Source organism: Octopus sinensis, linkage group LG3 (genome assembly GCF_006345805.1).
Source record: "Octopus sinensis linkage group LG3, ASM634580v1, whole genome shotgun sequence".
NCBI classification, from domain to species: domain Eukaryota; kingdom Metazoa; phylum Mollusca; class Cephalopoda; order Octopoda; family Octopodidae; genus Octopus; species Octopus sinensis.
In genome coordinates, this window is record NC_042999.1 from 86,760,788 (window position 1) to 86,884,286 (window position 123,499).

The window sequence follows — 123,499 nt, forward strand, 5'->3', positions numbered from 1 at the left end:
CTTTTAATTTTCAGAAAATGTTAGCGAATTTGTATTCTATACACGGGAATTCATGCGATTAGGCAAATACTAAAGCAAAAAAATCGGGGTGCGTGATTTAAGGCCTATTTAGCTGTTACTTTTAGAACATCTCACCACCACCTCAATGAATAGAATATATTTGTCAACATGTGCTTTCTTGCAGACAAAAGAATTCTCATGCTTGGCTTGTTGCTATGGAAACAGGTATGAATGTGTCTGTAGCTTACGATTAACTAAAATTACCCAAAATTTGCGAACTTTAAAAGCTATTAACTCTTTATTTGATTTATGGCGAAAATGAATTTCAAACCATTGATTAGCATATAAAATTATATCATTACACCAAATATGAAATCAATTCGAATAGAAATTGAAGAGATTGAAACTGGCAGACAAACAGAAAAGAACTGAAACTTGTTCTGTTATGAAATAATATTAACTGTTGACTATATATCAGTGAAATCTCTTATAGTTCAAGGAAAGATAAAAATATTTCGCTAATATCTTCAGAATCCTACAATGATAATTAAACTCGGACAATAACAACTGTAAAAAGTTTAATCCACTGGATTATTAGATCTATGCTGAAGATTTCTTTTAAAGAATTACTTTTTATCCCTAGAGCAAATCAATCTAATTGACATCATTCTTCACTAAATATTTATTTGTACATAGTTTTTAAGTTCACAAAACAATCACTTTTTATTCAGTACATAAGGCAGCCAACTGACGGAATCGTTAGCACATCGAGCCAAATGTTTAGCTGCATTTCGTCCATCTCTCTACATTCTAAGTTCAAATCTCCCCAAAGTTGACTTTGCCCTTCACCCTTCAGAATCGACAAAATAAAATACTAGTCAAGAACTATGGTCAATATATTCGACTTATTCCCTCCCCCCATAATTACTGGTTGTGAACCTTGCAACGGACCAGCGTCCCTTTCAGGGGCAATGCTGTAATTTCGGTCAATTTATGTCTTGGACACATGATAACCAGCCTTATGAATCCAAGTGCTCAATAAAAGTTTTAGAAGATAATTGTATTTTACCACTGTTTTCAATCATGGACTGCGGCTATATGATAAAGGATAATGGGTAGAGAGACCCCTCCACCTTTGGTCATGAATGACCATGGGATTGCACCTAGAAAATTCCCCTCCGAGGCAAGGTTATTTATGGAAGACCAGCAGTCGCTCATACATACCAACTTCCACTCTCCACGCTACTGATGTTATCCAAAGGAAAGGCAAAGGCCGATACAGCTTGGCACCAATGACGTCGCAACTATTTCTACAACTGAGTGAACAGAATGGAGTAAGTGAAGTAAGAACACACACGAAAACGAAAAGTATCGCTGAAGAGGTCACAAATGTGTGACGAAAGATTTCCGAAAAATGGACATGAGTTAGAATAATAAGATAAGAACAGTAATAAACGAGTGAATAAAAAATATATATACTGAGGTTGTTTATTTACGCATATGATATTCGTACATCATAGACGTGTGTGTATGGATGGATAGATTTCGATCGCGTAATCGCGACAAAAATGAACTTAGCGTTATAGAGCAAGGATGTACGGTAAATTTTAGGTTAATGTTTATATCTTGACCTGGAAATGAAAATTCAAAAGAAGAAAAAAAATTTGGAATGAGTGTAGGAAACGACTATGAAAAAAAATGCGCGCAAAGCAACGGGAGGGTGGGAGAGAGGACTTCGGAAAATTCACAAGATCCGAGCTTTTCCCTCATAACTTTTAGGAAAATGGGTTTTTTCAATGAAATTTTATAGAAATACCTTTCAAACGGCATACATTATGACTATAAAGTAATTTGTGGGGAAAATCTTGAGGTGGGGAGAGGACTTTCGGAAAATTCCCAAGATCCGAATTTTTCCTCGTTATATTCCGAAATCACATTCAACTTTCTATAGATACCCTAGCGTAGTACTGCTACACTACGTAGTGTTTATTTCTGCCCACTTTCAATAATTTTTAATGTTTTTGCTTCAGTTTTGTTTCATTTTATCTTCAATTATTTTTACGCTTTTTAAACCCCTCCGTCGTTATTCTCATTCACTCGTTATTACTTTCTCTCTCTCTCTCTCTATCTATCTATCTATCTATATATATATTATATATATTTTATATTTTATCTAGTTTCAGCTCACGAGCTGTGGCCATGCTGGGGCACCGCCAATATACATATATTATATACATATATATACATATATATACACACATATAGACATATATATATACACACACACATATATACACATATATGTACACACACACGTATATACACATATATACACACACAAATACATACATATATATACACACATACATACACACACACATATACAGTTATGAGGGAAAAACTTGGATCTTGTGAATTTTCCGAAGTCCTCTCCCCACCCTTTGGAAAAGATCTTCCCCACAAATTTCTTTATAATCGTAATTGACCAATTTTTATATTAACACCCGCACGATTTTAACTAAGAAAAAAATAATCGGATTTTTTGCATGAAATCAGGTACCCTGACTTCCTAATATGCTGCAAATCCCTTATTTTGGTTCAGAAGAAAGGGGGTCCCCCTACCCATCCCGGAATCATTGGAATTTTCTTTTTTTTTTCGTTGAATGAATTCCTGTGACCTAATATGCTACAAAACCCTTTTGGGGGTCCGAAAAACGGGGTGGGGTGAACTGGAAGCCTCAGAAATTCCCCCTCCCCACCCTTATTGATCTTTTCACCCGCACGATTTTCACTAAGGAAAAAGAATAATAAAATAAAAATCGCGCCCAAACTAATCTGTGTGTGGGCGGAGAAAGATGAACGATTTAAAATAAATAAAAGCGATATGAAAAAAATAAATAAGCGATTTAAAATAAATATACCTTGTGTGAGAAAGTATATATAGGCGTAGGAGTGGCTGTGTGGTAAGTAGCTTGCTTACCAACCACATGGTTCCGGGTTCAGTCCCACTGCGTGGCACCTTGGGCAAGTGTCTTCTACTATAGCCTCGGGCCGACCAAAGCCTTGTGAGTGGATTTGGTAGACGTAAACTGAAAGAAGCCCGTCGTATATATGTATATACATATATGTGTGTGTGTGCGTTTGTCCTCCCAACATTGCTTGACAACCGATGCTGGTGTGTTTACGTCCCCATAACTTAGCGGTTCGGCAAAAGAATAGGTCCTGGGGTCGATTTGCTCGACTAATGACTGAAACAAGTAAAAGAGTAAAGAGATATATTCTGATGATAAAATATAGAATCTATCAAAAAATCCTAAATTTATAGACTATATCTTTTGTTTAAGAAAAAAAAAAACATTTTACAGAAATAATTTTCCAGAGTGTGAATTACATGGTTCGTTATTAAATATAACCATCCCACCTCGCGCCCCCTTTTTTCCGAACCAATTAAGGGATTTGCAGCATATTAAGAGGTCGGGGTACTTGATTCCACGCAACAAAAAAAAAAATCCCAGTTTTTTTTTTTCTTAGTGAAAATCGTGCAGCTGTTAACAACTGCACCATTTTTTTCAAAATTTACAGGATGTACTGTGCATGTATAACCTGCTATTGACTCTTCTGCGAGCCTTTACGCATTCATTCTACCTGTTAGATATTGCAGTTAAATTTCCTTCGAGTTACGCCGTGATGTCTTGCAAAGGAAAGACACATTACCTAATGTAGTACTAGATACATTCTGTCTGAATTGATAATAATAAAAAAATTTAAAAAATGAAATCTTCGTCTTCGATTACGAGTCCACTTGAGCTGAACTGCCCGATGATTAAACATTTACAGAGTGGACAGTATGTAAGAAAACATAAGCACCGAGGCTCAGAATTTGGGCAGAGAGGAATGGTAAATTATGGGGTTCATTACAAATGGATGAATGGTATAATTGAATTAAAACAGCTTTGACTGAGAATTGAAACCGCACCATGGTCTCAACTCAGTATTAGCTGACTTTTTACTTTATTAACGGCATTTGCCACCATACCTTGCTAGAATGCTATGACATTTAATCCTTTCTCAAGATAAAAAGTAAAAATGAAATGAAATAGCTTCAACCGGTAAACAAAGCAATGTATTTTCCCTTACACTTTCTCCCCCGTTTTTCTACATGTATAAGTATATCTTCGCAAGTGTTCTTTCAAATATTTTTTCCAAATTCATTTTAAACATTTGTTTGGGTTCTGTTGAATTCACTATAATGAATAGTAAACCCTGGTAGGTGACGTGAAGTTTCGCTTTGGAAAAATGTTTTTCCTAAGATGTGAGCAGTACAGACTTAAGATGTGCTTATTTCCATGACAACACAACATGGTGGACATTCTGTAAGTTTTCGCTGCTCATGTTTTCATTGTTTGTTATTGATTTGGCCAAGATATATATTTTGATTTGGTTTTTTTTTTTCATTATTTATTTCCTGTCTATCATCAAAACAGTTTCGTGTGACATCAAAGCCTAATTAAAACTGCCCGTACTACCATACACTGTTGTTAGCCTCTTCACCAGCCCGTTTTACATTCATCGAAAACAATTGTTTGTCATCGTAAATGTTCTTTACAAGCAAACATAACGATATTTATATGTTTACCAACACGCACATATATCTACACATATGCACACAACCACAGACATACATACACACTTACAAAGATAAGTATTTGATATTGTTGATCGACTGTGAAAATTAGGACATCGAATGAATGAATGAATGAATGAATGAATAACAATATCAGTACTATATATTAAAAAAAAGGCATTGTTTAATGTAATTTAATCAATAACGTACATTTTGAATTCGATTCCTTCCTCATTTGGGTGTATATGTTTGACTTCTGACTTGGATATTAGTTCCTAATTTCGCAGTGCAAATACAAGCTATTGATCATTTGATCTAACAGTATATTCGTTAAAAATATTATCGATGCTGTAAAATAAATAAATGAAGTTAAAAATAATAAATAAGTAAATAACGTATTTTTTAAAGTTGAATAATGGGTGAAATGAATATGGAATATTGTTTATCTCACTTAACGGTGTTCAGCATTTGCTACCTCACTGCTCTGAGTTCAAATCCTATCGATGTCGATTTTTAATTTACTCGTTCAGTCTTTATAAAGAAGAATAATTATTATCACTAATAATTTGGGATGGCCTGCTTTGGAAGTTTTCTTCTGCGCTGTGAATATAAGTTCTTGAGGTAGAATGATTACAATCGGGTTACACAAACCAGTGCAATTCAAATGCAATTCAAATGCAATTCAAATGCACAAAACATGAACTTGTGTGTGTTTGTGTGTGTGTGTGTATGTGTGTGTGTGTGTATGCATGCGTTTCCCTATTTCAGTCAGTAGTATAGACCGTTTTAACATTCTGTCGACATTTTGGTGGTATTTTGCTACTGTATGTCATTGTTGCTTGTATGAATCTGTCGTGAATCAGTACCATCTTAAAGCAGTTGTCCGGGAGTCCTACGGGTCCAGGGGCTCAATGCTGATCTATTCATGTTACTGTGTATGTAGGATCTTTTCAGTTTGAACGGCAGTTTTTTCTAGCGGTGTCATGAAATTGTCACCCATAATTATGACCCTAGTATCGATCTATTGCATTTCAATCTGTTTTAGGGTTAGGGTTAGGGTATCTTTTTTTCTTCACACGCAGACTGTTTTTTACCTCAATACACGTCATTGATTGGTTGAAATTGCAGAAATTGAAGAAAAAAAACAACAAATATCTTACAAACTATAGAATTTTCTCAATGAAGCCAAGAGAAAAGGATGTTTTATAAACACATTCTACCAGTATACGAAGTTTAAAATTTTTTAGCTACCTAGAAATTATGTTAAAAACTGCCGTTCAAACCGAAAAGATCCTGTATGTACGTGTGTGGGGGGAGGGGTAGTGCATGGCTTTGCCAGGCCTATAAGTCTGTTAAAATGACCCTTCTCTGATTAATGCATATCTACAGATACATGTATTTTCTAGACAGTGTAGACTTTAATAATTGCTTTCTTTTAGCAAAAGTTGTGGAGGCGCGTGGCTTAGTGGTTAGGGTGTCAACACCATGATCGCATGATTGTGGTTTCGATTCCTGGACCAGGCGACATGTTGTGTTCTTGAGCAAAACACTTCATTTTACGTTGCTCCAGTCCACTCAGCTGGCAAAGATGAGTAATGCTGTTCCCATCCAGCTGGGGAACACATACACCATAAAAACTGGGAAACTGGGCCCATGAGCCTGGCTAGGCTTTAAACAGGTGCATTTATTTTTTTTTTAGCAAAAAGTTAAGCTTTTCTTTATTATTGTATAGGTGTAATTAATAAACCATTAATATGTTATATATGAACTTTGAAAAGATGAAAGGAAAAGTTTATTGTGGAAGAATTCAAACAAAGAATCAGAAGAAACAATTAGTTTATTTATAATGGTGGTAGTTTAATAATAAAAGAGAAATTAGAGTTATTTAATTGACCCAGAGATTTAACCTGCTATCATTTATCCATTAAACTGAAAGTTTTGGCTGTTAACAAATCACTGTTTTGGGGATTTTTTTTACTTTTTGCGTACATTTATTTACCAATGAACCCTATCTATTGTAAGTCAGTTATGGGCAAACTGCAGCCCACAGAATTTTCTGAATGGCACACCTAACAAAAAATTGCCTTGAATTTATTAATACTGCCTGCCTGATATAAGCTTTGTCTCATATAATCCACTTTTTAGAAATGGTTGCCCATTCTTGCTATGGGTGGTCATTTGATTTGCAAGAAATAACAAGAAATTTTCTATCAAATTACACCCATTTTACTTTTTCTTCGTGTGTATATGTGACTTGCTGAGTCTAAAGGATGGTGGTAATACCCATATGACCTCTGAGCTTGATGTTCTTGGTGTTCTAAATAGCATTCTGTGTATCTTACTTGAAGTGACTGTACTGTAGAAAGTCACAAAACCAAAATTGCAATATTCATCTTGAAAAAGTTTCTCATATAGATGTATCATGCTAAAAGGCACAGAAATATATCAGTGGCAGACAAAAGCATCCAACAGTGGTGATGGAATTGCTAAATCTAGATTTCTGTTACTTTGTGCATCATCAGAAGCAAGTATCCACTAGCAACTGCATGCTTAGACAAATTTCATGTTTACTGATATAGAAAACAGTGATTAACAGACTGCTGGTGTCACAAATAGCTGACAGGCTGGGTAAAAATTCATTATTAGCATCAAAAGCAATATTGGTTCAGAATAGTATTCTATATATCTTACTTAATGCAGATATACTGCAGAGATCCACAAAACTGTGGTATTCATTCTGTTACAGGTCAACACCTGCTAGAAAGTCATGAACAAGGAGAGATTCCAGAGAGCCAACAGTCTGAAGGAGAAAGATTAGGCATAATGGTTAGTACAAGGATCGGAGAGAAGAACACAACAAGGGTGATAAGATGTGGAGAAATGAGTAGGCTTGAGATGCTTGACTGGAGGAGGTGTTAGGCCAGCCAGCTCCAAGGAACAGAGGTTATTATAACAGCAATAAAGAAGATTGAGAGGAGGATACAGCTTGCCTGTGGGTCAGCAGCTGGAGTGCCTGTTATTGTTTCAATGACAACCAGTCAAGTGGCCCTTCTTTGGATAACATAGACTACAGCATACATAAAGACTGGGTGGTTATGGATGAAATGCTCTTGATCATAGATTAACTCAATCATGGCTGACCTGGGGTTAAGTATCTTTATGCAGTGAGATATTTCTAATTCTGTTTATTCAAAGTAAAGAACAAAAAAATTCTCAGGATTTATAATTTAAAATATAATTTTATTGACACTAGGGAGTTTATCAAGGTAAATGTAATTACAGCACTAGATTGACCAACTATAATTTTCTTCATTAGTTTGTATAAGTTTGCCCAACACTTATAAAATAAGTACCCATTTTTTGGTTCATTTTGTTTATTTGTATGCCTTAAAAGGAGGTGTACACCTCTTTTTATCACATTTATAATTATCTTAAGGTCATTCTTTCAAAAAACAGTCGCTAATCCTTAAATTACTCTGTTTATTTTTCTAGATTAGCATTCATTTTTGAATTCTATACTATTTTTTCCAGAAATCATCAATTAAATTATAGTCAAACTACTTTGAATGAAATGGCTCCTGATTCCTTGCAGGAATTGACTGGAGCAAATGAAAATAAGGCTTTAACTGCTTGGAAAAGGTTAAAAAGTTCTTTAAGAGTGGCAACGAAAACTTTTGGCTCACGTGGACAAGAACATAGTACCTTAATACATGGTATAAATTTCAAACTGAGGATATCTCACCCTTATATCATAACCAGTGCACAGTATCTGCCAACGAGAAATGTAAGTGTTATATATATATACTAGCAGTATAACCCAGCTTTGCCTGGGATTAAGTTAGGATTATTAAGCTAATCAAGTTCTTTATTTCAAACCAAACTAAGTAACATCAACGTCATTTCTGGGCGAAATCCGTTGAAATTGGTTTATATATATCTATATATATATGGCGTTAGGAAGGGCATCTAGCCGTAGAAACACTGCCAGATCAGACTGGGCCTGATGCAGCCTTCTGGCTTCACAGACCCCAGTTGAACCGTTCAACCCATGCTAGCATGGAAAGCGGACGCTAAATGATGATGATGATATATATATATGTGTGTGTGTGTATATATATATGGGCAACACACACATACGTACGTACACCTATTGCATACATGTTTTTTGTATGCATACATGTTTGTATGTGTGCATGTGTGTGTATTGCCCGTATAGCAACAAAACACTTTTTTCCTCGATAGAAAAAAAACAACAAAAGTCTTAACAAAAACTTACTCGGTGCAAGAAGGGGACTTAACTCCTGTTTGCAAACAATGGTGATTTCTCTGACTTGAAAATTGTTAAAAGTTTTGTTTGAAAATTTATTTTTACTGCTATTCACTGGTGCCTCTGGTAAAAATAAGTTGATGAAAATACAGCTAGCATCATGACGAATGTCCTCCTAAAATTAGAGCGACTTGCGTGCTAATTTGTGGACGTGCATAAATTACATTCACGTACAGACACACACACACACATCCTGCCTTTTATATATACATATATATATATTGAGTGTCCATTTTCCATGCTGGCACAGATTGGATAGCTTGACAGGAACTGGCAAGGCCAGGAGCTACACCAGGCCCCATTGTCTGTTTTGATATGGCTTCTACAGGTGGATGCCCTTCCTAATGCCAACCACTCCACAGAGTGGACTGGGTGCTTTTTATGTGGCACCATCACCATTGCTTTTGATATGACACCAGCACCCACACCAATGCATTTTATGTGGCAATATGTATGTATGTACATATGTATGTGTGTATATATATACACACAAACACACACACACACATACATATATATATATACATACATATAAATAATATATATATATATATATATATACATACATATAAATATATATATATATATATATATATATATATACATACATATAAATATATATATATAATATATATATATATATATATATATATTATATACATACATATAAATATATATATATAATATATATATTATAATATATATATAATATATATACATATAAATATATATATATATATATATAATATATATATAATACATATAAATATATTATATATATATATAATAATATATATACATACATATAAATATATATAATATATATATATATATATATATATTATATATATATATATATACATACATATAATATATATATATATATATATATATATACATACATATAAATATACATATAAATATATTATATATATATATATATATATATATATATATATATACATATAAATATATAATATATACATACATATAAATATATATACATACATACATATAAATATACATATAAATATATATATATATACATAATATAAATATATATATATATATATATATACATACATATAAATATATAATATAAATATATATATATATACATACATATAAATATATATACATACATATAAATATATAAGCAGATAAGAAAAAATTTGCCAATGTTCTGCGCCGTGAGGATGAATGACTTGAGGTATTTCATGTTGCAAGACAGCGTGTGAGAGAATCGTGACGTGGTAGGAGAGAAATGTTTTCGCAAGGATGACGGTTCACTTGCGCTAAATGAGGATGCAAAGAGAGAGGTTTGGAGACGCCACTATGAAAGGTTGCTGAATGAGGAAAATGAATGGGAAAAAGAGAGTCTGCCAAATGTCGATCCAACAGAGAGACCAGCAATCCGAGTTGACAGTTCCTTAGTAGTTAAGGCAATTACAAGCATGAAAACAGGGAAAGCCCCAGGCCCATCAGGAATTACTGCAGAGATGCTCAAAATATCTGGTAATGTTGGCTATAGCCTAGTCACCCGTATAGTTAACCAGGTGATATACGAAGGAGTCATACCCAATAACTGGTGTAGCAGCATAATAGTCAACTGCTACAAAGGTAAAGGAGACGCTCTAGATACAAATAACTACAGGGGTATCAAGCTGCTGGATCAAGTAATGAAGGTCACGGAGAGGATAATAGCCCAACTAATTAGGGAGAGAGTTAGCTTAGATGAGATGCAGTTTAGGTTCGTGCCAGGGAAAAGTACTACTGATGCTATATTCCTGGTAAGACAGCTGCAGGAGAAATACCTAGCCAAAGATAAGCCCCTGTACCTGGCTTTTGTTGATATGGAGAAAGCCTTCGACAGGGTCCCCCGATCCCTTATCTGGTGGTCAATGAGGAAACTAGGGATAGATGAATGGTTAGTGAGAGCTGTGCGAGCCATGTACAGAGACGCTGCTAGTAAGTACAGTGAAGAATTCCGGGTAGAGGTTGGGGTCCACCAAGGTTCAGTCCTCAGTCCCCTCCTATTTATCATAGTCCTCCAGGCAATAACAGAGGAATTCAAGACAGGATGCCTCTGGGAGCTCCTCTATGCTGATGACCTTGCTTAATTGCTGAGTCACTATCAGAACTGGAGAAGTTTCAGGTGTGGAAGCAAGGTTTAGAATCAAAGGGCCTTAGAATCAACCTGGCCAAAACCAAAGTCCTAATAAGTAGGAAGGTAGACCAATCACAACGCCTTCAGGTAGATGGCCCTGCTTGATCTGTAAAAAGGCGTAGGTAGAAACTCTATAAGGTGCACCAAGTGTAAGCTATGGACACATAAGAGGGGTAGCAATGTCAAAGGAAGGCTAACTAGGAAAATAGTTTTTATCTGTGGCAGATGCTCAGGAGCAATAAACACTGAAAATGTGCAGAGACCAACTTCTACCACGTCCAGGGAAAAAACTAGAAGTAGTTGATAGCTTCCGCTACCTAGGTGACCAAGTCAGTAGCGGGTGTGGGTGTGCTGAAAGTGAACTGCTAGAGTAAGAATAGCCTGGGCAAAGTTTAGAGAGCTCCTACCCCGCTGGTGAAAAAAGGCCTCTCGCTCAGAGTAAAAGGCAGACTGTATGATGCATGTGTACGTACAGCCATGCTACATGGTAGTGAAACATGGGCTGTGACTGCTGAGAATATGCGTAAGCTCGCAAGAAATGAAGCCAGTATGCTCCGATGGATGTGTAATGTCAGTGTTCATAATCGACAGAGTGTAAGTACCTTGAGAGAAAAGTTGGACCTAAGAAGCATCAGTTGTGGTGTGCAAGAGAGTCGTTTGCACTGGTATGGTCATGTGACGAGAATGGCTGAAGATAGTTGTGTGCAAAAGTGCCACACCCTAGCAGTTGAGGAAACCTGTGGAAGAGGTAGACCCAGGAAAACCTGGGACGAGGTGGTGAAGCACGACCTTCGAACTTTAGGTCTCACCAAGGAAATGACTAGAGACCGAGACCTATGGAAGTATGCTGTGCGTGAGAAGACCCGGCAAGACTAGTGAGAACATAACCTGTGGCCTACATACCTTTCCTTCTTGGGACACAAAACTCCACTTGTGAAGACCCATTGAGGCAAGTGAAAATCAAAATCCAAATCAAAATCAAACCAAATCTGATATCAGAAAGCAGAACCAAAATCGAAGTCGATCAACATCAATGGAAATTGCAGCTGTGGTACCAGTGCCGGTGACAAGTAAGCGAACCATCTGATCGTAGCCATTGCCAGCGCCGCCCCGACTGGCCTCCATGCCGGTGGCACGTAGCACCATCCGTTCGTGGCTGTTGCCAGCCTCGCCTGGCCCCCGTGCCAGTGGCACGTAAAATCACCATCCGTTCGTGGCCGTTGCTAGCCTCGTTTTTGCCCCCGTGCCGGTGGCACGTAAAAAGCACCATCCGATCGTGGCTGTTACCAGCCTAGCCTGGCCCCTGTGCCGGTGGCACATAAAAAGCACCATCCATCCATGGCCATTTGCCAGCTCCGTCTGGCACCTGTGCGGGTGGCACGTAAAAAGCACACACTACACTCACGGAGTGGTGGCGTTAGGAAGGTCAGCCAGCCGTAGAAACATTGCCAGATCAGACTTGGCCTGGTGCAGCCTTCTGGCTTCACAGACCCCAGTTGAACTGTCCAACCCATGCTAGCATGGAAAGCGGACGCTAAATGATGATGATGATGATGATGATGATGATATATATATATATATATATATATATATATATATATACATATATATAGAAAAATACAAAATAGGGCAACAAAACATCCAGATAGATGATATAAAGAAAACGAGGATGGGTCATTCGAAGTTCTTTCCTCAGTTGAGTACCAGATTATCTTTGCAATCTGGCCAGCCCCAAGGAAAAACTAAGCTCAGAGCATTAGACTCCTTGGAAGAAAGCAGTGAATGTATACAAAAGCAAAGACGGCAAAAAACGAACAATGTTACACAAATATAATAAAAATAATAACAGGACATAACAACAGGTGTCTTTTGACTTAATTAAATTAAGCTGGTGTGTGTGGAAATGAAGCCTTATGGCAGGGATACAAGATTTCACAGGCACAGGGAGGAATATGCATGGACAATAGCCAGACCAAGAAAGAAAAATCAGGCTTGGCCGAATGCAGGTCACGTGGGAAGAGAAGAGAGAGAGATAGCGGCAGAGAGACAGAAGAACTAAGGAGGGGCAAAAAAAAATGACAGGGATGCAGTAAAGTGAAAAGTGGAGGGAAAGTGAGCAAGAAGAGAAGGCAAAGAAATTTGAGAGAGAGGGAACAAAAGAACGAAGTGTGGAATGAAATAATAAGCGTCAAAGAGCTGATAGACAGAAATAGAGTTGTACAAGATTTAGAAAAATGTATACTTACATATAAGAGACCAAAGTGTACGTACGCCGTTATATATATCATCATCATCATTATCATTGTTTAACGTCTGCTTCTCACACTAGCATGGGTTGAACGATTTAACTGGGGTCTGGCGAGCCAGATGGCTGCACCAGACTCCAATCCGATCTGGCAGAGTTTCTACAGCTGGATGCCCTTCCTAACGCCAACCACTCTGAGAGTGTAGTGGGTGCTTTTACGTGCCACCAGCACGAGGTCCAGTCAGGCGGTACTGGCAACGGCCATGCTCAAATGGTGCTTTTTATGTGCCACCTGCACAGGAGCCAGTCCAGCGGCACTGGCAACAACCTCGCTCGAATGTCTTTTCATGTGCCACCAGCACATCCTATCTTAAATTCCTCTGTTATTGCCTGGGGGACTATGATAAATGGGAGGGAGCTGAGGACTGAACCTTGGTGGACCCCTACCTCTACCCGGAATTCTTCACTGTACTCATTGCCAACCCTCACCTTACTGACAGCATCCTTGTACATGGCTTACACAGCTCTCACTAACCATTCATCTATCCCTAGTTTCCTCATTGACCACCAGATAAGGGATCAGGGGACCCTGTCAAAGGCTTTCTCCATATCTTTGGCTAGGTATTTCTCCTGCAGCTGTCTTACCAGAAACATAGCATTAGTGGTGCTTTTCCCTGGCATGAACCCAAACTGCATTTCATCTAAACTGACTCTTTCCCTAATTAGTTGAGCTATGACCCTCTCTGTGACCTTCATTACCTGATCCAACAACTTGATACCTCTGTAATTATTTGGATCTAAAGCATCACCTTTATCTTTGTAGCAGTTGACTATGGTACTGCTACAACAGTCAATGGGTATGACTCCTTCATGTATCACCTGGTTAACTCTACAGGTGACTAGGCTATAGCCGACACCGCCAGATATTTTATGCATCTCTGCGGTGATTCGTGATGGGCCGGGGAGCTTTCCCTGTCTTCATACTCTTTATTGCTTTATCTACCAAGATACTGTCAATTCAGATAGCTGGCCCCTCCGTTGGGTCAACATTCGGCAGACTCTCTCTCTCCCATTCACTCTCTTTATTCAGCAACCTTTCATAGTGGCGTCTCTAAACCTCTCTCTTTGCAGCCTCGTTTAGTGCAAGTGAACCATCATCCATGCAGACACATTTCTCTCCTACGACATCATGATTCTCTCTCACACACTGTCTTACAAAATGAAATACCTCAAGATTTGGTCTTCATGGCACAAAACATTGGCAAATTTTTTCTTATCTGCTTCCCCACTGGCTAAATAAACCTGTCTTCTAGCTTCCCTTTTGGCAACTTGATACAATTCTTCTGCTACCACCATTCTTCCAGTCCTTCCAAGCCTGTTTCTTTTCTCTAATAGCCCTGTCAACAACATTGTTCCACCACTACGTTACCTTGGGCCAAGAGGGGACTTTGCACCATCCATGAAAATTGTTCAAACTGAAGTCCTTCTTGAGCAACACATTTTTCCATTCTAGTTAATACAGAATTACAGATAGTATTTATGAAATTTTGATTTACTGTTGGGTGACTTTTGGTCAACCCTTTACATTTTTATTTAGTTAATTGAATAATGAGTACTATGGCTATGATGTTAAACATACTGTACTATTGACTATATTGTTATATAACTTATCTTTTATCTTTTTCAGTCATTAGACTGCAGCCATGCAGGGGCAATGCCTTGAATTTTTAATCGAATGGATCGACCCCAGTACTTATTTTTTAAGCTTTGTACTTATTCTGTTGGTCTCTTTTGCTGAACTGCTAAGTTACAGGGACGTAAACACACCCACACCAGTTGTCAAGTGGTGATGGGGACCCAAACACAGACACACATACTCATATATATATATATATATATATATATATATGTTTTGTGACAGGCTTCTTTCAGTTTCTGTCTACCAAATCCACTCATAAGGCTTTGGTCAGCCTAAGGCTATAGTAGAAGACACTTGTCTTCTGCTATAGAAGACAAGTCTATAGTATAGTATATGTAGTGGGACTGAACCTGGAACCATGTAGTTGGGAAGCGAGCTTCTTACTGTACACCTACCAGTTAGAGACTCGTCTCTTTCAACTTCATTCTTTTTTGATCAGATTACCTGTGTCTCTGAACCCATTTAATTCCTATTTTGGAGTTCTTAATCACAAGTTTATGTTATCTCAACATAAGCTGAAGAAAATGAATCCATAGCTATCTGTATCTTCTGTTATTTTCTGGTAAGTTTGAAGTCTGTCTGGGTTGTGTTTTCACCTGATTGATAGGTGATTTGTTCAGTCAGTATTACAGATTGCTCATTCACTACAAGTGAAATGTCTGGAATGTGTGTCTGGGCTATAAACACCCACTTTGAGCTGAAAAGTAGGGGAATGCTATCCCTTTGCATATCCCATCCATTTCCATCATTGGCTGATATCTTGCTTCTCTTCAAGCTACTTGATATCATTGCCTTCTCCTCTCTTCCATTCTCTTAAGCTTTTATAACTATCTATCATATAATTTCATCACTATGGTGATTTGTTAGTATAAGAAAACTGATAACAATCCTTTCTACTATAGGCACAAGGCCTAAAATTTGTGGGGAGGGAGATGATACATGCTAGCAGTTTTCTATGAATATCATGGGTGTGTATGTGTGTGTGTGTATATATATATATATTGTTTGTTTGTACTCCACCTGCCTTTGTCTTTTGTTTATTTTCGTAAAGCTTCCCGTTATATATATATATATAACCAAATTAAGAGGGTGGCTTATCAGTGATTAGAACCTAATGTTCACCATATCAAAAGCCTTTGTCAGATCAACAAAAACCTGATACAGAGGAATCCACTGCTTAATACATTTCTCCTGAATCTGCCTTGCTGAGAAGATCATATCAATCGTCCCTCTGCCAAATCTAAAGCCACTTTGTAATTCAGGGACTACTGTTGGACAAATATCCTCCATCAACCTGTTCAACAATAATCTAGCAAGAACTTCATCCACAGACTCCGACAGAGTGATGCCGCGGTAGTGATCACAGATTACTTTATCCCCTTTGCCTTTAAACAAGGTCATGAAGGTACCATCTATCTAAACTTGTGATATAGGAGCTCCATCCCAGCACTCTGTGATGAGATGAAGTATTGTTTGCGTTATGTTCTTATTACCAACCTTTAAGAGTTCCACAGGAATTCCATCTGATCAAGGTATCTAACTGGTTGATGGCCATTTTAACCTCATTATTATTTGGTAATCAATCCATTTTGAAACATGAGCACCACTCTCTGAGTTTCAGTGATTATTATCTGGTGATAAGCCTAAGCCAGATGACCAGTAATCACATCAACTGCAGGTTTTATTTCAAGTTTCCCTCTTATAGAAAGATACTGTAACAACAGCTTGGGTCTTTCACTCCCAGTGGATTTTCTTTCCTGTTTAAAAAATAGAAAGTTAAAAGGTATGTAATTTAAAAATATAAATAAAATAAGTTTTGAATATAAATAATATATATATATACACATTTAAGAATGTATTTAAAAAATGATATATACATACTTACACATATTTGTTGGATGGCCATTGACTACTCATGAGTTTCTTTGCCCTTTGACGGGTCTTATTTTTCGTCCTGCAGGCTGTCCAACAATCACCCTCCTCACCAAGTAAGCCTGGTGGGATTGCTAGTTTAGCTGCCAACGACCCGACTATGCAACAGGTTGTACTGGATTACATGCTACCAGTAGCACTCGAGAGCAACCTGGCATATATATATATATATATATATATATATATATATATTTAAATTTCATTTGTTTCAGTCATTATACTGTGACCATGAAGAATTTTTACTCAAATGAAGCAACCCCAATACCTATTTATTTTAAAGCCTGGTATTTGTTCTGTCATACCCCTTTGCTGTACTGCTAAGTTAGTGGGGACATAAACACAACATCACCAGTTGTTAAGCATTAGTGGGGAACATCCTCACACACACACACACACGATGGGCTTCTTTACCAAATCCATTCATAAGGATTTGACTGACCCAAGGCTATAGTTGAAAACACATGCCCAAGATGCCACGCAGTGAGACCGAACCCAGAACCATAAGGGTGGGAAACAAACTTCTTACCACACAGCCACACATGTGTGTGTGTACATATATTATTATTATTATCATCATCATCAACTTACAATTTTTCATGCTGGCATGGCTTGCACTGGTTTTTTGTTGTTTTTTATATAATCAGATAGCCTTTATATTACTAATTCTTGTAGTCATCTCTTACAATATGCAGTGTGTATGTAATCAATTAAGATTGTTCCTCATTTTTCAATCTACAGAGAAAAAGCTAAATTTGCCTTGTTTATATATCTACTATATAGGCTACATATATTATTTCAGACCTTCATACTTTGGGGACTGAGATCCCCAATGACAAGCCCCTTGTGTCAAATAAAGTGTTAAATGCAGTATACAAATTAGCCGTTCAAGTTTTCTATAGCTGCCTTGCTTCCCAGCCATGTGCTTTTGGGTTCAGTCTCATTACACAGCACTTTGGGAATGAGTTTTCTACTTAGCCCTGGGCTGATCAAAGCTTTGTGAATTGAATTGGTAGGCAGAAACTGAAAGAAGCTCATCATGTGTGTGTATGCTTATATACCATTATCATCAACATTTGATGTCCATTTTCCATGCTGGTATGGTTTGGACGGCTTGACAGGAACTGGCAAGGCCAGGTGCCACACCAGGCTCTATCATCTGTTTTTGCTTGGTTTCTATGGTTGGATGCTCTTCCTGATACTAACCACTCCACAGAGCGTACTGGGTGCCTTTTACATAGTACCATCACCAGTACATTTTACATGGCACCAGCAATGTGCTTTTTATGTGGCCCCAGCATCCACACCAATGCTTTTTACATGGCGCCTCAGCTTTAGGATCTCAATTCTGTTGTGGTGGGCAGATCTTCTCAAGTATGGCAATGCACCACATATCTTGGTCCTCAGTCATCTCCTTTGTAAGGTTCAGCATTTTGGTGTGTGTTGGTGGGAGTCCCCTTGTTTTGACATCATATGATAGTTGTAAACAAGCTTCACTATCATACTTGTTATGCCATTCATTTCCAATTATCCATGAAAAACATATCTGGTCATGAGGAAATATTACCTTACTTGGAAACAGGTGAAGGTTGTTTCAACAATGCCATCTGACCCATGCAGACATAGAAAAAAATGAATGTTAAAATGATGATGATAATAGTGATCAGTTTTCCCAATGTCTATTGCAGTTCTTAGATATATGCAATATTCTTATTTTTTGCTGGCAGAATTGTTATCACAGTAGGCAAAATTTTGCCCATTTTTATGGTTTGTGTTCAAATGCTGCCAGGGTCAACTTTGCCTTTCAACCTTTCTAGGTCAATAAAATAAGTACCTGTAAAGTACTGGGGTTGATGTAATCGACTTGACTCCTCTCTTGAAATTTCTAGCCTTGTGTTAAAATTTAAAACCAATATTCTTATTTTTCATATATAGAAAATATCTGGAAAATACATTTATACATGTATGATTGTGTTTACACATAAATGGAGATATAAACACACACATACACATGTCCTTTTTCTGCTTACATATGGGACCCTCTACCTCATGACATCGTTTACTAGAAATAGTAACTAAATCTCTCCTACTCTCTTATTTAAAGGGGGATGCATTGGGTATTTAATCCTACATAACTCCTTAAAAGATGGTATGGTTATACCTGGAATGCTTTTAATGACAGATTGGCTTCATCAGAATCGAGCTAAGTTAAACAGCATCAGTAACAGCAATAAATTTCCACTTGTAATTTATTTGTAAAATTTATAAATCATAAATAAGCTAAACAATTCTTTAAAAATGATTTAAGTAATTTGGTTGAGGATTTTACCATTCTCAGTATTATATAGTTTATGAACATATACCACAGTTGGATAAGTTAGAATCAAAATACATAGACAAAGCACATATATAGCCAAGGGTGGGAGAGTCAACAAGTTCAGCTTGATCTCACCCCTGGTTATGTATATGTATATGATATATATATACATGTATATACAAACAAATTAAATGGCTCCTGGAGGATCCATTTTGATAATTGAGAACCCACTTCAGTCAAATCCTGGCTCCACCCATGCAGACCATGCAGAGTGCAAATTATGCATGTGCTGTCATTAATATGATCTCAAGGCAAGTACCACAGGCAAACATGAAGTCATTAACTTAATGGATTTCATTGTGGGTACATATAAAGCAGTGTGTGCACCAAAGTATCGACCAGGCAGTGTGGGTTCATATCTTGTTTGGTTCTCAAATATTTATTTATGCTTTCATATGAAAATTATATTTATGTACTTCATTTTATTTAAGGCATGGCTGTGTGATTAAGAAGCTCATCCTGCAAATACATAGTCTGTAGTTCAGTCCTACTGCACAGCACCTAGAGAAGTGTCTTCTACTATTGGCCTGGGCTAATCAATGCATTATAGTTGAATTTGGTAGACAGAAACTGTGTGGAAATTCATCACATCTGTGTGTTTGTGTATGTGTGTGTGTATTCCTCAGCAATCACTTGACAACAGGCATTGGTTCATGTACTTCCCAGTCTCAGTAGCTTCACAAAAGACACTAACAGAATAAGTACCAGATTTGGAAATAAATCCTGAGGTCAATTTGTTTGTGCTCCAGAATGGCTGTATTCCAATGACTGATACAAATAAAAGATAAAAGGTAACTTCATGGAAACATCTCTTGAGTGAATGCAATGGAGCATCTTTACAAGAAGAGTATAAATTTTCATGAAGGAAGAGCACTGCTGCTAATATAAGCATCTCAAGAATATCATTACAGATCTCTAATTGTAGAGAAAACCAGTGGAAGGAGTAGACCCAGGAAGACGTGGGATGAAGTGGTGTGAAAGGGTTTACAGATGCTGGGCCTCACTGAGGAAATAAGGGATTGGGACTTGTGGCAATTTGCTGTACTTGAGAAGATACATCAAGTTAAGTAAAATTGTGGCCATCCATACATACAAGCATGTCTATTGCAGGTGCTGGTATCACATACAATGCACTTCTATGTGTACCACACATAAAATGCACTCATGGCAATGGCACGTAAATGGACCCATGGAAGTGACATATAAAAAGTACCCAGCACCTGCTGTAAAGTGGTTGGCATTAGGAAGAGCATCCAGTCATAGAAACCATGCTAAAGCAGTCTTTTAGTGTCTGGACAGCTCTCTGCCTGGCCAGCTTTTGTCAAGCTGCCCAACCCATGCCAGCATGGAAAACAGACATTAAATGATGGTGATGATCAATATATGTTTCTGCACCAAAGTGGTTATCTTGAGTCCCATCTTTTCATCATTTTCAAATATAGCCTGGAAATACAGTGTCATTACATCACTGGAGTCTTAGAAATTAAGGATTTTTAAAAATGATATCTTTTAGTCAGGAGGGAAGACAGTGAAAATGGGGCATCAAAGATTAATGGGAGAAAGGCAAGGAGAGGTTCTACAAACTAGAGACTTGGCTGAATGCTTGCCACAGAACAGACTCTGCTAAAGACACCTAAAATGTTAGAGGGTGGTATTAAAGCAAGTGACAAATTAAGTCTACTACCAAGTTAGACTATGGCTAGATTTGAATAAAAAGTACAAAGGACTGTAACAAATAACCCAACGAATCGAGTTCAACATTCTTATGGTTTAGACTATCCATCACCTTCAGTTGGTACTTCTTTTTATCAACCCCCACCAAAAACAAAAAAAAAATGGAAGGCAAAGTTGATCCATGCATGTTTTGAACTTGCAACACAGGAAATCAAACCAAACTGTGAGGTATTCTATCTGATACTCTGATGACTAATGACTTTACCAATTAGCTGCTTGCTACCCTTTATAATCAACTATAACAAATATATCTCTCTTTATTTTTGCAGTTATACATGACTACTGGAGGAGGAAAAGTTGCTTTTTTCAGTGATGTTGGCAACAAGACTGGAGAGTTTCCATTCTTATTTGACAACATCAAACCTCTGTTTGATGCACAAAAGTTCATCGCTTGGCGGGATGGTAGCAAGAGGGTTCATGTATGTATTTTTTATATAATATAATATAATATTGGAGATGTACTTGCATAGCAAGTGATTTGATCTGAGATCATGTGCTGAAACGAAAATAATTGCAGCGTGGAAGGTGTTTGTAAGCCATTTAAGAAACACACAAAAGCCGTTCGATTCACTTCAACATTTAAGTTTAATTTGTCAAAATATTTTCGTCGCTTTAAGACTGCGACCTGTTCACTGACAAAAATCCGTGCTGAACAGGTCGCGGTCTTAAAGCGACGAAAATATTTTGACAAATTAAACTTAAATGTTGAAGCGAATCAAACGGCTTTTGTGTTTCTTAAATGGCTTACAAACACCTTCCACACTGCAATTGTTTATAATATAATATAATGTAATTTATATAGTTTCATACAGCAGCAGGCATGGCTCTGTGGTTGAGAAGGTTGCTTTCCTGCTATGTAGTTTTGGGGTTCAGACCCACTGTGTGGCACCTTGGACAAGTGTCCTTTACCCCATGCTGGCTAATACCTTGTGAGTAGATTTGGTTGATGGAAACTGAAAGAAGCCTGTTGTGTGTGTGTGTGTGTGTGTGTGTATTGTTGTTGTTATGTATCCTTTTTATTCTTTTATAAATGTGACTATGCTACAGCACCATCTTTGAGGATTTCAGTCAATCATCTCAACCCTGCTCCAATACTTATTTCTGTCTGCTACTTATTTCATTGATTTATATTTCATTGAGTCAATAACTTTACCTCCTTGATACAACATTGGTGTTTTCATATGGCAGCAGTTTCACCAATTATATTGGTCCTGCCCAGTGCTTCCTCTATTCTCTGCACATATACACACTTGGGTGGAATTCTACTTTATCTATCTATCTATCTGCTCAGTCGAAGTCAACTCTCGGTTACTCGATGGATCAGTGTCCTCCAGCCAGTTCTATCCTGGGTTGCTTCTTTCAGATTGGCTATGTCCATTCGTGTGTCACTCTTGATGGTGTCAAGCCAGCGGGTTCTTGGTCGGCCTCTTCCTCTCTTGCCACTGACCATTCCGAGCATGATGTCCTTCTCCAGGGAGAAAATCCATTTTATGCATGCCATATAACTCCTCTTTGCTTTTTTAATTTTTTTTGAATTTTCAGAATTTTTTGTGAATTTGTATTTTACTCACGTGAATTCACACAACTATGAAAAAAAATTTTTTTAATTTTCAAAAATAAAAAAAAATTTTTTGGTTAATTTCTCAAATCTTTTTAGACCACTATGTAAAATATGGACAGTCTAAAGTTTAGGCTTAAATCCCAACAATTGACCATTAAATGTGTTTATGGGGAGAAAGATATTGACAAACACTAATATGTCAGACTGACAAACAAACAAGGAGGGTATGTGATGGTCATGAGATGTGCTAAAAATAACAACTAAATAGGCCTTAAATTACACACCAAAACTTTTTGGGGTTTTTGCATAATCATATGAATTCCTGTGTGTAGAATACAAATTGACAAAAATTTTCTGAAAATTCCCAAAAATAAAGAAGTTATGGCATGGGTAAAGCAGAGTTCTGCCCACATATTACAACTAGCATGCAAAAGAAGAAGAATGTGCACAGAAAAGATTTTCAAGAAGTAATTGAATTTTCTTTAAAATTGGGAATGGTTGTTTGCATGAATACATACAGGCTTTGCAAAGAAAGATAAAATTTGCGGACAAGAAAATGTTTGCACTCATCTATATAGCAAAATTTTAGAAGGAACATTAGCCCAGCCTAGTATAAAGAGACAGTAACACATGCCAACATTACTTCATCCTGAAGATGAGAATATGAGTATGTTGAAATATTGATGGTGGATTTAGAAACTTTACCATTCTAAATATATTGCTTCATGATGTGTTTGATACATAAACAAAACTATGGACATGCATGTGCACACACACACACACTTATATTCACATATGCACACACATACTCACACATACCTACATGCATTCAAACACACATACACACTGGCACACACACACACACACACATTTATATACACATATGCACACACATATACCTACACACATTCAAACACACACACACACACACAATTACACATGCTCACACATAAACACATGCTCTTTCTTTCTCTCTCTCTGTCTTATACACATACACATGTACTTACATACATATACACACAACCTAGTTTATTGTAAATTATTAAATATCTTTTCTGTATGTTAAAAATAATTGCAGACATGATAAGCAAAGACTATATTCTACTAAAAAATCAAACCAAAACCTTAATTCTAACAACAATCCTGAAAAACCTTGGTAAATAAAACCAATAGTCTGAAACCAAAGAGAACATGGACCAGGTTATTACTTCATGATAACTCTGTTTGTTCACTATTTCATTGATGGTGGTAAAAAGAAAATAATGATATATTGCTATGTAGCAAGAAGATTGTGTCCCAACCACATGGTTCCAGTTCAGTCCCACTCCATGGCACCTTGGGCAAGCATCTTCTACTGTAGCCTTGGGCCAACCAAAGCCTTGTGAGTGGATTTGGCTGTCAGAAACTGAAAGAAGCCTATCGTATATTTATATATATATATATATATATATATGTTCTTTTACTTGTTTTTGTCACATATTTATGTGTGTTTGAGTCTGTGTTTGTCCCACTCCCATTGCTTGACAACTGATGCTGGCATATTTATGTCCCTGTAACTTAGTGGTTCAGCAAGTACTAGGCTTACAAAGAATAAGTCCTGGGGTTGATTTCTTTGAATAAAACCCTTTAGGTGGTGCTCCAGCATGGCCACAATCCTATGACAAAAACAAGTAAAAGAAAATATATATATAATGATAATAATAATAATAGTAGGGAATATAATCCTAATCTTACAGGGAAAAATTCAATTTAGCAATTCTAAATCAAATTTTACAATATATAATATATGTATATAATTAAGTGAAATAACCTCTATTAAGCAATTCAATAGTGAAAGACTTTATCTATACTATATAGAAAAATTTAAATATGCTATAATAAATATTTAAAAAATCAATAAATTAAGTTGGGCAAATAATAAACATAATGTTTATTTAATTTATTGATTTTTTAAAATAATATTTATTATAGTATGTTTAAATTTTTTCTATGTGGTATAGATAATGTCTTTCACTATTGAATTACTTCACAGAGGATATTTCTCTTAATTATATATATATATATATATATATATGTGTGTGTGTGTGTGTGTGTGTGTGTGTGTGTGTGTGTGTGTGTGTGTATGACACCCTTCCAAATGCCAACCACTTCATGTTTCATACCTACATCCAGTTGTAAAAAACCATGCAAAACTGACTTTACCTGTGCTGGTGCCACATAAAAAGCACTCGGTCTACTCTATGGGGTGGTTGGTGTTAGGAAGAGCACCCAACCATAAAAACCATGCCAAAACAGACACAGTAACCTGGTGTAGTCTTCTACCTGGCTGGTTCCTCTCAAACTGTCCAAACGGATGTTAGATGATGATGGTAAAATACACACACACACACACATATATGTGTGTGTGTCTTTGTGTTTGTGTTTGTCCCCTACCACTGGTGTTGATGTGTTTATGTGTCTACAGTTTAGCAGTTTGGCAAAAAGTGGCTGATAGAATAAGTATCAGTCATTAAGAAAACAAAAGTACTGAGGGTAATTTTTTTTAATAAAACCTTCAAGGCAGTGCCCCAGCATGGCTGCAGTCTTATGACTGAAACAAGTAGTAAAAAGGGATAATAATAAGGTGTTATGGAGGAACATTTGATAACCATTTTTTTCTCAGAAAGAGTAAGAGAAGAATAGGTTTCTTGTTGTCCTGCTCTGGTTCTGTCACTTGCGCCGTTATCCCTCTTTTGTCCCTTATCTCTTAGAATAAAGTTGTTTCCTCAGAGCTTGTAGCCCTACAAATTGCATGGCAGTCTCATTAATGCAGGTGGTACAAAAAAATATGCATCCAGCACATGCTGTAAAGTGGTTGGTGTTAGGAAGAGCATCCAACCATAGAAACTATGTCCTTTGGCCTATTAGAACATGTCAAAAACCATCCAACCCATGCCAGCATGAAACATGAAAGTTAACTCATGATGATGATGATGACGACGATCTTTTTAAAATCATTCCCGTGTCATTTTCTTTTCTTTTTCTTTTTGTTAAAACTAACATATACCACCATCTGCCAAAACAAAATAACTGAAGAGGTCACAGATGTGTGATGAAAGATTTCTGGACAATGGACATGAGTTAAAATAATTCTTTTATTCTTTTACTTGTTTCAGTCATTTGACTGGGGCCATGCTGGAGCACCGGCTTTAGATGAGCAAATCGACCCCAGGACTTATTCTTTGTAAGCCTAGTACTTATTCTATTGGTCTCTCTTGCCAAACCGCTAAGTGACGGGGACGTAAGCACACCAGCATCGGTTATCAAGCAATGTTGGGGGGACAAACACAGACACACAAACATATACACACACACACACACACACACATATATATATATGATGGTCTTCTCTCAGTTTCTGTCTACCAAATCCACTCTCAAGGCTTTGGTCAGCAGGAGGCTATAGTAGAAGACACTTACCCAAAGTGCCATGCAGTGGGACTGAACCTGGAACCATGTGGTTGATAAGCAAGCTACTTACCACACAGCCACTCCTGCACCTGTAGTGATAAACAACCTTAATCGATTTTCGAACCTTATAGGGTTCTTATCAGAGGTGTCTATATCATTCTGACAGTCTCCAATTTAAAAAAGAAGAACAGTAATAAACAAGTGAAAAAAAAATATATAGTGCATGTGTTTATTTGGCAAAAAAATAAAATAAAAAATAAAAATGACCATCCTGAAATGCAACAATAATTTTAATAACTTTTAATGTACCCTCATTTTTGTTCTCTTACAGTTGCTGAATAATTCATTGAAAGTAATTCAGAGTGTAGATTGCCACAACTGTGTTTATCTGGTGACGTTTAATGCCAAAAGGAATGAAGTTATCGTTGTTTCCAAAGGTTACGTCAGTGTAAGACCCTTTAATGTACCATTTTTTTAAATCTTTGATTTCTTTCAGCCAATGGACTGTGGCCTTGCTGGAGCACCACCTTGAAGGGTTTCAGTTTGCTCTTTTTTTTTACCCTTTTACTTGTTTCAGTCATTTGAATGCGGCCATGCTGGAGCACCACCTTTAGTCGAGCAAATCAACCCCATGGCTTATTCTTTGTAAGCCTAGTACTTATTGTATCAGTCTCTTTTGCCGAACCGCTAAGTTACGGGCAACGTAAACACACCAGCATCGGTTGTCAAGTGATGTTGGGGGGACAAACACAGACACACAAACATATACACACACATATATATATATATATATATATATATATATATACGACAGGCTTCTTTCAGTTTCTGTCTACCAAATCCACTCACAAGGCTTTGGTCAGCCTGAGGCTATAGTAGAAGACACTTGCCCAAGGTGCCACGCAGTGGGACTAAACCTGGAACCATGTGGTTGGTAAGCAAGCTACTTACCACAGCCACTCCTGTGCCTATGTTTATCAAATCCATATTTATTCTATTGTTGACTTTTTGCCAAACTGAGTAATTACTCAGGGTAGGCAGTTGGTGATGTTTATGTAGTAAAACACAATAAAATAAGTGAAACACAGGCGTGCAACTAAGTTGGAAGCAGATTTATTTCTACCTTTATAGTGCATAAAGAAAACGTTGTTGTAGGAATGTACACAGCTTGTGTACTACAGCAGTGCTCTGTGCAGCTCAAATACTGAGACTGAAGAGCAGGGGCATATTATGCCTACTTAATCTACAAAAAAACCAAATATTTTGCATTTTATGCATAGTAATCAGAGTAACCTTCATTATTCTACTGAATTAGGTGCATATTTTGCCATAAAAGGAACAAGTTACTATCGATCTATTTCATTCAGGGTAGGCACTGCCTACCTTGCCTATCCAGGCAGCACATCCCTGGTATATACGATGGGCTTCTTTCAGTTTCTGTCTACCAAATCCTTTCTCACAAGGCTTTGGTCATTAATTTACATTACCCTTCAAAATTACATAACCATTATTGGCATGGCTGTATGTGTAAGGAATTCACTTCTCAACCATGTTGCTTTGGGGTTAGTCGCACTGTGTTGTACTTTGGGCGAGTGTCTTCTATAACCCTGGACCAACCAAAGCCTTCTGGTGGATTTGGTCAGCAGAAACTGAAAAGAAGCAGAGACATCAGCTGTTTCCATAAATTTCCTGGAGAAGGGGTCCTAACAGTGAAATATTGAAATATCAGGTAACAGTTCTAGCCATGGACCTGTATTATTAATTTTTATAACCTTCATTGTCTTGGCTTTGAAATAAATATTTAAAACATTTACATATACATAATCTTTGAATAGTATATTACTGGTTGTGGTTTATAACTGATCAAAATGTTGCCTTTTTTTTTTTTACACCAGCTGTTGTAGTTATGTAATATTGATGACACTTCAGACAGGCTGGAAGCACGTTGTCTCTTTTATGCTGGAAGTCAATGTAGACTCTGGGTGGCTTGGTGTTTGTGAAAAGAAATAACAAATGAAACAGTTAAACATTTCTAACATTTTCTTAAAGGAAAAGAAGAGTTATTTCCCATGGATTGAGGTTTGTTATGTGAAAGGTGTGTGTGTGTGTGTGTGTGTGATCGTTTAACGTCCACTTTCTGAGTTAGCATGGGTTGGACGGATTGACAGGAGTTGGCCAGGCAGATGACTGCACCAGACTTCTATGTCTGTTTTGGCATGGTTTTTACAGCTGAATGCCCTTCCTAACACCATATATATTAAACATACATATATATGTGTGTGTGTGTGTGTGTACACACACACACACGTCATTTCCCATTCTTTAGTCCAACCTTCTCCCAGAAAATGTTATAATGTTTTTCTGTTTTTCTCTAGCTTTCATTCCATTTTGTTTTTACCAACACTAAGCTTCCCACAGTATATATATACCTCCAGCATAACAGAGGCTATGTGCTTGCAGCCAGCATGACAGAAGAGTTGTCAATAAGTGCAGTAGTCGGTACAACAGTGATGATAACATTCTAACCAGTTATGCGGCATAAATGTCAATGATGTATAAAACAAAAAAATATCTGTTCTATTACTCATGTTGAGTGTGCTTTTGTTTTCCTAATTTATAGACAACTAACTCATAATATATCATCATCATGCATGTGTCCACCAATTAACTGTGAACCTTGCGACATGGCTGCCCCATCATAGCTTTGCATGGTGCTATTCTGTGACAACGTCCTTCATTCCAGTTCTATTTCTTATCTCTTCAATCCAGATGTGATCTCTTAGCAAGATTCTCATCATTGACCTTTCTGTGACTCTCTACGCTGTAAGCAGATGTTGTTCTTCTAAGAACAAGAAGAACAACATACATACCTGTTTTGTATTCAAAGCAGCCTGGTCCAGCCTCTCATACCTACCCTACTATGTCATTCTAAATTTAACAATAACATCATTGAAACCCTGAAAACATGAGATAAAACATAAACAATTCAAAACAATGTGAATAAATAAGCATTACATTTGATAGAGTAAGCATTCAAATTACTCTGTCAAATATATATGTGTGTGTGTGTGTGTGTATGGTGTATATATATGTGTGTGTGTGTGTGTGTATATATATATATATGGGCATGGCTGTTTGGTTAGGAAGCTTGCTTCCCAGCAACATGGTTTTGGGTTCAGTCCCACTGCATGGCACTTTGGGCAAGTATCTTCAGCTATAGCCCCAGGCTGACCGAAGCTTTGTGATTGATGCCAGGGCCACCTGACTGGCTCCTGTACTGGTGGCACATAAAAAGCATCATCCAAACGTTGTTGATGCCAGGGCCACCTGATTGGCTCCTGTGCCAGTGGCACATAAAAAGCACCCACTACACTCTTGGAGTTGTTGGCATTAGGAAGGGCATTCAGCTGTAGAAACATTGCCAGATTCTAATCCAGACCACAAGGAGCTAGAAGAAATACTCCAGGGAATTTTGTTCAACAATATAACATTTCTCTTGGAAGACAAAATAGGGTTAGGTCTGTCACAACCCTTAGGGTTCATAATACCAAAGCTTAATCTAGTTTCCATGGCTTATATGTGACTTAAGTTACAATACTCCACCCTAAACAGAATGCCAGTCTGTCATAGGGTTTATTTCCCAGTTACTGCTGGAACTCGTTCACAGCTGAGTGAACTGGAGCAATGTAAAATGAAGTGTTTTGCTCAATAACACAATGCATCACCTGGTCCAGGAATTGAAACTGCGATCACATGATTGTGAGTGCTAAACCCTAACATGTTGGCCATGTGCTTTCATAAAACTGTTTGTATATTATTATTCTTTCTTTGCCATCTGAAATCTCTTAAACCATCTTAACCCTATTAAACATAGCAATTTGTCCGCCCTGTTTTCAATCCTCATAGCCTCCACCTGCTCAAGTGGCCTGGCCTGCCATTACTAGAAACACTGATCTAAGTTAAATGAAATGAAATTGGTAACACAGTTTACTAGGTGCTTATCTCCTAATCAACAGCTTAGATTTAATATATTATGATTCATTTAACTGTATAGTCATGAAATATATGTTGAAATATAATTTTTTTTTGGGGGGGGGAATGTAAAAGGCCTAGACAAAAGGGCTTAACCCTTTCGTTATCAACCCGGCTGAAACCGTCTCTGACTCTGTAGTACAAATGTCTTGTTTTCATAAGTTTTTAATTAAAATCTTCCACCAAACTTTAGTCACAATTTATGTTCCTAACACTAGATTAATGATAACTAAGTTATTTTACTAAATTATTTATTATATTTAAAATAGTTGAAAGAAACATAGAGCATCTCAAAATATATACGTAATATAAAAAAAATTCTCAAGGATGCTCATCACTCAAAACAATAAGTCTAAGGGAAATAACTCTTGTACACTAGTACTTGGGTTTATCTCCCCTGACTAAGCGTTTTATTGCAATGTGAAAGGAACATTGTTTTTCTCTTCAGTGATTCTTAACCTTGACAGCGACGTTGGGAGCGAACAAGGGAGCGCTTTGCGAGGCGCTGGATATTTAGCGGAACCGTGATTTTCCTTACAGATTAGATATTTAAACCAGTGGTTCTCAACCGGGTCCACATAAAATTTTTGGGATCCTGAGTAGGACATTTCTTTTTACTTGTTTCAGTCATTTGACTGCGGCCATGCTGGATCACCGCTTTTAGTCGAGCAAGTCGATCCCAGGACTTATTCTTTGTAAGCCTAGTACTTATTGTGTTGGTCTGTTTTGCCGAACCGCTAAGTTATGTGGACATAAACACACCAGCATCGGTTGTCATGCGATATTGTGTGTGTGTGGGGGGGGACAAACACAGACACACATACACACACACACACACACACATACACACACACACACACATACACACACACATACACACACACACACACACAACACACACACACACACATATATATATATATATATATATATATATATATATATATATATATACACACATACATATACACATACATATATATACGACGGGCTTTCAGTTTCTGTCTACCAAATCCACTCACAAGGCTTTGGCCGGCCCGAGGCTATAATAGTTGTGTACTGGGGTTGATCTAATTGACTGGCCCCCTCCCCCAAAATTTTGGTCCTTGTGTCTAGAGTAGAAGTGAATATTTATAACCAATATTAACATGCTGTTATTTATTACTTTATTTGCTTTGAAATTCACCATTCCTAAAAAAACTATTTGCATTTTATTTAAAATTGTAATTGTAATATTGCTTTTTACTCTTATTTGTGTGTACTTATAATATAAATCTAATATAATTTCATTGTGCATTTTTCTTTCTTCTTGTGTTTTATTCAGCATACTCTTCATTTACTTTTGGCTGTCATTGCTTTCTTTCTTTACTTGGCTTATTGCTGCTTTCTGTCTTTGCTTTTACCATTTTCTGATCATTTGTGGTGCACTTCAGCACTGTATACAATAAGCTCATTATACACATTCTGTTTTATGCTGAATATTCACGTTTGCTGCTCAGAATTTCTTTATGAGCATTTGTTCAATGACAAAAAGCTGAAGGAACACACACATATGTGCGTGTGTGTGTTGGTGTTATGAAAGGCATCCAACCATAGAAACCATGCCAAAGCAGACACTGGAGCTCGGCATAGTCCTCAAACTTTCCAGCTCCTGTCAACCCATCCAATCCATGCCAACATGGAAAAATGAAATTAAATGATGATGTTGATTACGTAACACTTCACAAATATTTAAGCAGAAGCACATGCATGACAGTATAATATTAAAAAAAAATGGATAATAAACTATGAAGCAAAATCAACTCCCATTTGATTAAAATAATCTATTTATCTATTTACTTATTTATTGCAGAACATGAGGTGGGGGTTTTGAAGAATGCCATTTGGTGAAAGGGAACACTTAGTTACAAAAGTTGAGAACAACTGCTCTATAATCTAAAATGATCTCTGGAAGTTATTTGACCCCTGCACAGGCTAATGATATAGAATTAAGAAAGTTTCTGAAAATAGAAAGTGAACTTTTAATTAAGTATGAAGATTATATCTGCTTACTCTTGGAAGAGCGAATATGTGAAATTTACTGAAACTTCAGAATGGAACAATTAATGTACTTTAGAGTTGATAGAAATGCTTTGTGGCATTTCTTGCAGCTTGTTACATTCTGAATTCAAATACTGCCAAGGTCAACTTTAATAGTCATCCATTCAAGGTCAGCAAAGTAAGTACAAGTCAAGTACTGCGTTCACTGTAATTGACTGATCCCTTCCACTAAAAGTACTGACCTTCTGTCAAAATTTGAGACCATTATCTTTATCATGGCAGTGAGCTGACCAAATTGTTAGCACATTGGACAAAATGCTTTGTGGCATTTCTTCCATCTCTGTATATTCTGAGTTGAAATTCTTCCAAATTAACTTTGCCTCACATCCTTTCAAGCTCAAGAAAACAAGTACCAGTTGGGTCACTTGGGAAGTTGTGAAAGGGGGAGACCCAGGAAAACATGGGACAAAGTATTGAAGGCCGATCTCAAAACACTGAACCTTACAAAAGAGATAAACAGAGGAATGAGATATGTGATGCATTGCTGTTCATGAGAAGACCACAACAGAATTGAGGTCCTAAAACCAAGGTGCCACATAAAAAGCATTGGTGTGGGTGTTGATGTCACATAAGAAGCACTAGTGATGGTGCCACATAGAAAGCATCCAGTACACTTGTGGAGTGGTTAGCACTAGGAAGGGCATCCAGCCATACAAACCAAGCCAAAACAAACAATGAAACCTAGTGTGGCATCTGGCCTCACCAGTTCCTGCTAAGCCATTCAGTCCATGCCAGCATGGAAAATGGACATACAATGTTGTTGTTGTTGTTGATGATGATGATTTACTCCATTCCCTAAAACTGTTGATTTTGTACCTAAATGCAAAACCATCATCATCATAATCATCATTATCATTATTATGATAACATTTGATTTGCATATGACTGCCTTTTCTTCCTGTCATAATGCATTACTATTATTGAATAATTCTGCAGTTAATTTCCTTCTTTGAATAATAATAATATCCATTTTGATAATAATAATAATAATAATTTTTCTTGCTCTTATTGTAGTAGTAGCAGTAGATTTTTTTTCTTTTCGTGTTTCTTTTATAACTTTTCCAAATAACCAGAATCCATAGTGATGGCAGTGGTGGTGAGGTTAGTACTTACTCTTGGGAATTACATCATCCACAATATCTACTTAGAGCTAAGTGGAATCAGCTGTTGAGAGAGTCAAGCGTTGTGATATTGGAGCAGAACACAACGTTGGTGGGGCAGGATACAGTGCCAACATTTTAGCTGATTGTCTGGTACCCTGCTAAATCACTCACCCATAGCCTTCTGAAAAAGACGGAATAGTAGTAGTAGTAGTAGTAGTAATGGTGGTGGTGGTGGTGGTGACGTTTGTAGTGATGCTAATGTATTAAGGCATGATCAAATATCTGTATTTGGAAAATAACATCATAAAATGTTGGCGTAAAGTAAGCAGATCAACAGGATTATGTGAGAAGCAATAATGTTATCCTTCTATGTGTTCTAGGGGACAAAGATCTTTTCTTCTTTTTGTTTTTCTTTCTACACGCCATCTGCTTTGTCTGTATAGTAATTCTATCCTGACATAACAGCAGGACAAAGAAAAGAGGGCAACATTAGGAGTAATAAGTTAACTGTTCCCTTGGCAAAATATCCGTAACAATAACATCATCATCTTCAGATGCAACAGAAACAGCATCGCCACCGACAATACATTAATAGCTATCAACATCGGTGGTACAGGCTGTACATTTATAAACATCATCATCAGTGATATTGGGTGTACATTAATAAGCATTACCATCAATTGTAAAGGATGTAATTAATAAACATCATAGTAGGCACAGGTTTGGCTATATGGTAAGAAGCTTGCTTCGCAACCACTTGGTTACAGGTTCAGTCCCACTGTGCGGCATCTTGGGCAAGTGACTTCTACTATAGCCTTGGGCTGACAAAAGCCCTATGAATGGAATTGGTAGGCAGAAACTGTATGAAGCCTGATGTGTGTGTGTGCGTATGTGTGTGTGTATATATATATATATATAAAGGTTTGGAAGCTGAAAGATCCTGTGAATGGACAGAGATTTAGAGACATATTACTTGAAGCTTTTGATGAAATGGAGGTGGATATAGCATCACATAATGTGGAAGACAACTGGAGGTTCCTACAGGACTACTTGTTGAGAGCTACTAACCAGATCTGTGGATGGTGCAAAGTCCCCTCTCGACCCAAGGTAACATGGTGGTGGAACAATGTAGTTGTAGGGTCATTAAGGGAAAGAAACATGCATGGAAGAACTGGAACACCGGTGGTAGCAGGGAACTGTATCAAATTGCTAGAAGGGAAGTTGAGAGACAGGTTTTCTTAGCCAGAGGAGAAGCAGAAAAAATTTGCCAAAGACTTGAAGCATTTCATGTCGCAAGACAGAGTGTGAGAGAGAACCATTATGTCATAGGAGAGACATGTGTCTGCATGGATGATGACTCACTTGTATTTAATGAAGTTGCAACTTGGAGACGCCCCTATGAAAGGTTGCTAAATGAAGAGAATGAATGGGAGAAAGAGAGTCTGCCAAATGTTGACCCAACAGAGGGACCAGCTATCTGAATTGACAGTGCCTTGGTAGATAAAGCAATTAAGAGTATGAAGATAAGGAAAGCCCCCAGCCCATCAGGAATCACCAAAGAGATGCTTAAAATATATGGCAGTGTTGGCTTTAGTCTAGTTACCTGCATAGTCAATCAGGTGATACATAAAGGAAACATACCCAATGACTGGTGTAGCAACACCATAGTCAATTGCTACAAAGGTAAAGGTGATGCATTAGATATGAATAATTACAGAGGTATCAAGTTGTTGGATCAGATAATGTCATGAAGAAGATCATAGCCCAATTAATTAGGGAGAGAGTTAGTTTAGATGAGATGCAGTTTTGGTTTGTGCCAGGGAAAAGCACCACTTATGCTATATTTCTGGTAAGACAACTACAGGAGAAATACCTAGCCAAAGATAAACCTCTCTACTTGGCTTTCGCTGACATGGAGAAAGCCTTTGACAGGATCCCCCTGATTCCTTATCTAGTGGTTAATGAGAGGAGTGGTTAGTGAGAGCTGTACAAGCCATGTACAGAGATGCTCTCAGTTAGATGAGGATTGGCAATGAGTATAGTGAATAATTCCGGGTAGGGGTATGGGCCCACCAAGGATCAGTCTTCAACCCCTTCTTATTCATCATAGTCCTCCAGGCAATAACAGAGGAATTCAAGACCAGTTGTCCCTGAGAGCTCCTCTATGCTGATCACCTTGCTATAATAGCTGAATCACTATCAGAACTAGAGAAGTTTCAGGTGTGGAAGCAAGATCCAGAATATTCAAGGTGTTGCTCCAGCATGGCTGCAGTTAAATAACTGAAAAAGAAAATGAAGATATCAGTGATACTTGTACATTAATAACTTCAACCTCATTAATATGGGCTGTATAAGAATTGGTAGCTATTTCTATCATAGGCACAAGGTTACAAATTTTGGAAAGAAGAATATAGTCAATTTAATTTCCCCAGAATTGAATGGTATGCTGTCCAAAAGAGATAAAGTCAAATATCAGTGCTGGTGGGTATTGAACTCACAATATAAATACTACAAAATATACAGAATATAAATACTACAAAACTCTACCACACCGGTTAATTGTTGCAATATGACAATAGCAACAATTATTACAACACAGCAACTCTATCATAGTGACAGGTGCAGAGTGCCAATGAGAGGGCCTCTATCTGATTGCTTATTGCTAGAAGTAATAGTCATGTCACACCCAAATCACAAACCCCTGCCTTAAATAAAGATCACACTGAGGCATAGACTTATCTGCACTTCACTGTGTCCTTTATTTAAGGCTGAAATGACTTTGTTCATAGATATACTTTGTTATGCTTGACTTGAGGATAAACTGTATCAACATGTATAATAACAACTATAAGTAATGACATGACAAGAAAAGACTAATTTGCTTCGGTAGAAAAGGATTTATGTAAAAGGGAGTGGATAAAATAATTCCCCTATAGTAAAGGCATTAAATGTTCCCTAAGGCATTGGTTGGCCCAGGTTACTGTAGAGGGCACTTACCAAAGTGCTGAAACCATATGGTTGAGAAACAAACTTCTTAATCACTCAGCCATTCCATAAATCTCAGGGTTGTGTTGACTAAATAATGAAAAGTTATAGAGACAAGTAAAGTTCTATGACAAACTGAACATCATCATCGTCATCATTTTAATGCTTGCTTTTCCATGCTCATATGGGTCAAATGGAGTTTACTGAGACACAAGGTTTTGGTTAGCCTGGGACTATAGTAGAAGACACTTTTACCCAGAGTACCATGAAGTGGACTGAACCCAGAACCAAATAGTTGGGAAGCAAACTTCTGATGATACAGCCAGCCTGTGTCCACACAAACACACAGTTAAAATTTGTGCAGAGGATTAGTAAATATTCTAAACATTATAAAGATGATGTGTGAACTGAATCACATAAAGGCTTCATCATATTTACTTATGAGAAATTTATTATTATTTATATTGTATCATTATTATGTATATAATATATAGCATTTATCATCTTCATCATCATTTAATGTCTATTTTCCATGCTGTTTTGGGTTGGATTGTTTGACAGGAGTTGGCAAGCTGGAGGGTTGCACCAGGCTCCAGTCATCTGTTTTGGCAAGGATTCTACAGTTGGATGCCCTTCCTAATGCCAACTGCTTTACAGTGTGTAATGGGTGCTTTTATATGTGGTGCCTGCATGAGTGCTCTTTATATGGCACCAGCCCAGGTGCTTTTTATGTAGCACCAGCACTTGTAGAGTCACCAGAGGAAATACTTTGTTACCACAGTAGGACAAGGAAGTGGAGAGGGTGGTGGCAGTGGTGGGATTATGGCCATAAAAGACATTCCTGTGTATATAGATGACCATGGTTTTACTTAGCTTACATGATATAAAATGTTTACAACAAAATAGTCATGTGTTTGACTTCAAATGAGATGACATTAGGATTCATGAATCCAAAGATATAAGAAGACAAGAACTACAAATATAGCTTTAACTAACATGTATTCCTTTGTAATATATTTTCAAATATTTCATGTAATTTTTCCATTTTCAGTCATGGGGCTTCCAAAAAGGAAGGCGGCATTTGGTGCGGAAAAAAGTATGCACACAGAATGAGCTTAGTCAAGATGTACCAAGTGAAATCATTTTGGACAACAACGATATCAAAGACCAGAAGTGCTTCATCAGTGTGAATGCAAATATAGTTGTAAGTTAGTTACTTTATTAATTTTACAGCCCAAAGTCAGCCAATTTGGGTATCTTGTGCATGGTTTAGTGGTTAGGGTGTTGGACTCATGATTGTAAGATTGTAGTTTCAAATCCTGGACTGGATGATGTGTTGTGTTCAAGAGCAAAGCATTTCATTTCACATTACTCTAGTCAACCCAGCTGGCAAAAATGAGTAATCCTGTGACAGACTATCGTCTCATTGAGGTGGGGATAAATATGTGCCACAGAAACCAGGAAACCAGCCCTACGGGTCTGTATAGCTTGAGAAGGATCTTTATCCTTATCTATCTTTAATTTAGGTATCTTTGGGAGTAAACAGAAGTTACATGGGAACCAGTACATGTGGGTAAGCTACCTGTGCATTAGGGTGGAGCGAAAAATGCAACTTTCGAAATTGGGAACCAAGAATCAATATTTTGTTGCAAATTATGGTTAAAAGAAAGGTGTAGAAAGAACTTTATGGTTAAGTATTCTTTTCAGGCTCCATAAGACAATAGAAAATTTTTTAAATTACTATTTTTGGTTGAATTTTGGATTTCACGAATTATAAACCATAACAAATACATATTTCTACATAGCGGAATGCAAAACAATAAATATAGTATCCTTAAGAAGTTATATACCAAATGTCAAAACAATTGGCTAATATCTTAAGGTTCTGCATTAACTATAAAGAAAACGGGAGTGTGAACTTCTCTCCAATGCCGTTGCAATGATCATTGTGTGTGGATGTATATCATACGTATGTGAAGTTTTCTGCTTTGTACCTTGACTTTAAACCATCGTATTAAAATTAATGATTGTGTTAAATTTAGTGTTGTTTACATTTAGTGATGACTTGTAAGCCAATAACGTGTCATGATATTGGTACCCCATGTGATCTTAGTGAGTGAGTTTTGCCAACATACAAGGACGTATTAAAATGTCCTTTATTTGAATGAGAAAAAGAAAAGAATGTCGTTAAGAAAGATCCTTCAATTAAACAAATTATCAAGATTATAGTGGAAAAGATAATTCTTCTTTGGCAAATGGCATCCATCCCTTGTGTTATGATTGAGTCAGTTAAACTGAAAATCTTAAACTTTTATCTAAAGTACCAAGCATTACTAAAATCTGTGAAAAAAGAGAAAATGTGCTCTCATTTCAAACAAAGTGTAATGTGTTTAAAAACAATGCAACAAAAGATTTATCTGACATTTCCTGTTGCAAGTGCAACTTCTTCAAAAACTGCAGATGTAGTAGAGACAAAAATGGACCACAGAAAAAACAAGATTTTTACAGGATCAATGGACAAATCAAAAAATGATCATTGGCAGAATAGATGAAGCAGTTTCTAAACAGAACATTCATAGGTTGATTAGAAAGAATCGGCCAGATTACAGTTGCCCCTTTATGTCAGCAAATGAAAGTAAGATTTTCGGTTTAACTGACTCAGTTGTAACACAAGGGTTGGATGCCTTTTGCCAAAGAAGAATGAATTTTTCTGCTACAATTTTGACAATTTTGTTTAATTTAATTGAATATATGTGTAATCTAAACCTCATGTAACACATATTCAGTGACCTAGTATTAAAAATAATAAAGAAAACAAAGTCGAAAAGTCTATTTATTTCACATAATTTTGAAGTTTCAAGTGTGTTGTGGAGCCTGAAGACATAAATTTTAGAGCTTGAGATTTTAACCCTCTTGTTTTTAAAGGATTTTGCAAAAGGAAGTTGATTTGTAATAATGAAGGTAAAAAATAAAATGAGGAACAGCAAATGTGTTATAAATTGATTTTTCACTCGTTATTCAAAATTTCAAGTGGGCTGCAGAGCCTGAAAATGTAAATTTAAGAACTTTAGATTTTATCACAGTTGTTTTTAAAGGATTTCACAATAAAAAAATATATTCTTGAAAACATATTTTGAAAATCTGTAAAAAGTATCTTTTTCACTCCACCCTGTTGAGCCTTACAGGATATATGTCTGTATGATGATTTATATCTTATCTTTTATCTTTTACTTGTTTCAGTCATTGGACTGCAACCATGCTTGGGATCCACCTTCAAGGGTTTAGTCAAACAAATTAATGCCAGTACTTATTTTTAAGTCTGGTATAAATACCTTATGGTATTTGTCCTGGCCATTTTTGTGCCATGAGTTTAAATCCTACCTAGCTCAAATTTGCTTGTCATTTCTTTGGGATCAACTAATAAAGTACCAATTGATACTTCTTCTCTTTCTCACCCCTTCTCCTCTCTCTTTCCCCTCTCTCTCTCTCCTTCTTCATCCCTCTTTTTTTATCTCTCTCCTCACTCACCCCACCTCTCCCTGGAATAATTCAACTGTGATTAGACCTTGAGAGGGAAGGACTCTGCCAGATTTTGACACCCAAAACATGTTGTATGGCACAACCAGTGCTACCTTAAGGCAAGTGTTATGCGTCCTGAAGCACCAAACACCCAGGACGCCCATGGCCAAGTTAATATAATTTCTTTATTTATTGCCTACAGGGGGCTAAACATAGAGGGGACAAACAAGGGCAGACAAAGTGATTAAGTTGATTACGTTGACCCCAGTGCATAATTGATCCCGAAAAGATGAAAGGCAAAGTTGACCTTGGTGGAATTTGAACTCAGAACAAAATACTGGTAAATGAAATACCGCTAAGCATTTTGCACAGCATGCTAACGATTCTGCCAGCTCGCCGCCCTGAAAACTAATACCATTAAACCTGTATCAATAGTGGTGGAGGCCCATTTTTTTGTACAGCACTTGGACTCAGAAGCATGCATATAATGTTGTTTTATCTTTTACGTGTTTCATTCGACTGCATCCCTCAAAGGGTTTGGTTAATCGAACCAACTCTAGAACTTTTTCCTAAGCTTGGTACTTATCCTATCAATGTGTTTGCTAAACTGCTAAGTTATGGGGACATAAACAAACCAACACACATACATACATAAGCATATACTTGATGGGCTTCCTTCAGTCTCTCTCAACCAAATCCACTCACGAAGCTTTGGTCAGCTCAGGGCTATGGTTGAAAACACTTGCCCAAGGTGCCATGCAGTGGGAATGAGCTCAGAACCATGTGGTTGGGAAGCAAGATTCTTACCACATAGCCTATGTTTATAGATATATACAAAGGTAAATATTAAATATCAATATGTAGTTTATTTCCAGTTTGTGTAACTTTTACTCCTTTCTAATATGAAAATATAACTACATGTCAATAAAATGGGATATTATTTATTCTATTTATAACACAAAAGACCAAGTTTTAGTATATATTTTATTTATTTTCAGGTGTTTTTTGTGCAATTCATGAACTTTCTGTATTCAAAACAAAGGCTTCATCAAACTAGAATATGTGCAATGACTTACTTCAAAACATATCAGTTGCTTATAACTGGTTCTGAAGATGGTTGTAGTAAGTAATTCTTTCAACTCTCTTATCATTACTAGAACAATATTTATCATACTTAAAGTAAAAAGGTAATGATAAAATTACCTCCTTGAGCCATACCGACTCATAAGGGCCAATTTCCCAGTATCTATGGCATAAAATTCCCCACCTGGATGGGACGTCAGTCCACCACAGAATTACTCATTTTTGCCAGTTGAGTGGACTGGAATTAATGTGAAATCCAGTGTTTTGCTCAAGAACACAATGCATCACCCAGTCCAGGAATCGAAACCACAATCTTACAATCATGAGTCCAACACTCTAACCATTAAGTCATGTGCCCTCCACATAATAAAAATGAGTACAGGGCCCTTATTCTAGAGATCCCTTCATCAGTGGGAAATGGTTTGCAATTTTTGATCAGTAAAATCAAAATTTATTTCTATTTATAACCAGAAGTTACATAATGTCTGGAAATTCTAAATGTTTCTATGTCATCATATAAGAATGTCCAAACTTTTATACGTAGAGAACTTACATTCTCAGTTTTTTTTAATATCATCTCACTAAAGGACAGTTGATAGTCAATTTGGTTGAATCATCATTCATCATAATCTTCATCCTCCTCCTCATCATCATTTAACATCTATGTTCCATATTGGTATGGGTCGAGTGGTCCGATAAGATCCAGTGAGTGCAAAGACTGCATTGTGCTTCAATGCCTGCTTTGGCATGGTTTCTAGGCTGGAAGCCCTTCCTATTGCCAACCACTTTACAGCTTGTATTGGGTGCTTTTCTCATACCACCAACACTATTGAGGTTGCTATACAGCTCACAAGACTACGAACCCTGAAGGAGAGGAGGGCTCAGCTTTATGCAAGGGTATGAATGGTTAAAGTATGAGAGGTGGAGGGTAGGCACAGCTGCATGGTTACTCACATTTTGTTGGGGAGAGAAAGAATTATCAGTAGGATCTACAAAGGGATAGATATTAGAGATGAGATGTCCAAGTAGTCTCTCAAAGCATGAAGTGAGGAGAAATAGGTGGAGTACCACTAAAAACTATGTTGTAATTCTCTTTATGTTCTCAATTTTATATCTAACTAGAGTTGATAAAATAAACCCCAGAAAATATTGCATATATTAGCTACAGCTTTCTTTCATATATTTGGCATATGTTTGTGGCTTTGTGTCATTGTAAGAAATTCATATTAAGCTGTGGTAAAGAAAGTTTAATGACATACCTGTGTGGTTAAGAACCTCACTTTGCTACTGCATGGTTTGGGGTTCAGTCACACTATGTGACAAATTGGGCAAGTAACTTCTACTCTAGCCCCTGGCCAACTATGGTTTCTATGGTTTCTATTTGGCATGGTTTCTATGACTTGATGCCCTTCCTAATGCCAACAACTCTGAGAGTGTAATGGGTGCTTTTATGTGCCACTGGCATGGGTGCTATTTGCATGACACCAGTACCTGCCACAACTGCAATTTTGCTCAGCTTGATGGGTCTTCTTCTCAAGCATGACATAATGCCAAAGGTCTCAGTCATTTGTCATTGCCTCTATGAGACCCAACACTCAAAAGAAGCTTTTCATGTTCCTTGTATGAGAATTTGGTTGCTGGAAACTGTGTGGAAGCCCATTGTATGTGTGTGTGTGTGTGTGTGCATGTGCGTGCGTGTCTGTCTGTCTGTCAGTCTGCCTGTATTTGTCCCCTCCTCAATGTATGGCAACTAGTGAACCAGTGCGGGTTTGTTTATGTTTCCATAACTGAGCAGTTTGGTAACAGAGACTAATAGAATAACTGTCAGGCTTAAAAAAAAAGAAAAATATTGGGGTTAATTTGTTAGATGAAACCTTTCAAGGGGTGCTCTAGCATGGTCACAGTTCAATGATTCAAACAAGTAGAAGATAAAAGATAAGATACAATAAATGCCCTTATGTAATTGAATTATATAACTAGCACTCTGTCAGGTGTAATGACAAGGCTTCCGGTTGATCCAATCAGTGGAACAGCCTGCTTGTGAAATTAACGTACAAATGACTGAGCATTCCACAGGCATGTGTATCCTTAACATAGTTCTCAGGGAAATTCTGCATGACACCAAATGTGACAAGGCTGGCCCTTTGAAATACAGGTACTACTCAATTTTGTCAGCTGAGTGGACTGGAGCAACGTCAAATAAAGTGTCTTGCTCAAGGACACAGTGTGTTGCCAGGAATAGAACTCACAACCTTATGATTGTGAGCCAATTACCCTAACCATGTGCCTTCACTAATCAAATTATATCATCATCATCATCATCATCATTATCTTCATTTAACGTCCATCGTCCATGCTGGCATGGGTTGGACAGTTTGACCAAGGCTAGTAAGCTGAGTGGCTGCACCAGACACCAGTCTGATTTGGCATGGTTTCAATGGCTGGGTGCCCTTCCTAACACCAACCACTCCGAGAGTATAAGGAGTGCTTTTATGTGCCGGTTGCATGACATCAGTATCTGCCACGACTATATATATCTTAGAAAACACCATGATGGATCTTACTTGAGATGTTATTTGACTGCACATCTGTGCTTATATTTATGAAGTCATTACTAATACACTTTTTTTTTTATTATTTATTTCAGTCAAAGTTTGGGATCCAGACTGGAATGTGTTACTGGTCTTTGTGGGTCATAATGACAAAATTATAAAGCTCATTCAATTTCCACACAGTATAGCAAATCTTGTGTCTGTAAGTACTGATGAAACTTTAAGAATATGGAACCTGGAAACACAAGAAGAAATCAGAAGGTATACTAAAGATGAGGAATTATATTTGTTTTCCTCTGTTGTCATTCATTTGTTCATTCATTCAATCGTTCACTTTCTTTTGTAAGTTGTAAATCTATATATATAAAACTGAAGTTGTCTGTGTGTGGCGGGTTTGGTAGCCTTCAACTAACACTATCTCCTCCGAGACCCTGCATTGCAAGTTGACCAAAGTTGAGAGTATGATAGAAGAAGGCTTGCTCTTCATTCCATAGAAGATAAAATTCAAATCGGACCATGTTAAGACCAAAAATTATTTACATCAAAAAGGTTTTCTAACGATTTTTTTGACTGCTGTGTCACCATTTTTCAGTGTATTTCAACCAGAAAAATGTTCACTTAAAGAGAATAACAAGCTACATAATGCAAAATTTTTACTTTTCAAAAATTCCAATTCTAAAGGGTCAAAACAAACCAGAGCAACGCTGGGTGATACTGCTAGTCTATTTTAAATATAAGCCAATTTTAAGCAGATTTATGACTAAGGGTATTCCATCTGTCCTCACAACAATTCTTTTCTTCTCTCAGACAGTGTGTATCTAGTATTACATTATGCAATGTGTCCCAATCTTACCCAAGATAACAGGGGTAAATTGTGGCAGATTTGAAGGATTATGTTCTGGTTTTATTATTGGCTTGGTTATCACTGTGTGTGTGTGTGTGTGTGTGTGTGTGTGTGTGTGCGTGTCTATTTGTGGTGTTTCTGTATGTTTAATAATGGCTGGGACAAAGCATCAGAGCAGAAATGACAACATCCATGTTCTGTTCCTTTTCAAGCCCCTATTATCTGTAAGAAGAAAGAGTCAAAATTATCGTCAGGCCTGGTGACGAGTTAAGTCTATCAAGTTTCTTTTTTGCTTTTGTTCCAAGATTTCAGATGCACAAATTGAATGGAATTTTCAGTTGTGGCTGTATGGAAGTTTACTTCCCAACCACATAGTTCTGGGTTCAGTTGCACCATGGGCAAGTGTCTTCTATTATAGCTCAAGGCTGATCAAAGCCTTGTGAGTGGATTTGGTAGACAGAAACTGAAAGACGCCCATAATATGTACAGCAATATCAGAGGAAGATTAAAGGTAACATTAAACACTGAAAATGTAGAGGTAGTAGATAGTTTCCATTATCTAGGTGACCAAGTTAGTAGTGGAGTTGAATGCTCCGAGAGCATAGCTGTGAGAATAAGAATAGGCTGGCAACAAAGGGCCTCTCCCTTAGAGTGACAGGCAGATTGTATGAAGCCTGTGTATGAACAACTATGCTACACAGCAGTGAAACATGGGGTATGATAGCTAAGGAGAGGCATAGGCTTGAAAGAAATGAAACCAGTATGCTTTGCTGGATGTGCATTGTCAGTGTGCATGTACAACAGAGTGTAAACACCTTGAGAGAAAAGTTGGGCATAAAAGGCATCAGATGTGATGTGCAAGAGAGACAACTGCATTGATATGGTCATGTGATGTACACGAATGAGAACAGCTGTGTAAAGAAGTGCCGATCTCTAACTGTGCAGGGAACTTCTGGTAGAGATAGACCTAGGAAGACATGGGACAAGGTGGTGAAACATGATCTTCAAACTTTGGGCTTTACAGAAGCAATGACTAGTGACCAAGATCTTTGGTGATATGCTGTGCTTAAGAAGACTTGTCATGCCAAGTGAAATTGTAGCTGTGGCCGATGCTGGTGTCACATAACTGGTATGTAAAAAGCACCTTTCAAACATTGGGCCTCACACAGGCAAAGTGGCTGATGCCAGTGGCATGTGAAAAGCTTTTCGAGTGTTGGGTCTCATAGAGGCAATGACAAATGACTGAGACCTTTGGCATCATGTCATGTTTGAGAAGACCCAATAAGCCAAATAAAATCACAGTTGTGGCAGATACTGGTGTCATGCAAATGGTACCCATGCCAGTGGCACATAAAAGCACCCATTACACTCTCAGAGTTGTTGACATTAGGAAGGGCCTCCAGCCATAGAAACCATGCCAAATCAGACTTGAGTCTGATGCAGCCTTCCAGCTTGCCAGCCCTGGTCAAACTGTCCAACCCATGCCAGCATGGGCAACAGGTGTTAAATGATGATGTTAGTTCTTTATGCTAGTTCCATACTGCGACCTGACAATCAATGGTGTTGGTTTGCTTATGACCTTGTAACTTAGTGGTTCAACAAAAATATTCAACAGAATAAGTGTCAGGCTTGAAAAAACAAAAAATATATATATAGGAGTTGATTTGTTAAACTAAACTCTTCAAGATGGCACCCCAGCACAGCCCTAGTCCAGTGACTGAAACAGGCAAAAGAAAGTTATGTATATGTGTTTATATATGCACCAGTGTGTGTATGTTTGTGTAGTGCATGATAGATGAATATCATTCATTTCCTATATTCTGTAAGAATATGTCTGACCATAGGGAAATATTATCTTGCTTGGAAACAGGTGAGGGTTGGTAACTTGCAGGGCATCCAGCCATAGAAAAGCTGCCTCAATAAGTTCCATCTGACACATGCAAGCATGGAAAAGTGCACATTAAAACAATGATGATGATCATGATGGTAATGATATTAATTTTCACTGCTAGAATCAAATATCTAGTATATTTCCTAGCAGACAGGTCAGTGCAGTATATAAAGTAATTGTGCAAATATTTTAATATTTCTCTATCTTTGCAAGTCCTGCTATATTTCACATGGAATTTTTGGTCCTTTAAAGCCATCTTGGTTTATAAGCTAATCTGCCTTTTTTGGTTGTAAATTTTGGTCTGCAGAATTTGACTTGTATGCTGGAAAATATAGTTTCTCCATAAACTATCCTATATATTTATATAATCCTATATAATTGTTCTTTAGTTTAATTAATGAAATGAAATTCAAGTCCTTTCTCTTTAAATTAATCAGACATTCTAAATACAGATTTCTTTGTTGTTTGTTAGAATACAGATTGAAAAGAATGTGACAATACTTGGCAGTATCCCAGAAAGAGAAGAACTTTACTCATGTTCCAATGAGGATTTATTTTTGTGGAAAACTGATCATTTATATAATCTCTTTGTGGTAATTGGGTAAGACAAATTTATAATTAATGTTTTCACTTTTATTCAAAGTTACTAATGAATTTAAGCATTTTATCTGATTGAATTCATCCTATGGTTGTGGAACTGTTTCCAGAGAGAAACGCAATCTTTCTGGATGATAAAGCACCAATTCACACAGCTTAAGTTGTTACTGAATGGCACAAGGAACATTCTAGTGAAGTTGAACATCTTATCTGGTCACCACAGTCCCCAGATCTCAATACTATTGAACATTTATGGTGCATTTTAGAAAAACAAGTAAGGAGTCGATATCCTCCACCATCACCACTACAAGAACTGGAGACAAAAATTCATTTGGAAACAATTCAAAGTTTGTACCAGTCCATACCTCATAGAATTCAAGCTGTAATTACTGCCCCATATAAAAATAAATTTGTTTGAAATTTTAAGGTGTTTCCATTATTTTGTTCAACCACAGTGTATATATATATATATATATATATATATATATATATATATATATATATATCAGAAAAAGAAGGAAATGGAGAAATAGACTGGCAGACATCAGTTTATTTGAAGATATTCAAATCCATATCCAATTAGTTCATTTACAGAAATTAAATTAAATTAATTTAATCTAAATTTTCATGTTGAAACTGGTTAATTTTCCAAAAGAGAGTTACCTTTCAATGTGGAACTCAGCAGTAGAACGAGTAGATACACAGCAAAGCAAAATCATTTTACCATCATGCTCCAAAGAACTAGCTAAAAATCAGTCAGATGAAAAATTCTTAGGTATTAAATAATTAGTTATATTAATTTGTATCAATTTGCTGGCAGAGAGAGAAAGTGAGAGAGAGAGGAGGGAGGGAGAAGGAGAGAGAGGGAAGCAGATGAGAATCATTTAATCTAGCTCCCATATAATCTTTAACCTTCTCAGTGTAATAACCAAAAATCACTCAGTAAATATTTTACTGCTTTTTGTGTGTATATGTGTGTGTGTTTCAGTGTGTATGTACGCATGCATGTGTGCATGCACGTGTATGTGTGTGTGCATAAGTGTGTGTTTGTGTATGCACACATGAATGTGTGTGTGAGTGTGTGCATGAATGTGTATGTGTGCATGTATGTGTGTGTGTGTGCGCGAGTGTGTGTGTGTGTGCATATTTTTTTTTTTTTTTTTACTTGTTTCAGTCATTTGACTGCGGCCATGCTGGAGCACCGCCTTTAATCAAGCAACTCGACCCCGAGACTTATTCTTTTGTAAGCCCAGTACTTATTCTATCGGCCTCTTTATATATATATATATATATATATATATATATATATATATATATAATTATAATAATAATATTAGGGAGTATATCCAAACTTACAGGGAAAAATTAGATTTAGGAATAAATCAAATTTCACAGTATAAATAAAAATTAAATTAGAGATAAAACCACTATTAGGCAACTCAAACAATGATAGACATAAACCAAAACATTAAAAAAACAATAAATAAATATGATTAATATAATATACAAAATATAAGATATAAAATTTAATATTCAAATTATTAAAATTTGAAATTTTAAAATTTATATTTATACATTTTTATATTTTTAAATTTTTTAATTTTTTTAATCTTTTTTTTTATAACTAACCAAAAAGTATAAAAAAGTTAAATATAATATAATAAGTATTATATTATATTATAATATAATAGTACTTATTATATTATATTTAACTTTTTTCATATTTTTTGGTTAGTTATAAAAAAAAGATTTTAAAAATTAAAAAATTTAAAAATATAAAAATATAAAAATGTATAAATATAAATTTTAAAATTTCAAAGTTTTAATAATTTAAATTTTATATTTTATATATATATTGTATATTATATTAATTGTATTTATTTTTTGTTTTTTATGTTTTGGTTTATGTCTATCACTGTTTGAGTTGCCTAATAGTGGTTTTATCTCTAATTTAATTTTTATATTACGGAGATGTACTTGCATAGCAAGTGATTTGATCTGAGATCGTGTGCTGAAACGAAAACAATTGCAGCGTGGAAGGTGTTTGTAAGCCATTTAAGAAACACACAAAAGCCGTTCGATTCACTTCAACATTTAAGTTTAATTTGTCAAAATATTTTCGTTGCATTAAGACCGCGACCTCTTCACTGACAAAAATCCGTGGTGCATTAATTTATATATATATATATATATATATATATATATATATATATATTTCGTTTTTGGATTTGGTTTGCAAGATTCTTTATATGAGTTCGTGTGTTGAAGCATATTCTGTTGTGTCTGGGGAGAGTCATTTTCTTTTTGTGCCTTATAATGTAACACACTCACCAGTAAAATTTTAACTTATTTCTTTTCTTTTTACTTTTTTTATTTTTCTTTTTATTTTTTTAAATTATTATTATTATTTTATTTATTTTTATTTATTATAAAAATAAGAAATAAGTGGAAATTTTACCGGTGAGTGTGTTACATTATAAGGTACAAAAAGAAAATTACTCTCCCTAGACACAACAGTATATATATATATATATATATTCCCTTCCGGTCATTCATTATGTGACAGTGTATCGTTGGTGATTTTTTTTTCCTCCGTCTTCCCTTCCTTGGATCTTACCTTTTTCTATGTTTCTGATGAAGAGCTCCCCTCAAAACGTTAAATCCTCCTTCTTTCTTTTCTTTCCTGAGCGTCCTCGTGTTGTTGTGTTTTCTCTTTGTGTTTTCATGTTTGGATTAACTTTATATATAACTTGCATATATTCAGTACTACAATTATTTAATTATCTAATTTGTAGTTTTGGATGTTTTATGTGCTGGCGCCACATACAAGTAACTGTGCTGGTGCCATGTTAAAAGCCCCCAGCACACTCTGTAAAGTTGTTGGTGACAGGAAAGGCATCCAGCTGTAGAAACCATACAAAATCAGACTGGAACCTGGTGCAGCTCTCCAGCTTGCCAGCTCTGGTCAAACCATCCAACCCATTCCAGCATGGAAAACAGATGTTAAAGAATGATGATGATGAGGAGGAGGAGGATTATCATTTTGGATGTTTTCTGTTCTGATATTTGGACTTATATCTTTCAGCTTCAAAATTATATCAATAAAAATGACAAATCATCCAGCCTACCCTCAACGAGCGATTGTTATCTGCGATGACTTCTCAATAAGAATAATTAATCCTCATACTGGACAAAACATTACTAAACTGCTGCTGATTTCTGACTGTTCAGTTGATATTGTAGATTGTGTTTATGCAATTTCAGAAGGTAACTACAACACTTAATTAGATTTTCTTTCATTAGTTCCATATTTTCTGACATTGTAACAAATTAAACATACCAACTTTAATTCAAAGTTTGCTGTTAGCTTTTATACACACTCATGTACACACACTCATGCACACACATTCAAGTGCACACACATACACACATACACATTCATGTACACATGCACACACATGCACACGCACACACACGCACACGCAGACACACACACACACACAAAATTTCATTGACATGTGTATTATCATCTGTTGGGACTGATATATTGACTAGGAGGCCCTGTTTTCTATAGTGGTCCTTGTTAACAACTGATGTGCCCTCATCTCCCTGTCTACCTGTATTGAGAGTCCTTACATTCTGAGTTCAACTTCCAATGAAGTTGACTTACCTTTCATTTTTTCAGAGTCAGTAAATTTAAGTACCAGTTAAGTATTGTGGTCAATCTAATCGACTTAACCCCTCTTCCAAAATTTCAGGCCTTGTGCCTATAGTAGAAAGGATTATTATTATTATTATTATTATTATTATTATTATTATTGCATGCTTGGCAAAATACTTTAGCGTTTTGTTTGTCCTTACATTCTGAGTTCAAATGCCACTGAGGTCGACTTTGCCTTTTGTCCTTTTGGGGTGAATAAAATAAGTATTAGTTGTGTACTGCAGTTGATGTAATCGAATTACCCCTTCCTTCGAAACTGATGGCCTTATACCAAAATTTTAAACCATTATTATTGTTATCATTATTATTATTATTTTTATTATCATTATTGAGTGAGAGAGTAGCACATGCTATCAAAGCAACATTGGGGTATGAAACCCAATATACCCATCATGACTATCTGTCTGATAAGAGTACACCAGATACATACATCACAAGCATATGTGCATGACATGGTGATCTCCTATCAAGACAAACAGCACATGACCTTGTAGGTGGGGCCACTTAGAATTTTCTTCAGGTCGAGTTGCCCATTCTGTCAAAATGTCCCTGAATAAGGGTTGTTTAAAGATGTTGAACAAATGACCCTTGTTTTCAATGGTGAATTATCCAAACCCCAAAGAATTCCTCTTAACACATGGCTATGATGCTCCCCTATTTCTGTGATCAGAGATGCACATATCGTCAGCCACCAAGAGACATGCTCAACTGATTAAGGTCAAGCAACTGACAAGCAAATCTGTGGTATTGAGCAGAATATTTACTGTAGCCCATCTTTTACACCAAAACAGAACATGTACATGATAACACTTCCAATCAGTTAAGATGTGAGCCAGTGCCTGGTATTGCATCAAGACATTATTATTATTGTTGTTGTTGTTGTTGAGTGAGAGAGCAGTGCATGCTATCAAAGTGACACTGGGGTAAAATATATGAAGCCCAGTATACCCGTCTGATAAGAGTATACCAGGCACATGCATCACAACCATATGTGTGCAACCACATGTGGTGATCTCATCTTAAAATTAACAGCACATGACCTTGCAGGTGGGGCTCAGTTAGAATTTTCTACTAGTTGAGTAGCCCATCCCACTCAAAAGGTCCCTGAATATGGGTTGTTTAAGGATGTTGAACAAAACACTCATGTTTCCAAAGGTGAATTATCCAAACCTCAAAGAATTCCTCTCAACACATGGCTATGATGCTCCCCCATTTCTGTGATCAGAGATGCACATATTGACAGCCACTAAGGGACATGCTCAATTGGTTATGGTCAAGCAACTGACAAGCAAATCTGTGGTATTGAGCAGAATATTTGCTGTAGTCCATCTTCTATACCAAGACAAAACAATGTACATGATAACACTTCCAATCAGTTCAGCTGAGAATCCATGAAAGCCACTGCCTGGTACTGCATCAGGGCATTATTATTATTATTATTATTATTATTATTATTATTATTATTATTATTATTGGGTATGCAGCAGTGCACCGATTTCTGTCTTCACTTCTGATCTCTCTCTCTCTCTCTTTCTTTCTCCAACCGGGTAACCTTGTATCTCCTCTATAGCAAGATACCTGTTTCTTTCTCTCTGTAACCTTTCATCATCTGACACTAGATCACCTTCTCCAATGACCCCCACCTCTCAAACATTTTTTTTTGTCTAGTGACCCTGTCAATCCAGGTGCCACTTAAAAGCATCCAGTCCACACTATAAAGTGGCTGGCATTTAGAAGGGCATCCATCTGTAAAAACCTTGCCAAAACTGACCTTGCCTATGCTTGTGCTACATAAAAAGCACTAAGTCCACTCTGCTGGCATCCAGCTGTAAAAATCCTGCCGAAACAGTTGCAGTCTGGTGCAGGCTTCTTCCTGGCTGGCTCCTGTCAAACTGTCCTGCCCATACCAGCATGGAAGGTGGACATTAAGTGATGATGATGATGAGCTGGCAGAATTGTTAGCACACTGGACGAAATACTTAGTGGTATTTCGCCCGTCGCTACATTCTGTGTTCAAATTCCCCTTCCCCAAATTTCGGACCTTGTGCCTATAATAGAAAGGAGCATCACATCATCATCACCACCACCACCACCACCACCACCATCATCATCATCATATAATGTTATATTCTTGTTCCATGCTACCAGACTCCATATACTTTTGCTTTTCCTTAAATTTTGTCCTAAATTTATGTGAACGTGTGCATGTTTTATTTTATGTAATTGTGTTATTGATTCTATGTGTGTGTGTGAGAGAGAGAGAGAGAGAGAGAGAGGGAGAGAGTATGACAAGAGAGAAGAGAGAGAAAATGTTTTTGTGTGATTATATGTACCTTTACTTGCAACTGTATATATATATGTATATGTTGATTATTATAAAAATAGGTTTTAAGTTGATTTTAAAATAACTTATTTTTTTCCCAGACACCCTATTTGTCTTACTAAAAGATGGATCCCTATTGAAAGCTTCCACATTAAGAAATCCATGTCAAATTATGAGTATATGGACATATAATTCCCCATCAGGTATGTTACAAAATCATAAATCAGTTCATATTTTTATCAATAGATGGTGTTACTGTAACGTTGTCAGGGCAGATTTCTAACTAATATTTTACCTAATAATAAAAGAAATGGCTACTATAAATGGTTCAGGCAATGAATAGAGAGAGAGAGAGAGAGAGAGAGAGAGAGAGTGTGTGTGTGTGTGTGTGTGTGTATGTGTAGCCTTTGACTTTAGTATCCAAAGTTTTTTTTAACCCAGTATTGTCATGTTATTATTTATAGCTTTATTTGTTTTCAGATCTAATATTCCCATAAAGCAATTGTTTCACATGCCCTCAAAGCTTATAAATTTTAATATCATATATATATATATGTAAAAGAAAAGAATATATATATATATGTATGTATATATAGTTCAAAATTTACAGAAAATGAAAGACGAAGACAAGTGGAGGAACAACAAGTAGGTGTATTAGTTTAATGCTCCTGAAGAATGGAAAAAATTTTGACAATTCGAGCCTATGCTCTTTATCTAACTTATAGTAAATCTTTTTGAAGAAACACTTTTTATTTTTCTTCTTTTAAGAATATATTTTTGTTTGATATCCTAATTCCAAATGTATGCAAGTTCAATTCTGTAAAAATTTGTACACAAATTTGAATTTTTGTAATCCCTTTTCAGTTTCTACTCAAACATAATCCCTACCCTAACTCAAAATTGTAATCCTAAGTGCTAACATAAAACCCTAACATTAGATACTAACCCTCAGTGGATCGAGAAAGAGTAAGATATGAAAGATGTGTGTAGAGAAAGGAGAGAGAGAGTGAGAGAGAATGAGAAAGACAAAGAGTGAGCGCAGAGCGAGAAAAAGCGTGATATGAAAGACACTTGCGTGTGTTTGTAGAGAGAGAGAGAGAGAGAGAGGAGAGAGAGAGAGAGAGTGTGTGTGTGTGTGTGTGTGTGTATGTGTAGCCTTTGACTTTAGTATCCAAAGTTTTTTTTAACCCAGTATTGTCATGTTATTATTTATAGCTTTATTTGTTTTCAGATCTAATATTCCCATAAAGCAATTGTTTCACATGCCCTCAAAGCTTATAAATTTTAATATCATATATATATATATGTAAAAGAAAAGAATATATATATATATGTATGTATATATAGTTCAAAATTTACAGAAAATGAAAGACGAAGACAAGTGGAGGAACAACAAGTAGGTGTATTAGTTTAATGCTCCTGAAGAATGGAAAAAATTTTGACAATTCGAGCCTATGCTCTTTATCTAACTTATAGTAAATCTTTTTGAAGAAACACTTTTTATTTTTCTTCTTTTAAGAATATATTTTTGTTTGATATCCTAATTCCAAATGTATGCAAGTTCAATTCTGTAAAAATTTGTACACAAATTTGAATTTTTGTAATCCCTTTTCAGTTTCTACTCAAACATAATCCCTACCCTAACTCAAAATTGTAATCCTAAGTGCTAACATAAAACCCTAACATTAGATACTAACCCTCAGTGGATCGAGAAAGAGTAAGATATGAAAGATGTGTGTAGAGAAAGGAGAGAGAGAGTGAGAGAGAATGAGAAAGACAAAGAGTGAGCGCAGAGCGAGAAAAAGCGTGATATGAAAGACACTTGCGTGTGTTTGTAGAGAGAGAGAGAGAGAGAGAGAGAGAGAGAGAGAGAGTGAGAGGGAGGGATGAGAAGAAAGAATGAGTTTGCTTTAATTGCAAATATAGTTGTAGGAGTAAGTTACTTTCATTCATGTATGTAATGTCATAAGCCTAGGTGTATACATGTTAATAGAGTAAACCTTTGATCTTAATCATTCCTTTTCTTAAAGTTGACAGCATGTCACATACACACATACATACATGTATACACACAAATGCTGGTTTCATTAGTTATCGTCTGTCTGCTACAATATGGCTTTGTAAACCGATTGAAAGACGTGCTCGTATGTATCCCTGAATAACAGCTATATTAATGTTGCCATCCCACTGCCACTCCATATTTGTCACCTACATAACTCTGTTCTCCCCTTCCCTGATATTAGTCACTCTCCCTATGCCACCTTATTTTCCTCACACCAACACACTTGCACCCTTCTGATTTTATCCAAAAATAGCCCATCCTACCCTTACAATTTTATAAGTTATTACATATATATATATATATATATATATAATATATATATAATCATAGGTTAATGGAGGTGCTTGGTGTATCAGACAAAAATGAAGATGAAATAGAGACTTATAACCTAGAAGACAGCTGAGACATTGTACAAGATAATCTACAGAAAGCTACAGACCAGAGCTGTGGTCAAGAGATGACTTACAAGAGCAGTGCAAGCAGTGTACAAAGATGCAGTCAGTGAAGCAAGAGTTGACAAAGAGTTCAGTGAGGGCTTTAGTATGCAATGAAATCTATCACAGCTTGATTGTAGGGTTCCTTCTAGTTATTGTAGTTCTCCAAAACCATAACATAGGAAGTTAGTATTGCTGTCCAAGGAACTACAATACACAAGTGACCTAGCACTTATTATAGAAAAAGAAGAAGATTTAGAGAAGAAACTGCAAATGTATAAACAAAAACTTGAATCAAAAAGCATCAAAATACACTTAGCAAAGTTTTAGTAAGTAGGAAAGAAGAGAGGATTCTTCTACTACCAGGGAAATGGCTGTACTCAGTATTAGGCAGAAATTCTATATGTTGTCCTCTATGGGCTCATAAGATATACAGTGGAAACAAAAGCAATGAATAAAGACTTCAATGTGGCAAGCATAATGCTGTATAGGTTGTATAGTCTGTTGATAGTCTCTATTTTCAACAGATTTTTCAAAATGTTGTCTTCGAAGAATGTAGCCTAGAGGTTAGAGGTCTTTAACTCATGATCACAAGGTTGTGAGTTCAGTTTCTGAAATGATTAATGTATTGTGTCCTTGAGCAATGCCTTTCATTTTACGTTGCTCCTGTCTACTCAGTTGTAATGAGTACCAGCCAGGGTGCTGGTACAACCCTCTCTCTCTCCAGCTGTCATATTCTGGATATTTGCTGACCCCATCAAGTGTCTTTGGACCAAGAAGGTATCTATGTCTGTTTGGGTTAATTAATGAAAGCATAGTACATACTACTAAGTCATACTTGCTTGCAAAGGATTGCTGGTTAACCTGAACTTGCAGCACATCTTTTTTAAAGTTCACTTCTTTTCTTTTTGTTTTTGTATCTTTGAGAAATACGAAAACTTTAATTGAAAGTTTCCTGCAAAATATATTGAAAGACATCTTTTTGTTCAGTTTAAATCTAGTTGTTCAGGGATTTCTATTTAGGATATTACTTGTAGATATGTATTTTCACTTGTGGATGCATATTTCATACACTTGTTTCTTATGTATTGTTTGGTGCATGTTTTTTCTTTGACACAATGTGATTAATTAACTATTGCCACTATGCTGGTTGTGAAGGCACATAGCCAAGTTTGTTAGAGCAGCAAACTCGCAGTCGAGGGACCGTAGGTTCAAATCTCAGACTGGGCATTGTGTGTGTTTATGAGCAAAACACTTAAGCTTCATGCAGATGTATGTGTGTGCATGTGTATGAAATCCTCTGTGAAACCATAAATTTCTGTTTCAACTGCAATGTTTAATTCTCTATTGATTACTTCACAGTTCATTTCAGCTCTCTAGTTTTATATGAACATGTCATAAATTTAACCCAAAATGTAAACATGACCTCTGCCCTGAAAATACTTACTACACAAACTATCAAGTCAGGTGTTATGGCAGCTCCACCAAACACAAATCGTACAATACTTGTTGCTGGAAGATTCAATGGAGAAATTTGTATCCTGGACTGGTTTGAAGGAACAATTAATTTTCAAATACAAGTAAGGTTTATATTTCAGATCCTCTTTACTGATTTAGGTTATTGTTAACACAACTTGATATTCTTGCAGCTAATTTCTGCCATTTATTTAAAGCATTGTTATTATACTTAGTCTGAGAAGGAATTGCATTGCAGGCCTCATTTGTGTTTGTGATTGATATTCAGAGTAAACTTCTATAGATTGATGGCTACAAGAATAATGTAGGCAGAGAAGGAGTTCCAAAGGTGTGTAATCCTAGAGAAAAGGAGTATGCAAAATTTTGATGGTTGAGGCATAGTAAAGATGAGAAAAAGATAATAGGTAAGTTTGGGCAGAGGTGATATGGTGCTTGCTTGCTGGAGGAGCAGAAACTTTTTTAGGAAACAGAAACAGAAAACAGCTCATTAGTGATTTAATTATTATAGTATGCCTGTTGATGAAGCTTTGCCAATCAGCTATGTACAGCTTTTTTGGAGACAGAGTAAATTATTTGTATGTGTAGCAACTATGTTGTCCCAAATATATGAGTAGTCCTCTAACATGACTCTCATCTGATACTGTAAGGTGCCAAACCAGAGTTGATCTCTTACAAGTGTGACCAAGCTGGTCATAAAGCAAATACTGCAGTCAGGGAAATGGAGGACGGGCAAGGAGGGTTATTGTGCTAGTAGCTGCTCCATCAGTCAAGTAAGGATACTTCTTCATTCGCTGCCTGACACTGGTGGACAACAGAATGACATTTCATTCAGAGTTGTTGAGAGATGCTGGACAAGTGGAAAACCAGGTGCTACTTTAAAGTTGCATACAGGCCGAGGAGGAATGGAACCAGAGAGAGATGCCAAAAGAGGGCATACCTCTCTGATGGAGGTAGTGTTCTTGTACAACATTTTGCCTCAATCAAACCAGGCAGAGGAGCTTTTACCTCAGAGAGCCATGTTCAGATATGAGTGGAGACTTTGAGCACAATATCAGCCAGTATAGGAATAAAGGAAGGACTTGCACCTATCCAGATCAGATATGAGGTTTGGATAAAACTACTTGATGTGCACAGTATGTCCCAGTAAGTGAGGGGAGGGGAGGGGTGACTGATTTTAATTCCTAGAATAACATTTCTGTTAATGGGGTACCTGTTATAACTATAATCGTAATTTCAGCCTTGTGTACTTGATAAATAAATTCTAATAAATTGCAACCCACTAAATTCCAGTGAAGAAGAAAGTAATCCATAATTTGTTTTACATGGATAAGAGTTATATTATATTGCAAAGTATAGAAGCCATCTTATCATGGCTAACCACATTGGGGAGGGGGTGTTACTGTAGCTTTATAGCCCCAAGAGATCTTCGTCTCTAGCTGGCCTTAGACACAATATCTGTGTCCTTGGAGTATTTGCAAAGGGAGGCCATCCCTTCCTCGCAAGCCTGAGTGATACGCTCGAATAATGCTACAGTAACACCCCCTCCCCAATGTGGTTAGCCATGATAAGATGGCTTCTATACTTTACATTATCGAACGATTACTGTTTCAATCTCATTCCGAGATTTAATTATAGTTATATTATAACAACTGACAAAGACAAAGCTGTCCATTAGACAAAAAAATCTGAATGAGAATACACACATGGAAGACAGACTGACTTCCAGGGACATGGTTAGGTACTAAAAAACAAAATGGTCGTTTTATTCCTAACAGTACCACATTGTTTACTGTAAATCCATCGAGTGATCAATACATCAGATGATGAAGCTAGTGATGATGGCCAGGATGAATAGAAGGCCAACTCTGCAAATTCTACAGAAGTTGCAGTGGGAGTGGTGTCTGTATTGCTGGACAAGTGACTATGATATAATATGATGGTGTTGGTGGGAGATTGGAATAGGCAAGATTTTTTCAATTGTAGATAATGTACATTGACAGAAATAATTGTACATGGAAATATTTTGTTGTTTAGTTGTTTGTAGATTTTCTTGGTGTATATGTTTGTATGTGTGTGTATGTGGTGGTGGTGGTGGTGGGGCAGTTGCTGGTGCATGAAGTAATCTTGAGATCAGATGGACATGTGATGAAATGAACTGGTTTAGTACCACACCTGATCCAGATCCATGGTTACCTTCAGCTGAGTCCATGCTGTAGCAAACCTATAGACAAGGTCTCTGTTCTGATAATAACACAAGTCATAGTTTCTTCAATCTTGCTCACCAGTTGCAGTCTCTACAAAAGGATCATGGATGTTACTCTTTCTTCTGAGGCTAAGCCATACACACAAACACACATCACACATACTCAATACAAACACACACACACACATGCGTGCACACACACACACACAATATTTTTGTAAGTGACTAAAATGTCTCTACAATTATATCATTTAGTTTCAACTAACACTCTCAGATCAAAGTTTTGATTGAATTTATACAAGAAAAAAGTATTGTGATAATACTCATAATGATAGTGATGATGATGGTAATGATGATGGTGGTGGTCGTGGTCGTGGTGATGATGATGGTGACAGCAATGTAGTATTGACAAAAATAATGACAACAATAACAACAACTATAAGAAGGAATAGAATGGGGTTAATAAATCTGATTATATAAGCAGGATATTTTCTAAGGCTGATTGTTCTCCTTTTCTAGGCTCATGGCAACAAAGAAGTATTATCATTAGTGTCTAACCCTCGTTTTGACCAGCTGATCTCCAGTGGTAGAGGTAATAAAATAAATAATTTTTTGCACTATGGAAATGCATTTCAATGATGTCAGGTTGACTTGTCTCACCTCTCTATCTATAAGCATCAATGTTTGTCTCTTTCTCTCTCTCTCACATACACACCCACTTTCACACACATGTATACACATACTCACACAAACACACACAAGAATGTGTGTGTGAGTATAGATAATTTTATCTAAACAGTCTTTTGATATCTATATTTTCAAAGACTACTTCATTACCTATAAGATTTACTTTCTAACACCATTTTTCAACTAGCCATTACCTTTAGAAATATGTAATAACTTTAATTTAGCAAAGAAGTGAATCTTCCAGGTAACAGAAGTAATAGTAAACTGCAGCAGACATGACTGTAATAATATATACCTGTTTGTATTGGCCTAAGACTTTGCCACAAGCCAGATGCAATTGAACTGCATCAATGAATAGGTCAAAGCTGGTGTGACAAAAATTTTAACACCAAATAATGAATGTTCAAATGAAGTTAACAGTGCTTGTGTGTTTTGCTGAGCTAGTATATGCCTTCCATGCTGTAATTGTTTTAATTTCAATACAGGGTCTCAGATCAGATTACTTACATCTCCAAAATACATAATAATGCTCTATTAGTTAAGCCCTCTAAGTTCAACAAAATAAGAAAAGCTAAAAAAAGAAAAAAATGGTTTCTGTATATTTCACACCTGAGTAATAATGAATAACTCTGCTAATTATATTTTCCAAAATGCTAAAAGTATTACCTTATCTAGTATATTTAAATCAAAGCCATTAATCTATTTGGTATTTTTTTTTCAGATCTTGTCATCAAAATTTGGAGATTTTATGCTTTTGCAGCTGACTGCTTGATTCCTCTTATGTCATTTTACTGCTCTCAAACACCAACACATATGACTGTCTTACAGAATTTCCTTGTTGTTGCTTTTAAAGATTATGCTATGCTAAATTTCTCACTTGTGTCATACGATCTTAGAAACTATAGTAAGTCTATTTTTTGTTTCTTATGATTATATATATATATAAAATATTAGAAAAAAAACACCTTTTATCAATTCAAAATGAACAATTAAATTACACCATCTAGAAAATTACATATAATAGTAAAGTTAAAATTAAAATAACAATAAAAAGTAAAGATTAAGTAAATTACAAAAATAATAAAAAAAATTTTTAAATGTATATATGTATATAATTATTTATTTAAAAAAAAAATTTTTATTTTTTTAATTTAAAAAATTTTTTTAAATTTTTAATCTTTACTTTTTATTGTTATTTTAATTTTAACTTTTCTATTATATGTAATTCTCTAGATGGTGTAATTTAATTATTCATTTTGAATTGATAAAAGGTGGGTTTTTTCTAATATTTTATACATATATTATGTTGTGTGGAATTTGATTTAGTATTTCTAAATTGAATTCTTTTTCCTTGTAAGTTTGGATTTTATTCCCTCAAATAATAATTATATATATATATATACAACTTGGTCTTGTGCAAGGGCTGTAGCTAGAAACACTGAGACTTGTAAGGTTGATTGCAGTTGATGTTCAGTTCGTATCTGAAATAAAAGTGATAGGGTTAGGGTTGTAGCAGTAAAAATTCCAGACAGTTGAATCTCTGGGTAGGAAGGATTGAGACAGTAGTTAGTATATATATCTGAAAGGTGAGACACAGAATTGATGCTAAGAGAATATATAGGTAGGCTAGTTGGCCCTGATTCATAGGAACAGATACAGTTATATTAAAGAGACAATAGTCAGCACATACATAGGCCAAAGATTGTCAAGTATTGGAGTGTAAGGTTTGTCAATCAGTTGAATAACCTTCTTTTGGATTTTGAGTTGAGTGTTAAAATTATTCCACTGTAGGTCTTACTTGAGCTTTAAGGAAACTCTACCAGTTATCTTAGATGAAATATTTTATCAAGCTCAAAAGGATGAAAGGCAAACTTGACACTGCAGAATTTGAACCCAGAACATAAAGACAGATGAAATACTGCTAAGTATTTTGTTTGGTGTGCTAACAATTCTGCCAGCTCACCCTTTAATAATAATTATGAGCTTATTTTAAGCAGTGTTCAGGTGCAGGAAAGGTTAAAAGAAGAGATAGAAAGCAGATACATAAGTCAAGTAAAGAAAGACAGCTGTGAAAGTTAGAAGTATATGTACAATACACAAAATATAACAGAAATTTGAAAAAATGGTCATTAAGATAGCCATAAAGAGGAAACATCAGGAGCAGTGTTAGTGAATTTCATAAGGCATGGCATTTTTGAAGGATAAATTGTCCTGACAGTTAACAACTGATACAGATAGTTTATTCCATGTTCAACAATTCTGAGCATGAAGAAATGTTTCCAAAAGTCATGGGCATTGAACTATTTTTTCTTTTTAATTTTAACATCTCCATGAATGGTAGTGGTATTGGATTAAAAAATGAGGCCAAAATTGTTGGAAAGATGGTAGATTATTTTGTTGGCTTCTACTAGAATTGAATCTTTAATGTGTTGATGCTCACAGAAGCAATACACTCAAAACATAGTGACTGACAGAAGGTATTTAATTGCACATCTCAGGACAGCAGATTGATATTTTGGACAAGATGGGGGTTCAAGACAGGAGATGCAAACTGCAAGTGTGGCTGTCCCATAGCTTTAAACAAATAGCTGGTGTGTGGCTGACAAAGACCTTATTGAGTGATGCTAAGATAGCTTTGACCTTTTCAATGATTTTAGAAATGTGGCTTGTGCAGTGCAGAATATTGTTGACAATGATATCTACGTCTCCTTTTATATGTTGATTTCAAATTTTGGCCCAAGGCCAGCAATGTCAGGAGTGGGGATAAGTCAATTACATCAACTCCGGTGCTCAACTACTACTTATTTTATTGACCCTGCAAGGATGAAAGGCAAAGTTAACTTCAGCGGAATTTGAACTCAGAATGTAAAGATAGACAGAATGCTGCTGGGGATTTTGCCTGGCATGCTTAACAATTCTGTTAGTTCACCAACCTTTTCGATACAATATATTGATTACTATATTTAAAATCTATCAAGCAAGAACTTTTTCTAAACTGTAACTTATTTTCTCATATTACTTCAGTGCAGTATGACCAGAATCCTTCTTGTGAACATTATGATCAAATCATTTCCTTAACATCATGTCCAAAATTAGGAATTTTAGCTTCGGCAAGTATTGATCAAACTATTAAGATTTGGAATGAAACGAATAACCTCATTCGGTAAGTTTTCTTGAAGCTGCTTCTCTGACCCCTTATATTCTTGTATCTGTACCTTTTATCTTTTTGACTTTCACTTGTTTCAGTTATTAGACTGCGGCCATGTTGGGGTACCACCTCAAAAGGCTTTAGTCAAGTAGATCAGCCCCAGGACTTATTAAGCCTAGTACTTATTCTATTAGATTTTTTTTTTCTTGACCTGTTAAGTTATGAAGATGTAACCACACTAATACTGGTTGTCAAGCAGTGGTGGGGAACAAAGACAGACAGACAGGCAGATACACACGCATTATATATATGTGTGTGTGTATATCATCATCATCGTTTAACATCCGCCTTCCATGCTAGCATGGGTGGAATGGTTTCACAAGAGCTTGCCAGGCCAAAGCCTGCACCAGACTTCTGTGACTGTTTTGGCAGGATTTTTACATCTGGATGCTTTTCCTAACACCAACCACTCAGCAGAGTGGACTTAGTGTTTTTTTTTTCATGCCTCAAGCACAGGCGATGTGAGTAGTGCTTTTTATGTGGAACAAGCACAGGTGAGGTCAGTTTTGGCAAGGTTTTTACAACTGGATGCCCTTCTGAACACCAACCACTTTACAGTGTGAACTGGGTGCTTTTAAGTAGCACCTGCACTGACATGGTTACCAAAAGTACTTGCAAAACAAAAAAAAAAGAAAAAAATTGGGGCTGATGAAGTCATACAAATTCTCTGACAACCACTTTTGGCTCTTTCCAGAAGTATAGCAAGAAGCCAGATCATGTTGCTACACATATGACCTTCCAGCAGTAACCCTCTCCAGCCAGAGTTTGACCACAGTCTCCAGCAGCTTCACAAAGCCATCTGAAGATCATGATATCATCCCCTCTGCAGCATGATATCCTCCCTGCTGGAAACACACCCAAAGACCATTACCTTCTTCCTGCTGGCCACAGCGTTTTAGTCTCCATTGTAGCTGTCCATGTTATATCATGCAGCCTTTACAGTGTTCAAAGAGCATTGAACAGTAGTCATGATATCATATGATATAGGTAAATTTTTTCTAATATTTAGATGGCTCCCAGTCCTCCATATCAACTAGATTTTTCTCAACTACAACTTGAATCTTTTTACTCTCCATATCATTGACTGTTCACCAATACATGAAGCTGTTTCTGAAAAAAAACATAATCGTAAAATATCTTCAGATTTAGCCTGGACAAGCTGTATTTCAGCTGCAAAATCTTCAAATATAATTCATATCACTAGAATCTATTCAGATGGACAGTTTTGCAAATTTGAAAAGAATTTTCCATTTGGCTTGGCATGTATAGATAAAGCGAAAGGGAAATAAGTCACATTTTTTTAATATATGGATTTAAAGATTCTCTTTTATTGGTAGAAATAACAGAAGATTCCCTAAGATGTACTGATTTAACTAATTAGATCTGGTGTTGATCACAACTCTGTCAGGCTCTGATTCTGAATGCATGGCAGTGATAGATGTTTTACATTAATAATAATTTTTTTTTTTATATAAAATTGAGTCAAGGATTGAACTAAACATTACCCTGAGCTGTATGTTTGACACTTTTGATCTACTGCAATAATTTTATTGTGTTCATCATGTTAAACTACATAATCGGTTGATAAGTTATTGCGGTACATTTGACTACATATTTATGCAAAAATAAAATTGCAAATTATTTTCTAAATTAAAAGAAGTTTTGAATATAGAAAACAACCAGGGCATAAAAAGCCATGATAACACTTGAGTATGCATCAAAGTAAGGTAGAATACAGTGACAGAAAAGAAAAACAAAAACAGTATAGGCTGTTGCAGGGCTGAGGACAGCTAACATCATCCTCTGGCTAAAAAAAACAAAAACAAAGGGAACCGTCCTGAATGCTTCTGTTTCTAGATTCATCATTACTGTAAAGAAACATTTGTAACATTTCCTTATTTTATGACTGTAGGAATTTTTATGATAGGAATCACTGCCACTTTATATGTTTTAATAACTGACAAAAGTTTATCCTAAAATATCAGAACACTTCAACTTGAAGCCATTCCAGAGAGTTTATGTTTCTATGGTGAGAAAGGGGATTTGCTGGTTGGACTTTCTCGTCATATTTACAAAATACCTAACACAGTTTGTAAGTATACCTGTTTATATTTCATCTCCATTTTACACTTGTATTGAAATCTTTGTTGCAGTGTGGAATAACTTACCATTTGTAGCTTTTGTAGTTTTATGAAGAATTCTCTGAATAGATTGTATCTGAGTTTAAGGATAGTTTAAAGAATACACTTCTACATATTAAATTTAAGCATCAGAAATTAGCTAGAGAGAGTATAGAAGGAATGTAAAGATCTACTTCTAGAAAGTGATTGCTAATGGATTCTTACTTGTTTTTCTTCTGATCATATTTTTCTAATTATCTATCTAAAGTCTATATTTTTAGGACGTTTTCATAGATTGATGAAAAAAGACATTTGAAATGTTAAGCACTATTTACAAAGTTAGTTCTCCAGTTATGCTCTGGTGAAGGTACATTTACTGGTAGTTAGGATGTTGAATTATGATCATAAGGTTGTGCATTTAATTCCTGTACCAGGTAGTACATTGTGTTCTTGAGCAAGGCACTTCATTCCAATTTGCTCCAGACTATAAATTCATTATTCTATTTTTGCTGCCCACTATTCCAGGAAGCGATATGGGGGTAGAATCCTCAGGCACTTCCTCTATGCAGTTCTATAAGAAGCAACTGTCATCACACTTTCTTGCTGAATTCCCAAGTGTAACCTTCAGAGACTTTGAATATTATCCAACCATCTCTCTCTTGGTCTACCCTTGGGTCTCCTGTTATTTGGTTCAATTTGAAGAATTTGCTTTGCAATTCATTCTAACTACATGTCCATAGTACTGGAGCAATAACCTCTCAATGCAGAGAAGTTGCAGTTTGATCTGAAGAGACACCCTGATCTCCAAGCTAGACATCGTGTTGAGTAACATTACTCCAGAGATCCCTCAGAGGATCCCCATTTTGGGTGCTTGTGTTCATGATTGTACTCTTTTGGCCATTACCCAATATTCATGACTATAGGTGAGGATAGGCATGGTAACTAAACTGAAGAGAGCAAGTTTGGCTTTTATACCAACCTCTATTTTTCTGGAGGTTAAGTGTTGAAGTTGGTGCATAACAGTGCCAGCACCTTCAATCTTAACTGAAACTTAGTACCACCCAAGTGTTGTTACAGCCTTCTCTCTCTCTCTCTCTCTCTCTCTCTCTCTCTCCATCTGTCACATCACTAATATGCTGCTGAGCCAAGGTTAAGAGGAACAAGAAGGTATCTTTGTCTGCTTACAAGTGCTTAGGCATTTAGGGAGAGCATGGTACATGCTGTTAAGTCATACTTGCTTGTAAGTGACATCTGTGCTTCCATCCCAGATATGTCATACATCTGATCAATTTTCAAGCTGTACATTCTGTATTTAGTTTAGTGTTGCAATTGCTTGAACCCTAGTAGGATGGGTGTCCTTGATAATACATTAACCTGATAAATTATTTATAGATCAGTGATAGATTTTTTTGCCAAATAACAATGAAATATGTAGCAGCTCTAACTTTCATTTAATATCTTTACAGACTTACCTAATTCCTACAAAGTGAAGTTGATGTCAATGACGATAAAGAAACCTATACCAGATACAGTAACACCTGTTGATGAAAGTACACTGAGTAAATCTGAGTATTTACATCAGTACCAAGCATTAAGAATGGAAAAATCTATGTTTGTATATTATATGTCTTTTTTTGTTTTTTAATCTCTAGTTATTGCTTGTATATACTTCTATGTTTTGTTTTACAATTTCTGATCTTCATTGGGCACATTAACACAGTAAGCCTATTAGGCCATTGGCTAGTGGGGGTCATGGTGCACCCTGCTTGTGATTTACTTTAATGAGTATATTCATGTAGCCCTGGGTCTAACAAGTCAGAAAATTGATGTTGCCTGCAAAAAAACTGGGATGGAAGATACCTCACCATGGACTTTTTGACCACACCCACTTTTACAGCTGGAGGCAGAAAATTAGGGGAATGGAAAATTCTAACAGCTCTAACTTTGCAACTCTTTGCCAAAATATTTCAAATGACCACTTAAAATGATTGCCTGGTCAAGATCTACAATGATAAATGAATTTATTCTGTAAAAATGTCACCAGAGGTTAAAAGGTCATGAACTTTGACCTTTACTTATAATACCTCACATTCACGGGTTTTATTTATCACTAACACCATAAAACGTTTTTTTTTTATTGAAAATGAATCCAAATGAAGGTTTACATGTGCTTTTTAATACCAGAAGTAAAAAAAAAATTGAAAAGAAGTAATGTTTATGCTGTGGAATGTGAGATATTTCTGCATTTTTACATACTGTTTTGTATGTATTGCTGAATGTGTCAAATAGAAGTAAGGCAAAATCTAGCAAGTCTTTGGAATCTTTCCTTGAATCATTGCAGATTACCACAGATGATATTTGAGTTGATCTATAAAATGAAGAATCAAATTATGCAAATATTTTCATCAAAGAGGTCATTGAAGTCAAAAGTAAACAAAAGTCGACCCTACCTACTGCCTTAGCAGTTTGTTATCCATGGTCATTATGAAATGTGCCATATAATTTTAATATTGAAACAAATGCCAGCTTGTATGATACTTTCTATCTCTCAAGTTTAAACAAGATCCATTTCAAGTCTTGCAGCAGTTACCTTCCTCCCTGGTTGGTACATATACAGGATTAAAACAATGGATGTACAAGTTTGCTTTAAAGTTGAGTTAGAAATGTCAGCTGAGCACCCTTCAGATTATTAAAATTTGAATTAACACATTTCCAATAAGCATTTATCCAAATTCTTGCCTAGACGCAGGAGTGGCTGTGTGGTAAGTAGCTTGCTAACCAACCACATGGTTCTGGGTTCAGTCCCACTGCGTGGCATCTTCGGCAAGTGTCTTCTGCTATAGCCCCGGGCCGACCAATGCCATGTGAGTGGATTTGGTAGACGGAAACTGAAAGAATCCTGTCGTATATATGTATATATATATATGTATGTGTTTGCGTGTCTGTGTTTGTCTCCCTAGCATTACTTGACAACTGATGCTGGTGTGTTTACGTCCCCATCACTTAGCAGTTTGGCAAAAGAGACCGATAGAATAAGTCCCGGGGTCGATTTGCTCGACTAAAGGCAATGCTCCAGCATGGCCACAGTCAAATGACTGAAAAAGTAAAAGAGTAAAGAGAGTAAGAGAGTTGTATCTTATTTTCATGACAGTTATATCTGTTCTTAGTTTTATTAACTCTGTAATGCATTGGACTTCATCCTGTCCACCTATGTCCCATAATTGTCAAAGATGATAACATTATTTGTAAACCATCTTTTACATTCAGGAGTCATTTCAAGTGTCCGATTAATAATCATCACCATTACTTTCAGTATCACTGTCCGATTCTACTCTGTCAAGGAAATCCCTTTCACTAAGTTCACTGCCACTATCAGGGTCAGAATCTGATGCACAAGTTTCATCTTCAAATTCTTCTTCCAGAATATCCACCAACTGATGGGGCATCACTTCACCCTCTGCCCACTCCAGCTTCGTGATTCCAGCTTCCATTGTCTATCCATGTCGTTTGTCTGGTCTAGGCACTGAAGGCTTTGTAATGTTTGCAAGCTTCCATATCCTGGTCTGGAAGTTACTTTAGCGAACAGATGCTCAAGGACATTTCTACATGGGGGTAGTAAAGTGAGATTGAATAACTTAGATTTTGTGAAATCATCCTATGCCCCACACTTTGCTCACAAGGTTGTGAACCACAATGTATTCACCTTTTTCATCTTTTTGTTACCATACAACTCACATATGAACCTCTCCAGTGCTTTCATCACCTCCTCGTCAACTTCATCTGTTTTAACGACTTTCAGTCCCTTCACTTTCCCCTCCCCTTTGAAAGCATTGGTACTATCGCACCCGGTGAAGGCATGATAACCCAGTCAGCTTGGTCACATTGATACAGCATCGTGTGTTGCCCTTTCCAGTTTTAAATAGAATTTGAAGTCCTTCCAGAAATCTAGCATGGTGAAGTAAGATGAAAAATATACCTGAATTGGGACTCTTCACACGAATGGATTTGCATCTCTGTTCTTTGGCACACATACAATACAGGATCACATGACTGTCAGTTTCTTCCTGTGAAGATTTGAGAGTGTGTATTTCTTGACAGAATGTGTTATATCCATCCGATATCAACTGGTAAGCCTTTCCTTCACATATCAGTACCATCCCATGTCCAGTGAGAATGTCGGCAGACACCTCACTCCTTCAAGCTGAAAGCAAAAGCTGAATGAACTATGTCTTGTTCTCATCATTTGCAAGAAAGACTTTCCAATCTTTCGGACTCTTTGTTTTCTCACCACTCAGGATGAGTTTGTATCCAAAACCTTGTCTTTCACTCCGCCCCTTTTACAGAGTCTTCCTTGTACAGGTCAGTGCTAAATATGACAGGTAACAGGTGAAGAGCAGATCCCAACACCTTACAAGATGTTTCCCCAAATGTTTGAAGAATCTCATACAAGCAATGATAAAGCTTTGTAACTGTGCATCATCACATTCTTTCACATGTTTGAAGCCTTTCAATTTGTCTGTTTTTGCTAAAAATCCATCTTCCAATCCAATGCTGTATGGAACAGGCATCAATGGGTATGTCAACAGTTTGTCAAGGTCAAGTTTCCGATCAACCTGTGCTTGAGACTTCACTAGTAATTGAAACGCTATGTTTCCCTGCTGCTTGTACTTGACAACTTTGTTTTGAGAAGTAGAGAGTTTCATGGACTTGTGCATGTGTGCCATGGTTTTCGAATTTGGGCATTTAATAGGAACAAAGAAGCCATCCTTCTTCATTGGTCTGTTTTCTATGAAGTCTTCCTTTGCTAGACTACCAACAGTCTCATCAGTGAGGACATCCTTCAGAACTTCTTCTGAAGCCAGAGCACCAGATGATAGATTATACAAATTTCCATCATCTGGAATGTTAAAAAGGTTGTTGATAGCTGCAATGGTCCTTGAGACAAGTTTCTCACTGGTCACAATTTCATAAGGGTGAACATCCCAATGTTGCAGTCCATTGTCTTCTTCATCAGACATTCCTGCTAGACAAAATGTAACCTGAAGGAATTTGGCTTGTTCATTACCTGACTTTGTCCATCTTTGATAGGTTCTGTCGTTTGTTGGCAGACTGCTTATGCCCGCTCCAGTCTAGCCACTTCCATCTTTTGATTTTGCATGTTTCATAAAAGTTTCTTCGATTGTTTTGTCAACAGCACACCTATTTCCTGGAATAAAGGATCTCGCCACACTGATTGCACCTCTTTTTAATAGATCCTCTGCACCAGGATGAGAATGTTCAGTGTTGGCAATTAAGATCGAAAAGAATGTGAGGTACTTGGCATAGTTTTGTCCTCTGAAGCTGAAGAAGAAGTCAGGCATAAGGCAGAGACACTGTGTGTATACTGTAAAGTTGTATGCCTTTGCAGCTTGCAGAAAGCACATTGTCACCCAAACATGGTCGATGTATGACATCCAAAGTGCAGCAGTCTTTCCATGTTGGTCTGAGCAAATGTTCTCATGGAAAAGGAATTATTCCTCATTGTATGAACAAATTTCCTGATCATTCAATGCTGTATTTTCAGTCTCCTTGCTGGGAGATATTGCAAGTCTCTCAATACAATCCCTGGAAGTGGTCGAAAAGTCCATGGGGGTATCTTCCATCCCAGTTTTGTTTCTGGCAACATCAATTTTCTGATTTGTTAGACCTAGGGCTACATGAAAACATGCATTAGAGTAAATCACAAGTAGGGTGCACCATGACCCTTACCAGCCCATGGCCTCTATCTGTTGTCCCCACTAAATATGTCATAGACTCTCACCCCCCCTCTCTCTCTCAAACACACATAGTTTAGGTATATTTTGCCCAGTTATTATTTGTATAACTTTTATCTGATACTTCAAATCTCACTTTTTCCCCAAGTTCCTTTTACTTCTGGGATTATACTCATCCACAGGATTCTTCTTGAATCACTTGACTTCAGTATACAATTATAATACTTAGTATTGACTTAAATTTTCTTGTCAATATGAAGATAATTCCAGATGTTAATAACAAAGATTTGAAACTGTGTAGGAACAGGGGAAGAGGGAATGTGGGTGGATAGCGGTTGCAAAAGTGTATGGGAAAGAGATGGGGAAATGAGTGAACACATTAATCAATTTTTCATCTTCATCATTATTTTGTCTCCACTTTCCCTGCTGGTGTGGGTTGGATGTGTTGTCACAGTCCAAGTCAGTACTTATTTGGGGTTACTGCTCTCCATGACAGGTCAGATGTTCCCATCTCTCTCTCATACTTTTATTTTTACTTGGTGAATGCCCTTCCTATCATCAACCACTTCCCAGTCCTAGGTGTATTTTATCATGATACTGGCACTAGTAACATTACCTTACATTCTGTAGGGCTAGAGTCCTTACTATCCTATGTGTTGACTTTGTTGACTGCGCCTCTGTACATGATTTGTAGAACCCTCAGAAGCCAATCATCTGCCCCAAGCTTCCTCAACAACCATCAGAGCACAGGCCTTTACTAAATCAGTAAATGCTAGGTTCAGTATTAGATTTTTTTAGTTTGTTCACTCTCTCTCTCTCTCTCTCTCTCTCTCTCTCTCTCTTTCATTCACTATATCTATACATACAAATTTAACTTGGTCGATTCTTTCTTGTATATTTTCTTGTCTTGGGATTCACAGTCAAACGACTGGGTGGAATTGCACGAAAAATTACACAGATGTGTAGAATGATCCAGTAGTGTTGCTGGGCTTTGTATTTTTTTCATAGCTCCCATGGTTACCGAGATAATCTACTATAATAATACTCTTGTGTTTATGAATGAGAAAGGAAGGGGTGATTGATGAATAAGGAAGGCAGGGGTGATGTCATACTTGGTAGTGGGATGATGAAAATTGTATGCTGAAAAAATAAATCAAACAGCGTTTCAACTCTGTGTATTTGGTATTTACTTACCAGCTCTTGTATTTAGTCAAGGCCAGATTTATGTGGCCTTAAGTCGGACAAGAAGGAAGGAAAACTTCAAAATTCTCTTAAAGGAAACAAGCAGTCAAAGGATATTAGTTGCTGATAGATTTTTCACGAGTTTGGCAGTAAAAAAATTATTAAACTAAAAACTTGGTTTTGTACCTTAGCTACTATAATAATACTCTTGCGTTTTTCTCCCTCACAACATATGAATGAGAAAGGAAGGAGTGGTGGTAAACTTCGCAGTGGGATGATGGAAACTGTACGGTGAAAAAGATAAATCAACCAGCATTTCAACTCTGTATGAGTTTATGTGTGTGTATGTAAAAGGAAGGTTTGTGAATGTTTGTGTGTGTGTGTGCAATGGAAGTGGGACGGTGAACATTCAACGCTGAAAAGAAAAATCAAACAGCATTTCAACTCTGTGTATTTGGTATTTACTTGCCAGCTCCCATATTTAGTCAAGGCCAGCTTTATGTGGCCTTAAGTCAGACAAGAAGGAAGGAAAACTTGAAAATTCTTTTGAAGGAAACAAGCAGTCAAAGGATGTTAGTTGCAGATAGATTTTTCACAAAAAATTTAGTAATAAAAGAATTATTAAACCAAAATCTTGGTTTTGCACCTTATTTGTTTATAAAATACTACAATTAGCTGTCATTTTTGACGACAGGGGGCCCAACTAGTATATGTATATATATATATATATATATACTCACACACTCACTTCCCACACACACACACAAATCTTATCTTGGTGAGAAGTTGCATATTTGTATATATGTTGTAACTCCTTTACTTAAACTAACCATTAATTGTGGTTATCAATGGCTATGCAGTTATCTGCTAGTTAAGTTGACAGAAGCAGGTAGGATGTTTAAACGTATGTCCAAAGAGTTAGGGACTACAACTTGTTAGTCGAGCACCTAACCAATTCACATAATGCTCCAATAAAATGAAATGTGTGTCAATGTTTGCTGTATCTGATCCTTTGGTTATGAATTTTTTTTTTTTTCAACAGGTTGCCTTTCTATGTTGATCACTCATCACCAGACACAACTGAATGTCTTATAAGTGAAGATAAAGCCGTAAGCAATATGATTTTTGAAATCATTTTGAGTTCTGTTACAAAATGAGCCAATGTAATGATTATCAAAGTAAAATATCTCCAAATTTTTTTTCTCTTATGTTTCACAAAATTAAATTTAATTATTGGCTTAACTTGATATTTAGTTATGATATTTTACAATTAATATGACTAATGTTTCAACTTTAATTTCAAAGTTTTGGTATTTTTATTGACATGTAACCCTTTAGCATTCACATTATTCTGTCAAATATAATGCTTATTTATTCAGTTGTTTTGTTTTAATCCAGCATTATCTCATAACTGAAATTTTGATGATGTGAATGTTTATTTTTAGATTGACTTTGTAGAGTAGGCGTGAGAGGCTAGATCTAGCCAGTTTGAACATAAAACAGGCATAATGTTTTGGCTGGATATGACTGGTTTAAATACTAAAGGGTTAAATATGTTTTTGGTGTGTAAACCATGTAGTACTGCTTCAGTATGTGGTCTTGCTTCATGGTGTGGTATTGTCTTACTTCATGAAGCTGCATTATCATGTGTTACTATTTGACAATGTAATACTGTTTCACAGTGTTTGACAATGTGGTACTATTTCCTTTACAATATAGCTTTGCTATATGGTACTTCCTCATAAACAATGCAGTTACTACTGCCATTGTGTTTTTTTTTTACTTCTCATACAGCCCTCATCAAGCAAACCTATGATAAAAGCTGTTCTAGCCTTATCAGTTCACTTTTTATTTTATGTATATCAGGGATTATACAATTCTTTATTTATAATGGTGAGTTGTGGTTTGTGAGAGATTTGGCTATTTTTTTCTACTAATATGAAGTCTTTCTTCCTCATGAGTGATGAGTGAAATTTCTGTTTGATTTAAATGTTTAGAATCAGAATAATTATAATCAGATATGCATCAATAATTTTTAATACTTTAGGCACATCAAATGTTTAAGGAACGTAACAATGATCTTGAGACACTTCAGAGTGGGTCCACTCAGCAAAAGAAGAAAAATTTAAAAAATGTGAAGCGGACTGCATTTTTTAATTATATGAGAGTTATAAACAAAGTTATTGCAGAACAGGTTAGTTCACTTTAACTTTCATGCATTAACTATCAAAGAGAGAATGTCAACAATTAAGGTAGTTGATTAGCAACGTTGCTAGAAGTTTAGCTATAATGTTTGTAATTATCATTACAGCTGTGTTCAAAATCCATCGAGGTCAATTTTGCCTTTCATTCTTTTGGCAGTGATGTAGAAGATGGAGGTCAAATAAAGTACTAGTGAAGCACTGGAGTCATTTCTCCTCTGTCTGTCTGTCTGTCTCTCTCTCTCTCACTTTCTTGAACAAATCATCTATGACCTGAGCTGCAGAGGGACAGTTTTCATCAGACGTGGTTGTATTATTGAGAAGCTTGTTTTCCAACCATGTGGTCTTGGGTTCTGTTCCATTGCATGGCATCTTGGACAAAAGTTTTTTACTGTAGACTTGGGCCAACTAAAACCATGTGAGTGGATTTAGTGGATTTGTCATGTATGTATGTGTGTAAAATTTTTTTCAGAATGAGATAAAAAAACCCAAGGCTGTGAAGTTTTAGAACAGTTATAAAAAGAAGGTCTTACAGCTGTTTCCAGGCTATTTATTATATCCCTTCATTGGAGACAGTGTGAGAAAATGCTTAAGCAATAGTTAATTTAGATAAGATACCAGATAGAGAGTGAAGTGGAGGAATGAAAATAGATGCAAGATACGTTTGCTTTGGCATGGTTTCTGCAGTTGTATGCTCTTCCTAACATCAACCAAACACTTTACAGAATGTATTGGGTGCTTTTTATTTGGCGCCAGCACTAGTGAAGTTACCAAGTAACTTGTAAGACAAGCCCCTCAACTGAGAAGTGTGAAGTAGTATTGTGAGAAGTGGCTTTATGCCTATACTAGTCATTATTCTCTCCCTCTTCGTTTACCTTTTGACAAAGCATGTGATCCTTTCATTAGTAATGAAGTTAAGTTACACAGAATTGTTACTCTAAGATTAAACTAAAATAGTATTTACCAAGGAAAGAGAATATTAAAATGAAGAAATAAAATTATAAAAACAAATGCATAAAAATAAATAGATTAAAGTTGTATTTTTAACAGTAAAGATAAAAGTTCAGTTATTGATTTGAGATTAATATCTTTGAAATCTTGCAGATCTGATATCAAATTTGCATATCATTGCATTATATTGGCAGTTTATATTGCAGTTCACTCTATCAATACCAATAATATTTACATTGTGTTTCAATTATAAAATATTTGTATTATTTTTCATTTATGTCTTAATTTATATAATGTCTCAATGTTGTAGTCTACCCCCGAGGACACACTAGCAAGTATTATTGATGGCAATGAAGTCAGTCACAGGTTTAAAAGTATTTCAGGTAAATTGATGTTCCCTCCACAATTACGGTTTTTCAACCAGCTTCAGTTTTCTTCATTTCCTACTCTAGAATGAACATTGGGCCCCACTGAGGTGATGACAAGTGACCGAGACCTTTGGAGATATGCTGTGCTTGAGAAGACCCAGCAAGCCAAGTGAGACCATAACCATAGCCTATGCCAGTGCAGCATAACCAGCCCATTTAAGAGTACCCTTCAATCATTGGGCAATAAACTGCGCTTGCGAAGACTTGTTGAGTCAAGTGAAGTCATTGTCATGGCCAATGACAGTACCACCTGATTGGTACCCATGCCAGTGGCACGTAAAAATCACCATTCGTGTGTGGTCGATGCCAGTGCTGCCTGACTGGGTCCCATGCTGGTGGCATGTAAAAAGCACCATTCAAGCGTGGTTGGTGTCAGTGCTACCTGACTGGCCCTCATGCCAGTGGCATGTAAAAAGCACCCACTACACTCTTGAAGTGGTTGGTGAAGGGCATCCAGCTGTAGAAACCTTGCCAGATCAGATTGGAACCTAGTGCAACCTTCTGGCTTACCAACCCTCTGTCAAACCATCCAACCCATGCCAGCATGGAAAGCGGATGTTAAATGATGACGATGATGGTGATGATGATTAAAATTTCTGAGATCCAGAAGTTACAGCATATGTATATATGGAATCTTACATTTTTCAGATAGCATGTGATACTCTCATAGACATGTTAATGATATTCTATTTAGCATTTTAATATGTTATTAATGATTGCTTGCATATTTATTCTTAACATATCTAGGTAGGTTCATATGCACAATATAATGGTTGCTTATGTGTGAATCACTGGAAAAAAAACTTCTCCTTTTTTATGACAACTGTGTGTTCAACACATGGCATTCTGGGACACTGGTCTTTCAACTTGTGTCTCATCAGCCCAAAGCAGTTGGAACTATGAGCCTAAACGAAGCTTGTGGCTTTGTTTATACTTTCAGCAAACAAATTGTTTTCTGATCAATACTTATATCTGCCAACCAATGTAAAATCATTGTTTGTATCATGTGCAGTGAGATCTGTACATTGGAGGTGAAACACTGGTGCCCTAGTATGATGTGCCAATGAGTTTAATGTGTTGAAAACACTGTTGTTGTAAAAGGGAGAAGTTATTCTCTTATGATGTACACTACAGCAACTCAGTATCTTTTGTGTCTAAACCTGCCTAGACATATTAAGAATAAATAAGCAAATTATAATTCCAGATCTCACTGTACACAGTGCAAATAATAATTTTCTAACATGTTAATTATTTGAAATCAAAGAAAACTTATGCTGTGGATTTTATATTTATTCCATTTTTATTCTTTATGCTTGTCATAAAGACAGTCCACTTTCTCAACTGTTGTTTAATATTACAGAGTTGACTTGATGGTGAGTTGGCAGAATCATTAGTATACTGGGTAAAATGCTTAGCGGCATTTCATTCTGAGGTCAAATTCTGCCAAGGTTGACTTTGCCTTTCGTCCTCTTGAGGTTAATAAAATAAGTAGCTTTTGAGTACTGGGGGTCGATGTAATAGAATTGGCCAAAATTTGAAGCCAATATTACAGAGTTGACTCAAGAACTTTGATTAATGCTATTCAACTTTATTTAGTGAAAGAAGCATAAATATAAGTAAACTAAATATATATAGTTTTTTTGTGTATATTGAACTTTTAGAATGGCTAGCAATTAGAAACATGAATTCTTGCTACAGGAGTTCAGAATCTAAAAACAATAAAAATGGGATATAATTCTGATAAGATCACTTGATTGAAATTATTGGCCAATAGAGGTGATACAGATGTGAGTGGATTTAGTCTGTAATGTCAGTTTATGCAATATGGCTATGTTTCAGTTTTATCAAACCTCATCAATGGAGCATTTTCTATTTAGTTGACAAGACTGAGAATGATTTATATAGAGAGAGTGAATGTAGTGATATTAATTATGAATATCAACAACAGAGATGAAGGGAAAATACCTTGAGAGAAAGTACTACATGCTATCTCTTAATGTGGTAAGATTTCATTTATACATTTCAGAGATTTGAAAAACTTTGAACATTTAAGATTATCTAAGGCAAATAGTATGCAAAAACTTCCTCTTGGGATGTTTAAAGTCTAGAAACAATTAGCAAGGTAGATAATTCTAATAAAACCTGATTAATAGTTTTGGACATAATAAACAATAGAGATTTCAATGTATAAGTTAAGTAGTGAAATCAACAAATTTATTATTGCCTTGGACATCCTCAACAAAGCAAAGTCTAGACCAGCGTCATGACATTCCTTGTATTTCTATGCATGCATACTTCATATATACTGTGCAACAATGCTAATAAATGACAAATCCTAATAAATTACAACCACTTTGAAAAACAGTATCCCCTTTGTATAGAATCTTATGACTAACTCTTAATTCATCATATAACATTAAACAATAACATAAATTAAATTTTGTGAAAACCAGTATGGGAAATAATTCCGGTAAAATCTGTGATAATGAGCAGAAAGTTTTGTAAGAGAATGCAAAAAGCACTTTACATAACTGAGGAATTTCCTTTACCAGCTGCCAATCAGAGGTTCTCATAATTTGACACTTTATGGCTGGATCACTACTTCTGATGGTGTCAAGCAACATTAGGAAATATATGGAAACATATCATCATCATTGCTTAATGTCCATTTTCCATGCTGGCATGGGTTGGACGGTTTGGCATGAAACTGGCCAGCTGAGAGCTTTCCAGACTCTAATCATCTGTGATGGCATGGTTTCTGTGGCTGGATGCCATTCTTAATGCCAACTACTTAAAGTATGCTAGATGCTTTTTACATGCCACTGACATGTGTGTTTACAAAGCACCCATACAGGTGTATTTACACAGCATTGTACACAGGTGCTTTTTATGTGGCTCCACCACCTGAAAGGACAAGCCTGTATGTATGGAAGACAGTGATTTTACTTAGCTTGATATGTCTTTTCAAGTACAATAAATTATTACATTTCCTAGTCCCTTGTCATTTCCTCAGTGAGGCTCATCCATATGCATCACATGACTAAACCAGTGCACTCTTCTCTCTTGCACACAACATGTGATGCTTTTTCTACCCAGCTTTCTTCTTAAATCATTTACGCTGTCATGCATGCACATTGACATTACCCATCCAGCAGAGCATGCTAGCTTCGTTTCTTTCAGGCCTTCACAACTCCTCTGTAGTCAAAGCCCATGTTTCACTGCCATATAACACAGTTGTACACACACAGGAATCATACAATCTGCTTTTCACTCTGAGGGAGAGGCCCTTTGTTATCAACAAAGGTAAAGGCTCTCTGAACTTTGCTCAGCACATTCTTATTCTAACAACTACACTTTCAGAACTTCATCCTGCTAACTTGCTCTCTTAGGTACCAAAAGCTACCTACTACTTCTAATGATCCCACTGAGCATTTGAAAGAGTGTATTGTCTGTGCATGTTTATTACTTATTGTACCTGCACATTTGTCACACACAAAGACAATATTTCTCTGTTAAGTTTCCTGTCATACTGCTACACCTCTTATGAAGTCCAAAGCTTGCACTAGATACAATGTACAGAGTTTCTACTAACACCCTTCTTACATATCGAGCAGGGCCAGCTCCCTGAAGGGACTTGTTAGTTGTCTGTTTTCCTACTTACTAGGACTTTGGTTTTTGCTAAATTAATTCTAAAGCCCTTAGATTCTAGGCCTTGTTTCCACACCTGAAATTTCTTCTCTAGATTAGGTAGTGATTCAGTTACAAGAACAAGATCAGCAGTGTAGAAGAGCTCTCAAGGACAGCCTATCTTGAATTTCTCTGTTAAGGCCTGGATGACTACAATGAACAAGAAAGGACTGAGAACTGAGACTTGGTGGACTCCTACCTGTACACTGAATTCATTACTATATTCATTTCCAATCTTCATCTTACTGGCAGCATCCCCGAACATGGCTTGTACATCTCTTACTAACCATTCACCTATCTCTAGCTTCTGCATAAGGGAACAGGTGATCTTGTCAAAGGCTTTCTTCATGTCAACAAAATCCAAGTACAGAATTTTTTTTTTTTTTTTGGCTAATTTTTTCTCTTGCAGTTGCCAAACCAGAAATATAGCCAGATTTTTACCCATTTTGTTTTCTCAACTACTCCTGTGAAAAGGATGAACAGTGATCAAACTGGAGCTTATTTTTGGAAGATTGGCTTCAAAGCAGAAATGATCATCAATAAACATAGAAAATGAGAAAAAACAGAAAAGAAAAAAAGATAGAAAGAAGGAAGAAAAAAAGATAGAAAGAAGGAAGAAAAAAAGAGAATTCCTTAACAATAACATACAGCAAATCATTTGACTATATGAGTAATATTTTGAATGTCTCGAGAATACATCCCCTCATTTGTTATCTTTTCCTATGATGCCTTAAATTTTATTATTATTTAATGTCCTTAAGGCGGCAAACTGGCAGAATTATTAGCATGCCGGATAAAATGCTTAGCAGCATTCCATCCATCTTTATGTTCTGAGTTCAAATCCTGCCAAGGTTGACTTTGCTTTTCATCCTCTTGGGGGTTGGTAAATGAATATCAGTGGAGCAATAAGGTCGATGTAATCAACTTACCCACACTCCCCAAAGTTGCTGGCTTTGTGTCAAAATTTGAAACCAATATTTAGTGTCCTGGTTAAACTTTTAATTTATACACACAGACATGCACACTCACAATCACACACACATGCACACACACACACACACATGTATTTACTCTCAGTTGGCTTGAAATTGTTAATCTAATAAACAAACTACAGAATTGTTTTAGTAATTAACCAAACCTTGTATGATTAGTCCCCTTAAATTTTGTTCATGTTCCACATCTTCAGAATTTCAAAGATGCATGGAAAGTCCTGAAAATCCCAATGTGAAGAAGCAACCTGACAGATATGGAAGAATTCAAAAGCCTAGACGTAGGGAATTTCTGTCAGAGAAGAAGCCACATGAACCCCTTAAAAAGGTACACATTTTAACCCTTTCCTGTTTGATATTTGAAACAGAAATTAATATTAATTGCTTGGTTTGGGTGGTGAGCTAGTAGAATTGTTAGCATGTCAAGTAAAATGCTTAGTGGCATTTTGTCTGTCTTTATGTTCTGAGTTCAAATTCCACCAAGGTCAACTTTGCTTTTCATCCTTTCAGGGTCAATAAAATAAGTACCAGTTGAACACTGGGGTCGATGTAATAGACCTACCCACTTCCCTGAACTTGCTGAACTTGTGCCAAAATTTGAAATCAATATTTATTGCTTGTTTGAATTATGAAACTTTTGTCTACATTTCTATTTTAGCATGATTGTCATAACGTTCAGCCTGTCTCAGCTCTAATTTAGTTTTCTTTTTAATATAATTTTTGCTCATTTTTTTATCCCTAGTTGATTGTTAATAAAAATTTTAATGGATAGGAAAATCGAAAAGCATCCTACCTGTTAATAGGTTCCGCTGATTATTATAACTCAAGTATGTTCACATTAACATTGTTCTCGGTTAGTTCTGATCAAAGTACTCCTATGACATGCAACTTTCTTTACACAGAATGCAGTTATGTCATGTCTTCATTACAGAGAATAACATTGCGCGTTCTGGTATACATTAATGAATTGTAAGAGATGCAGTATGTATTCTGTTCACTGTCCAATCTATCTCTATAGGCCAGTAGATTCTGATCATGTCAAAATGCTACCATTAACTTTATTGCTGCTTCATTTCCAGATTGTAACTGTAGCACCAGCTTTCATCACCAGTGATGACCTTCTGTAAAATGTTCAGATCAACTTCCAACTGTTCTTTCAGTTCACAACATGTATTCAGTTGTGACTACTTTCGATCTTCTTTGAGCAATTAAGGCACACATTTTGCTACTACACTTTTCATTCACAATTCCTTGCTCAAAATTTGTTGGCAGGAACTCCAGGATACACCAGTTGTATCAACAAGTTCATCAATTGTTCAGTGACAGTCCTCTAAGATCAGTTCAGGAGTTTTCATGATGTTTTCATTTGTTCAGGAGGTAGATTGTCTCCCTGATTGAGGTTGGTCTTCAAGCAACAAGTGACCATTCCTAAAGCATGAAAACCACTCAGAAACTTGTGTTTTGCTCATGGCAGTGTCCTTGTAAGCTGTTTGAAGCATGACAACTGTTTCAGCCACCATTTTCCCCAGTAGGAAACAGAATTTCATGGAAGTATGCTGTTTCTGCATTTCAGCCATCGCAAAAATCGGGGAAAAATGGGGAAAAGCAATGCAAAACAAAGATGCACCATATGACAGTACAACTTCACTTGATGAAGCTGGTTGATAGCCCAATGTTTGAGAGCAGCATCAAGTGGCTTCTTGCGGCAGAAGCCTGAACTACAACAGGCTTTTCTGGTTACTTTTGGGTGCCCCCTCATTCATAAATGTATGTGTGTGTATACACACACATGCACGCGCGTGCACACACACACACACACACACACACACACACACACATACATATGCATATATTAAATGGCACACATTTCAACTTAGAATTTGAAACAGAAACTTATGTAATCGCTTGATTCTGTTATTATTGTTTTGATTACGTTTCTATTCTAGGCTGATAAACACTGTACAACAAATTTCAGGGTCAAGAAAAAAAACATAGTTCTCATGTACATTTTATTATGAAGTTGATTTTGCTAAATTTGAAATTTGTAACAAAAATTTCCCATCACATCACATTTTCATCTAAACTACTGACTTAATAACTATGCAATTTATACCGATTTCCACAATGCTATAAATATATTTTGCTCCCAAAGTCAGATCAAATATGTCCATTGTAATTAATTCATAAATATATAATGAATTGGCATGTTTGTTAGTATTATATCATGTATTAACCTACATTTTAGTATTTACTTCATTTATGAGACATCTTAAGTGTTTAAAGCTTCAGCTTCCAGCAGAAGTCAACCAGTGCAGCTGCGCTCCAGTTTCCTTTATACCTGTTTTCCATTGATGCTATATCTTGATGGGACCTCTCTCCATGCTCATCACTCACAACTCCTGCATTCTCTGAGAAGGACAGATGAGAATGAAGAAAGTGTATCTTCAGTGATATATTGCGTCCAATATCTTGGTAGCACTTGATTAGGCTCTCCACTATACTCACTCACTGGGTCACTTGGTGCTTTCCCAGAAGTTCTTTGCAATCATCTTTAAATGCATGCCAGGCCACTAGCTCAGTTTCATCCATTGTCATCTTGAAGACCTCATCAACCATAAGTTGACGAATCTGAGGGCCTACGAATATGCCCTCTTTAATCTTGGCATCACTTATTTTAGGGAAGATCACCTTGAGCTACTGGAAACATGGCTTGTTATGTTGCAGTGCTTTGGTAAATTGCTTTATTAGGCTCAGTTTTATATGTAGTGGTGGCAAAATGATTTTCTCCTCCTTAACTAGTGGCTCATAATTTACATTATGGCATCCAGGTGTCATAGTTTCTCCGAGGTGGCCATTCTTAGCATACATAATGTTCTGATCTAGCCCTACTGTCCCACTTGCAAAGGAAGCACATGATGTCTTCAGTTTGTAGCCCATTAAGCAGGGATACTACTTTTAAGTATGCACAAATAAGCCACTCATGCTCCATTTAATTTATGTGGTTTAGAATAAAAGTGAGGTTCTCATATATTTCTCTTAAAATGACTGAGTGAGCAATTGGAACTGAAGTGTGCAACAGAACTGCTTTTATGCTATAAAGGGATGCATCTATGAATAATCTCCACCCATTTGGTTCATAAGTCAGCTTAGGGGAATTGAATAGGTCCCTGATATCATTACAATAAGTCAAGTTGTTTTCCAAAGTGAAGAATTGCTATAGATCTGCAGAATGCTTCCTAAATACTGTTATTTGAGCATTTTTATCCAACAGGTTCCATTATTGTAGACATAAGGCCAGGACTTCACTCTGTTGCTTGGTAAGTGTTAGAACACGAAATAGATCATTGAGTTCCTGTTGGGTGATGAGGTGTGGTTTCTTGTCAGATTTACCATGGATTTGGACCCATATAACTATAAAAATATTGAGTGTATTTTGTAATATTCATAGGTTAGGTTTACAAATACCTTAGAAACACCCCATTAAATTATATGAAAATCCGTTCATAACTTTTAGAGTTCTCAGTTTTGGTCCAATCCTGTTTGCATTCAATTCCTACAGAACCATCAGTGTATTTGACATAAGTAAGGTGGTAATTTATGAGACACTGGAGGGTCACAAAAGAAATGGATGTTATATTCATGGTCTACACATAAAATACCCCTAGAAAAGGTTATTCTCATTTCTGTTTTTTATTTTTTTCATTGTTATCAAGTCAATCTTTCTGTAAGTATCAGCTATGACTTTTCCTTTTAATATAATCTTTGCTCTTGTTTTCTCAGTTTAGCTTTAATAAAAATATCAGTTAATATGAATTACAGTTTGGATATATCCTAGCATAATCAGATCAACTCAAAATAAAAGATTCTTGCATTTTGTTTGTCACTTCTATCTCTTCAAATTCCACCTGTAATAACTTTTATTGTTTATGAACTACAATGTTTTTATGATCTTGAGCCATAACATCTGTACACAAACATTATCACTGCCTTTAATCTGGCTATTAGCTCCAGTGCACAGAGTAAATGTCATAATTATTTGGTTATTGTTATACCATATTTCAGACCAATTTTTTTTTAGATCAAATCCTATCATATTGTTTCTTCATGGCTTTTTCACATATAGTGCAAGGGGAGTTTTTCTAGCTACATAATTTACAGAATAATGGCCTCTGAAAAATATATTTCCTCTCGTAAACAACATGAACTTTCTCTCATATTTTCTCAGACCTATTCATCTCACTCAACACTTCACAGAATAGCACCCTTATCTAATTCATTTGTTATTTAGATAGATCTGAGATTAGTGATTAAGGTATTCAGCTTGTGATTGTAAGGTCATAAGTTCGATTCCTGGTAGCATGTTGTGTCCTTGAGCAAGACACTTTATTTCTCATTGCTCCAGTTCACTCAGCTGACAAAAATGAGTTGTACCTCTAATTCAAAGGGCCAGCCTTGTCACACTCTATCGTGCTGAATCTCCCTTTGAACTATGTTAAAGGTACACATGTCTGTAGAATGCTTAGCCACTTGCATGTTAATTTCCTAAGCAGGCTTTTCATTTGACTGGATCAAGCAGAACACACATTGTTATAATTGAAAGAATGAGGAATGTAGGGTTTCTCTACAGGTAACTTAGACATTGCTTCTTATGTGAAACCCACATCAACCAAAATATTAGTCTTGTTATATCCATTATTATGGAATTTGAGTTTTCAATACTTATCAACTTATAACACACACACACACAAGGTTTGCTTTTCATCCTTTCTACTTTAACACCTCCTTGATTTAATTAATAAAACTTTGACTACATTTCTATTTTAGCCTGAACATTCCAGCAGTCCGACAGTAAGTATCAGCTATGTTTTTCTTATTACCTCCGCCTTAGCGAAGGCAGAGGTATTGTTTTTAGTTGTGCTTGTTTGTTTGTTTTTTTTTTGCCCATGGACAAAATATCTTAAGAACCGCCAGATGTATTCAGATGAAACTTTCAGTGATGTTTGGCCTCGTGACTGGAATGAACTGATAAGATTTTGGGATCGATCCAGTAACAGACAAGGACTCTGGATTATTTTTCTTGTTTCTCTACTTAATTTTTGAGAGCAGGTGGATTCATTTTTAGTATTCACATTTGTGAGAGCAGTCAAGTTTATTTCAGATATTCTCATTTTAAAAATCATCTCTGGCTAATTGTTGAGAGGATGTTGTTCTTGCCTTGGTGGAGGTTTGCGCTCTCTGATTGCTCTTGTTTCTTTCAATATAATTTTTCACTTGTTTTATCAATTGACCATTAATAAAAATTCTACTTAATGATATGAAAGCTGAAGGTAATATAAGCAGTTACTATGAATATCAGTATCATCTTTGTTTTAATGTCTACTTTTCCATACTTGCAGAGGTTTGGCATTTTGGTTTCTTGGTTCATGCTCTTTCTTGATGGAGCTGAGGTCACTTCAAGTTAGTGCTCCCAGAGATGTCATCATATGTAGAGCCAAGTCCACCAGTGCTCTCTATCACTGACAGTCCCATATCAGCCCATCTGCATCATCCAAGGTGACATCAAGCCTCAGGAGATCTTCCCCAATCATGTTCAGCCATCTGTTGCAGGGCCTGCCATGTAGCTTATTCTAGCCTGCAGCTAAAAATTAGCTTAGACAGAATTTCTGTGACTAGATGTTTTTTCTATTGTTGACCCCTACCTACTTCTAATCAAAGTAATATTTTCCCAAGTCCTTTGAACATCAAACAGTGCCATGGCCAGATATGTTCTTCACAGAAAATTGCATACGGCTTGTGTAACGAGGAAGTTTGTTTACAATTAGTGTGCATGTGTATGTATGTATGTATTTACCTATGTATGTATGTATGTATGTATGTATGTATGTATGTATGTATGTATGTATATATGTATGATGTATGTACGTATTTACCTATGTAGGTATGTACGTCAAAGTTTCCTCTCAGGGCGCTTACACTTTGTCGTGTATGCACACTAACATAACACATCCAGCAGAGAATACTAGCTTCATTTCTTTCAAGCCTTTCTTTCATGTCCTCAGAAGTCACTACCCATCTTTCACTGCCATGTAGTATGGCTGTTCATAGACATGCATCATACAGTCTACCTTTCACTTTGAATGAGAAGCCCTTTGTTACCAGCAGAGGTAGGAGCTCTCTGAACTTTGCCCAGGCTATTCTTATTCAAGCAGCTACACTCTCAGAACATCCACCCCAGCTATTGACTTGGTCACCTAGGTAATGGAAGCTATCAACTGCTTCTAGTTTTTCCCACTGGCATGTGCCGGAAGCTGTTTTCTGCACATTTTCCATGTTTATTGCCCCTGTGCATCTGCCACACACAAAAACTATCTTCCCTTTGATATTGCTGCACCTCCTATGTGTCCTTAGCTTACACTGGGTACATCTTATGGAGTTTCTACCTACCCCTTTTCTACAGATTTTGCAGGGCCATCTACCTGAAGGGATTTGTGATTTGTCTGCCTTCCTTACTTACTAAGACTTTGTTTTTTGCTAGATTGACACTAAGTATCTTTGATTCTAGACCTTGCTTCTGCACCTAAAACGTCTTCTGTAGTCCTGGTAGTGACTCAGCTATTAAAGCAAAGTCATCAGTATAGAGGAGCTTCCAGTGGCAACCTGTCTTGAATTCCTCTGTTATTGCCTGGAGGACTATGATGAACAAGAGGGGGCTGAAGATGACTGATCCTTGGTGGACCCCTACTTCTACCCAGAATTCGTCACTATACTCATTGCCAACCCTCACCTTGCTGACAGCATCCCTCTACATGGCTTGTACAGTTCTCAGTAACCACTCATATGTCACTAGTTTCTGGATTGACCACCAGAGCAGAGATCGGGGGAATCTATCAAAAGCCTTCTCCATGTCAATGAAAGCCAAGTACAGAGGTTTATCTTTGACTAGAAATTTCCCCTGCAGCTGCCTTGCCAGAAATATAGTATCATTGGTGCTTCTCCCTGGCACAAACTCAAACTGCATCTCGTCTAAACTAACTCTCTCCCTAATTAGTTGGGCTATGACCTCCATGACTTTTATCGCCTGATCCAACAATTTGATACCTCTGTAATTATTCGTATTTAATGCATTACCTTTACCTTTGTAGCAGTTGACTATGATGTTGATACACCAGTCATTGGGTATGACTCCTTCATGTATCACCTGATTGACTATACGGGTGACTAGACTGTAGCCAACACCACCAGATATTTTAAGTATTTCTGCAGTGATACCTGATGTGCCGAGTTTTTCCCTGTCTTCATAACCTTAATTGCTTTATCTACCAAGGTACTGTCAATTTGGATAGCTAGTGACTCTGTTGGGTCGACATTTGGCAGACTCTCTTTCTCCCATTCATTCTCTTCATTTGGAAACATTTCATAGTGGCGTTTCCAAGTCTCTCTCTTTCCATCCTCATTAAATGCATGTGAGCCATCATCCATGTGGACACATTCTCTCTCCTATGACATCATGATTCTCTCACACTTTACTTGCCACTGGCACAGGAGCCAGTCAGGGGTACTGGCATCGGTCACAATCGGTTGGTGCTTTTTACATGTTACTGGCACGGGAGCCAGTCAGGCGGACCTGGCATCGACCACATTCGGATAGTGCTTTTTACCCCTCATTGAGTAAGTATTACATCAGAGTATCTGCTAGCTAAGAAACATATGTGGGTTCATATCTCATCAATGGCCTTTGACTTTTACCATCTAAAAAGGGCTTTTCACCCTAATATTTGCATGCTATTATTTATAGCTTTATATGCTTTAAGATCCACTGTTCCACACCAAATAATGTCTTGATTTATTGAAATTGTCTTGGTTCCAGAGAAGATAGAACAATTATACAATGGTAATGGGATCATCTTTCAAATGAGAAAGAATATAACCACAAAACTCATGAATTATCAAAAAATTGATATGCCATTAAGAAAAGACATTTTGATTGCCTGGAGACAAGTGACAGCTGCAAACACTTGTTTCTGCTTCAATAGGCATCATCAGCACAGCAGTTGCTTTACCTTGTCTCCAGCAGAATGAGGTACTTGGTTATATACTTAGTTATAACCCTCGCCATATCACGGTTCACCTATTGCAGTTCACCTATTGCGGTTTATTATTTGAGCCTACGTTTATTCCTCCATGTGTTGTTTTGCATTTATAATAAAATAAATATATACAAATTATGGCTGTGTGGTAAGTAGCTTGCTTACCAACCACATGGTTCCAGGTTCAGTTCCATTGCATGGCACCTTGGACAAGTGTCTTCTCCTATAGCCTCAGGCCGACCAAAGCCTTGAGGATTTGGTAGACGAAAACTGAAAGAAGCCCGTCATATATATGTATATGTGTGTGTGTGTGTGTGTGAGTTTGTGTGTCTGTGTTTGTCCCCCCCAACATCACTTAACAATCGATGCTGGAGTGTTTATGTGTGATAGAATAAGTACTAGGCTTACAAAGAATAAAGGTGGTACTCCAGCATGGCCACAGTCAGATATCTGAAACAAGTAAAAGAGAGTACAGTACTGTTTCTACTTCACCGATTTTCACCAATTGCACCTGGGATAGTCAAGGGATTATTGTATACAAAAGAGTAGGACACATTTATGGCTTAAGTCATTTGCATCTATTTATACACATACACACACATATATACACATGTGGATACATATATGTATGCTATGCATAGAATTATTTATTACATTCTTACTACATTAAGGCCAAAATGTTCCTTGTTGATACAGTGACCCTTTAATCTTTAGAAGACATTATCATATTTTTATATATACCATAATATTCCATAAACAGGCATGGCTGTGTAATAACAAGTTTGCTTCCCAGCCATATGGTACTGGGTTGAAACTCACTGCATAACATCTTAAGCAAGTGTCTTCTACTATAGCCTGGGCTGACCAAAGCTTTGTGAGTGGACTTGGTTGACAGAAACTGAAAGAAGTCTGTCACATGTGTTTGTGTGTGTGTGTGTGCATGAGTATGTATTTGTATTTCCTTGTTTTGACATTGCATGATTGTTGTAAATGACTGTTGTTATACTAGCAGTGTCATTCATTTTTAGTATTTTGTGAAAACATGTCTTGCTTGGAAACAAGTGAAGATTGGCAATAGAAAGGGAATCTGCTCTTAGAAAAATTTGCCTCAGTAAACTTTGTCCAACCCATGAAAGCATGGAAAAATGGAGATCAAAATGATGATGATGATGACCTAATTTTCTAAAATAGAATTTCATTCAGACTAAATGTGTTACATATTCTTACTTTTAATGATGTGTGTTTGGTCTTGTTTTGCAGGCTTTATTTTCTTTATTTGAATCTGGTGAACAGAAAATGTTTTCTCTGTCAAAAAAAGTGACACATCTATTAAATGAATATAAACAAATCTCAAAGATTATTATGAGTCATAATGAAACTGTTTCTCGAACTCCAGCAAGTGTCATTTCAACACCTTCAAGAGTACCACAATATAGAGATGATTCCTCTTATGATATTCCTCCATCAAAAATACCTTCAACTGTATCTACAGCTCAGGCTTCAGAGCTTATGTGCACATTATCAAAATCTATAGTACAAAGGACAACTCGAAGTGCATCTGCAGAGCCGTCACAAACGTCTACAGTGTTCCAAGAATATGTCAAAAAAATCTTGTCTGCTGATTGGTTCCAGAAACGTTTTGGTGACCTTACAGATGTAAGTAATTTATAAACTTATATAAAACATGACATGTAAACACAAACACACAGACATCCTCTAGTGTTCTTTAGTTTGCTTAATATACAAATAGTGTGCTAGTGTGTGTGTGTGTGTGTGTGTGTGTAAAGAGAGAGAGAGAGTGGAAGCAAGGCCTAGTATTGGTGTTTATTCTGTTATAGGGGCTGGTTGATTTTCTAATTCTAAATATGCTTTATTGAGGTCTGTTCCTGAAGTTACTCAAAGTATTTCTTATGAAGTTAGAATATCATTAATTTTAATGACTTGTTTATTATTGGTATGAAGAATTAATTTGGTTAATTTATTGAAATTTAGGAAAGACTGAAGTCCTAGTTTGTAGGAAAGAAGAAAAATCACCAACCTCTTCTGGGAAATGGCCCTGCTTGTAATGTAGAAAAGGTGTAGTTGAGAATCCCATACAGTGTACCCAGTGCAAGCTATGGATACATAATAGGTGTAGTGGTATCATAGGAAGGTTAATAGAGAAAGTAGTCTTTGTATGTGACAGACCTGCAGGTACAATAAACACAAAGAATGTACAGGAAATAGACTTCCTCAAATGTCTGGAGCAATCCTTAGAAGTAGTAGATAGCTTCTGTTACCAAGGTGACCAAGTTAACTGTGGAGGAGGTTGCTCTGAAAATGTAGCTGCTAGAATAAGAATGGGCTGGGCAGAGTTCAGAGAGCTACTGCCTATGTTGGTAACAAAGGGCCTCTCCCTCAGAGTGAAAGGCAGATTGTATGATGTCCATGTATGAACAGCTATGCTATATGGCAGTAGGATATGGGCTGTGACTGTAGAGAAAATGTGAAGGCTTGAAAGAAACAAAGCCAGTATGCTGTGTTGTGTGGGTAATGTCAGTGTGCATATATGAGAGTATAAATGATATATGATAAAAATTGGGTAAAAAAGGTATCAGATGTAGTGTGCAAGAGAGAAGACTGTGTTGGTATGGTCAAGTGATGTGTATGGATAAGGGCAGCTGCACAAAGGAGTACCAATCTCTAACTGTGGAGGGAACCTGTGGAACAGGTAAACCCATAAAGATCTGGGACAAAACGGTAAGAAACGATCTCCAGATGTTGAATCTCACAGCAGAGATGGCAAGTGATTGAGATTTTTGGTGGTTTGCTGTGCTTCTGAAGACACTTCAAGCTAAGTAGAATCATGGCCATCCATACATACAACCATAATCTGTCTTGTCAAATCTTCTCAACCCATCATTCCAGGACCCCTCTTCTCACTACCTATGACCACCACCTGCTGCAGGCCCCTCCACTATCTCTCACATGCCTATCTGCACATACACTTGCTACAGTCACCTTTCCCCATCTCTAGACATCTCCCCTCACCTCTTATAGAACATCCCCTTCTATCTTCTCTGTACCATTTATTCTCCCCCATCCACTCTACTCTTTTACTTGTTTCAGTCATTTGACTGTGGCCATGCTGGAGCACTGCCTTTAATCAAGCAACTCGACCCCGGGACTTATTCTTTTGTAAGCCCAGTACTTATTCTATCGGTCTCTTTTGCCGAACCGCTAAGTAACGGGGACATAAACACACCAGCATCGGTTGTCAAGCAATGCTAAGGAGACAAACACAGACACACAAACACACACACGCATATATATATATATATATATATATACGACGGGCTTCTTTCAGTTTCCGTCTACCAAATCCACTCACAAGGCTTTGGTCGGCCCGAGGCTATAGTAGAAGACACTTGCCCAAGGTGCCACACAGTGGGACTGAACCTGGAACCATGTGGTTGGTAAACAAGCTACTTACCACACAGCCACTGTTTCATCATTTATTTCTCTCTCTCTCTCTCTCTCTCTCTCTCTTATTCTGACTGTCTCTCTGTCTATCTTTCTCTGTAATACTATCTCTCCCATCTGAGAGGTCTTCACCTTGCAAGCTACTTCATGACCCTACTGGTTTTGGTGTCACATAAAAAGCTCCAGTGTTGGTGCTACATAAAAAGCACCCAACTCACTAAGTAAAGAAGTTGGCATTAGGAAGGACTGGTACTTATTTTATCGACCACGAAAGGATGAAAGGCAAAGTTGACCTCAGTGAAATTTGAACTCAGAACGTGAAGACGAATGGAATGCCACTAAACATTTTGCCCAGCATGCAAATGATTCTGCCAGCTCACTGCCTTATACATATCATCATCATTATCATCATCATTTAACATCTGTTTTCCATGCTGGTATAGGTTGGATGGTTTGACCACAGCTGGCAAGCTGGGGAGCTGCACCAGACTCCAGTCTGATTTGGCATGGTTTCTATAGCTGGATGCCCCTTCTTAACACCAACCACTTTACAGTGTGTGCTGGCTGCTTTTATGTGGCATTGCATGAGCACTTTTATGTGGTGTCACATTGGGGCTTTTACTTGATGCTATATGGGGACTTTTATGCGGCACTGGCACTTGCAGGTCAATCCTCACCACCACTGTCACATGCTCAGCAATATTTTAGGTGTCATCACAGTGACATCAAAATCCCTGTGACAAGACAGATTATGTGTGTGAGTGACAGCATCATCACTCATACCTGTAATGTCACCATTATATATAATTTGCTATACACTTATGATAATGTTTATTATCTCAGATTCCTTTCTGTCAATTAAATCAGTGCTCCACAACTGGTATGCTCTGGCACATTGGTGTGCCACAAGATGATGCTAGGTGTACTGCAGTGTAACCTGAATGTAATTTTTTCCCCCTATACTTTTAGTTATATTTTTAGTTCAGTTGTGCCACCAAAGTTTGAAAAGAATATAAGTGTACCTCAAGTGAAATAAGATTGTGGTGCACTGAATTAAATTACTGCAGCTGATCACAGTCAGCACTATTACATCACCATCACTAGTAGTGTAACATTCTAATTGTCACTGTGACATTACCATCATTGTTGTGTGATCATTATCAGCCATGTGACATCATCATCATCATTGTGATGTTCCATACATCATTGTGATATCCCAACCATCACCATGTTGATACATTATCATTGTGACAGCATCATCATGTGATTATTGCCAGCAATGTGACAGCACCATCATTATCATTATTGTGACACCATGTAAATTATTGTGCATTCACATCATCGCTATGACATTATCATTATTGTATGATACTTCTTCAAGTATCACTTGAAAAGGAAAGTGAGAGTAGAGAGGCAAGTTTTGTCTAGCGAATGTTTCAAAAAAAGATGGGTGAATGTAGCAAGGATGGCATGTATGATTGACGAAGCCACCTTGAGCATAATCCTATGAATCCGGAAAAATTTAAAACAGATAGTTACTTACTTGCAAATAAATGTGTTAACATGTGACATTATTGACCGAGGTTACTGTGGTCTTTTCCGTAGTCTTTTCTTTCCACAGATAAAGCTTATCTGCTTCCCCCTTTACACTTTACATCATGACATTTCTGTGATATATGATCCCTATTGATCTTTTATTTTTACATTTTTACGATCCCTTTTGATCGAAAACCTACCCCACTTTTTTTTTCTCCCCAAAATTTGTAATTTGTCCAGTCTGTGTGCAGCCCTGCATGGCTAATAAAGAAACATTATCATTGTATGATCTCTGTCAATAGTGTGACATTAGTATCATCATTGTGACATAAGTTTCTTCTGCATTATTTCTTTACGTGTTATATCATGATATAATTTTCTTGAATAAATCCTTGCTTATGTTTATTTTTCTCTTGTTTGATACAGATTCTGACAAACATGGTACACAGTAATGACTTCATCCTTTCCATAATACCATTGCTAAATAGTAACTCCATGGAAATAAAATTCAATATTCTTAATACAATCATTGATACTTTCTCTAAATTTGGAGCAGACGACAGAGAAGCAATTGCAGAAGCAATTGTCAATCTCTTGAAAGAAGATCCCTTTGATTTAGATTCAGGTGATGAAGATCGAAAAAATCTTATACAGCTTGCAATGTCATCCCTTGAAATTTTTCACGTTGAAAATGATGACATGGTTATGCAACATCTGAAACATTACATTTATGGTGATGAAATTATAAGGTATATCCATTATTTTACTTTGTAATTGAACTATTTATCAGTGTGTTTCTATGTATAATAATAATAATAATAATAATAATAATAATGTCCTGATGCAATACCAGGCAGTGGCTCTCGTAGCTTCTGATCTTAACTGATTGGAAGTGTTATCATGTACATTGTTTTGTTTTGGTATAAAAGATGGGCTACAGCAAATATTCTGCTCAATACCAGAGATTTGCTTGTCAGTTGTTTGACCTTAACTAGTTGAGCATGTCCCTTAGTGGCTGACGATATGTGCATCTCTGATCATGAGCAGAAGTAGTGGGGGAGCATCATAGCCATGTGTTGAGAAGGATTCTTTGGAGTTTGAATAATTCACCTCTAGAAACATGGGTGTTTTGTTCAACATCCTTAAACAACCCTTATTCAGGGACCTTTTGAGCAGGATGGGTTACTCGACCAGAAGAAAATTCTAACTGGGCCCCACCTGCAAGGTCATGTGCTGTTTATCTTGGTATGAGATCACCATGTTGTGCACACATGGTTGTGATGCATGTGCTTAGTGTACCCTTATCAGACGAGTAGACATGATGGGTATACTGGGCTTCATATATTTTACCCCAGTGTTTACTTTGATGGCATACACTGCTCTCTCACTCAATAATAATAATAATAATAATAATAATGAACTTGATGTATACAGTGCTCAGGTGCACTACAACTAAAAAAAAAGGAAGAAAAAAGAAACAGGGATGGTGGGGCATCAGGTGTACTGTTGGCAAATTTCAGGAAGCATGGAAGTTTTGAAGGATGTAGTGTGTTGCCAGCTAACAATTGATGCAAGTAGTTTATTCATGCTTCAGTGATTCTGAATGTTTCTGATCAAGACTTCTTGCAATTTGCTGTGCTTGCAAAATGCCAGCATGCAAAATGAACACTAAAAATTAGAGAAAAGAAAACGAAGTTGAACTGAGTGGAAATTCAATTCAGAAATGAAAGAGGCTATGAGCTTCCCACCTTTTTTTTTTTTTACATTATCTAATGTACCTTTATATAAAGTAATATAGATACCTTTATAACAATCATATATGTCATCATCATCATTTAACATCCGTTTTAATTTGTGTCATTAATACTTCTACTAAAAATAAATTATCTTTAAAATATTATTTATACCCCCAAGGACCACAAGAAGTAAGTGATAGGTCAAGAGGATTTTGAAATAATGTAGCAATATGGAGTGGCAGCAGGATAAGGTGGTAAGCAAGGCATAGAAGGCATATTGCTAGAAGGGAAACTAAGAGTTGATGATTAGCGAATGTCCTTTATCATGAGGATGTTAAGCTTGAACATTTCTGCATAGCAAGGCAATGTGTACTTATCTAAATTTTAATGTAGATATATGTACGAGCCAATATTAAGAAAGTGTTTGTGTGAAGTGTTACTGATGTTACTCAGTAACACAGGAAAGAAAAGAATGTGTAAGTGTGACTGTGAGAGATTGTTAAATGAAGAATAGTGGAAGCCCAGATAAGCTAATATAGAGATTAGTTTCATCATCATCGTCGTCGTCATCATCGTCGTCGTTGTCATCGTCGTCGTTGTCATCATCGTCGTCATCATCATCGTCGTCATCATCATCATCAACATCATTTAACATCTGTTTTCCATGCTTGTATGGGTTCGACAATTTGACAGAAGTTGGTCAGCCAGAGAGCTGACCAGGCTCCATTTGTCTGTCTTGGCATGTTTTCTATGGCTGGATGCCCTTCCTAATGCCAACCACTTTACAGAGTGTGTTGGGTGCTTTTTACATGGCACTGGCATGAGTGCTTTTATATGGCACTAAAAATATGAAGGTGTGGATAGCTGAGATGATGGAAGTATAGACTATTTATGTGCTATGCCAATGACTCAGTTAATTAGATAGTGTAGCTCACTTCATAACTGGCATAGAAGTATCATTGTAAATGAATACAAACACAACTGGTATTCACTAGAATGGGAAAATTACATTATCCTTTAGCTGATGGTCTAGTTTTTGAAAACAGAACAAGTTTTAACATAGCATAAGATAAAATTAATTTGGATAAAATGCAGTTTGGATTGTTACCAGAATATGGTGCAATAAATGCTATATTTCTAATGAGACAACAGCAAGCAAAGCTCTTAGTTAAGCACAAACTTTTGCTTTGGATTTGCAAATATCAAAATCACTTTTTTGACAGTTGCACACCATGTCTGATAAGCTTTGAGTGAGAAAGCTCAGATGAATGGCTCATAAAGGTGGTAAATACAGGCCATGTAGAAATGGGTTGCAATGAAAAATTTGTCCCCCAGGCAAACTCTACAAGGGTCTTATCTTCAACCACTTTTTATTTATTATAGTCATTGAGGCAATGATAGAGAGGTTAATAAAATTTCCTAAGGAAATTTAATTTACTGATGGCCTGCTTTTATTTAAAGAATTTATTGAAGAATTACAGGAAGGAATAATGAGTCTGAGTTTGTGTTTAACAGTATGAAGAATTCTTGTGAACTAATTTAATCTTTTATCTTTTACTTGTTTCAGTCATTAGACTGCAACCATGGTGGGACACTGTCTTGAAGAATTTTTAGTTGAATGTATTGACCCCAGTACTTAATTTTTTTAAAGCCTGGTACTTATTTTATCAGTTTCTTTTGCTGAACTGCAAAGTTATAGGGACGTAAACACACCTGAACCAGTTGGCAAACAGTGGTGTGGACACACACACACACGTATGATGGGCTTCTTTCAGTTTCTATCTGCCAAATCCAGTCACAAGGCTTTGGTTGGCCCAAGGCTTTGGTTGGCCTAAGGCTATAGTAGAAGACACTTGCCCAAGGTGCCATGCAGTGGGACTGAACCCAGGACCATGTGGTTGGGAAGCAAGCTTCTTACCAAACAGCCACACCTGTGCCTACATGTGTATCTCAAACAATGAAGTTGAATTTATAAAAAAGCTAGTTAATATGTTTTTGTTATAGCTTAAACTCAAGTCAACAGACGTGAACAAAGGCATTCCAATCATGACCATTCTGTCCATTTTTGGATGGGGAACAGCATAATTTAACTAGGTCTACATAATCCAATCTGTCTGTTCCTTTTTGGATAAAAAAGGGTGTTGATATAACAAAAAATTAGCTACTAATTGCAGTAGGTCGATCATCAACATACAAGCTCCTATATGTGTTGGTGGGAGTTATATAGATATAACAGCAAGTCGCTTCAGAGACTTAGAGTTAATGGGAATAATGAACTGTTGCAAAAAAAACATTGAGTTAAACATTCTTTTTTTCTCTGTTTGCCAATTCTTTCATTATATCAGCCATAGGCAACATGTGGCCTAATGAAAACCTAATGAAAAATTACCTTCACTTTTGTTAGCAATATGGCACATATGAGACATGTTTCATGCAACCTGCTTCTTGTAAGAAGTTGCCCATTTCTGCTTTATACTATCAAGAATTTAAAGGTTTCATAATTAATATTTTTTTTAGCTGGATGTTTTATCTATCAATAAACACTTGATTATGAAGTAAGTGTGAAACTGTTGCCAATCAAGAAACTGAAACGCACACCTCACTAGTCAGAGGAAAGCTAATATTGTTACTTAAAATTAATTGAAACTTTTTTTTTTAAACAGGAATTGTGCAATTACTTCACTGAAGAGTTTTGGTTTAGGAGAAGGTGTGCATTACCTACAAAAAGAACTTGATGAATTTCATCTTCAGTATATGGAGACTACTCCATGGATAGATACAGAAGTGCAGTTGGAAAAATGGGTTACGAAGTAAGTAAATCATTTCATTTTATTATCTATTAGGAATAAATGGAAACAGGAAGCATATATTGGCATTTTTAATGTAGAAGTACAGGGTGTTCAGGCTAAATTTCATTGTTTGCATAAAAGGGAAAGAAAGCAATGTTCCATGCAATATAAAAGTATTTTTGAAAATCAAAACATTTCAAATAGATTATGTCTGAGAGATAGTTTACTCAAAATAACCACTTTCACCTTCCACCACAACATCAAAACAACTCCAGAGCTTGTTACAAGTCTTCCTCTGTGTTCCTGGTAAGACCTTCGAGCACTTCCTTGATCTTGGCCACCAGCTCAGTCTTGGTGTTGCAGGCAGAGTGATTGGTGTCTTTCTCAACCACACCCCATACATAGTAATTCATGGGATTACAATTGGAGGAATAAGGACACCAAAAATTGAAGCTGGTAAAACTGTAGAAATTTTCAGAGAACCACTTTTTACTTTTTTTAGAGGTATAGCAAGGAGACAAATCCTGCTGTCACACATATGGCCTTCCAACAACAACCCTCTCCAGCTAGGGTTTGATCACAGCTTCCAGTAGCTTCACATAGCTGTCTGAACTGAGCCTATGGCCCTGTCCAAACATGTGGGTCTGCAAGATGTCACCTTCACTGGAGACACTCAAAGACAATCACAGACAATGGGAACTTGGTTTTCATGATGTTCATGTTACATCTTACAGTATTTACAGTGTTCACAAAACATTGAGCAATAGTTATAATGTCAGCGAAAATGATGATTTATGCTGGGTAACTTTTTTTCCAGTATTTGGATGGCTTCCATTCCTCTGTATCAGCTAACTTTTTTCTCAGCTAAAACTTTAATCTTTACACTCTCCAATGCTGTTGACTGTTCACCAAATTTAGCCCAAACACCTTGTATAATGTGATACATTATTTTTCTGAATATACAAACGAAATAATGTGCATAGAAAATAATTTCATACAATTGCCTTGTTTTAGTGTGTTTACTTCTAAATGTCCCTCTTAGCAACTATTATTCAACTTTGAAATGACTGAAGATCACTATTCTTGGTTTGAGAATAATTACTGTTAAAGAGTGTTGTTCTTGTATATGATACCAACACTATACTGTGTCTACATCCAAGGCACTTGCTCCTTTTACCTTGCTGTATGGAGGGTCATATATATATATATATATATATATATATACACACAAAAATATGAGAGAGAATCCACTATGTGGACGCTCTTACGCTAGATATAGATCCGCAAAGGGACTCAACCACTAAGAATTGTTCTCAAGAAATAATTTAGCACACTAAGAACGTAAGCGAGCAGGACAAATGAAAAATAACGAAAATATAGATTAACCCCATACAATTGTTTCACTGTTAATAAATTATGTAATTTTACTTACATAAATATCCTCAGATCATCGGTGGAGTACGTCATAAGATATAATTTGTCGAACTGCACACTATATATTAACACGAGGTCAGAGACATGAACAGTTCGGCTGATTATATTCACAGTTACATTCAAGTGCCTTCGTTGTAGTGTGCCAAAAATTCCCGGAAATAAATACTGCATAAGTAATTCACTGCAGTAGTTTACGCCGGTTTGAGAACATATTAAATTATAATTAAAGTCAAAATGAGGGTGAACAAATTTTTTTCACCCTCATTTTGACTTTTATATATATATATATATATATATATCTTTTAAGTTTATGTGAAATGTCTTTATCCTATGCTATTTATGTACACACACACACACACACACACACACACATATTACATGGGAAAATGCGAGCAAGAGAAATAAGATTATAAACCTGGAAAAGTACAGGACAAGTTATTACACTTTGCAAAGTTCAGGACAAGTTATTATATCTGGTAAAGTACAGAACATACTTCCTTCTCATCCAATTGCTTTCTTTCTATTTCCCTCTGAAAATATTTATGAAATTCCTTACCATCTCTCCAACTTTGGACGTAGTTATCTCTAACCTCATGCAATAAAGTGTTCTCTGAAGATCCGTTTCTAGTTAAGCATCCAAATGCACTTGGAACACCTATTTCAGGACTCCAAACAACAATAATAGTGAAACAGGTGTAAGAACTGTAATATAAACTTGTGTTTATCCTTATTTCTTGTATATACATATATATGTATGGTCTTGCATGTTATGAGGCAATTGTTATTAGTGCTGGTATCATGAGAAAGGTACTTAGTAGTTGGTGTCGGGGGTGGGGGCATTCAGCCATAGAAAATATACCAAAGTAGACATTTGTGTATGACACAGTCTTCTGACTCATCAGACACTATCAAACTGTCCAGTCCATGCCAGCTGTTAAACAACGACGACGACAACTATTATTATTATTATTATTATTATTATTATTATTATTATTATTATTTAGTAGTTTTATTCTTATAACGTGCTTTCACTTCACTACCGAGCGCACCTCTGTGTGCCTTGGGTATGTGCTGTGGTTTGTTGTGATACTCTTATGGTTACTTTATTGAAAGTGTTTTGTGTAGGATGTGTACAGTGCCCAGTAGTGCAATTTTCTGTATGTTATATATATTTGTACGTCCTGGTGTTTTTGTTATGTATTTGTCTGAATATTAATGTGCCTACTATGATAGGAATTGTTTCTGTTTTTAGATTTCACATTTGAGTTACCTCTATTTCCAGGTCTTTATTATTGTTATTATTATTATTATTATTATTATTATTATTATTATTATTATTACTATTATTATTATTATTATTCATGAATCATGAATCTTGCTTCAGAAAATGACAATACATCGACTTTATAAAATTCTGCTCTAGTTGTTAAGTAACACAATTTTAGTGAATGTTCATATATTTCAGATGGAAAAAATTCTTTCAGAGAGATATCCGCGTTTCATTTCATAGTTCAACTAAACCTGAGGATCTGCAAGATACTTTACCCTCAGTTTATAAATTCCGAGAGGTAAATTTACACCCTTTCTTTTGTGAAAATTTAACTACTGACATTGAATGAGAAATATTAAATGCATTGTTGAGAGGTGGGATAAATGTTTGAAGGTTAACCTATTGCTAATTTGGACTAAATTAACAGAGATTTTTTTTTGTAGAATTTTAGAGTATACTAGCAGTATCGCCCGGCGTTGCTTGGGTTTGTAAGGGAAATAACTATAAAGCATTTTTAGAGAGTTATAGCCAAAAAATAGCAAAAAAATGCATTAAAAATGGAAAAAATATGATGGTAGATTTTTTTTTAAATCGTTGACTCATCGTAGACATTTTTAGAGAGTTACTTCCCTTATATAATATCGAAAAAATGCATTAAAATGGGGAAAAAATGATGGTAAATTATTTTTAAAATCGTAGACTCATCATAGACGCGCATTAATACTCAGAAGGGCTCGATATGAATCACGACTATAAGATACCCGGTTTTGGTTAAACTGCACTGCAAAATGTGGGAGTAGTTAGGAATCTAAATCGGAGTAGACAGACACACAACCTTACTTTTATATATAAAGATATTAGAAACTTAATGTATGATTGTGATGAATCCAATTAAATTAAATTGAATTAATTCATTAATGAGAATTGATGCAAATTTTCTAGCCTGTTACTGAAAGTTAAACAATATAATTGGGACCTTTAAATTAATCTTCTTATTACATCTGTTTTTCTATCTGCCAATATACATCACCTCTATTCTGTTTTGACTCTGCTTAATAATCTACAAATCTTGACTTGCCTTGCTCTTTGATTCACAAATATTATCCTTTACTAACAACCTATCTCTAGTACTTAGTATAACATATCTATTCCACTTTCTCCCAGTAATGTAATATATCTCCTCTTTTATAATAATGAATAAAATGAATTACAATTTAAGAATTTATTTTATGGTTCACTCTGCTTTTGGATGAAAGTTGAAGAAAATCGTTTTATTCTTCTATTTGTTTCAGTCATTGTGCTACTCACATGCTGGGGCACCAAGTGTTTTAGTTAATTTATTGATTGCAGTATTTAGTGTGATATCCATTTTATCATATGTTTCTGTTTATTTACTGAGTTATGTCTTCTTGGGTACTTAAAGCCACAAAATAGGACACATTTGAGAGTTGATGTATAATTTTTTAAAATTCTTTGGAGCTGAAATAAATTATTAGGGATTAACATATTACCTGATGTGTAGAATATATATAATAAATCATTATTTGTATGGTAAAAACTAAGATTCTGCAGGAAAGTATTAAAAATAGATAAAGTTATCTATTTTTAATACTTTCCTGCAGATTCAAAGGCAAATATACTTATTACTTTTGTGCTTGTCACAAGAGAACAGCTTCTCTTTTATGACATGCTCATAATACATTCATGTTCATTAATGCAAGGGATTCTGTGACAAAAGTATTTTGACATGTTGCATCTCATCAACCAGAAATGAGTCTGACAAAAGTTGATGACCTTGTTTATAATTTCAGCAAACAGTTTGTTTGCTGATTTGTATTATCATTAGACAGAAGCTGTTCTCTTGTGATGAGCACATCAGTGATTAGCACATTTGGGTTGAAATCTACCAGAACATATTAGAATAAGTAAACAAATCATCATTTAGAGTCTCATTGTTCAGTGTACAAGTAGCAATTTATTATTGGTTGTCAGGACCACATTTTTGCTGTGATGGAGAGGTCTTCTTGAGCACAGCTAATCATCAATCATCCTGGTTCTTTGTCAACTCCATAAGACTCTGCAGCTTGAAATCAGTCTTCACTATTTTGTTCCATGTCTTCCTGGGTCTCCCTCTTCCACAAGTTCATCCACTATAAATGACCAGCACTTCTTTATGTTGCTGCCCTCATCCATATGCTTCACATGACCAAACCATCATTGTCTTTTCTCTTCCACACAACATAATTTTTCCTCTTATGCCTAATTTTTCTCTCAATAACTTAGCATTTTTTCATCCTTGCACATTGACACAGAACTTTCAATGGAATATACAAGCTTTATTTCTCTCTAGTCTTCACATGTCCTTTGTATTCAAGCTCAAATGTCTCATTACCTCTCAGAGGGAAACCTTTTGTTGCCAACAAAAGTAAAAGCCCTCTGAACTTTCTCCATTTTATTCTTATTCTAGTAGCTATACTTTCAGAACGTCCTCCTTTGCTGCTGGTTTCGTCACTTAGCTAATAGAAACTATTTACTATTTCTAGGGAGTCTTCAAAATATTTGAGAAAATCTATTTCCCGTGTTTCCTTAGTGTTTATTGCTCCTGTACATCTTCCACATGGAAACGTTACCTTCTTCATTAATCTTCTTGTAATTCCACTGCACCTCTCCATTTCTGCTACATATTCTGCTATAAGAGTGAGGTCATCAGCATATAGTAGTTCCCACAGGCAACCAATTTTAAATTCCTCTGTTATGGCCTGGATGACAATGATGAATAAAGGGGACTGAAAACTGAGTCACAGTGAATCTTACTTGTGCACTAAATTCACCACTGTACTCATAGCTGACCCTTATCCCATTGACAGCTTTGCTCTATACGGCTTGTATGGCTCTGACAAGCCATTTGTCTACTTTTACTTTCCTTAGAGACCACCGGATGACAGAGTGAGGGGTTCTGTCAAAAGCTTTCTCCAGGTTGATGAAAGTCAAGTACAGTGGTTTACTTTTGGCTAGATGCTTCTCCTGCAGTTGTCTTACTAGAAAGATGGAATCTGTAGTGCTCTTCCCTGGTACAAAACCAAATTGCATCTCATCTAGTTTAATTCTATTCTATTTGATTGAGTTATAACTCTTTCTGTTACTTTCATGACCTGGCCCAGCAGTTTGATACCTATGTAGTTGTTTCTATCTGAGTCTCCACCTTTACCCTTGTAGCAACTGATTACAATACCACTACAACATACATACATACATACCTACATACATATCTATGTATGGAGAAGGCTGATTTGAAGATGACAGGTCCAAGTCATCACTGGAACTGTAAAAATCTGTAAAACTTTCCAGAAGTTTATCATTTAAGTATATATGAGCATGTCTAGACATGCAAGTATATGCTTGAGAAAACACATAAAACAAAACAGAAATATGCACTCACATGCATGCATGCACACATGCTTGCACATGAGAGAGATTGTGTATTGAGAGTTAAAGTAAATTGCCACTAGTATCTGAAATGTCCATTGCTTGAATAGTTACCTGGGAACTGAGCTAAATAAAAGACATTACAAATATAATCTATCTACTTTTATTAAAGCTGTCTTTTGCAGATTATCCAACTAACCTTTTGTTTAGAAAATTTCTACATTCAATGCTATGTTCTATTTTTTTATCCAGACAACTTTAAATAATGTTTATTTCTAAAATAACAATCTGATTAAAATTGATTGACAATTGTTTTGAAAGTAAAATCTGAAGCACTATTTACTTCACTTTTATGTTTTCATACACTTCATATTAGTTATTTCATATATTTAAGCCACCATTACTTTGGCCATGCTGGAGCTCTCAGCCTAATTGTATTGTCCTTTATCATTGAAGTTGTAAACTTAAGAAACACTTTAGTTATGACTTATAAAGAATTGCTTTCTATGGTTATCTACATTATAAAGTAGTGTTAAGCCGTCCATGAACCATTCCTTGGCACATTTTATTCTTTATTGTAGCTGTTTGCTTGACTTACATTACTGATGCCTTTCAAAAGTGCATGAACACAAATTCACATTCCTCTTTCCTATGTGCCTCTATGTCCAATGCAGGAAATCAATAATTACTCACATTTGTCTTCTTAAATATAAACTCCTTCAACACCAAGTATGACCTGGTAGCATGTACCATGCTTTTGCTAATTGTTTTAGGTGCCTATGTAGTTGCACATAGACACAAACACAGCTACATCCAAGTCACTCCCACCCTCCCTTTTACAATGTGAGTAGCCTTGTAGCTCCTCTACAACAAGAAACCTGTTCAGTTCTAGTCCCTTCTCTCACACTTTAACCCCTCATCATCTTGGTTAAAGCTGTCTACCTCTCTACTGTAGTCTTACTCAATGAATGTCACTAATACTGATGCCTTAAAAATCCCCACCCAGTACACATGGTAAAATGGCTAGATTCTAGGAAGGGCATCCAGACACAGAAACTAGTGTCAAGGCAGTCATTAGAGCACAATGCAGTCTTTGGACCTGCCAGATCCCATTAACCCATCCAACCTATGCCAGCATGGACTATGGATTTTAAATGATAATGATGACCAGTCTTCTTTCAGTTTCTCTCCACCAAACTTTGGTCATTGATTTGGTAATTAATGGACATAGGCACAAACTATTTTCTTGTATTCTTGCAATTCTTCAATGGAAATGAATGATTCCTGTAAATACATAGCAGCACATTTCAGCAGCATACAGCATATACAATACTTAATTGTTATTATTCAAATTTTTCTTTTTGATATAACTTGTAATTGTATTAATATTGATACTCTCCTAGGAGATAATTTTACCAATGCAAGAAATTGTTGTTTTTCCTCTGGTATATTTTGTAATTTTATGAATATCATAAAACACTGTACTTTAACAAAAATGAAGTAAAACTAATGATTCACAAAAATTAAGTTTAATAATGCTGTGCTGTATCTACCACAAACGAGAGATTAGTTATATTGAATTTTTTAGTAGATTCAAAGTCCTTTCTTTTTACTTAAAAGAAGAAATAAGAAGCTGGAACATGTTTTTCCAAGGTCAATAGTATTTTAAGTGAACTGTAACACCAGGTCATCCCATTAGTAATGCCCAAATTTTGGGTAAGGAAAAAAGTGACCTAATTTTACATTTGATTAAAATTTAATCCTGTATATAATTCCTATCATTTTTGATGACTTCTTTGCATCAATTCATCGGTTTTTAAATTCTGTTGGTGAAAAATTCTTTCAATTTTGATGTAAAGAAGGAAGAGATGTCAGGTTTGACCTCTTTTGGGCTTTTGAACAATCCATCTAAATGATTCTGTAAGCTTTGAATCAAATGGTAATCAGAAAGAGCGAGGTCTGGGGAATAAGGTGGGTGAGGGATTTTTTCCCGGCCAAGTTCTTTGATTTTTTTTTCTGATGTATTCTATGCAGTGTGGGGCCTTGCATTATCATGATGAAACACCTCTCTCTTACAATTCACTAAAGCAGGTCTTTTCTTCAACGCAGCACCCAAATGCTCTAATTGTTGGTAATAGGTGTGACAGCTATTGTTGCATTAGCTGGCAGCAGCTCAAAGTGGGTGACTTCAATGCAATCTCACCAAACAGAAAAACACTTTTTGCATGGTGGTCCTTTTTGGATTGGGATTTAGCCTGTTCTCCACAACTCAGCCATTGCCTGCATCACTTAAAAGTTTCATAAAAAATCCATTTTTCATCAGCAGTCACTAATCTGTCCATAAATGGTGAGATATGTTCACCAAAGTAAAAAAGTGAGCAAATGACAACTTGTGATTTTTGGTTGGCTACTGTCAAATCATAGAAGACCCATTTTCTGAGTTTAGGTACCTTTCTAAGCTGTTGAAGATGGCAGTGAACAGTTGAATGGCTTGAATTGAGCTTGCTTGCCTATTCCTCAACTGACACAACATTATCCTTCTCAAGCTCTGACAAAAGAAGCTCATCATCAAATTCAACAGGATGATGTTTTTTGGTTTTGATGAAAAAAAGGAAGAGATGTCAGTTTTGACTTCTTTGGGGCTTTTGAGTAACTAATCCATCTAAATGATTCTGTATGCTTTGAAACAAATAGTAATCAGAAGGAGCAAGGTCCAGGGAATAAGGTGAGTGAGAGATTTTTTCCCAGCCAAGTTCTTTACTTTTTGCCGAAGTAATCTTTGTAGTGTGGGGTCTTGCTTTATCATGAAGAAACACCACTCCCTTACGATTTGCCAAAGTAGTCCTTTTTTTCTTCAAATCAGCATCCAAACACTAATTATTGGCAATGAGTGTGAGCTGTAATTATCGCATTAGATAGTAGCAACTCAAAGTGGATGACTCCAATGCAATCCCACCAAACAGAAAGAAGAATCTTTTTTGCATGGAGGTTCTTTTGGAAGTTGTGGTTTAGTCTGTTCTCCACAACTAAGTCATTGAGTGTAATGCTTAACATTTTCATAAAAATACATTTTTCATCAGCAGTCAGTTATCAGTCCAAAAATGGCAAGTATGTTCTTGAGAGTGAAGAGATGAGCAGATGCTCATTCATGATTTGATTTTCGATTGGCTTCTAGCAAATCATGGGGAACCCATTTCCCGAGTTTTGGCACCTTTCCAAGCTATTGAAAATTGTGGTGAATAAATGAATGGCTTGAATTGAGCTTGCTTGCCAATTCTTCAACTGACACAGTATTATCCTTCACAAGCTCTGACAAAAGTAGATCATCATCAAATTCAAGAGGGCATCCTATTTGTGGCCTCTCTCAGACTGAAATCACCATTTTTGAACTTTGCAAACGATATTCTGCAACTTCTTTCATTCAACCACACCTCTCCATAAAGAGAGTGGATATTTTGGGTTGCTTCTGCTGCACTGTTTCCCTTTTTGAACTCATAAAGCATTATGCGCCTTAAATGCTCCTTTGATACATCCATCATTGAGAGGTTAATATTAGTACTTCAGTCAGATTATTTTGTAAAAAGAAATATAGTTACAGGTTTCCTAATTCATATGAGTATCAATCAATATGTTTTGACACTTGAGAATATTGTAAAATTTGATAGAATTAACATATATGATATTTCAGACAATTTCTATAAGATGACTTGATAGTTTCATTTGGGATATAAAACCAGATCACAAACTTGACTTCATGGGAGCAGGAGCTTACCTATGCTCGAAAAAGCTGGTCAGAATCTGAGAGAGATATATTGCTATTCGGTTTAAAAAGCAATTTTATTTATAATCATTCAAGACTGATTTTGACCCATGTGTAGTTCAAAATTAGTGTTTACTGTGTTCATCCTCTAAACAAGGCAAAAAGTTCTGCTTGCTTTAGTTTGCCTGTCTGACAACAGAAATTCCTTTTTATTCTACAGTGTATTAGTTTATGGTAGGCTGGGTATAAAACCGTAAAATCAATTACTCTAGCAATTTATAAATATCTAAAGTTGCAAAACTATCTGCTTATTACAAGTGTGGAGAAATGGATGTAAAACAGTAAAAAATACAATAAATAATTATCTTAAAAGTTATGTGCATTAAGTTTGTGCTTATAGTAACAAATAATGTCATAGTTTATAGCAATGCATAGACTGTTTTTGAAAAGGGTTGCACAAGATATAGATCATTATCAGGTGATTATCAGCCTTATTAAAAGAAAAAAAAATTCAAGGCAATTTTTTTCTTTAGACATGCCATTCAGAAGATCTTACAGGCAGTAGTTTGCCCACGATTTGTTTATAAGCATTGTATGTATTATGATCATTTGTGGCTCTCCTACTAGAGATATTTATTTTACATATGCTGACCAAATCTTTCAGTATCCATATTAAAGGCATAATATTCCTTTAATGACTTATGCAGATCAGTTATTTAATTTATGAATGAACTGAATGTTATACTGAACATTAATATATATGCTAATATTTATACAACATGTTTATCATGATCAATTAACATGGAGGAATAAAAATATCACAGTTAAAAATAACAGAAAAATAGATTAAGTATGTAATTTGAGAGAAAGAGGTAATGGCAAGTTTTTTGTTGTGTGATCAGTAATGTAGGTAACCATGATAAATATTTGGCTTGAGTTCCATCTGTAGACCTGTTTTATTTTTCTGTCTTATAATATCTAATAAGGTTTTATGAACATAAAACTTTAATTTTAATGATATTGTTCTGAAGCAGTTCTGAAATAGCTTCTCTTCAAAAGCATTTAACAATTATTTTGATATGATTTGTCAATAACTTTAACCCTTTATCTTTTAAACCAGCCATATCCAGCACAAATATTCTGCCCATTTCGTGTTCAAACTAGCCTCTCACACCTATCTTATAATGTCATTCTAAAAATAAAAAAGCACATTATCAAAATTTTGAAGCCGTGAAATAATGCATAATTAATTGAAAACAATGTGAACAAATGAGCATTACATTTGACTGAGTAATTTGAATGCTAAAGTGTTAAATATTGAATTCAATATTTAATTTATGTAAATATGTAACTTTTTTTTTTTCTAACAGAGATGTGCACAATCAGAATTATGTAAGTATTCTGATTTTTTTGAAAGTTTCTTACAATTCAAGGTATAATTAATCAAATAAAAGAAAACCTTTATAGAAATAAAGTCCTCTTAGCTGAAGCACTAAATGTCAGCATCTTTAAATTATTATAGCTATGCTCATCTTGACTGAGCAGACCTATGATGAAAAATGCTTGTGAGGCATTTTTCCCTTTACGGAAAAAGAAAAGCATCAAGTGCCGAAAATGAACTTTCTTATCTTCCATTTTAAAGGGCTACAGAATTAACACAGATTATAGGAACATAAACCTTCTCCCACGAAAAGTTAGCTAAAACTGTGCTCTAAATGGAGGTGTAGTCAAATCCTATTTTATGGACTCAACCATGTTCTAAAATAAGTCAAAAGGTAAGCTACTATAAATCAGCACAAACTTTCTGGACAACCCAATATTTAGTAGCAATTTGTCTGTGTTTTATGTTCTGAGTTCAAATTCCACCATGTTTGTCTTTAGCTTTCATCCTTTAGGTGTTGATAAATTAAATACCATTTGAACACTGGGTCAATGTAATCAACTTATCCCTCCCCTGAAGTTGTTGGCCTTGTGCCAAAATTTGAAATCATTATTATTATTAGTATATTTATTATTAAGACTGGAAGCTGACAGAATCGTTAGCCTGCCAAACAAAATGCTTGGCAGCATTTCATCTGTCTTTACATTCTTCATTTAAATTCCACCAAGATTGACTTTGTCTTTCATCTTTTCAGGATCAATAAAATAAGTACCAATCAAGCACTGAGATCAATAAAATCAACTAGCTTCTTCATCAAAATTTCAGGCTTTGTGCTTATAGTAGAAAAGATTATTATTATTACTAGCAGTATCGCCCGGCGTTGCTCCGGTTTGTTTCGACCCTTTAGAATTGGAATTTTTGAAAAGTAAAAATTTTGCATTATGTAGCTTGTTATTCTCTTTAAGTGAACATTTTTCTAGTTGAAATACACAGATAAATGGTGACACAGCAGTCAAAAAATCATAAAAAAATAGGGATTTTCATAGAAAAAAAACTCCTTTTTGATGTAAATAATTTTTGGTGTTAACATAGTCTGATTTAAATTTTTTCTTCTACGGAAGGAAGAGCAAGCCTTCTTCTATCATACTCTCAATTTTGGTCAACTTGCACCGCAGGGTCTTGGAGGAGATAGTGTTGGTTGAAGGCTACCAAACCTGCCATACACAGACAACTTCAGCTTTATATATATAGAGATTATTCAGTAAGGTGGCGAGCTAGCAGAATCATTAGCATGCTGGATGAAGTGCTTAGTGGTATTTTGCTTGTCACTACATTCTGAGTTCAAATTCCGCCGAGGTCGACTTTGCCTTTCATTCTTTCATAGTCAGTAAATTAAATGCCAGTGAAGCACTAGGATTGATGCAATCGACTAGTCCTCTCCCTGAAAATTTCAGATCTTGTGCCTTTAGTAGTAAGGATTATTATCATTATTCAGTAGTCTTATTTTTATCACATGCTATCACTGCACTACTAAGTGCAGCTCTTAGATATGTGCTGTGGTTTGTTGTAGTACTTTAGTTTCAAGTGTTTTACATATGATGTATGCAGTACCTAGTAGTGCTATTTTCTGTATGTTATATATACTTGTAAGTCCTGGTGTATTTGTTATGCATTTGTCTGAATGCTTTATTATCATACCTAATATGCCTACTATGATAGGAATTGTTTCTGTTTTTAGGCTCCACATTCGAGTTACCTTTATTTCCAGATCTTTGTATTTTAAAAGTTCTCATTTTCTGTGACCTTTTTTTGTGTTTGTTGTTATTCCAAAGTGTTGTCATAGCTTCCCATGTATATAGGCCCCAACTCTGTTGTGTTTGTGAATATATTCCTTCTTAGCCAGGACTAGGCAGCCAGATTTATTGTTTTCTCTCCACCACCATATATTTTACAATTACTTGTATTTCTTTTCATTATGTGTTTTTGGTGATTTCTGGTGGGAAGGCTTTGATCTTGTGCTGCAATTAAAAATCCTTGAGTCTCTGCTTTGAGTCCTGAGCTTCTCAGCCATTGTTGGGATTTTGCTTTGTCTAATTCTTTTCTATTTAGCTTAGCCCAATTTGCCATGTAGGGGCTTTTCTTGCCATCATTTCATCATGATACATTACTGTTTTAGTTTTTGTTTGGATTTTAGTTGTTTTACAGCTTTTGTTGTTTCTTCTTTTTCTTCATAGTTGTTAGGTACTACGACTTCTTTTTTGTATTTGTCAGCTTCTTTCAAGACTGAAAACAGATTTTTTTTTTGTTTTGTTCGTGCTTTGTGGCTATTTGTATCAGTTTTCCTTGCTTTTGAAGTAGGTATTTCTGTAATCCTATGATGGTTATTTTGTAATAATTTTCTTGCTGTATAAGGCCACTACCACCTTTGATACATTGTATATATAGCCTTTCTATGTCAGATTTAGGGTGTTGCATCCTAAATCTTGTCATTATTTTCCTTGTTTTCCTGTCTATTTTGATTAGTCCATTTAGAGTCCAGTTAAGAATATTATATCTGTAACTTATAACTGGGACAGCTAGTGTTGATACCTATTATCTTGTTTTTCGCATTGAGCTCTGTTTCCAGTATTTATCAACTAACTCAACTATAGTATTCCTTTCCTATCTTTCATTTGTGTGTGTTGTATCATATCTAGTTCATTGATTCTTAAGCATTTGTATGTCTGGCTTTGGTCTAATTCTCTTATTTCATCTGCTTCATCTAGTGTGCTGTTTCTCTTAACTAGTTTTCCTCTTTTCAAGGTTGCTTTGGCACATTTTTTCAAGTCAAATTTCATGTTTATTTCTTTTGTAAATCCATGTTTTGTCTGTGGTAACGTTTCCAGCTGTTTATCATTTGCAGCATATAGTTTTAAATCATCCATATACAAGAGGTGGTTGATTGTTTTGCCATAACAGGTGTATCCACATCCAGTTCTGTTTAGCATGTGAGATAAAGGTATCAGCACTAAGCAGAAAAGGAGGGGAGAGTGTGTGTCTCCCTGGAATATTCCTCTTCTAATGGGGATGGCTTTGGTTTTTGTGAGTCTCTCTTTTGTCTGGGGCTGTAGCACTGTTTGCCATTTATTCATGGAATGTTTTATATATTTTATGATTATGGGTACTACCTTGTTCATGGCTTGTGTTTCTAGGATCCATATGTGGGAAATACTATCAAAAGCCTTTTGATAATCAATCCAAGCTATACTTAAACCCTTCTTTTTCCTATGGCTATCTTCAGTTATGGCTTTATTGATCAATAGTTGATCTTTACATCCATATGAGCCTTTGCAGCATCCCTTCTGCTCATAGGTTGTTTTCTTCCAGATGTTTTCCCATTTTCTGCAATGTTATTGCAGTAAAGGCTTTGTAAATTGTAGGGAAACAAGTTATTGGTCTGTAATTTTGTGGGTTTGTTGTTTCAGTGGATTTGAGAATTAGGTTAATTTTCCCTTCCATAAGCCATTCAGGCAATGTCCCTGGCTCTGCTAGTATTTCATTAAATTTCTCAGTTTCTTTCTGGATTTTATTTATCGACTAGGTTTGTTTTAGTGGTGAGACCCCTGTTTGGATGGATTTGAGGGTTAGGGTATCCAGCTTCTTTTGTGGCCATATATGCATTCCTACAGTTTGGGTTTGTTGTCTTTTGTTGCTTACTTCATTTTTGTTGGACATGTTACGTCTGTCTTCATATTTTACAGTCTCAGTGTTTATGATATTATTTGGCATTACTGTGTGGTCACTATCTTTGTTTTCCTGATGTATTTTTCTTTTTAAGTGTTCTATTTCTATCTCTTTTTGTTTTTGTTTTGAGAACATATCTCCATATGTTAGCTACTTTATTAGGGTTCATTGCTTTATCCAAATCTTTATCTAGGTTATTTTTCTTCCAGATTTTATATGTATACGTTGTGTTTTCATTCTGTGGATAGAGCACTGCTGTAAAATAAGTGTGTAGGATTGAAATATATGCCTCACGTGTCCATTTATGCTTTTTTCATTTTATTTGTGGGATGGGAGGAATAATGACTGGCCCTTTATTTTGATAGTCGTCATTTTCTTAGGGTATTATTCCATTCATTTCTGGTGTTAAATGGTTTTTCATGTGTAGTTTTTTGTACTTTTTGTGTAATAAGTTTAAAGTATGTACTTCTTGTTTGTTATCCTTGGGTTGAATAATGTGGGTATTATCTAATTTATTTTTCATTTTTTTTTTGTGTATGGGGGTTGGGGATCGAGACGATGTGATGTTGATTGAACCATAATGTGGTGAGCATATTCACACATAATGTGTGAGTGATGGAGATGATACACAGTTAAAATACATCAGTTCATTTGGAAAATAGAAATAAATTCTAATGAGTATTCCTTACTTGGATATAATCCAACAGTTTGCCAGTTATTTTTGGTTCCATTTGTTGTGTTTATTCCCGATGTTTTTAGATTTTGGAGCTGCGTTTTATTGTTCACTCATTACATCTTTACATTCTGAGTTCAGATTCCGCTGAGGTCGACTTTGCCTTTTGTCTTTTTGGGGTTGATAAATTAAGTACCAGTGAAACTCTGCTCCCCCAAATTTCAAGTCTTGTGCCTATAGTAGAAAGGATTATTATTCTTCTTCTTCTTCTTATTATTATTATTATTATCATTATTATTACTATTGTTATTATTATTATTGTTGAGGCAACGAGCTGGCAGAATTGTTACCATGCTGGACAAAAATGCTTAGTGGCATTTCATCAGTCTTTATGTTCTGAGTTCAAATTTTCCTGGAGTCAACTTTGCCTTTCATCCTTTAGGGGTTGATAAATATGTACCAATTGAGCACTGGGATCAATGTAATCAACCTGCACCCCCCACCGAACTTGCTGGCCTTGTGCCAAAATTTGAAATCATTATATAACTATTTCAATTTCAAAAAAATCTATTTTATCATCCTGTAATCTAGCTGAGGACCAAATGGAACTATCTGATACAGAGATAACCAATGTGGATATATTGAATTATTTTTGTGAAATTCAGAGCTTGAAAGAGATTCCACCAAAGGAAGAGCCACAAAAGGAAAAATCACCAAAGCCTTCAATAATAGAAAACCAGACTCTACCCAAAGAAAAAATTACGTAAATAAACTTAATTGTTAATATTTTCAAAATATAGATAATGATATCGGAATATCTTCCAAGTTTGTCTTCTGCATAAACAAGTATTGCTATGTTAAATAACAAGTTAGTCTTTTTGGTTTACTTTGACTTCTATTGGGTTGTCTAGAAAGTTTGTGCCAATTTTTAAAGGAAAGAAAATGGTCAATAAATACTTGCCATTACATTTTAATCAACCAAATATGAACCATTTTGTTGCACAATGCATCTCCATCTTTCCTTTAACTTGAAAATACCCTCTTCCCAGAATTGAGGTGGTTTCATGGCAAAGAATTCATCAAGGTATCTTTTTATGTCATCCAAGAAATTGAAATTTTTACCATTAAGACTATTCTGCAGAGACCGTAATAAATAGAAATCCAAAGGAGCAATATCTGGTGAATATGGAGGGTGGGGTAACACATCCCAGCTGAGCTGCAGCAATTTTTGTCTGGTTCCCAAACAAATGTGCAGTGTTGCACTATTTCCAGTAGCAATGTAAAATATTTCTAGAGGTAAGATAAGAATTTGTAACTAGATCATCACTGTCCTACCTGGTTGCAGAGTGCAGCCGGAAATGCTTCATCATGAATATGGTTGGAGAATGTGAGAAAAAACCAAACTTGTGAGTGGGAATTTAAAATAATTGGTGGGAGGGAGTTGTTTAACAATATAGTTGCATGGGTGACAGGAGAAAAACAGTATGCTGGGCCAACTAAAACTGGATATTACCTACCAACATCACTGATGCTCAGTACTGTTGGAGTGAATACTGTGTCTATCAAAACTATTGTGATCTCTACTCAACAGCTAATGAGGAAAATGTCCCAGAATACAAGTTGTTTGAAAAATAAAATAGTAAATATTTAATGTATTTTGAGAATGTAGATGGTTGTGTTATAAAACTACTGAAGAAGTCAATATTCTTAATGTTTAAATAACCCAGTTAGGTAATTATAATCAAGTTTCACAGTATTTGAATAGCAGCTGTCGGCAACAACCTTGTAAAATTGTTGATTGCTTCGCTAGCTAAAAGTGTCAAGTTTGATACTTCCTGTGACCAGAAGAATAATTAGATCCCAGAACTCCATAGGGTTAATTAATTGATGGTTATTGATCATTATCAGAAAAAAAAGTTATTAGATCTTCTACAGCAAACAGTTTAACATAGATAAAAGCAAATATAACAGACTTGTTGTTCAGCTGTTGTTTTCTTTTTGTTTAAAAATAAAAGACCCCCCCCCCCACTTTCAGTCATGAATGACCATGGGGTTGCATTTGAGAAGTCCCCTCCTAAGCTTAAGTCTGGGCAAAGCTATTTATGGAAGACCAGCAGTTGCCCATGTACACCAGCCTCCCCTCTCCACACTACTGATGTTATCCAAGGAATAGGCAAAGGCCGATACAGCCTGGTATCAGTGACATCACAACAGTTGAGTGAACTGGAGCAACGTGAAATAAAGTGTTTTGCTCAAGAACACAACACACACCCTGATTTGGGAATTGAACTCACTACTTCATGTTTGTGAGCCTGATGCTCTAACCACTGAGCTATGCACCATCATAGTTAACTAATCCTAAATTACACTCAGTAGTTAGAACTGCATCCAATGTTGACTTTACTTTTCTGTTTCTGGAAATGATCGAATAAGTCAAGTGCTGAGTCTGATTTGTGTGCCCCTCCCAAATTTATATCACCATAGCAAAGTTAAAAATCAATATTTAGAAATATATCAAGGTAGTGAGCTGGCAGAATTGTTAGCATGCCGGGTGAAATGCTTAGCAGTATTTCATCTGTCTTTGACCCGGCAGGACAAGTGAGACCATAACCCGTGCCCTCTACCTGGGATGTAGCCAGTCCACCTATGCCAGTCCACTTGTGCAAACCTTTCCTTCTTGGGACACAAAACTCTACTTGTGAAGACCTATTGAGGCAAGTGAAAATCAAAATCGATCAACATCAATGGAAACTGTAGCTGTGATACTAGTGCCAGTGGCACATAAGAGAACCATCCGAACGTGGCCGTTACCAGTGCCACCCCAACTGGCCTCCGTGCCGGCGGCACGTAAAAAGCACCATCCAATTGTGGCCGTTTGCCAGCCTCTCCTGGCACATGTGTCGGTGGCACATAAAAAGCACCCACTACACTCATGGAGTGGTTGGCGTTAGGTAGGGCATCAAGCCTTAGAAACATTGCCAGATCAGACTGGGTTTGGTGCAGCCTTCTGGCTTCCCAGACCCCAGTTGAACCGTCTAACCCATGCCAGCATGGAAAGCGAACGCTAGACGATGATGATGATGAGTTCAAGTTTCACCAAGGTCAACTTTGCCTTGCCTTTCATCCTTACTTGAGTACTATGGTTGATGTAATCCACTTACCCACTCCCTCAAAATTTCAGGCCTTGTGTCTATAGTAAAAAGGAATATTTAGAAATGTATTCTTCAACCAATACTTGTTCAATGATAAAATAATCACTTATTTGAAAGATCACGAAATGTACTGAATATTTATTTTAAGTGAATAACAAGAAATTTAAGAGAAAGAGAGTGTAAAATTGAGATCAGAGCACCAAATCTGAGTTAAGAATCTTGTTTTAAGAGTGGTAGTGGGGGATGTTCACTAGTGACTGAGGAAGACCATCACTGACCATTGCCTATGCAAAATGTCACCAATGCCCATGCATGGAGCTGTTTTACCAGCAGTTGGTTTCACCCAGGTTCATGTCCACAGCTTCCATGATCTCAAGTACAAGCATAAGATCCCCAAAATGTTCAATGCCATGGGTCTCAGAAATTCTGGATTGTTGTATAGCATGCTGGAAGACTACTGGGAGTGGGGCACCTTTTAGCTTTTGCTAAAGCATGTCTTAGGAGAAGGTCGCTGATATAATATCAGATATGCAGGTAATATGTTTGTGTGTGTGTGTCCTCCTTATAATTAACATAACAGCTTATAGATCTCATTAAACCATTTTATAACCCAATTGTTCTGTAACTACTATGTTGTGTCAGGAGTTTAACTTGTAATTTTCATTCACAGCCATCTTACACGCCTTGGTGAAACATATACCAGTGTCTGTAAGCCAAAAAGGGAAACCCTATTTTATACAAGTAAGTTTAAATCTTAATTTCTTGATGGAAAATGATAATGTAGTCAATCTGCTGGATTCTAGCAATTAACTGGGTGTTTTTACCTCTTGTATTCCATGTTTCATTGACTTCATTTCTGCACTTCCATTTTACAAATCTCTCCCACCTCTACCATGACTACCAACATTGCCATCACTATCACCAACACAAACATCACCACCTACACTATACAGTTTCCCATACCCAGTGCTTTTTATAGCCATTTTGGAGAAGATTCCCCACTTCCAGGCTTTTATTGAACTGGCAGAATCCTTAGCACTGGGCAAAATGCTTATTGGTATTTTGTGTGCCACTATGTTCTAAGTTCAAATTCTGCCAAAGTCAACTTTACCTTTCATCCTTTTGGGGTCGATAAATAAAGTACCAGTTGAGTACTGGGGTCGATGTATTGTTAGCATGCTGGGTGAAATGCTTAGCAGCATTTCATCTGTCTTTATGTTCTGAGTTCAAATTCCACCTCGGTTAACTTCGCTTTTCATCTTTTTGGGGTTGATAAAATAAGTACCAGTTGAGTAATGGGGTCAATGTAATCAACTAGCTTCCTCCCCCAAAATTGCAGGCTTTGTGCATTTAGTAGAAAGGAAAAAAATAACATTTGAGCAAGGAAAAAATATTCAAGCGAGGTCATTGCCATTGCCACTGGACTGGTTCCTGTGCAGGTGGCACGTAAAAAACACCATTTGAGCATGGCCATTGCCAGTACTGCCTGACTGGCCCTCGTGCCGGTGGCACATAAAAACACCCACAACACTCTCGGAGTGGTTGGCGTTAGGAAAGGCATCCAGCTGTAGAAACACTACCAGATCAGATTGGAGCCTGGTGCGGCCATCTGGTTCGCCATTCCTCAGTCAAATCATCCAACCCATGTTAGCATGGAAAGCAGCCGTTAAACAATGATGATGATAATTATTATTATTTTTTTTTTTGCTCTTCACTTGTTTCTCATAATAACTATTGTTAATGATTTTTCTGTAATGATGGATAATAGTCTGGGTTATTAGTTATGATTAATTAAAATTTTTGTTTTAAATTAATTTCATCTGATGCAATTTTTTCCTCAAAAACAATTGTTTTCATGTTCAGTTTTTTTCCTACACATCTTTTTAAACGAATCTTTTCTCTCTCAACCATTACTTACAAATTTCTATTACAGATTATAAAAAGCCTCCAATTACTTACAAGGATTATTTGCCCCACCAACTGAAACATCGTGGCACGAAAAGTGGTTTTTACTTATCACTACCAAAATTGCAATTGAATCCATTTGCAACCGAAGACTCTCCGAAAAAAAAAACTGGAAACGATCTTCCATTCATCTCATTAGAGAAAACGCCAAAGTATTTTGTCCCATCTCTGTCTTTAGCTTCACCATCTAGATGAATATCTCAAAATAAACATTATTTTACATTGATTTGTAGTCTTTTCACAATTATTGAAAATATGGTATATATTTTTTTATCGTATTTTAGAGGGGAACAGTTTGCTGTTAGCTATACGATAGCAAACTGAGTTGTTGGGATGCTTGCCTTAAGGTTGGAAACCATATAATTTGTGCCCTGTTACTAGTGATGTACTGGAGCATTGGTCAGGATCCCAAACTCTCAGTATCTTGATGTTATCATTGAGGAAAGGAGGTACATGTTACTGATGTAGTCAAAAGGAGCACTGCATAATTTACATCTAATTGTGCAGTTTGCAATACTGAAATGGAATTCTCACTTGGAACTTCTGCAATCAGCTGGAGTTTAGTCTAATGACAGAGATGATAGAATTCTTTAACACATTTGTAAAATTAACATAGATTACAGTACATTGTGATGATAATTTAAGAAAAGTAGCTATTATTGACTTACTGTTATCAACATAATGAGAACTACAACTACCATTGTCATTAATAGCAGTATAGCCATGTTACACATTCTCAATATTTCTAATTACCGTAAATCCTCGAGTATAATCTGCATTTTTTTCCCAAAACTTAAAGGTCAAAATCCTTAGTGTGTACTATATACAAGGTTAAAAATGAAAATTATTTTCTAAGCAATGTTCAAGTCTCTATTTGTTGTCCGGCAATGTTTATTCAGACGCATTTTGTGATGTCGGGTGCGAAAATACCTTAAGCTAAGCCTGAAAGCAATGAAGTCATAAAAGAATCATCCATAACTTGCAGTAAGCAACATCTATTAAACGTTATTACTGTTATTTCTTTATTTTCTGCAAACAAAATGCACAAAAAGGCTACACATTTGCATTATGTTATATGTACTATAATAATAAAGGACATTACCGTATACAGTTTTACAAACCAAGGACGTTATATAGACCTCCTTGACTCAAGTTAGAGAAGGGGTGTGTATTATACACAAGGTTTAGGTTTTTCAGAGGTACAGCCCCCTAAAAATCCCCTGCGTATTATACTCAAGAGCGAACTATACTAGAGGATTTACGGTATTACCAAATAATTATTTTATTTTAGAACATGGTAACACAAACATTTTTTATTTGATAACTTGATCTTCAAAGATGAGACCCACTTGGTTGATTGATGTTATGCTTGATCAAGTTCAAGTTGACAGTTGCAGGAAAAAACATAAACAAGTAGAAAATTCCATGTACTCAGACACAGACTGTGGGAGGGTGGGTTATGGACTGTTCTTGATTTTCTCCTTGCTTCTTTGGTTTTAATGACTAGGCACTTGCTTCCATCTGCCCTGTCCCAGAAAATGGAGAACACATCCAGTGACACATCAGTCAGGGCTTCCACCAGTAACAGCTTCCTCACAAGCCCATTTCTAGGTAAGACTGGCTACCCTCATTACTTTGTTGCAGTTCTTATCCATCTGGAGGTCGGGACCAACAACAATGACGCTGTCTGATGGCATTGATCTCCCTCCCCAGGTGCCCAGCTACAAGCACACTGACTTGGCATTAATTTTGGTCCCTGCAGCTGACTTATATTCCTTTAGAATGGGTCTGACCATCTCCACTTAGGAGGCATCCGACACCATGATGGTGACATTCTCTGCTTATGTTGACACCACCCTCTAATATCTAATCATGAGCAGAAGTAGTGGGGGAGCATTATGGTCATGTGTTAAGAGGAATTCTTTGGGGTTTGAATAATTCACCCCTGGAAACATGGGTATTTCGTTCAGCATTCTTAAACAATCCTTATTCAGGGACCTTTTGAGCGGGATGGGCTACTCGACCTGAAGAAAATTCTGACTGAGCCCCATCTGCGAGGTCATACACTGTTTATCTGGATATGAGATCAGCATGTTAAGCACATATGGTTGTAATGCATGTGTCTAGTGTGCCCATATGAGAGACGGGTAGTCATGATAGCTATACTGAGCTTAGTATATTTTACTCCAGTGTCGCTTTGATGGTATGTGCTACTCTCTTATTCAATAATAAGATTTCTTTTATTAGCTATTAAGGAATAAACGAGGGGTCATCACAAGGACAATTTCCAATACTTGTAACGGAAGTTACTCAAAAGACAAGGTGAAAGAAATGGGGGAAAATGGTGAAATGAGATAAAAGTATACATAGTATATAAAGTATGTGATAACATGAATGATGCATTCTCATGATACTCTAATTAGGGTCAATCATGGGACTTCACAGATCCAGAATATCCCTGACCACCAAAGTTGTTCATAAAAAGTGAGGCAAGCTGGACAGCCTTGTCCAGTCTATGCGGATTTTTGCAAATGATATCAAGATGGAGTCTGGACTCTCAAAATGTGCTACAATGAAAGCTTGTCAGGACAGAAGGCATATGTATGTCAAGTGGTGAACAGATGAGGGCTATTGAACCTGAATCCGATTATAAATACATAGGAATACTCGAGGCAAATGGAATTAAACACCACTATATAAAAGAAAAGACAAAGAAAGAATCACTGAAGTGAGTGAGAAAAATATAGGCCTTAATGCTGAACGCTAGGAACCTAATTTCGGCTATAAACTCGCGCGCAGTTGTTCGGTATGGCGCTAGAATCCTGAAGTTGACAAGAGGAATTAAAGGAGTTGGACAGGAAGGCAAGAAAGCTCTTAATGATGCATGATGCCCATCAACCACGTGCAGACACTGTTCACCCATACATGAAGAGAGCAAATGGAGGAAGGGGATAGATAAGTGTGGAAGACTGCGTGCGCATCGAACTCAGGAGCTGAATGAGATAGCTATCTCAAAGTAAAGAGACCTTGCTAGTTAAGAATGAGGGAACATTGAAAGCAAAGTAAAGGGGGAAAACAATAGAAAAGTACAAAAAGGACATGGAGAAGCATTACGCCACAAGGGATTACACAATTAGTTCCATGTAGCCACAACTGAGGTTGCTGGAAAACATAGGTGGGATTGGCTGAAGAAAGGAACACTGAAAAAAGAGAGGAGCACTATTTTGGCAGCGCAAGGCCAAGCTTTGGTTACGAAAGAGCAAGTAACTCCACTGGGCCGTATCTGTAATAGAGTGGACAAAAGCATTGCCCATATCGCGAATGAATGCCCTAGATTTGTTTAAAACTGCTATAAGTCGTGGCGACATGATGAGGTAGCGAAAGTACTACATTGAAAACTGTGAGAAGTGGCGGATAGAAAGAGACAAGACGTGGTATGACCACAAACCGCAGAGTGGCGAAGTCGGAGACTAGCAAAATCATCTGGGATTTTCCATTCCAAACAGATCAGGTGCTAGAATATAACAGACCGGACCTAGTGGTGGTGGACAAGATGCATCACATGTACTATATAGATGATGTTGCATGCCCCTTTGACCTACGAAATAGTCAAGGGGGAAGGCGAAAAAATAGATATATATCTACAATCATTTTAAGTACGAATTAGTCCGGCTATGGAAAATGAAGAAGGTGAAGATAGTGCCAATTATTGTTGGTTCCTTGAGAACAGTATCAGAAGGCATCAAGAGGAATATAAAGGAAATCGCAATAAAGTGCCCCGTAGAACTGTTACAAAAGTTTTGCCTCCTTGGCTCGGCCAGAATAATCAGGAAAGTATTAGATAGTTGAAAAGAACAGATAGCATGGTACAGTAGGCTGCAGGCAGCAAGCCCGCTACGCATGCAAGACTCCAGGAGTTACAACAAGGCCTGGGATAAAAAGAACGAATAATAATATCTAAATTTAGCATAAAATAAGATGACACTTTGTTACATACCCAGCAAAGGTGCGTGTTTAATAATAATAATAATGATAATAATAATAATAATGATAATAATAATAATAACAGCAACAATAATAGTATACCCAAAAAGCTATACTTACAGGTTGTATGTGCCTAGGAACAAGGAAGGAAGAGGCCTTATATGATGCAAGATCTGTATGTATTGTCAACAAGAAAAGTCTGGGATGGTACATCAAACAGCAGAGTCAATCCTTGCTTGCTGCTGTTAGAATTAACAAATCACTGCCTATCGAAAATGTGATGCACCCAGAAAAATTTATGAAACAAGACGAAGAAAGAATAAACAATGGAAAAATGAAATCACTGCATGGGCAATACTTCAGAAAAATCCAAGGAAAAGACAAGACCAACACTTGCAGATGGGTAAGAAAAAGTGAGCTGAAATGATGCATTGAGGCATTGATATGCATGACCCAGGAATAAGCTCCGAGAACTAATTACACCAAGTTCCAACTCGTAGCGAATCGCCCCTATGTAGGAAAAACAAAGCAATCTCACATATTGTGAGTGAGTGTAGCAAGCTGGCCCAAAAGTAGTACAAAAGGAGACACGATAAAGTAGTTAAATTTGTTCACTGGAGGCAGTATGGAAAGTACGGCCTGGACAGAGCACGGAAATGGTACGAACGTGAACCAGGCGTCACAGAGAACAATAGGTATATGATACTGTGGGATATCCAAGCTTACAATGTGCAGAAAGAGACCCAACAGGCTGCTGTCCGCTCTTACAGAATCAACCCGAACAAACAAAACCCAGCGCTCTGAGAAGTGAAGCCATAATAAAAAGAGTGCAAACCTCCGCCAGGGCAACACCAATGTCCTCTCGACGATTAGCCAG

At 36.3% G+C, this 123,499-nt stretch overlaps 1 protein-coding gene across 1 annotated transcript; it reads left to right on the top strand.

The window, feature by feature from the left end:
- The first annotated feature begins 4,146 nt into the window (after nucleotides 1–4,146).
- LOC118762501 lies at nucleotides 4,147–118,864 on the top strand. The gene is made up of 29 exons (XM_036501124.1): nucleotides 4,147–4,373; nucleotides 8,156–8,408; nucleotides 21,372–21,521; nucleotides 26,445–26,561; nucleotides 37,385–37,537; nucleotides 40,851–40,974; nucleotides 43,583–43,748; nucleotides 46,695–46,823; nucleotides 49,905–50,086; nucleotides 52,965–53,066; nucleotides 56,722–56,939; nucleotides 59,558–59,630; nucleotides 60,447–60,629; nucleotides 62,750–62,888; nucleotides 64,919–65,025; nucleotides 66,520–66,664; nucleotides 73,031–73,097; nucleotides 74,036–74,182; nucleotides 75,451–75,523; nucleotides 80,442–80,572; nucleotides 85,069–85,092; nucleotides 89,592–89,987; nucleotides 93,756–94,078; nucleotides 97,729–97,875; nucleotides 100,754–100,856; nucleotides 109,115–109,136; nucleotides 114,113–114,284; nucleotides 117,344–117,414; nucleotides 118,607–118,864. Exons 1-29 carry the CDS (start codon nucleotides 4,360–4,362, stop codon nucleotides 118,831–118,833), a joined length of 4,158 nt encoding a protein of 1,385 aa, XP_036357017.1. The 5' UTR covers nucleotides 4,147–4,359; the 3' UTR covers nucleotides 118,834–118,864.
- Nucleotides 118,865–123,499: the final 4,635 nt, after the last annotated feature.

Bases quoted from the DNA above. Each gene is read 5' to 3' on its own strand.
- LOC118762501 (XM_036501124.1), top strand. The intron at 65,026-66,519 runs GTAAGTATACCT...ATATCTTTACAG, and splicing joins CAAAATACCTAACACAGTTT to ACTTACCTAATTCCTACAAA. The intron at 80,573-85,068 runs GTACACATTTTA...TTTCTATTTTAG, and splicing joins CACATGAACCCCTTAAAAAG to CCTGAACATTCCAGCAGTCC.